We start from the raw sequence: 142,136 nt of genomic DNA, 5'->3' as shown, positions 1-142,136 counted from the left end.
TTTTACGAAATATCTATTGCGAGAAAAACAACGTTCTTTTTTTCCAGGAACCATGACTTGCAAAAACAGCAAATGCCAACGTTCTTGTGAATTGTTGACAAAGGGTTGTGTTGTTTAAGAGGGTTTACTTCCTTTTCCTGTAAGACGTGTGAGTTGTTTGATTTCTTCAGGTTGCAAAATAGAAAAGATATTTGCTCACTCACTCTGTCTTTTTACCTTAGTGTTGTAGTTAAGATAAAGCACACCCTTGCATACACTGGGGGCTGTCTCAAGATGATGATGAAAAATAAGAAATGTTATCGTGTACCAACATGGGTTGCTCAATGTTTTCCTTATCAAGGAATAGTAATCCTTATCATGTAGATTCAGTAGATTTATTTGCGTGGCACTGAAACTGTAAAGCAGATAGACTTGATTCAGCATTGGAGTTTGTTTTGGTTTCTGTCCAGAGTTTCAGCAAACCTGAAACAAAAATGCAATGCACCCAATTGTATCTGTTATTTGTCCATACTAAACATTCTAAACATTGTGCCAGCACAACAGACAGATTTCTGGACCTTCTGGTATTTCTGCCCAAGCCAGGGTGCATGGATTTTCCCTTTGCTTTGAGGTCTTCAGTTTGGTAGATGAGTTTCATTAGGACCTTAATCTACACAAACTAGCCTAGCAGGCAGCTAACACTGAAACTCATCTCACTGTCATCTGGAACAGGTCCATCAACACTGGGTCAGAATCACTCCTGCTTCTGTTGGGGGCCATAGCGTATTTAAAACCATATTACATTAACATTACTTACATTACATTTACCTTTACATTTAGCAGGCCCTTTTACCCAAAGCAACTTAAAGCAATGTAGAGATATGCATCATCAGCATGTGTGCTTTCAGTGTGTGATCTTAGATTTAGGTGTTTCCTCATTCTACTCGTTGAGCCACAGAGAAACAGCTGAGCCATAGAAACCTATAGACCACAGCCCATACCCTAAATTCCCTGTCAGTAGCTATGGATAAATATACCTCAAAGCAGAATAATGTATAGCGATAAAGAAGGCTGTATATGTGACTATCACTGATACACAGAGGGCCACAACGGCTGGGAAACTATTTCCACGCTTAATTCCCACGACCGCCTCACATCCATCACTGAGAGACTAAACGTGACTATGTGACAGGTTTACACCAGGAGGAATGTCAGAGAGAGAGAGAGAGAGAGAATGAGGAAGCCCCCGCTGCGATGCGCTCGAGGAGGATCTTCGATACGCATGGAGTGACCTTTACTGGAGATGTGAGTGACGGCTCCCTGTTCCTGGTTGCCGTAGATACAGGTCCGTAGAGATGGAGAAAGTGGTCGTTGGCTGAAAATAGTTCTCCGAGAATCTGGGATCACTATAAGGTGAAGGAACAGGTTGAGGCATCTACAATGTTATGATAGATGGGCATTAATCCTGTACGTTCCAACCAATTGTGCTTTAGGTTCATGGTTTAGGTCATTGTCTGAAAATGACTTTTAGAACGTAAGTAGAGACCCCTTAAAAAGTGCAGTCCACGAGTCTTATCCAACACACTGTTTGTGGTCCTCTAGCTGTCTGTTCTGTGTGTGTGCTCAAAAAGAGAGCTCAGATTCAGCCACACACTATACCCCTTACACTCAAATATCAACAACCTCTTGCCAGAATTGTGGACTGTGCCTTTAATGTGATAACAGAAACCACTAATACACTCTCAAGGAAGTCCCTAAAGGGAACTGAGCACATCCTGAAAACATGCAATGCTGTTTGCACAGACACACACCACACCCTCACTTGAATGGGGTTGGACTAGTTTCTGATTGACGGAGTGAGATGAAAAAACATCACTTAACACTGTCTTAGAGAAGTGGGGTTGTAGGAATCTCTATTCTCTATCTCTTCAGGTTCACCCTGATGTCTGAAACAGGAGATAAGAACGTAGTGCCGGAGACTGGGAATGGCCATGTGTGTTCATCTGTCTACTGGGGAGATGGGGGGGTGGTGTGCCTCGTGGATTGAGATCTGATGAACAGTCAGCACTGATTCAAAGCAGAACTGTGTGTACAATTACATCAGTTCCAGTTATTCAGAGTTTATGGTTTAACACTTCCGCAAGGCAAGTCATTGCTGCTCTTAATGTGGCTGGTTATACAGATAGCTACACACTCTGGAAGAAAACAAACCCATTCCAGTCTAAGCCGGTATCAGAGTGAGCATCATTTATGTAATACCAATTCAACTGAAAGAGCTGCAGAGTGAATAAAGACCGGACTGTACTAATAGCCTTGGCTAGAGGTGTTAAATAACGTGGATTTAATAGACTGCAGAGGTAATTACTTTTTTCCCCAAGGACTCATTAGCCCATCCTTATTTATTTATTTATTTGAAGTTGTGAGCACTTCCTGCCTGCATGGGGGAGCATATTGAGAACAAGCGTGAAATCTATTACTGTAAGGCCGTCCAAATAAAACAACTTCATGGCCATGTGTCTGTTCCCTCAGCTCGTAGCAATGAGCCTGGGGTTGGCCTTCACGCTGCGAATGGGAAATCGATACTACCATCATCGTCACTGCTTTCTGTGCTAGGATGGAGAGTCCAGCACAGGACTGTTGATGTAACACTATCTCTCGCAAACTCCAGCTACACTGTCTCATTCTTGCTAAACTAACTCACAAACCCCAGCTTCACCAGCTTTCATAAACTCTAACTAAGAGAGCTCAACTTTGTTCTATGTAACTCAATGAACTCTCTGTGACTCTATGTAACTCTCCCTAAAGACAACTGACCTTTATTGGATGTCCTTTCATGAGTGAGCAGCCTCATTCAGATGTATTTCAATATGTGATGTATTCTGCTCTAGTGCTTTACTGTAGGTGATAGGCTGTCGCTGTTTTCCATTGTCTATATCTCTCGTGGGGTTACTCTTCGAAAGAACAAAATGGAGTCGAGGAAAATCATTAAAACGTGAGGGTGTAACTCACGAGAGAATGAAAACCTTCCCCCTGTGATTTTGGTATCCTGGAGACCAGGTTCTCTGGGGTGGGGGAGGGGTGTGGCATGGCCGTACACAGGAGAGCACCCGTAACTCGACACCTGCTTTTGTTTTGTGGCTGATAGGGTGATAGGAAAACAGGTGAGGGAACGTGGGGGTGGGGATGGGGGTGGGGGTGGGGGGGTTAGGGGCGGAGGCAGGGGTTTCAGGTGCGTCACAATTCCTGGGTGTCTGCTATCACCTAGGCTATCATTTCAGACTAGAGAGAGAGAATCAGAGAGACAGAGAGAAAGAGGGAAGTGTAATAGAGGACATTATTTGCCAGTCGCTCGAACCGCAGTGGATGCTCCTGCACAGAGAGGGGATTTAGATCTGAAGACGCAAGCGAAAACATGGCCCACTGCCAACACCTTTAACATAAGCAGCCTTCATAGTATCAAACTAGGACCCCTGCAGACATAAGGGTTATCTCCAATCAGCACAAGAACATGAAGACTGGCAAGAAATCTTTCATAGGTGAGAACTTCATATTTTTTATCTGATTTAAAAGTCATGTTGAACTGGGATCTGTGGGCAAACAACTATTAGGTTTTTGCCAAAATGTACTGTAATTGAATAGTGATATTTTGTTCTTTGGTCCTGTTGCTCATTTCTGCTTTGTCATTGTGCTATTGCACATCTCTCAGTCACACTTTTCTCTTCCTCTCCCACTTTCTTAAAATATCTCCCCCCCTTCTGCTCAGATGGTTCCCCTCTCTTGACCTCCCCCTGACACTCTCTGTCTTGTCTTGGGCTGATTCATCTCTGTAATTCAAGAAGTAGCCAGGATCATCTGCAGCAGATGAGATTAGCCAGGGCATCTATTTTCCTATCTATCCATCACCATACACCTAATCTAGTAGAGGCTGTGTTATCCAACACACAAAGCTTTGATCTTTCTCTACTCAACCTCATCTTTTACCTGGATAAATGGCAGTTCTCCCCTTAACTGCCGTGGAGATAAACAGCCCAGCCAGATAAACAAATGATGAAACATTACTTTATATCAATGCAACATCCCCGGAATACTAATGGTTATTAGAGTTTGATCTGATCACTATAACCAAAGAGACGAGTTGTGGTAACTGGAGATAGTTGCACTGATATACAGCGACAGGTGAAATTGAGGAGAACAAACGGGTTCAGTCCCATTATAGAGAGAGCATTTTCTGCATGATGATTGGTTGATTTTTTGGCTTGATTCGCCAGTAGCCCTATGCACTGAAGCACACTAACTTCCCTTATGGTCTGGTGCAGAAGCAAGCCAGAAGCACCCATTTAAACAGCCACCTGCTACTCAGAGGGGGCGTCTCTTTTGGTTGAATAATAATAATATTACTATTGTGTACTATACAACATGTATCATAAAATCACTTTAGCTATAACACTGTAGAGTGGGTCAAAGTTGGTGTTGTGTGTTCAGTACAGTGTTGAGTTATACAATGATTTAGCGTTTGTATTTATTGTATGTACATATTTACGGTGGATTTTTACTGAGTGAGGTGGTTGTGTTAAAACTTTTTTGTGTAGAGTTTCTTAAACACTAAGAGCCACAAAATGGCTTCTGAACGATATGAATTCATTTTAGTGTGCAATTTTGAGTAAGTAAGGTGCTTACTCTGCAAGCTCCAATTTCCCAACATAATTTGTTATTTCCGTTGTGTGGATTTTGTCTGCATCAAAGAATGTCATCTGTGGGGAAGCAAGAGCTTGAGCTTTGTTGTTCGATTGCCTCAGGTCTACATATTCAGGCCAGGAGCCTCCCAGGTGCACCCTTCAAAGCCCTGCAGAGAGGTGATAGGAACGCTTGCAGGTGTGGGAGGGATGAAGAGGGAAAGGGAGGGAGGGATGAAGAGAGAAAGAGCAAAGAGAGAGAGACAGAGAGAGAGAGAGAGACCAGGAGGAATGGAGTAAAGGAATGGAGAACAGGAAACAGAGAAAAGGTGATAGATAGATGAAGGTAAGATAGACAGAGAGAGAGGAGAAGAGAGTGAGAGAGAGAGAGCGAGAGAGAGAGAGAGAGGGAGCGAGAGAGAGAGAGAAAGAGAGAACAAGGGAGAGAATGAACACTGAGAAGGAACACTGAGAATGAACTGGAAAACAGAGAAAGTTGTCATAGGAAAATAACATTAGCCAAGTGCCTCTAGTCTTCATAGAGAAAAGTACGCATGTGAAGAATCAATGTGGCCAGAGAGAAAGTGTGGTGCGTGGGCACAGGCTGAGAGAACAGAGGAGCGTCTGTGTGAGTGAAGACGTTGCCGGGGAGCTCCACTCCACTCTGCCAGATCTAGTAGTAGCGACTTCCCCTCACTGGTGCCAAAGGACCCCCAGCCAGGAGTGAGAGTAGCTGAGCAGAGGGGTGTGTGGGGAGAGCCAGAATGACTCATCGCGCCCCCCCAACCCACCATACTCATCCATAACCCCCCAACCCATCTGCCCACTGAAAACAACCTGGAGCCTGACTTGGCAACACACTGCCTGTGTACACACTCACCCACGAGCGAGTGGAGGCTTCCCTGGCGGCTCGAGCGAGATAGCCCGCGGTCTCTAGTGCAACGCGCCGTAGTAACAAGGAAAAGGCGAGAAGATAGATGGGCGGCATTTAAATTTTAAAAAGGCTTTCTTTTGTGGCTCAGAGGGATGCTGTAATGAAACAGACGTTGTGTGTAGTCTGTGCCACCTGTCTGCTTGGCATCTAATAGGCAATCACTATGGCAAGCTCGTTTGTCCACTACTCATGCTATAAATACACTTTAACACTGTTATGTGTCCTCGCTGCCTTCAGTGACAGGCAGACTGAGAGCTGAGTGAGGATCTGTCATAATGTGCGCTGTGCGGACGTGGCGTAAAGATCAGAGTAGCAATAGGCCTTGCCAATTAAAAGGCCTGTGTCTATAGTAAAGCCAGCAAGGGCTTTGCATTTTGGGCTTGCATTTAATAAAAAGAAGGGATGTTTCATCAAATGTAAGCATGTCGACTATTTGGATGTGGCCAGTGACAATTGTTTCTGTCTGAGTTTGTTTTCCATGATGTTAGGTGGTGACAGAGATCAGACATTGTCATTGCAAAGGCAGTGGTGGGTAGATGTCACGTCACACTGACTATAATCATTTGTCACACTCTAGATGACAAGCAAAGCCACACACACTACTGTGGGGGAGTTTCATACCGGCAGTCACACGAGCAGCATGCAAATTCAAAGTGAAACAAAAAAAGGTCCACCTTCTGGAAAGTCCTGTGGTCTTTTAAAAAAATCTTCCCTGTCTAAAGTGTCTCTTATAGACACAGGCTGAGTTTGTAAATACTGAAGAGTACCTGAAACTCTAAAGATCAAATGTCAAAAAGATCAAGTTTTTTTTTTGGGGGGGGGGGGGATTAGTGTCTGGAATTCTGGTTCCTCTACTCTAGTCCAAGGTTACAAACTTCATTCACCCGATTTAGGCCACATCACTAAAGGCAATATGGTTCCTTTATGCCTATGCATTTTCGTCACAAAAGAATGAAAAGGATCAGTCTGGAAAGATTCTTTCAAGAGTCAAGAGCTCCCTGGGGCGAGGAGAAGACTTGGTGACTGACTGCTTGGCTTTCCATGTGTCCTGACCTGGATTCTTGAATAGACAGATCTTGGCAGAGGTGGTTCATTCACAAAGGCTTGGCAGGAACTTAGCTGTCTGTAGTTCAGCACCTTTTGTACACTCTCCTGTCACTAAATTCCTCATAATTACCTATTTTACTGTGTGTCCATAACTTTAGTGCAGATATGACTAAGGGAAACATTTATAGCTTGATCGTAGCTTGATTGTTTTCTCCTTTGTACGTCGCTTTGGATAAAAGCGTCTGCTGAATGACTAAATGTAATGTAAATGTAATTTAGAAAAAGGCTATAAATTTGATTTATTTTCTAAAGTTTGGCGAGCTCTTATTCCAGGAAGGTACTGCATTACTAACTGATGTCGTAACACCATGCATCAGTACTACTAAGAGATGCAGGCCATTTTCTGTCCTTTTTTCCAAGTATGAGGATAAGAGTGTTCTTTAAGGACTGTCTCCCTTAGCTATGATGAAGCCACTGACCATGGGCTTAACATGAAAAGCCAATACGCAGCAGCAATAGCTTGGCTTAGCGATATGACACGCTTATGTAACTTAAAGGGTTAGTTGACCACATCTGTGAATGCTGTGGACTGGGCCCAGGGAAGCATGACGTTATGCTGTCCATGGTAGTGGTTTACATAACTGTATGGTGGCTGGCTACATCACAACCTTGACCTGCTCAGATTGAATCAATGATAGGCTTCATAGCGCAGAGAGGGGTAGACGTCTTTGGTCTGAATGTATGGGGTATGCAAGAGTCACGGGAAAATTAAGTTAAAGAAGAAAATACGTTAAATTAGACGTTTATTTCATCTGTAATAGAGTGGTGCTTTAGGAATGGGTGCAAATACCCTGTAAAAAAGCAGTATAGGATTCTGTGAGTAGTGACATTGACATTAAACCTAAATCCTTTCAGCCATGAGAGAGGTTCTTCTTTATAATTACCTTACTATAACCAGTTGGTGACTGCTGATAGTCTGCCGCAGTACAAGTAGGCCTATACATGAGGCTATTGTTTAGGTTGTATTGACATTCTTGGATAGTAGGCTATAGTAAATATATGCATTTTATCAACAGAATAGGTACTAATGCTTATTTATTAAGGGTAGATCTTCAGAGAGTTTTCTTAGACAGTCGGTTTTCTCAGTTAGGTCAGCCTGGGAATGGAACCATCTCCTACAGAACATTAGAGAATCAATTTACATTTTAATGTTCATGAATGTACACTGTCCCTCTTGATCAAATAAGTACATTGATTGATTGATTGATTGAACTCCCTCCCTACATAGTTCTATGTGATGTGGCAGGGTCAGCAGAGGTATCTACCTTGATTAACGGCGTTCTCAGAATGTAGGCCTAGTTAATCTGTTCACAGAGAAGAGGAGATTATGTCCAGCTGCCTCTGTTCCAAGGTATATTTCCATGGATAGAAACGAAGGTTGGGCGTAAGGAGGGGGGTTAAATATCCGTCGCTGGCAGGTTGGCTGCGCGCTGTTGTCATTCCCGCCTCCTACAGGCAGGACTTGGAGTTGCCGAATCCCGTGACGTTTCCCCGGTTACAAGTGTGATGTCAGTGCCTTGCCTCCAAAAACCACGTGCTCCATATAAAATAACCGGTCCGCTCAAGCAGTGTGGAACAGTGGCGCTGAACTGTACATCGGCGTGCAAGCGGGACCTGTGTACAGCGAGACAAGCACTTTGTATTGAGGAGAGTGCTACTCAACAAATACATTCCGAACTTGGATTTATTCACTTGATAATCATGGCTGTGACTAACGCTGGGTGCGATTTGACTTACTGCAGAATGCGTGGGATTATGTCAGTTCTAACTGGTAGGTAGCCATGCCTAAAGTTAATGGACAATAATATATGGACTGTTGTTGTCTTATTTTTGTGTTAAGAGGATGACTGGGCTAGTCTAATTGGGGTTGCAGAATAAATGTTCAGATTGCTTGCTAAAACTGAAGCGGCTGGTTGACAGGTTTACATTTGCTTGGCTATCAATGTATGTTTCCTTGCGCTTTAGGACGTAAACAACCCAATCGGCCGCGGTTCTGGGTTATATTCATCTTGATGCCTGTTATGCAAAACATGCTTTAGCCTAAACACATTGTTTTTCTTAGGCTGTTATCGTTATGGCAGTCGGTCTTGTAGCCCAAATGTTTGCATGTCTCTGATTATCCTATTTATTGATTTTACAAACATTCCACAACAAATCTTTGCGTTCATGTGAGTGGTTCAATTCCCACCTGAATAATTATTCAAGATGAGTAGCCTACTGGAGGATAGTCGGTGACGTACTAGGTTTCCTGTTGACGTAAATGTATTATTTTCCAATTGCAGCTTTTATCAAGGAGAGAAAAATGGGTTTGAACGACTTCATCCAGAAGCTTGTATCCAGTCCGCATATTTGTCAGCAGTAAGTATTGCTATTTGCTCTTTCAGTTATATTAACATGAATATGCAGATATTAACATTGCTGAAATAATCGGGGGCATCAAAGCCACCAGAAGCTTGTCAATACAATATCAGTACCTGTCAGTCAAAAATATAACATGCGTTACAGAACAATTGGGCTCATTTTATCACTTAATTTTCTAACTCAACTAAGGTCAGTGGAGCGCAGTGTACAGTTCGTTAATCCAATCGGGAGCACGCAACCACGTCTCTTAATTTGGCCATGTCCGTTCCATTAATAGCGTAATCTGGGTACAGTGCAGCAGAGCCAAAAATCTCTCTCATGTCACTCAGGTCTTGACCGTCGCTCCCGCTGGCCCAATAAGCACCTTTGTAGCAAATCCGTCATGTACCCTAGACAGGGATAACGTGGTAATGCAATTAAAGCGCACACCATACATTGCAACGTTTGGCTGCCCTGGCGGACTGCGCTCCAAAACATTTAGGTCGCTGTCGGATTGCCCTAGGGCTACAGTGGAAATTTTCCCACCCGATGTCACCCCCAAATGCCACAGATTTGTGAATGACTCACTCAGACGGCCCCGGTACTACTTTCCCAGACTTGCCTGTTTGAGTCAGACCCCACCGATCTTTGACGCGGTTAATAACAAACCACAAAATATTCAACATTTCATCTAATTTCGACCTCATTATCTCCACTACGTATTCCATTCACAAAGACTAATTTTCTATATAAGTAATAGGTGCAGGTCAAGGTAAAGCAGTATACATCATACAGACAATGATTTATAGACCTATCTGTCATATACCACCGGCAAACCAGAAGCCCATATCTGTAAGCTTACCTACTCTGTCAAGAAACAAAGCTACAGTGCCATCTTAAGGCGAAGAGTACTACTGCATTGCTGCGATGATGCATGTGTTCTGAGTATGGTATTGTCACGTGTTGTACAGCATGGTTAAGAAGAGAGCTAGGTTTTTTTTAAACAAAAGAGGACAAATAATCAACCATAAAATTAAAACACACAGAATTATAAGTATCTCTCGTTTTCTCAACCCTAGTGCTGCAGTTGAATCATTCCTGAAGATTGATGAGAACCAGAATGAAGAAATGGAAGCCGAGCTTGGGTCCAACTCGGTAAGTTTGTGCCTAGATAGACAACAATTCAATTAGTAGAACTGTCATATCGTAATCGTAGGATGAACAGCATAGACATGCAAGCTAAATGATGTCTTCTGTGTATTTCTATTCTAGCTATGTTTCAGACCCAGGAGCTCTCTGGCGGAGGAGTCTCAGTAAGTAGATTTTCCACTCTTGACCCAATTTTCTTTCTCCATCTATACGCAGTTTGTGCCTCTTCTCATTACACCAACTCATAACCCTCTCTCTGCCCCCCCCCCCCCCCCCCCAGGATTAAGCCGTGTGACTTCGACTACCTGAAAATCATTGGCAAAGGAAGCTTTGGAAAGGTAAGATCAAGACAATGAACAATGCAGTGTTTACTGCCATCAAAAGTCTGTTACACAAGCCTGCCTCTGGTGGGAGAATGTTAACCCCTTGTCTTCCTGTCATAGGTTCTTCTGGCGAGGCACAAAGAGACTGCCCAGTACTATGCCGTGAAAGTTTTGCAGAAGAAAATGATCATGAAGAAGAAAGAGGTAAAACTCAGTTCCTTTCTTCAGGCAGCATCTGGCTCTGAGACAGCTGTGGCCCGGGTCAGGGCTATGTCTGTCCCAGGGCTCATTACTATAGAGGTTGTCTATAGAAATAAATATAAATAAAATGTAATGTAATTGAATTATGTCTCACGTTAAAATTGCATTACCATTTAAACTACTGCAGTGCAGCAACTGAAACTGATTTGAGCATGTCAGATGTATCCGTCCAACCAGTTTATCAATGGTGATACTGAGTTACCTTGAAACAGTGGTTTGATGCAATGTGCGATACATCAAGCTGATCTCTTCCCCTTCGCTCTTCTCCTCTCCAGCACAAGCATATCATGGCGGAGCGTAGCGTGCTTATGAAGAACATCAAACATCCATTCCTAGTGGGCCTGCATTTCTCTTTCCAGACCACAGACAAGCTCTACTTTGTGCTGGACTATGTCAACGGAGGGGAGGTGAGTGGCATGTCTGAAAGTCTTGGGAAATAGAGAACCACTGAGAGAAACACGTTGCATCAAAGTGGGATTGGTGTTAAAGAATGTTTTTTGGCGTTCTCTTTTTCTAGCTGTTCTACCACCTCCAACGCGAAAGAGTGTTCCTGGAGCCTCGTGCCCGGTTCTATGCTGCTGAGATTGCCAGTGCCCTTGGCTACCTCCACTCTCTACACATCGTTTACAGGTTTGTGTAACAGCATCCCCTAGTGGACAGATGCATTTCCTAGGGATTGCACTAATAGGGATGACTTCATCGCCTTAAGCTGTGTTCTGGGCATATGTTGGAAACATGAGAGTCATGGAAGGATATGTGTGTGTCTTATCACAGAGATCTTAAGCCAGAGAACATCCTTCTGGACTCCCAGGGCCACATTGTCCTGACTGACTTTGGCCTCTGCAAGGAAGGGCTGGAAGCTGACGCAACAACCTCTACATTCTGTGGAACTCCTGAGGTAAAATTATTTTTGAACCCCTTCGGAGAGCATTGATGCAGTCTGAATTAGAAATAGAATGAAAGTCAATTGCGATATTCTTGTTCTGACTTTCCCTTTGTTTTGAACATAGTACCTTGCACCAGAGGTTCTTCAGAAGCAAGCGTATGACCGCACTGTGGATTGGTGGTGCCTGGGATCTGTTCTCTATGAGATGCTGTATGGACTGGTAAGTGAAGATAGCTTGTTAAGTCTTGTCTTGTCTGTGACTATCAGTTATTTACAGGAAACACATCCATACATAATTGTAATATAGATGGTGATAATGTCCATACGACTACTGTAAGTTGTTGACAGAGATGATTTATGTGTCGCTCTTCCTCTTTCAGCCTCCCTTTTATAGTCGCAACACTGCTGAGATGTACAACAACATCCTGCACAAGGCCCTGGTGCTGAAGCCCAACGTGTCCAATGCTGGCCGTGAACTGCTGGAGGGCCTGTTGCACAAGGATCGCACACAGAGACTCGGAGTCAAGGATGACTTTGTAAGTGCACTTCCTCTGTCACTCAGTCTGCCCCCCCCCCCCCCCCCCCCCCCCCCCACACACACACACACACACACACACACGCACACGCACACGCACACAAACACACACACACACACAAACACACACACACCACACACACACACACCACACACACACACACACACACACACAGTGACAGGATGTTAACTCAATGTGCCGTATATGTCATTTCCATAGATGGAACTCAAGGTTCATGCCTTCTTCTCACCAATCAACTGGGATGACCTCATGGCCAGGAAGATCATCCCTCCTTTTGTGCCCTCAGTGGTACGTCAGATTAACCATTCATTAATTCACCCACACTTTTTACAGCTCAGTATCGTAAAAAAAAAAGGAACCAACCATACCAAACCAATGTATGTTTTTTCTCCCACAGAGTGGCCCCACTGACCTGAGGCACTTTGACCCTGAGTTCACCCATCTGCCCGTGTCGGCGTCCCTGTGCAACGGCGAGAGCTTCGCCGTGACGAGCAGCATGCGCGAGGCCGCCGGGGCCTTCCCTGGCTTCTCCTACGGGCCTGGTCATGACACCTTCATGTAGGCCACGGAATAACCCCCGGTGTCAGGGCAGAGTCTGTTCCTGGTCTAATTTCTGATCTCCATTCCCTCTGGTCCTCTATTGGCAGGAGATGCTGCAGCGCAACGCAGAGGCAACAAAAAGGTCATGCATAAAGGGGGGTAGGTTTGAAACCACCACCTCTTCCCATCACCTTTCAATGATGTCTTACCCCCAAACAGGCAGTACTAAAGGGGACCATCCCATGCTGGACATGAGAAAGCTTGCACAAGACAGGAGATACGTGTAAGGACTGCAATCATTTAAAAAGCAATACATTCTTTCATCGTGAACACACCCAACTGAACCCTGAGGACTGACAGGAAGCGTGCCAAGTGTGATATCATGGGTACATGGAACGGCAGCTCTGTGGTGGCGGTTGAGGCACAGCTGCTCCCAGAGACTGTATGGTGAAGTGCCTGAGTGTTTTTAGGCAGACAAGATTTGGAGGAGACGACTGCATTCAACACAGACTGTCCAGATTTTACTCCGACGGTTGACACTGGTGTTAGCTGTTTGTGACATGCTATTTGTTTGATTGTTGTTGTTTAGTTTTGACATATGATCAAGATTTTTACATGTTCATCATATATATTTTTTTCACATGGCACATCCTTTATGTTGTTATGGTATGCGTTTTTTGTTATGTTCATGCTTAATTGCACTCCAGGAAACAAGGGTTTAAGAGAAGTACTGTATATGCCTTTGTGGTTGTATGGCGAACAAAGGGTCTTATATGAATCAGATTGCACCATCTCAGATAGTTCAGATTATGACCATTTTGAGTGAAATATTACTCCATTATCATCTGATCTGCGATATGAATTTATTTAATCTTCTGCATGGACCAGATAGTACATCAAAATCCTGCTATTCCTAAACTGTCTCAGTTTTGATAATTCAAAGAGTAGGAACTAGTGGTACTCATGTAGTAGTTTTTGAACCATGTTTGTGTAAAAACTCTCCACCAAAGTCTGTTTGTTGTTCTAAGTCTTATATGTCAACACATACATGTATCATTTTCTCTTCTGACAGAATGGAATAGAAATTGAAGAAATGAATTGTAGTTGTATTAATATATCATATTAACATGATTCTTTTTAAAATACATAAACCTCAGAATGGAAAACTATGTCTTCGCATTTGTTTTGCCCCATATTTCCTCCTTATGCCAGCACTTTTACACAACTACCAACTAGGTATTATCTTGGCATGTGACTTGCTTGTGAAATAGGAACAAAAACATATTTTATCATCAACTAGAAACAGGGATGTGGATTATATTTTCTACCAGCAATAGTAGATCTTGAGTAAACAAATATATTCTGTATTTTTATCAAACTTCTCAGAGCAGCTTTCTGCAATGGAAACCACTGATTGTACTGAAACTACATGCATCATTGTAAAAAAAACCTGTAGGTGGTAGATTCAAGAGACCTATTTTGTGTGTGTGTGTCTGCTGCGGTGTGTGCCTGCCCATAGGCCCCGAGGCTAATTCTTACATGTGTGTGTAAATACCCCTTTAGTACCTCTGCATGGTCTTGGTAAGAAACTATAATGCTATGCAGTAAACAAAAACTAGAGCACAAGACGAACAGACTTATCAAGCAATGGAGTGACATTTCACAATAAGAGAGAGTAATCAGGACTTTCTGACTTCAAACATTTACTACCCTCAAATGATCATTGGTTATTCATAGATGTTCATTTTAGACATAGACACCTATTGCATTTTGACCTGTTGCATCCAACATGATACTCAATATTAAGTTCATTGGAAATTACATATAAAAATGGCAGTACTGTTCTAGTTTATTTTCTTCCATATTTGGAAGTTATCCTGACCTTGCTTTATATGTTTTCGTGTATATTTATTTACATGTCATGTACTGTATATTCCAAGATCATGTATACAATTCTTAGTTGAAATGAAAGTTATACATTTGAAATGATATCTATGAAGGTGAAATAAATTTTTAGGAATGACCACACACATATTTCTCTGAATACGTTCCTGATTTCATTGAGTTGCATTTACAGTATCAAACCCTTTATTTTTATGGACACTCAAAGTAATCCATGATATTTAAGTCCATACAATATATAATACCTGAGGTCTGAAGTCCACATTTCAAAAACATTCAAGGCACAGAGATATTATTCACACCAATATTCCAATTAACTGCCCCAAAGTAAAATCAGACCCAGATTCTAATGTATTTTGTAAATTATTATAAAGTAAACACTTTTTAATTGTAATGTAGCTAATCAATTGTTCCCCAATAAATTACTGGAGGAATATCTTGAATGCATGTGTGTTATTTATGGATCCAGAGGGCTGAGAGTGAGCTGACAGGAGTACACCTTTCCTGTGTAATTTGCTGTAAGCCTCATGGCCTGTTTCAATAGCCAGCCTGTCAGCCAACAAGTATTGTCTGTTTCAGGACATTTCAGGATTCCTTGCTTTGAAAATGTTCTATGCTGGTGATGCTCATGTTTAGTTCCAGTACAGATATTTTTGTTCCAGGTGAGTTTGTACGCATGCGCAGTATTAACAGACCAAACTTCCTGCCAGATAGTGCTCCTAACAACACAGGAGCTGTGCGAATTATAAAGAAGCCAGAGCACGTTGATACAGAAATATTACACTTTACCAACATGGTAAGCGTATCTTTCATTTGAATGTTTTTGCAGTGGTATTTTAGATACAATAGATATTAAAATGCTGAGGCTAATGTGGTACCGTTAAACTCAGTTAGCTAACCGTTAGCTAACTGTGTTAGTAGACTAAGCTAACGCTAACTAGCCATGGATATCGGCAACAATAGTTCGTTAGTTTATCAGCTTCGATTGAACGGTTCAGTCTATGAGAGGTTAAGGCCACGGTCTGTAATTCTGTGTTTCTGGAATAGCTGCGTTATACCGAATACAAACCCTGTGTGCATACATTTAAGTGTAAATGGAGAACCGATGGCATGCTTCCATTCAACATTATTTGCAGCTAAGTATGACTAGCTAAGTATCATAGTTGGGCAAGTCAGCTAGCCGGGGAACCTGGCCTCTGAATTCTTTCACAGAAACACACGATGAGCCTCACTGGTTAGTTACACCGATTGCTTGTTAGCGCCATATTGGTGTACGGTATATGTTCAATTTTCATCCTGTTTAACGTTAAGAGCGCTGATACGGGCCGCTGTTTTTTAATGTTACTATTTGGCTGGCTAGTTGACTAGCAAGTGTCTAGTCCCTAGCGGACATCACCTTCAGTCCCCGTCCTTGACTCAACTGGCTCCAGTTAATGCTGCCTTGTGTGCCTTTTATACTTTCATCTGACAGAGCGTCGTAACCACCTCCTATTTTCCTATTGTGATGGACAAAAGGATATAGGATCGTGAGTTGTTGTAACACAGTTGCATCGAAGGATATTACTGGTCTGTTACAGTTCTTGTTGTCATGAAACTGAAAGTTATACTTCGTATGGGCTCCGCCTTCTAACTCTGCTACTGCCAATCCTCTTGCTGCACTGCAGCCCAGCGAGCAAGGGGCTCCCCTACCTAAGGGCCACTCACCCCACAATCACCCTCCCTTATAAACTAAAGCTTTGTGAAGAAATTATTATAGCAATGGTGAAGAATGATGAAACCTGGAGTTCTATGGCCGCCACCCTGGCGGAAGATGTAGCTCATGCTGGAGCTCCGCTGTCGTTCTCCTGGGTCTTCGCCATCTCCTTGGGAGCTGCCAGATTTGAAAGACGACTATTCGGCTGTCCTGGAGCTGGCTGCAATACTCTCCGAGGTGAAGGTGCCTAAGTCTACCCCACTGCCAACAAAAGACCCAGTCAAGCCATTGGAATTCGGCGCCTACGGCAGAGCTCACTCCGCAGCACCGTCTGCAGTGGCACTGAACATTGGGCGCTTGACTGGTAATGTGCTGGCGGAGCTTTCTTTTTCACGCCAGCCAAGATGAGGAAGCAGCTTCGGAGGACACACAGGTGATGGTGCTCGCAGGTGTTCCACACACAGCAGCAACGGCAGCCATGGTGTGCAGTGTTTCCCCTAGGTTTACAGCTTTGGGGGGGGGGGGGCTGCGGCACGGTGCGCGGCGTGGCATGGCCACCGACACAAACGCTTAAAGGAATCATGGTGTTCATGTGTTTCTTTTAATGACAGCAGTCAATATAACAACTAAACATCGGAACATGTCTTTTTATGACAATTATCCACAAAGTGTGCAGCTTTTGTCGCTGCAGTGGTGTATCTTTCTGGGATTCTGGAAGAACATTTTTTGAGATATTTGTGGCCTAAAATTCCTGATTTCGCAGGAGCTTTTCCAAAAAGTTGCGATGAAAGTTTTTATTTTTAGGTTTTTGTTGCAATGAAATTGGCGAAACAAGTTAAAGTTGCGATAAAAAGTTGTGAATTGTCCTCTTTGTAATTATAATTGAGTTATTTGTTGAAAAATAATTGATTAATAAACAAACATTAATTCATCAAGAACAAAACGATTGAGAAATGGTCCTCTTAATAACCTCACCAATATGCCAAACAAAAGATTACCAGGACTACAAAAATCTAGCAAAATAGGCTTTACTTATCCACAACGAAGTGCACATGTTGGCATTACAAAAGGACCAGTACGACTGAATAAAATGTTATGAATGTCTCAGCCTTCATATGACGGGAAAAAAAACACAGCCTGTGTCACTATGATCTGTCTCGTCATCTGACGTCCTGCCTGTGTTTCTGCGGTTCTCATTGCTTATCAATCTGTTTTGCTATCCTTGTTGTCGTCCAATTTCAATTTTCAACACTAGCTGCTACCTTGTCTTCAAACAGAAAGTAACGTTAAATCTCCATGGCAACAGCTCTTGAGGGTTTGGCAAATAATCGGATTGATTGCTTCCTTCATTATTCACAGCAAAATAAATAATTTTCGTTACATTTCATAGATTTATTACCATACTCTATGTAAAAAGGGCCACGCACAACTCGCGGAAAATGATAAAAAATGAATCATCTATTTCTGAATTTTCGGTGCGGACATTCTGTACGTTCTGTTTCCACGTCTGTTGTAGCCATTCTCATTGGGCCTCATTGTCGACCCTACCTAGAAAAAGATCTCTGCCGGATTCATGAACGCCTGGATATTAGTTTTTTTAAAGCTTAAAAGTGTCCGTAGCTGTGCACTGATTCTTAAGCCCAATTCTGTCCGCTGGTGGGAGCGTGCTCACTGTGTGTGTGTGTGTGTGTGTGTGTGTGTGTGTGTGTGTGTGTGTGTGTGTGTGTGTGTGTGTGTGTGTGTGTGTGTGTGTGTGTGTGTGTGTGTGTGTGTGTGTGTGTGTGTGTGTGTGTGTGTGCGCGCATCGCGGTGGAACTGCCATGCGCGATACAGAGAGCAGAGAATTGTAAACGCGCGACCATGTAGAGACAGAAATTACATGCCGTCGTGTAAATAAGATAAATAACATAAGGCTATTTATTTTGTTTAATAAAAGAACAAGCTATAGACCTGTTCTATAGGAAAGGTAACCTTAAATTACTTCCGTTGTGATCTGGTGCTTTATAGAAAATAAAATGTAACAAAATTAACTTGACCTTCCAGGGGGGCGGGGGGTGCCGTTGGGGGGGCGAGGCGCCCCCCTAATATAACGGTAGGGGAAACACTGGTGTGCATGGAGCGGGTCATGTCCCTCGCTGCATCAGATGTTGCTCAAGCAGATGGTGTTGAAAGAGCATTAGAAGGCACAGTTGTCCTTTCCAGCGCTGTCCTGTGTCCATCCTCCTTGTTCGGTCCTCTGTTGGAGGCGGCCATTCAAGAGCATATTGATAGGAGTGTGGCGGGAAACCAGCCTTGAGCTCTGTTTGATCTGGTGAGGCCCGCTGGTGGGAAGCCCCTTTAGGCCGAAATATGCTTCTACGACTGCGTTCTACGACAATGTTATACAACATCAGTTTGCAGCGCTTTTGGTTAAGTCAGTTGTTCAGCAACCTGTGTAAGGAATATATAGTACACGGTAAAAAATGATGCAGTACACTTTACATGTGAAACTAAATTAGTGCGGTAGCAATATACCTTACCTTCTGTGTGGTAACACTATACAATACATGGTAACATTACATGTAAAACAACATCAGTGTGCCTATGGTGGCGTCAGCTGTTCGGCAACATGTTTGCTTATGGACAGACATTTCTATTAAGATGGGTGTTGTGTGATTTGATGTTCCGCTAACATTTACAGGATATGAGCAGGGTGGTTGGTGCCCTTAATGATGCAGTGAGTAGTGTAGATGTTGTGAAGTTGTGGTAGTTTTGTGCCAATGATCTTTTGCTTGAGCTTGATCCTTCATATATTGTGCTTGGGGTTTGCGATAAACTGGGAGAAGAGTATGGTGGTCCCATCTCAGACCGCCGTGTACTTAGGCCTGACACTGCAGTATGAGGATGTTCATGCCTCTCTCACAAACTGCGAGAGCTGACACATCAACCGGTAGTTGGCCGGTGGGTGCCCAAGGAGTCCTTGCACATAAATGTCTTGGAGGTGACTTCAAGGTTGCTTTGCCGTCTGGCGGCAAAGATGCTGAGGAGTCAGGCTCACTTCATGTTTCTGGTGGCTGGTCATTTTTCCGGGCATGGGAGTGGACCTCACTTTTGCAGGTAAATGGTGTCTACACCAACGTTTTGCACAGCAGGTGTGGGCTCGCTTTGGACATCCTGTGATGTTATGTTTGCCTCAAAGGAGAATGCCCTGTGCCCTCTCTGGTGTTCGACCAGAGCAGAAGACGACCCTGCTCAGGCCCAGAAAGTATGGCTGCAGGGAAGGTTTTATGTGCTCCCGCCGTTTCCCTTGATGCCTTGGCTTCTCCTTGATAGCTCTGGATCGCCACAACTCTGGTTTCCAGAGATGGTTCACCTTGCAATAGTGGACCTGTGGCCTATTCCCACGGTGGATTGGGCCCTCTCACAAGCAAGGAGGAAAATCAGGGCACCCCTGTTGCTAGGGCAGCCCTTAATGGCCTGGCTCCTGACAGGCGTAATGTAGAGAAACGTAAATGCGACTCTTCAAAGGGACAGGGCAGCCTTCATATGCTACACGTTGGGAGTTGTTTTGTGAAGGTGTGAAGAGCTTGACACTGACCCTGTGACTTGTCCCATCACTCATATTTAGTTCTTTTTTTGCTGGATGCTGGCAGGGCCACATCTACCCAGGGCTCTACAGTGCAAGTATTTCACTCGCATTTGCGCCTAAAAATAGGTATGTGCGAACTTGAAAAATAATTTACGAGCACAGTGCGCGAGTGACGGGCTGTTGTCAATACACCGAACAACTGCGCAAAGTAGTGAAGCATACCATATATTTCATATGGAAACAAGTGACAGGGTCGCGACTGCAGGATGTGAACATAGCAAGATGACGTGCTTAACTTCATGCAAATGAGAGCGACGATTCCCAACCAATAGTCCAGAGCCATATAAATAGAGAGTTATGACGATCTCGCCGACATGTGATCACTTGGTATAGGTGAGTAGCTCGCAAAAAACCCACTGCTGGCAACCTGTTTGAATGGTTTTCGACGGGACAGACAGCAGCACCACCTCGATTTACTGACATTTTCAGTATATTAACACATAATATCAATTGGTTACTGGTGTGTTGTATCCTGTTTATGTCTGACACTTTATTAACATTTATGTATTACATTAACTTATAACACTAGGCAGCAATATTGTGAAGCAGAGCTAGAAATGGCTTTGCTAGCGCCCATACTGTAGCTCACACCAGCAACTGCTCAATTTAAGACAAGAAAGGAGTTTGGTAACTTAGCTAGTAATTGTCAATGATAACTAGTTATTAGAATATGTTAGCCAACGTTAAGTTAACTTCATAAGGGCAGTCGAGTGTATAGGTTGTCAGCTTGGATAGCTAGTAGTAATTTTCGATTTAAGCCTCCCGTTAGCCTTGGCAAACTTTTAGCTAGCTAACTTTAGCTAACTATGAGGTAGCATATCCTAGCTAAGTTATACTAGCTATCAATAGCTAGCTAGTAAACTCATTGCAGAATGGACTATAGGACAGGCCACGCATGACATTAATGAAGAAAAAATAAATGAATATGTGATTGGTTTAAATATCCTTGTCTATTTGGGCAATTGTTATTATCATTGGCACCACTTTCAACTGTCAAAACTATCCGCCTAGCTAAATTGGTTGGTTATCAGATTGCACAGCAATTCATATGGAGGATATGTGGTTGATTTAACTCTAAGGCCAGGTAGGCATAGTAGTTGTAATGTGCTATCACATCATTTGAAAATCTAGACTTGATATTCTCTTATATTTGAATGATAATTCTGTTAATTAAGTATTGCCTTAAAATGATTATTTACATTTAATTCATTGGAATTCAGCTGTAGGCATATACTAAGAGATCTGTATCTTAGAGACTAATTGCATCCACAATTTAAGTACTGCCAGCTTGACTATTATGCAGTTGTAGACACAACACAGGGGGTCCCTGGACCTGAGAAGGGAAGGAAAGGAGTTTAATGTGGCTATAATATGGACTTTTAAATGCGACTAGAACTAGACTGAAACTAAGAAGGATGAAAATGACTAAATGTGACTAAAACTAATATGCATTTTCGTCTTAAGACTAAGACTAAATCTAAAATAGCTGCCAAAATTAACACTGAGATAGGGGACCCCTTAATCTGCAATTCATTGTTGCTAGCTCTAATCAGATGTACTAACTAGGCTAATAAGAGAAGACTAACTTTGTATGCTAACGAACACCAATAACTAGAACTAATTTGACAGACTATAAACCAACAGACTTCTGGTTATGATACACGTGCTCTCTAGCTAGCTACAGTGAAAGTGTTGCTTACGTTACAGTCCAGACCTACAGTCTAACTCGAACTGCATTTAGAATCTAACAAGCTATGTCTTACAATAAACTTTAAGTAAAGCTGGCTATATAAAATACTACTAATAACAATTGATAAGAGGTCCACTAAAGTGTTGAAATATGAACAAATGCAGTAATTTGATCAATTTACCAGCTAACTTGCTTCGGAAACACTAAACATGAATGGGGTTGAACGTTGGAAAATACAATGTTTGGAACTATAGGTCACAAATTACATGCTTTACTTCCGCATAAAAAAACCCCGCTGTGCTCCTAAATTTCTTTGTGTGCTCCTAAATTTTTTCATTTAGGAGCACATGTACTCCTTGGGGAAAACCTTAGCGTAGAGCCCTGCTACCATCGATGTATACGATGCTGTGATCTTGGCGTGTCGTGACGACTGGTTCCCTGTCTGCGGCCGTGTTAAGACCAATTCACACCAAAGATTCACGACGATGAAACCATTGCAGGACGTAAAAGAGACTAGTTGCAGTGGTGTGAATTGATCGTTGCAGGCCGTTGGATACCGTTGATTCCTTGTGTCAAATCGCAGTTGCAAGGGTGTAGAATGCCTGTACCTCATGGCTTTTGTGACGTTTAGTCAATCAGTCAGTCAAGACATGGCATCATTGCATAGGTTTTGGTCAGAAGAGAAAGGAACTACTCATTAACTCTGTTTTACAGAACACTAGTGTCTGTACAACATCAGTCAGAGAGCACATGCTCACAAAACAAACGTAATTCTACTGACTGTTTGTTAATCAGCTAGTTGGTTAACTTTGCTGGCTAATTAACTAGCTAGCTAGTTCATCTGGCTACAATGAGAGGTGTAACAAAGTCGTTATTATGTAAACATTGGTGCTGCTGCAAGCAGTCACAGTGGTCTGAACCCCCTGATTTTAGAATGCTTTGTTGCAGCAAGTTGCTTTTTTCAAGTAGTTGCAGCTTGTGTGGTTGTGATTCTTTGGTCTGAACTGGCCTTTAGGTGTTGTTGTAGACAAGAGACCGAAATTGGTGGTTATTCGACATTAAGTGAGTTATTATGCAGAGTTATAAAAGATGGTCTTATCCCCTTTGGAATGTGGTTGTAATTTCACTGGGCTGCAGTGCTGCAAGGACATTGGCAATAGTGGAGCTGTTGAGGGGCTCCAGCCATACTCGTATTAAGGTCCACTTTGGTTACATGCCCAGTAACTATCGATTATCACTCTCAAATTGCAATCCCCGTAGACTTTTGCACTTACCGTAAATCCTCAAATAAAGACCGGGATTTAATTAGAGGCCGGGCTTCAGATAGTAGCCGGGGGAGTGGTCGATACGGACAAATAAAAGCCGGGCTCCATATACAAGCCGGGGGTAAAAAAAGGTATCGGTAGCCTATTTTACTGTAGCCTACCAGCATCAGTCGATCAGCACAAAGCAGACATCACAATTTAATTGAATGCATTTCATAAATACATGTTCTCCTCATGTTTAATGTTGTTGGCTAATTTCATGGCTGTTTGCAATAAAAAAAGAAATGTTTCAGGCTACAAGGCGAATTTGTTATTATACAGTTACTTGCCTAAACGATAGAAGACATTCCTCCAAAATACCTATTTTTAATGATTTTGTTACTGTTTTGTGATTTCCGCTAAGAAAAGAATGTTCTTCAGGCTGATAGAACTTTAACGTCCCAGGTGTTGCGTAGCAACCCATTACTTGCTGACTTCAAGTTACAATGACTTTCCGCTACGTTAAATGACGGACTTCTTGCGGAATGATATTGTAACGTGCCGGCATAGTCGCCCCATAATGCTGTGCGGCGGGCACATACTTTTCTCTATGTGATGCACTAGCGCTCAACGATGTTCCCTAACAATGTTCCTTACTGTTCTAATTCCATGTCGTTGTTCTGTGTTGGGACGGAGTTTATACAGGTGTGTGACGATAGCACAGTCTGTTCGTGATAACTTGTACCAGGGCATAAAGCCTGTGCCATTTTGACATGGTGTTTAATAAAAGGCCATAACAAATGTTCCACACTTCCGTGATCTGTTACAATATGAAAGATGTAAATTAGAAGTAAAAAACCCGTTGCCAATGACAGTGGTCATTAACTTTTCGAGGTGGTGAATATCAAGAGAGTACAGACCTGCTAACGTTGGGGTGCCCCATTCAAATCAACGGAACTTTTTTGAACATTCTGAAGAGCCGTAAGAAATAAAGGCCTGCCCCTAATACAAGCCTGCCCCAAATACAGGCCGGTGCGCTGTGCAGCCTAAGTAAATAAAAGCCCCGGCCACTATTTGAAGATTTACGGTATGTTATGTGCTTCGATTAACATTTTCACTTCAGGTTATTCCACAATTTCAAGTCTTAAGACAATTCTGTGCTTTGTCCAAACTCTTGGAAATTGAAGATTAGTGGTACCATTTCAGAAGTACATTTGAGTGGTAGACAAGACGTAACGCCTATACTAACGTGAAAGCGCGCTGTCTTCTTCCTTCCCCAGGTTTCATAAATGAAAATGTGAGATTAAGTGGAAGTTTGAATAATGTGCCAAATCTTAGTCAATTAAAATTTTCAATTGTGTACTTTTGGAAAAGTAGGTATATTGTATAAATAAGGATATAGAAAATGTACTCATCTAGTCTGTGCTTACATCACACATCTCTTATGCACATCACTGATATGCTTGTCAATAAATTACAATAAATATCACCAAAGCTAACAATATGTGTACACTATTATTATTATTATCTCTATAATGGTCTGCACTAGTATAAGCTAACATCTTAATTGATGTATCCATGATCAGCAAAATGATTGTTATTTTTATTGTTATAAAACAGACAGCAATAATTCCATGCTTTGTGCAGAATGTTATCCCAACCATAGCCTTGTACATTGATCAAACTTCTTTATTGGTAAATAACAGCAAAACGTAAATCCTCCTGTATGGTTATTACTAGTAGTAAAAGCTGCCTGTGAAGGTTTAACATGCAGACAGCCTGTCCAGCTTTATTACTTGATGCATGTCCTCAGCACCCCCATGTTTTATCGTGGGTGGGTTATATGCTTGGCCTCCTCACATTTCTCATGGATTATCCTAGGTAGTGTAACAGCTTGACCTTGGCATCATCACATTTGTCCCTTTTATATTCTTTTGTTTTCTTAGAGAAACTGGTAAAACTGATCCCGTAGATTGTTTTCTAACTACTTAAAACGTCATCCCAATGTATGTTTGATCTCATTTGGAGGTGTTGCTCAATTAGCCATTTCAGAGGAAAAGTTTGTTTGTTTGTTTGTTTGTTTGTTTTTAATAGATATTTCCTGACCAACACTTACATTTAACACGCACATAAATTCAAGGGGAAACTTTACATAGTTCTACATGGCCATCTTGCCTAGTGGGTGACAGAGAAAGGAATTTAAGATCACCTCATCAGTAAACCATGTATGTATAATGAGAGAGAGAGAGAGAGAGAGAGAGAAATATTTAATTGTTATCATAAGGTACACCATGAGTGATAGACCATATTTTTTTTTGCCAAAGTTACTCATTCTTTGAGCTCTAATAGCATCCTTTGAAAAATATAAATTTAAGTGTGAAATATGCCTTCAATGAGGATTCCACAGAATTATCCATTTTGAAAATTGTTGGGGGAAAAAAAGACATAAAAACATCAGCAAACATTCTTAAATCCCTCACGTGTTTGATTTGTGTCCTTTTATATTTGGTAATTTGCATGTCAGGTGCTCTGACCTATTTTCTTATTTTCTTATTAATATACCAATTGTATAAATGATCTATAGCACGTTCTCGTAAACACACTCACACGCTCAGACAAACCTAGATCTTATCCCTCACGGCCTTGCTGCACTAAAACAGCGTGTGCTGAAACGCATCTTCGCATCTGATATAATCCAGGAAGAATACATAGTGGATAGTTTTCACAGAATGTAGGTTAGGTCACATGTAAATGGACACGGACAGCGTAATCTCTCTGAAGAGAGTGGGGCAGGGGGTGGCGTTCAGTTACAGGCTGACCGCACGTGCAGCACCTGCCTCTCGTGCCGCAAAGTGGCCAAGGATTAGACCACCCAGCTTGTGCATCACACCACTCAGTCCGAAACACCTGAGCGATATCACAGGAGGTTGAGATGGGGGGGGGGGGGGGGGGGGTGGTGTCTTACTGGGGCTGAGAGAGAGTATATAAATGAGGTTTGTGCTTATCGGGTTTGTATGGTTGTTTTTCGTGTGTTCATCACAGCGCCCTCTGAAAGACAGACAGTGAGCGTGCCAAGAGTGTATCCCGACAGGCAGAAGGACCTGGCTCTTCTTCCCTCTCCTCCTACAGATATGGATGAGTCGCAGGACCTGGCCGAGCTTCCGGTGAGTCATGAAGCCTTAACGTCTAGACATTAAGTCCTAATGTCTAACTTATGCTGATTCAACACTTATATTACTGTTTAAGGAGCCTGCTTTTACAGACCATGGTCTAAGGACAGACTAAGTGATTTGTCCAATTTCTTTGGAGCCCAAAGACGTATAACCTTTTTTACTGCACTCAACTGTATTGTCTGTTTGTTTGTGTGTTGAAAAGTGACCTCTAAATAAAGCTGTCAACATGTCATTTATTTTGAGTAATTCTGATACAAGGTTTGTCCCTGTGAATGAGACTATGAGTACTCTGTACACTGTTTGTTGTGACACTTCTACAGAACAGGATATCAGGGAATGGGGAAGGTTAGGGTTTTAGAGTCGTGTTGTTTGGAGGGAAATATCATCCTTTGTGGATTTATCTTAAGAGTAATAACACTGTTTCAAGCTCTTAAGAATAACCTTTGTGTTGTGTCTAGATGGTCTCAACCCTTTTGAGAATGTTTGCAAATGTATTATTGTAGTACTGAGTTTCCACTGGCTGAGGAGATGGGGAAAGGTTTGTTTGATTAGTAAAATGCATCTTATTTTCATGTTGTCATTTTACAGAAAAAGAAAGCTCGTCATGAACCAGACATTAGCCAGGAGGGACAACAGTAAGTAAACCTCACTGCTCAGTTTGTCATTTTGTTGTTTTGTTATGTTACGTTTATCAGGTCTGCATGTGTAGTCTGCGCCCTCTAATACCCTGGAGTTAACATACCTTTTTAGATGGTTGTCTTTTGCTTCTTTAAATGGAGTTCAATATCAGCTCATCTTCAGCTTGTGTTTTACACAGTCAGAAGGCCCCTTTAAATCGTTGAAAACCTCCTTGTATGTTTTGAATTCACTGTTATTGAGAAGTACTGTTATTCTTGACCTACAGTTGTTTATTTTGAGAAGTCATAATTTTTTTTAAATAATAATTCTGTGTCTGCCTAATGTAGGGGTGTAACTAACAAAGACACGGACTCCGCAGAAAGAAATGATTCTGTTGCTCTAGGGTCAGAGGTCAGCTCTTACCCTCCTTCCTCGGTGCCTCATCTCGACGCAGGTAAGTCGAGTGGTCCACCAAGAAGGAAAATGCTAACTTAGTAAGTCATTGTTGGACTTAAACTGGATGACTTAATTGCATGGTCTTTTTTCTATTTACTACTCTTTTAGTCTTGCGGAGTCAGACAGATCGGATTAGACATCCATGGTGAAATGCGGCTGAGATCGATTACGGCATTAATGTCGTTTGACATTTGTTAACCCCAAACGCCAAACATCTCCCGAAGGCAGGTCTCAAATACGAATTTAAAGTCGTATAAGTTTGGCACAAAAATATGGCAGTAAGGGGTGGGTTTTTACCTAAAATGCCAGTTGGCATAACTGTGTCGGAGTTAGTTATCAATGCATAGAGTCCACATTTTCACCAAGTTGGGAACTGCTGTCACACTTATGCTGAACTCACACCAGGCTCCGCTAGACTACAACTCTATACTACCTCTATAGACTTTATAATCACTCTTTGTTAGAGGGGTAATGAATACAGTCAACTCACGATTCGTTTCGATAGACGACTCAGTGCTCGTGGTTTGATACCTGCGATATATTCAACAAAGTCAGACTGAAAACAAACTAAGACCTCTAGGTTCTTATTTATTCGTCTTAGACATGTATATCTACAAAACAGCTGTTTTCAATGCAAAAAGAAAATCTAAAAATCTCTTAACTTATTTTTTTTTTAAAAACCATTTTAATTTGGGTCATGGCATCAATTTTCAATGAAAAGCATGCTGTAACTATGGCCGTTAACATCGTTTTGAGTTCTGCATGAGCCCCTGAGCCTCCCTCTTTGACCTCCCTTACCCACAGCAACCACAATCCACGTCCTTGTGCCCTGCCTTCACAGCCAGGTAACGGTACTGGGTCCTAAGCTTCGGCAATATGCAGTCATATTTTGGATCTCAGAAACCCCTTCAGTCACCACTTTCTTGTGGAGCCACAGAGCATTGTTACAACACCTACAATGCATATCATCATATTTTGAATCGGTGTATATCTTGCTATGGTGCATTGTTACACCACTACTCTCTCTACTATTTCAGATTTTATACAACATGCATCCCTTTCTTTTCTCTGTTGAAATCTGTAGTTTCTGGGAGTAGTGAACAGTCAAGTCAAGAGACAGGAACTGGAAACCAAACATGTGATACTGACAACTCCTATACCAACAATGGTATATTATGTTTATCCTGTTCACACACTTTCTTCAACTCACAGATTGCCTTCATCAACCAGATTATATTTTTAGAAAAGAGAATCAAATGGTTATAACAGTCTCTGTAATTAGTCTGTCTGTTGAATGTGTTGTTTTCTCAGCTGTAACCTGCAAAGACCTTACTACAACTACAGGCACTGAATATACCTCACAGATCTACCAAGGAAGCAAGTAAGAACCCTAAGCTGACGCAGCTTTTCTGTTCATTAACAATTGCCGTCCAGCATTTAGTGGATTGAATGTCATGTATCCCATGACTTGAGTTGGATTTTCTTATATTCATACATGTTGATGTGTTATATAAGATGAGATGGGAATGTGTAAAATAAGTTAATGTGGGATAACTTTGGCTATAATACCATAAACAGACCAGGGGCTATCTGTGTGTATCTAACATCGGTTCGTACATGTTACCTACCTGAAAATAGCCTTATATGGCATGAAAATGTAATTACTGACTTGAAATATTACTCTGATTAGTTATTTTAACAGTTCTGTGACCAAGATTGTATTTGAGGGATGAAATAGGAACTGTTGTGTGTCTCCCTCCCTACAGCCCTGCAGTCACAGCCTACGCTAGCCAAGGGGCCTTCTCCCTCCCGCAGTCCTCCGTGTACAACACCTTCCCCCAGGGTGGACAGACCTACGGCCTTCCGCCTTTTGGTTCGTCACCCTTTTGTCACGGCTCCTCAACACTACGGCACTCTAATCAGGGCTCACCACTAACGTATCACATTGGCACCCGGCCCGTGCAAAAACGGCCCACGCTCTATTGGCTGTTTGATCTTCTTAACCCACGGGTTCTCGGTCCTGCTCTTTGGGAGCCCCCTTTGTGCTGCTTGTGTTCTGTCTATCCCTACTCCTTAGACCCCCCCTAAACTCAACAGTACCACTCAACAGGGCGACAGTTCTTCAGGAGGTAGAGGAGTCGTTCAGCAATCGGAAGGTTGCTAGTTCGATCCCGACTCCTCCTCACTTAGTGTCGAAGTGTGCCTTGAGCAAGACACTGAACCCCCAACTGCTCTCCCGATGTGCAGGTTGGCCACTTAGATAGTAGCCTCCGCCATCGGTGTATGAATGGGTAGATGTCTGAGGCATTAATGTGTACAGCACTTGAGTGCTCTATGAGTAGAAAAGCGCTACATAAATGCACTCCATTTACCATTTACTTCTGATTAGCTAAGCATACCTGACTTAATGGATCAGTGGCATTGTAATTACACTACATTTACTGGGATATGCTTGGAGCAGGGATTGATGGAAAACATGGGCCCCAGCAACAGGACTGGAAACCTCTTATTCCCAGCCCAGAGTCTTATTTCACCTCCTAGTTATGCAGTGTGTAAACACAGGCGTTTTCAAGGAGGGTTGCTGTTAAAAAGGCGCTGTCCTTGATTCTAATTCATTACACTATTCTAGCCAGTGAACATTTTGCTTCAGGAGCACAGAAGGGATGGGTGTAATTTGATTGGCTGTTGAACTCAAATAAAAACAAGAATCGTGAAGGGTAGACCACTGAGGAGATGATCTGGCAATCTCTTGGGCATCTTCTTCCTCTTCTGCTGACTCACATGTTTGACCTGTTCAACGCCTCTCCTCACTGCTTCCTTTCGCTCTTTGCCTCCCTTTCCCTTTCCTCCCCTTCTCTCTCTCTTTGTCTGCCACCTCTAGGTGCCATGTGGCCTGGCATTAAAACAGAGACAGGGTTGCCTGAGGCGCCCTCTGTTGGCCAACCTGGGTTTCTCAGCTTCAGCACCGCATATACCTCCACCCAGCTCGGCCAAGCGCACTACTCCTACCCCAGCCAAGGCAAGCCACTTGCTGCAAATCCCCCCCACCCCCACCCCTTTTACTCACGCAGGCTGTGCTTCACTCTGCTGTATTTAGCAATAATTGAGACTAAGACCAGTTAAGGAATGTAAAGCATTTAGTTCTTCGTCTGGCAGCTAGCCTTCTTTTATTTTCACTAAGAAAGCATTTCATTCTTTTAACAATGTGCTAAATCAGTAATCAGGTCTCCAAATCCTTCAAGTCCTGTCTTCCTGAGGGTTTACAAGTTATGGTTAATCACTGGGTTTCCCCATTCAGGATCCTGTTTCACTACATCCAGTGTGTATACTAACATCCCCTCTGCTAATGTCACCGTGACAACCGCAGCCACAGCGCCAGGCAACACCCAGGTGAGCACCAGCAGATGGGTACTAACATGAGCGGGTGATATGGGTAGAGCAGAGGTGGGTAGAAGTACAAATATTGTTACTTTATTATAATAATAATAATAATGACTCAAGTGGAAATAAAAGTTCCCATCAAAATCGTGACTTGAGACTAAAGAAGTAGCGAGCAACTTCATATGATGATATTTATTATACCTATTAAATATGTGTATTCTTTTCAAATGTGGGGTTATGCCCAATATATATATTTTTTAAATGCTTGTCTAATAAACACGATATAGCATAGCCGTCTGCACATTCAAGTACGTATCGCATTCCACCGAATAAAAATATAAAAGTTGTGTAGCGGGCCTATATAACCTAATCTCCTATATAGCCTCTCCAAAAATGACACAAGCGTCTCATCAGAGAAGTGACAAACTTTAGGTTGGTTAACTTTAACACTTTAACAGTAACTTTAAAGTTTACTAGCTAGATCTCAACATAATGATATCTTAGGCTACCAAATACAACAGCAAAAAAAAACATCGGTGCAGCTTTACTTTAGCTTTACTCTACAGAGGCCAACGCCCCATCTGCGTTATATGTCTACGGAGTCGCCATTGTAGGCTAGAAGCTGTACATGTGTGAATACTAATCATTTATTATAGAAGTAGCGGGACGTGCGTAGCCTAATATAACAGTATATAAGTACTTTTTGTAATTGTCAGTGTAATAGAGTAAGAGTGAAAAGTATTCTGCATTAAAACTACTCCTATGAGTCCAATTTATTGGGGAAAAAATACTTGCAAGTACATGCAACAGAGTAAACATAGTGTGTGGCGGCCTTTCTATGATTTCTAATTTTCCAACTCCAAGATCCAGTCAAGGCCGTGGGTCTGGTCAGCAGGTAGTGGATTACGCACTCTCGATACTTCTCTCGATACTTCAAAAGAATATAATCCATTTATTTTGGCTCCAAAAAGGTGAACATAAACGAGTTGTAAATTCAAACAATAAAGCAAAGTTAACAACAGTAAACTAAAAAAGGCTAAACTAGTATCGACAAATGGTCAAAAAAACGTATGTTTTACGCGCCTCTAGACCCAACATTTGGCTACCCAGTCATCTCCTAATGAGCTGTCCAGGTGACACTGCTAACAATCCGTCCAGGTGAGATCTACTGATGAGCCGTCCAGGTGACAATTACTAATGGGCGGTTCAGGTGACAATTTAGCAATCATCCTAAAGTTCAATGAAATGGTAGTCCAATATGCAGATAAAGAAACAAAATGCAAATATAGAAACAATATAATCATATAACACAGTCAAAGTAACCCAGGGCAAATGCAAACTTATATCTGGACAAAAATGTCCAAAACGGCTACAACATAGTGCATTACTACTCACCTCTGGGATAGAGTTGGGTCCTTCTTCGGCATGTTGTGTGGGTGTATTGGGTGAGGTTGATGGGTTGAGTGGGAAGAAATGGGGACCTTAATTTATTTGTTGAACTGGTAGATGATCGTCAGACAGGATAAATAAAAAAGACAAAGAAGCAAATTAGTTGCAAAAATTGCTCTGAGTTTGTTTAGCTGTGAGCTTTAAACAATGGCCAGCAGGGATGAGTGAAGGTGGGTGAGGTTGGGACACAGTGGGTGTTTTGTGCAATGAGGAAAGGGAGTGTCCACGCTGGATACAGATGTCATTAACTCAACCCTTCAACCCCCTTTGCTCTCTACTCAAGGAATTCACCTCCTACAACTCCTTGAACCAGAACCAGTTTGCCCAGTACTACGTCCCTCCATCCAGCTACCTGCCTGCCGGGCTGCCCAGCACTGACGGAGACGCTTCGGGTGTGGTGGCAGCCGCCTATCCAGGTGTGAAGTGTGAAGAAGCCGTGCCTGCTGGCCTTCCCAGTACCACAGGTAACCCTGACTCTGACCTCACCTTCAGTCTCCTCTCCTTCAGTCTCCTCTCTGTCCTCAGGGTTCACTGGTAAGACTGCAGTGTGTTTAACTGGCCAAAATAAGTCACTTAACTATAGTGCCAGTAGCTCCATAATCTCTGTCACCTTTCTGATGGCTAATCTATCTGAGCCTGTATCGAGAAAATATATTTTGGTTATTCACTAGGCATTGTATTTAGTGTGTTAGTGACTGCTTTATTTTTTACTCTGCTAAATATAATTATTTAATCATTTTATATTAAGCATGGGAACCCCCCTACCCTCTCAGATTCGTCCCCAGGTGTGGCTCTCCCCACTGGTGCTCGGGAGCAGGACGACTCGTCACGCAGGAACCCCCCTGGCAAATCTAAAGGAAAGGCCAAGAAGGCTGACAACTCCCAGTCCATAGACAACGACTTAGAGGTAACTAACTACTCTGCCCTGTGCCAGTTCTTCACAAAGACCACCTCTGCTTTGTTGTTCAGCGGTTTCACCTGACAAGCTAACATGCATACTTACATACTACATACTTACTACATACTACATACTTACATATTAAATAGTGCTGTCAGTTTAACGCGTTATTAACGGCGTTAACGCAAACCCATTTTAACGACGTACATTTTTTTATCGCGAGATTAACGCGATTTTTTTATTATTATTTTTTTGTTATTTTATTAACATTCTTTTTGGCCTCGCAAACTGTGTAGTAGGCTAACGTTACGGTTTGAGTGAATGGTGAGCGCAATACTGCGAAATGGATGATAAAAGGCTTCTGAATGGAAAGTTTACTTTTAAAAGTTGTGTTGTGCAAAAAAGCCAGCTTCACTGTTGTCTGAACTGTGTTAATTACTCCTGCACCTTAACTGGTAAAGCAAGGCGCTAACAACATCAAAGTCATGGGCTTATTTATAGGAGCACAAAATCAGATAATATGTAACTCATGTATACTGAAAACATCTTCTAAATGAGTAAATGTAACTGTCATTCCTGAGTAAATTAGATTGATAGATTGATAAATTGATTGATTGATTGAGTCTTTCATTGTCATTGCAAAGTACAACAAAAATTGAGAAGCAATCCTGGCCGTGCATGCACAAATAACAAATAAAAATAGCAAGAGTTCCAACTAAACTAATTTCAAATATAATGTTCTGTAAATGTAACTGCAAGTATTGTAGTACAGATAGGCACACATGTCCCAAACAGTCAGTGTCTGTGTTCAGTTCCCGTATGGTTCTGGGGTGGATACTATTTGTAAGTCTTTTTCTCCGTGGTATGTTGGACCTGAAGGTCTACCAGAGGTCAGCAGGTCAAACAGGTGATGTCCAGGGTGGGAAGGGTCTGTCAGTATGTTGGCTGCTCCACTGAGGCAGAGAGGGCAGTCAGTAGCTGATGTAACGTGTGAAGAGAATGTGATCTTGTATGGTCGAGATGCACTGCTCTGATTGTCCACTTCTCTCACTGTCTCAGCGCATCTTCATATGGGATCTGGACGAGACCATCATCATCTTTCACTCTCTGCTCACCGGCACCTTTGCACAGAAGTTTGGCAAGGTGAGGCTCTGCAAGGTCATTGCTCCTAGTTTGTGTGTGTGTGTGTGTGTGTGTGTGTGTGTGTACTCACTGATCCTAGTGTGTGTGTGTGCGTGCGCTCACTGATCCTAGTGTGTGCGTGCGTGCGCTCACTGCTCCTAATGTGTGTGTTTGTGTGTGTGCTAACTGCTCCTAGTTTGTCTGTGCTCATTTCGTGTGTGTGTTTCTGTGCGTGCTCACTGCTCTGTGTGTGTGTGTGTGTTTGCTCCTAGTATAGGATGGGTCTAATGGCCAAGTAAAACGCCCAGAAATGATTTGGTTATGTGCTTTGATCTGCCCTGATTTGACCTTCCTGCTTGTTTGCCTCCTGGCTGTGTTTCCTGGGCCCACGCCTGAGTAGGACCCAGCCACTGTTCTTAATCTGGGCCTTCAGATGGAGGAGCTGATCTTTGAGCTGGCAGACACCCACCTGTTCTTCAACGACCTCGAGGTAATCCTCTCAGTCGTACGCCACCGCGCCTGGGCTTTCTGGGTCTGGCAGTTTAGGCTCTTTGTCTGAAACCTTAATCTAATGTTCTCCCCCTTCCAGGAGTGCGACCAGGTGCACGTTGAGGACGTGGCCTCTGACGACAATGGCCAAGATCTGAGGTAGGTTTCACACAACAGAAGTTAAATTGGCCGCGCAAGCGAGGAACGCAAGCCCACTCCAGTGTCGCTAGCATTTTAAGGTTGAGGTCTGGGAACCGCAGTGTTTTGTGAAAAAGTGGATTGTTACCACAGTACCATACTTTACACACCGATCTGTCAACCACCAACAGCTGGTGTTTGTTGACTTTGTTGGGGCAATGTGAATTGACCTTAAATGTACCTCAGTACAGGTATGTCCAGTACTCCTCATGAACGTCAACAGTTTTGCAGGATTTAGTCACAGTCTGTCTGTTTAGTTGCATTATTTAAAGTATAATGTGTATTTTATTGGGAATGTGTTCAAATTGTAATGTTGGGATATGTCCTCAAAGACATTTATAAGCCAGCCTTGGTAGTATTACAGACAGATTCCTTCCTGAAGTTTCTCAGCGACCCTCAACCATTAACCAATCACATGCTGAAATCCAAGGGTTAGGTGTCCCCAATAGCCGTCAAATGCTAGAATCCAAGTGATAGACTAGGTAGGTCTTAAACATAGGAGTACCTGTCTTTAACACCGATGTCCCAGCAAACATTATTTGCTTTACACGATGTATGATAATAGCTTAGCAGGCTAAGCTGTATAACGTTGGGTAAACCTCGTTTGGCTTAGTTCATTACATTGATCTGTCATAGATCAAAAACAGTCTTGAGTGAGAAACTATTTATTAATGGTTCATTTTTACCTGTGGTCAAGTCAGTTGTTGTCTCCCACAGCAACTACAACTTTGCTACTGACGGCTTCACGGGCCCCAGTGGGGGGGGGGGTCCGCCCCCTCTGCCGCCGTCCAGGGAGGAGTGGAGTGGATGCGCAAGCTGGCCTTCCGCTACCGCCGCCTCAAAGAAATCTACAACGCATATAAAGGCAACGCAGGAGGTGTGTGTGTGTGTGTGTGTGTGTGTGTGTGTGTGTGTGTGTGTGTGTGTGTGTGTGTGTGTGTGTGTGTGTGTGTGTGTGTGTGTGTGTGTGTGTCTGTGAGTGTGAGAGAGGGAGAGTAAAGTGTAATACATCATGTTCATTAAAGAGACCGTATAAAGATTAACGCAATATGGCCATTTCATAGACAGTGCAGCTCTTAATACAGTGTGGTCATAAAAGAGACTGTTAAACTTAATACAATATGACTCAATATGAGTCAGAGTAAAGCTTTATTTAGTATGTCCATAACATGTTCAAATACTAGAGATGCAGTACCCTTCCTTTCACAAATGCAGACCTAACAAAACCATTACGTACAATCTCGTCTCTCAATTTTAAACTGAGAGCAGTTTTTAAAAGACTTTAGTCATGTCGAGCCCCAGTGGACCCCACAAATGTAATTATGTGACAACAGCGCCCCCTTGTGTATAGTAAGTGAACCACAGGGCTAAACCTGATCCTCTCCCTCCTGCTCCAGGTTTGCTGAGCCCCATGAAGAGGGATCTGCTCCTGAGGCTGCGGGCGGAGATCGAGACTGTGACGGACTCCTGGCTCAGCATCGCACTCAAGTCCCTGCTACTCATCCAGTCAAGGTGGGAAACCCCAAGCCTTACCACCCACACCCCAGATCTGAAACATTGGTACACTGACTTGGAATACGGAGATTGACGTCTGTGCTATTGCCACAGCAGGCCTGGTGTGCCGGATATTGCATGTAACTTTAGGGGAGATATTGCATGTAACTTTAACTTGCGAGGACTACGCAATGCTTTATAGCACCACCTCACGCAACAACTCGACCCATTTGCTGAGGGTAAGCTAGCGCAGTATTCTCTGTATGAACATCATGGCAGAGGCGACGAAGAAACCTAGGAAGGCGTTGTTGGAGGAAGCGAGGATGAGAAAAAAAGAGAGAGTAACCGAGTAATCAACCTTAGTCATGTCTCTGGCTAGCATCCAAATAAATTCATCTCACGTCAACAAGTTTGATCAGTCCTTGTCAATCTCACGCCAATAAGCCTTGGAAGTTTGCAACCTTTAAAAACGTAACTCGGCTAGCTTGTAATAAATGCCACTGTCCAATGTATATTAAGCATGTCGCCAACAACATTTTGTTAGATTACACATACTCCATATTAAAACACTTAGAAAACAATGTATATGGGCTGAAAATTTGAGCAGTATTTCAGCAATTTGTTATTCTGCTTTTATTTTTCTTTGATGATGTTAGCGTTCATCTCCGATGTCACAATAAATACAACTATGCAAAGCTATATTTGTGTAAAATCTTGTGGTATTACTCTACCTTGTCAGTCTACATGCTTCTTTGGCTTCTGCCGTTGTCTTTGCCGGTTCCATATCCCTCAGCTTGTCAACAAATACACCTGTACACTGTCCATTAGGGGGTCTCGATGCGCAATTTGTATTTGTAACAGTGGTGTAAAAGTGAACTACACTCCGCAACTTTAGAGGGTGCTCAAGAGCAAACAAAAAACAATTCTGTCGTAATGGGGCCCTAATGTCATTCATCATACCTGTGACGATGTGCCGTGACTACACATGAGTATGTGCTCTGACTGCCACACTAACGAGCCTGGCTCTTTGGCGTTGCGGTCAGAGTGCAGGTTTGGCACCCTGTAAACCCGGGTTCAAGTCCGTGACTACGCTCTCCCTTCCCTACAACACTATAACCAGTCCAGGTCTGAAGGTCTACAGACACTAACTATGTATGGAAGTAGGGATATTAAGTCATGATAGACCTCATGTTGAAGAGTTGGCGTTCTCACACAGGGGTTGATTATGTGTACACCAGTATGTCCTGTTTGTTTATATGGAAAAGGCATTATTCATATACTACCTCTCTGCCATCACAGGGGCAGGTGTATGAACGTTCTGGTCACCACCACCCAGCTTGTGCCTGCACTGGCTAAGGTGCTACTCTACGGCCTGGGAGAAGTGTTTCCTATTGAGAATATCTACAGTGCTACAAAAATAGGTAAGGCAGACACACTCGTTTATTCTACCATTACAAGCTATCAGCGTCTGTCTTGTCTTGTTATAAAAATAATGCATTCAAATAAAGGCTGCTCTGTTGTTCACAGGGAAGGAGAGCTGCTTTGAGCGCATAGTCTCCCGCTTTGGGAAGAAAGTGACGTACGTGGTTATTGGGGATGGCCGCGATGAGGAATTTGCGGCAAAACAGGTATCTCACTATTACACACTTTCTGAAATATCCAGACCACAGGTCACTGAAGGGCTATGGTGTTCTGTGATTTCCCTTAGCACTTGCAAGGATGTCTCATGATGGCACACTGCACTTCATGTGCTCCTGCATTTAACTTTAATTCAGTCAGTTAACCACAGTCACTCCAGTTAGGGTGTGAACATTTTGGAATGAATGAGTAGTTCCTCTTCACAAACTGATTCAGTTATTTTAATGGGGTTCTGGTTAGAATCGGTTCCGGTTTAATGCCGCCTTGCAGTGTTGGTAGAGATTCCCCTTTTTGTGCAATATTGATGCAGAGGTTACTGTTCAACGTAGTGTTACAGAATTATCCTGACAACTGCTCTGAATGAAATTAAATAAATAGAACTTCACTGCCCATTCATGTCTATGGCAACACTGGAACAGTGGGATACGGTCATTATGTAAGGGATAATGTATTGTCCGGAGATATAATAAATAAAAATAAATCCCGACGGGGCGAACAGCACCCCGACGCGCAGCGGAGGGGTGTAGTTTCGTCCTGAAGGGATTTATTTTTGGATAATAACCGCCGGACAATACATTATCCCGCTTATTATACGGTTACTTGCCAAAACGATAGAAGACATTCCTCCAAAATACATCTTTTTAATGATTTTTTTTTTTGCCGTTTCATGATTTCCGCTAAGAATTAAATAGTTTTCAAGCAAATAGAACTTTTAAGTTTCAGGTGTTACATTTACATTTACATTTAGTCATTTAGCAGACGCTTTTGTCCAAAGCGACGTACAAGGGAGAGAATATTCAAGCTACGAGCAATAGAACCTGGTGTAACAATACATAAATACTACTTTACATAAGAAATATAACAAAATGAAATAAAAAAAAAAAAGAAAGAAAGAAGTGCAGAAATGTAACTGCTGTAATTGCAAGTTACGCACTAGTCGAAGTGCCAGTTAGGACAGGAAGTGCTCTCTGAAGAGTTGGGTCTTCAAGAGCTTCTTAAAGGTAGAGAGGGACGCCCCTGCTCTGGTAGTGCTGGGTAGTTCATTCCACCAACGTGGAACTACAAATGAGAATAGTCTGGACTGCCGTACTTGCACAGACGGCACTGCCAAACGACGCTCACTAGAAGAGCGCAGCATCTTCTACGTAGCAACCCATTACTTGACTTCAAAATACAATGAGTCTGTTGCGTTAAATGACTGGACTACTTGCGGAATGATATGAAAGATGTGAATTAGAAGCACAAAACCCGTTGCCAATGACAGCGGTCAATATCTTTTCGCAGCGGTGAATATCAAGAAATATCAGACCTGCGAACGTTGGGGTGGCCCATTCAAATCAACGGAACTTTTGGGAACATTCTGAAGAGCCGTATGATAAACCACATTATTATACGGCTCTTCAGAATGTTCCACAAAGTTCCATGGATTTGAATGAGCCACCCCAACGTCAGCAAGTCTGTAATTTCTTGATATTCACTGCTGGGAAAAATTAGGACAGCTGTCATTGGCGACGGGTTTTGTGCGTCTAATTCACATCTTTCATATAATTCCGAAAGTAGTCCGGTCATTTAACGTAACAGAAAGTCATTGTTACTTGAAGTCAGCAAGTAATGGGTTGCTACGCAACACTTGAAACTTTGAAGTTCTAGTTGCTTGAAGAACAATTTTTTCTTAGCGTAAATCACGAAACGGCAACAAAATCACTAGAAAGAGGTATTTTGGAGGAATGTCTTCTATCGTTTTGGCAAGTAACCGTATAATAAGCGGGATAATGTAAAGTGTGCGTCGGGGTCCTGTTCGTCCAGTCCGGATTTATTTTTTCGATAATGACCGCCCGACTATACATTATTCCTTACTTATAAATCAGTACATTCCAATGGGTAATTTTGATCAGCTGTTCTATAATAGTTTGTCTGTCTGTTTGTTTGTGTTTGTGCAGCACAATATGCCCTTCTGGCGCGTCTCTGCGCATGGAGATCTGGTGTCCCTACACCAGGCTCTGGAGCTGGACTTCCTGTAGGAGACAGAGGGAAGGAAACAGACATGGGCCACAGAGACAGACACAGCAGCATAGCATTGGGAGATGGTGGGGAGGTGTTCATCTATACTATTCCCAGTCTCGCTCTCTCTCACACTCACACACACACACACACACACATACATACACTATATATATATATGCTATATATATACAAATAGATCATGACAGCTGCCACTATGGATTTGAATGGGCGTTGGTGTGCTTGGTAATGCCATTGAGAACCAAACTGGAGCACTGGATGACTGGATCAACTGCCATTGGACACCTCCTGCTCCTCTTTCTCCCTCTATGGCAGCTATCCTCCTCCTCCTCCTCCTCCACTGGAAGGAGCTGCCTTCTAGGATTCCCCAGTCAAGGCAGCACAAGGTGAAAAGAACAGGACATCTTCTGTTTCATTTTCATCTTTTCTTTTCCACTCCTGATCATACCCAATGGAGTCTCCCCACCACACACACACACACACACACACACACACACACACACACACACACACACCACGGGCCGTCAGGGGTTGTCGCTCCAGCTGTCATGTTTTCACCAAAGGAATGACCAAAGGTCTGCACTGTCATGAACTGGGATGATTTTGCTTTTTTTTCATGTAGTAATCATTTTTTTGTTTTGTTTTCTGTAGTCTGTAGTTGCAATCCCTCATGTAAGGAATCTAGAAGTTCTGGCAATCTTTTTATTTCATAATTCATTCCAGGGCTTAAAAAAACGAAAGTGAATTATCATTCAACATGTAACTTACTGAAGGTGTGTAAGAAGTTGTTTTGAAATGGTCACTGCCTCTACAGTTTTTGTGTTCTTGGAACAAACAGGGTTCCCTTTTTTTAGCTAAATCCACTCCCTCCACTTCACTGAAGCCGTTTGGGTGTGTTGCTGGCCTAGCATCATCTTTCTGTCCGATAAGAGTCCCACTTAAGAGTAGTAGCAGGAAGCAGGTCTACAAATAAAGACAGCCAAGCCCTTTTCAAAGAATGGCAAAAGGATTTCACTTTCTGCGTGTGCAGCAGGTCTTTAGAGGTGAAAAGGTAACAGACTTCTCTTTCCCTTGTTCACCTTGACTGAATCTCGCTCGTTGCCTCATTGCCTGGCAGCAGCACACACACACACACACACACACACACACACACACACACACACCAAACCCCAATGTAGAAGTTGCTTTGTGGAAGTACGTTTAGAAAAGTCATTGACTGAGAGAAGTCACCTGAAATGCCTTGACCTGTCGCAACCCGGCAACATACCACGGCAACGTGAAGCAAGTGGAGGGTGTCAGAGAAAGCTCATCATGGTGGTGTTTTGTGTCTCATTATTACATGTTTGTGAGAAGGAAAGGGGGGAGAAACGAATCAGATAGTGCAATATGTTTCTGGTCAGTGGTAGTGTTTGTTTTCTGTTTCAAGTGACATTATTCTTCTTATTTTTAGTTTGAGCTGGAGATAGTGATGGAGGGAGAGCTCGTGGGTGTGGAAGCCCTCGTCAGTGAGAGATTATGACTGAACAATTCTGAGCCGGAAGTCATTAGAGCATTGTTTTTTTACTCATGCAGCTTGGTGATTAAGAATGTGTACACTCTATTTGATTGTTTGTTTTTGTTTGTTTGTTTGTATGTTTACTGGGTGTGTATCTGTATATATTTATATTGTGCCTTTTTGAACCCATATCTACGTATGACGTGCATCATCTTAAAGGGATTTATTGAAAACCGTGTTAACCTATTTTACTTTAGTGTATGCTTTTGATTTGAAGTGTTCTTTTCTTTGTTGGTCATGTAAGCCTTTTATACCATTTATATTCTATGTATGTGTTCAAACCTTTTCTTTTTAGGCTATAATAGCTTTTTATTCATCCGTGCACAGGAACTATCATCTTTTTAAGAGGTTGCTTGTAGCCTACACACACACACACACACACACACACACACACACACACACACACACACACACACACACACACACACACACCATCCTGCTGATTGTAAAGCTTGCCCATCCTACTCTTCTGTTTCTTCTTCAGCGCTGTCCACTCTTTCGGGGTCAGCATCATGTCGTAGACAGCGAAATGCAATGTCAATCCTGCAGCATTGCTTATTTTTCCCCCTTCATCTTGTCGGGTGGACACTAAAGGCATGTGCTGGCTACAATGAGGTACTGCTGCACGCTTTTATTGCACAGACAATCACTAAAGGTACTCAAGGATGGATTCAGATGATGGATTCCATGGTTCTGCTCAAAGTGGCATTTGACAGATGCTGTCATACATGACGCTCTAGGCTTTCTGTTGTAGCAAGACCCATTATTCCAGGTGAGCTGGCCCCTTCACAGATGCGTATAGGTCTACAACATCGTAAATCTGAAACTGTCTTTAGTTACTAATCTTTATGTTGACTTTGACATTTATATACTATACTATGTAAATGTATGAACTGTTTTAGGAATAAAACCTTACGAGAGATTGGTAAATGCAATGAATGACATTATCTTGATGTGTAGGTGTTCAGAACATTGCAGCGTCTGTTGACCTGTCTACCTATACGATACACAACCTGCAACCTCTTACTAAAAAAAGAGAAAAAACACCTTGTCTTTGAGTTGTCTCTGAAGAGACTAAAGCAGCTTGGACTCATTTTGCATTATTGAAAAGTGATTTGGCATAGCAGTGGTCAACCTGACCCTTGACCCTGATTGTGCCTGTTCTTCATGTGCGTCCTGTTTTGCATCATGACTTTGTATATGAACAGCAGAGCGTAATGAAGGCACACTGTTTACTGGGACACATCTCAACTTGACTCCTATATCATATGTACAGTGAGACAGAATTCTTAAATGGCCTCTTTCAACTGTTTTTTTGTTTGTTTTTTGATTGTTTGTTTTTCCTTCTCTCTGATTGGACCGGAATACTGTTCAAGGGCCAACAAGGTTTTTCCTGTGTACTTCGATGATGACGCGCCTGTCAATGTAAATTAAAACGGTCGTTCTTGATTCATGGTCTTTTGTATTGCAGTGATCGCCTGTACTTAAACGATTATAGTGTGCTTACTCTTGTTTATGTAATGGTCATATCTTCCTACTGTGGGGAGCAGCACATGAAGTGGTCAGTGGTGTGAAGCAGCAGGCTAACTTGTTGCGGTGCAGAACACTCAATCGCCCCACCTGACAGCAGTGCTATTTGGTCAACATTTAGCTTAGCACACCTGTAACACACAAAAGGCCTAGGTTTGAGGGAGGGAGACCAAATGCTTGTTTTGAGGTAGAGCAGAGTTGACCAGCCAACCATTTAAAAAAAAAAAAAATGTATCAGCCTATTGATCATACTAAATTTTGAGTGGTTCGGGTGGGTCTGTTGAGAACTGAATTTGTAGGTACGTGAGTCTACATGTATTATTTCAGTGGTTAGTGTGTATATATATGAGGTGCAGATAATATGATATAATACACATACAGTACATTTAGCTTTATTTTTCAAAGGAAAATAACATTTGTAAACAAATTACATCAATGATTTTACATAACAGTAATACATTTTCATAACAAAAAAAAATGTATATGAAGACAGAGGTAAATGAAAACACACACACATGGAAAGCAAACTATTACAAGAAGAGTATATCATGTGTAACCTGTTTTTACACAGGAGATGATCCAGCAGAATTTGGTAACAGTGATAAAATGAAAATGCGATAAAACAGAGGCCTATTTTGTTCCAGGGTTGTTGGTCCACAGTAGTGGAAATAAGTTAAAAAAAAAAAACCTAGAATTTGTCAAAGGCTACATGAAATAATATAAATTAAAAATACGTAATGGAATGTGTGTAGTATGTCTTCTCAAAAACATATCATGCAGTGCTATGAGAAAAAATTGCCTCTTCTGGGCGCCAGTCAAAGGCCTCGGTGGGGGTTGGGGTGAGGGTGAAGAGTCAACTGGCAAAGGAGTGGTCACCGTGTCCTCACCTGACACAACTCCCTCTAAGCACGCGGGCGCTCTTTCATCATCTCCAGACTCTTCAGTGGCTGTTTTGTTAGGATGAATTTTTTTGTAGTACCATATCTTCACTATGATTCCTAGGGTGTAGGATCCACCCAGTGCTGGCAGAAACACTGCCAGTGCTGACACGCCGAATATAGATGGATCCTGGTCGCTATGCCAACACCACCACCACCGCCCCATCAGGAGCATAATGTCCACTGCTATCATGGAATGATAGATGATGCTCCTTCGTCTGGAGCCGCCCTGGGATACATTGAACCAGCTGAAGTACCAAATGAGAGCTACAGTGGCCCGGTAGAGCCATTCCCAGCCATTCCCTTCATTTTCCATGAAGTCCGTTTTCTGATGCCAGGCCCAGAGGAACAGTGCGAGCCACAGGCAGACGAAGTGGACTGCAATCATACCGAGGGGCGGGGTAGAGGCAAACAGGGCTATTGCTGCCACACGTGGGGCAATCAAGAGGAAGTTCCACAGGAAGTAGACCAGAGATGAGGTCCACGTCATCTGGTTCTTGTCCGTCTGGAAGGAGCGCATGGAACGGTGGTACATGACCAGGCTGATGGAGATGGCAGCAAATGAGACCACAGTCTTAAGACCTGCAGGGAAGACAGGAATGTGTGATCTGCTGTTTATTATACTGTAAGCGTGCTTTTGAACACCTTAGAGAAAACACATTTTGCAATCATTCAGTTAGCAGATGGTTTTATCCAAAGTGACTTGTAGTACAGGTGTGCCTTTTCATTAGTAGCCTATGTGAGCTCCCTGAGAAGCAAAGCCATGATCTTGGTGTTAGCACCTTGCTCTACCAGCACATGCTTGGTAGATTTTTCATGGTTATTTTTTGCCAGGCCATGGAAAACAGTATGTCCATTCTCTACTTGTCACCTCACATAAGTCAAATAGGAGGTTCAGGCTGTATATCCTGTTAGCATGGTTGGTAAAAAGTGTGCTATATTAAGCTAATATTGGCCTGAGGCATGTTGTATTCCATCTTTTGATCACAGCTCCAGCCTGCATCAGCTTTCAACTATCAATTAACTAAGTCTATTTCTCATTACTCTCACTTTAAATGTGTACACACATTTTCAAATAAAAATATTCACAGAAAAGATTTGTTTGTTTTACTGTACCATTGTTCGAATATATTTCTAAGAACTTGGATAAGTAAGCCGTTTTGGGGGGGTAGTATTGATATATTGTACATCACTGGAAGTCCAGTTCAGGCATAAACAGGGGTTACTACACTGCCTGAATGCTGAATGCAGAGAGTACTTATGTTTTCAAATTCCCCCTGTGCCATGCACACTATATGCTGTAAGTAAGTTGTAATGCTGGTTACACTGACTATTACATGTTGTTCAGACAATATTGCAGAACTCCTGTGACAGTGGACTGATGATTCCAGATGTTCTAGACTGTACAGTGCCTATCCCCATGAGTTAATCTCTTCTGAGATCTCTGGATGGTAAACATGTGATTGACAGCAGTACCTGTGACCCACTCCACATCCTCCCTCTGCAAGATGATGGTGATCATGAGGGTCAGCTGAGGAGCGTTCTCTGAGAACGTCTCGATGAGGCGCAGCATGCTGAGGTCATGGGTCAGGTAGACGGCGATGCCCTCCTTCTTGGCTGTACGGGTCTTCAGGTTGCGAAGAGAGATCTCCATCATGCCTGCAAACCTGTGGTAAATAGAACAGATGGGATATGATGAAGGCAAGCAGGGCTTTAATATACTTGCTAGGAATGGTGTGGGTACTGGGGTTTGGTAAGTTAAATAAAGGTGAAGTCCACCTAATGATGAAGTCATAGGAAAATATGTATCAGTAGGGCCTGTTTGGACATAACATTGACCTTCCATGAAGTTGTTTAAGTCATATTCATACATAATATGTATGATGTCTTTACATTTGGTTTAACATTTCAAATAATATTCTCCTTATGGGTATAGAAATGGAAGACAGAGCCTTGGTCCACGTTATCACATCGAGCAATTTATAAGGTAGTGAATACAATCAACTATAGAGAAACTCTGTACATTGTGTGAATTAAAATGAGTGTGTCTAGCTTCTGTGTGGTTGTGATCAGATTCATTCAGCTGGCAATTTGTGTGCTGAAGGGACCGGTATAGTTAATAAGAATATGCCATAGTCAATAATTCAATGATCTTATACCTAGTTATAATTGTTACTTTTATTTGGATTTAACTAGCATATAAACATTCCTGGGTGAATATACCTTGGGCTGACCTGGGGAGTGAGGTGTGATATTAGACTCTCACCTTCCCCCCCAGGTCGACACAAAGAGCCCTGCACCCATGGCTTATTTGAATAGACGGTAACACCCCTAAACTCAGCTTTTAAAGAGCAAATCCCTGAAGGAATAAGTCAGATATGCTGAGGTGAAGCTCTGAGAGGAAGGGTGGATCTTCAAGTCTCTCTCTCACAGTGGTTGGCCACCATTGTACAAGATTAAAACCTTTTGACTAAAATCCTAGACTGGTCTCCAATATATGGTATAAATTATATCCTATTAGTGCGACTGCATTTCCTGTAGAAGGTTACTGCTCCCCTTTCATTATACTACCAACATGTGTGGTAACAAAATCCCCTTTTTGCAATGCTTAGATCAAGTGACAGTAAGACACAGTGGTTTTCTGAATGCAAGAGAATCACAAAACTAAACAATCACCAACCTGAGGATGAGTCCCAGCTGACACACATGGAGTACCCCACAAAAGATTCCCTTCAAGTACTTTTCCAGGTACAGATATTTGTCAAGGCAGTTCCTTTCGTCTCCCGAGCTATAGTTATACCAAAGCCAACTGAATATCTGCAGCAGCACAGATGATCCCAGTAATAAAAAGATCAGCACTCCCATACTGACATAGGCTTCCTTCTGATAAAAATCAACAACCGCTGAAATGTCAAGCACCATGTCCAAGAAGAAGAACCCAAGACCAAACGTGTTCAACATAAAGTCTGAGACAGGATAGAAAAATATGAAGTCGACCTCCATTCTCTTGGGTGTTTTGCTTTCCTCTTACACAGAAATGTGAGGTGTTGAAAAAGAGTGATAAAATAGACACCAGCAAAAGTTAAGAGTTGTTTACACAATGCACACACTGACTTCCTCGCACCCAAAGAGTCAACAGCCAAAGAGATACCTGTAAAACTGCTATAATGTCCATGGTGTGGTTCCCAGGGCGTGAAAAAGAAAGTAAACTCCAAAGCTCCTCGAACTGAAAGCACTTTTAAATGTTGAGGTGTGTCTCTGCCTCCGCCTCCTTCTATTACGTAACATGCAGAACTATCCCCGTCACACATGCCTCAGCTAATCATGGGCCATCCTGGTACACCACACAGTAGCATGAGAGAGCATGTTTAAAATCCATGACTGTGGACACACACACACACACACACACACACACACACACACACACACACACAGACACACACACACACACACATGAATTGGCAAACCCAACACCACATATGATCTTGGGCTCATTGTGAAAGAGTCATTCCATGTCATGTGGGACAATGGCTCCCACTCGACCATCTCAGATTTGGCTGAAAAAATTCAAGGTTGTTCATACACTTCTTAATATGAATAGTCCCAAATATTAGCTCTCTACTCCCAACAGTTGTCACAAAAAGATGTTTTAGGGGGGAAAGAAAGAAGTGGTTAAGTTCCTCTGCCAGTGAGGCATCAGCTTGGACAGTGCTGGTGTTGCTGGTGTTGCACATGCCTCAGCTAATCATGGGCCATCCTGGTACACCACACAGTAGCATGAGAGAGCATGTTTAAAATCCATGACTGTGGTCACACACACACACACACACACACACACACACACACACACACACACACACACACAGACACAGACACAGACACACACACACACACACCTTCATATGAATTGGCAAACCCAACACCACATATGATCTTGGGCTCATTGTGAAAGAGTCATTCCATGTCATGTGGGACAATGGCTCCCACTCGACCGTCTCAGATTTGGCTGAAAAAATTCAAGGCGATATGTGATATGAATAGTCCCAAATATTAGCTCTCTACTCCCAACAGTTGTCACAAAAAGATGTTTTAGGGGGGAAAGAAAGAAGTGGTTAAGTTCCTCTGCCAGTGAGGCATCAGCTTGGACAGTGCTGGTGTTGCTGTTTACAGAATCTCTAACCTTCAAAGTTGCTTGTGGTTCAAGCGCCATCATCCCCGACCACGAATGGGTCTGAAAGCCCACGGGGACCCGGGTTCGTTGCACACATGCTATGGTTCACAGATTGCCCTCAGATTGTTTGTCCAAAGTTAAAGGAGCTTGTGGGTGGTGGCACTGAACATCCTGCCTCATTGCAAAAGAATGGACAAGTACAGTGTGTTATAATCAGAGAAACATGGTGAATAATAATGGTGATAAAATCCACATAATGATTTGTATGCTTATTAGATTGTGGCAGACTTGTAAAACCATAGCAATCTACAGTAAATGTGAGTTGTTTATCCAGGATTGGATATACTTTTCACATTATCTTTCATGCTACTAGACCCCCCATTCTAGGATTACTGTTAACTTTTATTAATATGTTATAATCATATTATACTACATGTGATCATTGTGGGTCAAAGGTCAAATAAGGGCATGTGTGTACCTGTTTGCAGGCACAGTAGCCACAATTGTTTGTTACAGTTGGTTGCTTGTTACATGGGGTTCATAGTAACTGAGTCCGGAGTAGCGAGGTCACAGAATTGTGTTGAAATAACTTTCTAAAGGAGCTGAAACAAAGAGGCCCAGGCCGTGAAACATTTCTAAAGTAACTGAAACGAGTTGTTGATAACCTGAAGTAGTGTGGTTTGTGCCCGAAGTACTGTGGCCCAGATACCAAAGATACCAAAACACAAAAAAGGGAAAGTTGCCAATGGCCTTCAAGGACTTCTTGCCACATACAAAGTGACCAAGAAAAGATTAGATGAGGTAGAGGCAGAGAGAGACCAACTGAAAGAGAATAATTCACTTGTATCACGTCTTAATGACGGGGCGGCACACAGAAAATCTTCAGATTAATGACACCCTTTTGAAAATGGAGAATGTGCAGTTGCAGGAAGAAATAGGAACTCAAGGCTAATAACAACATGTTGAAATCAACAGTAGAAGTGTTGTCAGGTGAGTTAAAGGAGGTGAAGACTGCATATAATTACATAATTCAAATAAGCGTTCATAAGGTTAGCCAGTTCTCCAACTGCATATCTGATATTAGCAGCAGCAATGCCTGAAATGAGGAATGTTGGGAGAAACATTCAGATTCACGGGACAGTCAGTGTCAACATTCAAGTGTCACGGTTAAATACCCAATGGCACCAATTCACTCCACCACTGTGTGTAATGGAGCAAGTGGAGATGAGGTTATGTCCATCAAATGCCTTAGAGTTAGAAACAGTGTTAAAGAGTGTGGTAAAATTTGAATCTGACAGTCTGGAGACCTGCGTGAACATTTACAGATTGACAGATTTTGATGCTTGTGTTGTGCTGAGCATGTGCCGTCTGTCTACATTATCTAAAGCCTTGGTAGATAGAGTAAAGAATAGGATGGGAAATAATAAGGACCGGAAAAAAGCACTACTAGAGGTCTTGGGGATTGCATCTACCAATCCAGAAAAGTTATCCAGAAAAGTTATCAGAACCGTGGGTACCCTGACATCATGACTGAGGATGTTGGCTATAAATTTGCTTTGATCAACAAAAGTGATCCCCAGACTCTTTTGACTCATCTCTCAGACTATGATGAAATTATTACTAAAATGACACAATTTTACAATAATCAAGCCACTTCTAAGAAATCACACCCCACTGCAGCTATAGGAAGTAAGCTTTCCCAACAGAACAGGAGACAAAGAGGGCCAGAATCCTCCCGTTATTCTAATTGGCAACACAGAGGTAAAAGCTTCAGGAGATGCAAAAGAGGGACACATAGCGAAGAACTGCAAAGACAACAGATCAGAAAAGCAGAACTTTGTTTGTTTTTCTTGTGGAATGAGGGGCCACAAAGCCAGAAGATGTAACTCTTCACAGACAAGAAGAAAAAGCTATCAAGACCCGCTGGCCTTCTGCTACCGCCCCCTCAAAGAAATCTACAATGCATATAGCAGGAGGTGAGGAGTGTGTGTGTTGGAGCCATTTTGTAATTTAAGTTTACAAATGTATTTGAATTATGAATATTGATAAGATGCCAATGCAATGACATTTAAGCTCATGAAACATTCGAAATATGGTTTAAAGTTATGCAAATGTTATTCACATGTGATTGCCAGGTTCTGTCTGGCTGTGCAATTGACTGATTGACACACGTCTAATTGGCGTGTGGTTACATTTACATTTACATTTAGTCATTTAGCAGACGCTTTTGTCCAAAGCGACGTACAAGGGAGAGAACAGTCAAGCTAAGAGCAATAAAAAAGCATGGTGTAACAATAAATACTACTTTACATGAGAATTAGAAAAACAACAACCTAGAAAAGAGGAAAAAGAAGTGCAGGAATGTAACTGCTGAAGTGCAAGTTAAGCGCTAGTCAGGTGCCAGTTAGGAGGGGAGGTGCTCTCTGAAGAGTTGGGTCTTCAAAAGCTTCTTGAAGGTAGAGAGGGACGCCCCTGCTCTGGTAGTACTAGGCAGTTCGTTCCACCAACGTGGAACTACAAATGAAAATAGTCTGGATTGCCGTGCTTGCACGGACGGCAGTGCCAAACGACGCTCACTAGACGAGCGCAGCGTCCTGGGTGTAACATTTGCCCTTACAAGAGCATTTAGGTAGGTGGGAGCAGAACCAGTAAGCACTCTGTAGGCAAGCATAAGTGACTTGAACTTAATGCGAGCAGCTACTGGCAGCCAGTGGAGCTCGATGAGTAGCGGGGTGACGTGTGCCCTTTTCGGTTGGTTGAACACCAGACGCGCCGCCGCGTTCTGGATCATCTGTAGTGGTTTCACCACGCAAGCCGGCAGGCCCGTTAGGAGGGTGTTGCAGTAGTCAAGGCGGGAGCTCACCAAGGTTTGCACCAGCAGCTGGGTGGCATACTGGGTTAGGTACGGCCTGATTTTGCGGATGTTGTATAGCGCAAAGCGGCACGACCTGGAGACAGAGGCGATGTGGGCCGTGAAGGTCAGTTGGTCATCAATAATGACCCCGAGGTTTCTTGCTGTTTTGGATGGAGCAAGAGATAAAGAGTCAGTATTGATCTTGATGTTGTGGTGGATGACCTGTTTGGCTGGGAAGACCATCAGTTCCGTTTTGGCCAGGTTCAGCTGAAGGTGGTGATTTTTCATCCATGTGGATATATCAGCGAGACAGTCCGAAATCCGCGCCGAGACCGTGGTGTCCTCAGGAGGGAAAGACAGAAACAGTTGAGTATCATCGGCATAACAGTGGTAGGAAAAACCATGCGAGCGGATGATAGGGCCCAACGAGGTGGTGTGAATGGCAAAGAGAAGTGGTCCCATCACCGAGCCTTGGGGCACCCCAGTGGTGAGGCGGTGAGGTACAGACAGCTGACCTTGCCATGACACGTTGAACGAGCGCCCAGTGAGGTAGGATTCAAACCAGGAGTGCGCATTGCCAGAAATGCCCATACTTGACAGTATGGACAGAAGGATGCGGTGGTTGACTGTATCAAACGCAGCTGATAAGTCAAGCAGGACGAGAGCCGAGGATTGAGCTGCTGCTCTAGCTGTTTTTAAGGCCTCCATTACAGACAACAGGGCTGTTTCGGTGGAGTGACCGCTTTTGAATCCAGACTGGTTCGGATCGAGGAGATTGTTCTTTGACAGGAACTCTGTGACCTGTTTGGAAGCTGCCCTCTCAATGGTTTTAGATAGGAGCGTGAGAAGTGAGACCGGTCGATAGTTTTCCACCTGAGTGGGATCGAGAGACGGCTTCTTGAGCAGCGGCGTTACCCGAGCCACTTTGAAAAGAGAAGGAAATGTTCCAGAATTAAATGAAGCATTAATCACCTGTGTTATTGCCGGTAAGACGGCAGGCGATATGGCTTGAAGGATGTTGGATGGGATGGGGTCCAGCGGGCATGTAGTTGGACGGCTACCTGTTAGGATTTTGGAGACCTCACTCTCGCTGAGAGGGATGAAAGAAGGAAAAGATGAGCTATTGACGGTTGCGCCCTTAGGGGAGGGGGACAGTTGGTCGAACTGTTGCCCGATGGCTGCCACTTTCTCTGTGAAAAAGGAAGCAAAGTTATCAGCAGTGAGGTTAGTAGCTGGGGGGGGAGGAGGAGGGTAGAGCAGAGTTTTGAAGGTGGAGAATAGTTTCCGAGCGTCAGTTGCACCGTTGATTTTGTCATTGAAAAAAGTCTTCTTAGCAGCAGTGATGCTGGATGAGAAGGAGGCCAGCAGTGTCTGGTAGCTTGCAAGATCGTCCAGCGCGGCAGATTTGTGCCACTTTCTCTCAGCCGCTCTGAGATTGGAGCGCTGCGTTCGGAGGGTATCACTCAGCCACGAATGAGACTGGGTAGATCGAGCAGGTCTGGTGGAAAGTGGACACAAGCTGTCCAAGCATGAGCTCAGAGTGGAGCAGAGAGCTTCTGTGGCATCATTGACACCTAGTGAGGAGAAAGTGGATAAAGGTGGAAGAGGGTTGCTCAATGAGCCGAACATCGAAGCGAAGGGCCGGCCGGGCCACACCTTGCCAGGTAGAGCGGAGGTGTCAAACTATTTTTCAACCGAGTTAATGCGATGGAGAGCCTTTGTTTGAGTTAATTTAAGACAAATAAACCACTCTATATTCTAAGATGCGGTTGTCCGGATTATTCCGCTCTCAGAAGCGGCCGCTGAAAAGCTGCCCCTACAGTGTGTGTGTGTGTGTGAGTGAGAGAGAGAGAGGGAGAGAGTGTGTGTGTGTGTGAGAGAGTAAAGCTTAATACATCATGTTCATGAAAGAGACCGTATAAAGCTTAATGCTATATGGCCATTACATAGACAGTGCATCTCTCAATACAGTGTGGCCATAAAAGAGACTGTTAAACTTAATACAATATGACTCAATATGAGTCAGAGTAAAGCTTAATTTAGTATGTCCATAACAGAGATAGTGTAAAGGTCATTACAAAACAATGTGCATGAAAGAGAGTCTGTTAAAGCCAAAGTCATAAAAACAAGTTCAAATACTGGAGATGGTCCACTACACACAGCGAAACCAGCGTTTTAGACTTCAGTTTTACTACATACCTATGTGAATTAAAGAGGGGAACTCTCATTTTGGTGAGTTTCTTAATTTCCCTTTCACAAATGCAGACCTAACAAAACCATTATGTAGAATCTCGTCTCTCGTCTTAATTTAAAACTGAGAGCAGTTTTTAAAAGACTTCAATCATGTCGAGCCCCAGTGGACCCTACAAATGGGTGTCAGGTGTCGTTATGTAATAACAGCGCCCTCTTGTGTGTAGTTAGGGAACCACAGGGCTAAACCTGATCCTCTCCCTCCTGCTCCAGGCTTGCTGAGCCCCATGAAGAGGGATCTGCTCCTGAGGCTGCGGGCCAGTGGCGGCGCCAGACATTTTTTTCTGCAGGTGCTATGGGGGAGCGCGGCGTTTTAGCGAGGGTGCTATGAAATGAGGGTGATAGAATCCACACCAGATATCCCTGGCATTTCTTCTTCTTCTACGTCAATCTCGTTTCTTAATCGTTCTTCCAAACATGGACATTTAGGTAGCAAAAACCGAAGCATTGTTAACTTGAAACTACCACACACTAGCTGCTTTCTCCTTCAACTCCGTCAACGTTCATGCGTTCAACGTGAAAATTGGGTCAAAGGTAATGACAGAATGATTGCTCTGTGTCTAAAACAATCTGTTCATTTCAATCTGTTATTATTTTCTTTTGTGAGTTAAATATTATTATCAGACAATAAATAACGCAGAATGAAATTAAATAACAATAATAAATAAACTATTATTTTCATGGGGGTGCTATGGCTAATCCAGGGGGAGCTAGAGCACCCCCTAGCCCCCCCCCTGGCGCCGCCCCTGCTGCGGGCGGAGATCGAGACAGTGACGGACTCCTGGCTCAGCATCGCACTCAAGTCCCTGCTACTCATCCAGTCAAGGTGGGAAACCCCAAGCCTTACCACCCACACCCAAAACATTAAAGTCATGGTCTATGTCGCTGGTGGAGTTTTTACCCATTTTGAAGTACAGCAGTCAAACAAATACTCCCCACCACCCTGCACTGTTCTCCCTAAAGCGGCCACTAGTGGATGCATGCTGGGCTGGACTGGGTTTGGCAAAAACTTTTGAAGTCGACGAGAGCTATACGTAATGCGTTATGGCACCACCTCACGCAACAACTAGACCCATCTGCTAGCTATGATGGGAAGCTTGCACAGTATTCTATGTATGGACATCATGGCAGAGGCGACGAAGAAACTGAGGAAGGCGTTGTCAGAGGAAGCGAGGATGAGGGGAAGAAAGAGAGAATAACCGAGCAAGAGACCGAACAAGAGTCAGTCTTGGACTGGCTTTTACTTGTTGGCGAGAGCTAAAAGTTACAAAGGATGCAAGTCAGATGCGAGCTGGCATTCTTTCTGTTGGACTAGTCAGTAATAACGTATTAGCTGTCTTGATGTGTGTGTGTTAGGAAAGTTTATCATAAACATCCCTGCAAATGTTATTTATGAAAGAATGCAACGTAGGCCATAACCTTATTGACGTCATCCCTGTCTCATGGAGATTCGTAGTTTTTACAGATGCAAATAGTCATCGACCTTAGTCCTGTCTCAGGCTAGCATCCAAATAAAATCCTCTCACGTCAAAAAGTCTTCGTCAATCTCATGCCAATAAGCCTTGGCAGTTTGCAACCTTAAAAACGTAACTCAGCTAGCTTGTAATACATTACACCGTCTAATATATATTAAGCATGTCGCCAACGACATTTTGTTAGGTTACACATACTCAATATTCAAACGCTTAGAAAACAATGTATATGGGCTGAAAATGTGAGCAGTATTTCAGTAAAACTAAAATTTGTCATTCTTCTTTTCTTATTCTTTGTGATGTTAGCGTTCATCTACGATGCCACAATAAATAAAACTATGCAAAGTCATATTTGTGTAAAATCTTGTGCTCCGTGGGCCATCTTGTGGTTTTTTGAGGAATCGCATTTAAGAAAACTCTCCGTGTTAATGAAATTGTGAGAAATCGTTGGTGATTTCGTTCACATCAACTCTACAGATCCTCGGATTAAAGTATCATTAACAATTACGTTTCACATGTAGGCCTATAGTCATGATTCTACGAGGCACCGTGATGTCATAAAATAAATAAAAGGACTACACCGGAATGCTGCGCTCGTCTAGTGAGCGTCGTTTGGCACTGCCGTCTGTGCAAGTACGGCAATCCAGAATTTTCAAGTAGTTCCACGTTGGTGGAACGAACTGCCTAGCACTACCAGAGCAGGCGCGTCCCTCTCTACCTTTAAGAAGCTTTTGAAGACCCAACTCTTCAGAGAGCACCTCCCTTCCTAACTGGCACTTCGACTAGTGCTCAACTTATAGCAGTTACATTCCTGCACTTCGTTTTTTTATTTCCTATTTCGTTTTTCTATTTCTTATGTAAATTAGTATTTATTGTTACACTAGGTCTCTATTGCTCGTAGCTTGACTGTTCTATTCCTTGTACGTCGCTTCGGACAAAAGTGTCTGCTAAATGACTAAATGTAATGTACACGAACACTGCAAATGTAAGTGAATAAATAAATAAGCACTAAACTCAATCACGTTGATATAGCTATAGTGGAATAGAATGGACACATCTACATCCTGCAACAGTCCATCTCTGCACCGTTCAAGTCATAGACATATATAGTTGAAGTTAGATCTGCGTTTACTCGACGGTGATCGCTTTCCGCTTTGACAGGACTCGTTTACGAGTTGCTTTCGTGTAGATTCGGTCGATTCCGACTGCACACGTCACTACGGTTGCGTGCCCTTATAAGGAGCTGGCAGGGCGTGTATGTATGCAAATTCAGGAGCACGAGAACGCGCTTTCAATTTAAGAAAACTCTTCCGGGGGAGCACAGCCCAGAAAACTTCTGCTGCGTAGGACCACATTTTCAAGCGTGCATGAATTTGGCGGATGTCTTTTGCTTACGTTGTTTTTCCGAAGCCCGTAAGAAACATTTCAGAAGAAACTTGTTCGAGAATGAGGGCCAATGTATTCAAAGAAAGGCTGCTGTCTTGTTCACAGGGAAAGACAGCTGCTTTGAGTGCATAGTCTCCCGGTTTGGGAAGAAAGTGACGTACATGGTTATTGGGGATGACCAGTGGTGGAATGTAACGAAGTATTTTTACTTCGTTACTGTACTTAAGTAAAGTACAGATACGTAAAAATTTACTTAAGTAAAAATAATAGTGCATACTTTTTACTTTTACTCCATTACATTTTTTAGCTATTATCTATACTTTTACTCCGCTACATTTCTACAATATGTATTGTTACTCGTTACATTTTATGAACACAGTTTCGCCAAAATGTTGCCTACACAAAACTATAGATTGCGTTGCTGTTTTGGAAGTTTAAATCAATAAGGTGGCTCTATCAACTCCAACGATATCAGAGTGCACGTCTGGCAGCAGCACTAGCGGTAGCTTTGCTTGTTATACCTGAACATTCAACAGACAGCCTGACTACTGCCTAATCAACATGGATCCAGAGTCGGCCTGAACTGCGCCCTCTGATATGAGCCACCCTTGGCCATATTATGGCGTCAGTTTAGTGCCAAAACATAAGTGCGAGGAAACGTCTATTCGAATGAATTTCAGGTTTTCGCAAGCGTGAATTTCTTCTGCGCACTCAATTTTAGCAGCCGCGAGAGGAAATTCAACAACTGCGAGCGCAGAGACTGACATACTCTCGCGAAAACTTGGTCTGCTCGCTCTAATTTATCATACGCTCTCGCGAAAACTCGGTTCTTTGAATCTCGTTCAGTAAAATGAACGAATATTTTTTCGAGTCATTCGTTCATTTCAAACACTAACAACATAACACTATCATGACAGTCTGGATGATTTGAAGTGGTAACACTAGCATTCAATTATCACGGCAAACTATTACGCTGAACCCTAAGTTCGGTAAGTCAACCAATCAATTTTCAGTGTGGGCGGGCTTTTATCTCTTCTCCCGAACCGAATTAATCAGTTCAGTGTATCTAGGAACAGGAGCACCATGGCAGAGGGAGAGTAAAATGAAAATATAAGACACATTTTACAACAGACTATACAAAGGTGTACCCCTGTCTTAGAAAAGTAAATCACAATGACAGTCATGCTCGCTGTACAATCTGTAACAGTGACTTCAGCATTGCCCATGGCGGGTTAAATGACTAAAAGACATGTTGAGGTGAGTTCAACAAGTTTCATTTCATGTGCATATTATTCAGGCCAGCTAGTTGCCAGGGCTACATGAAAACAAACTCCTTAGACCTGTTTAAAGTTGCAATGGAATAAAAATAAAAGCAGTTTAACATAAATAGTATAAGCAGCATATAAATAGTAAAAGTAATCTACATATTTAAACATAATTAACAAAGAATTGCATAGAATGATATCATGCTTTTATATCTTTTAGGGACCACAACTTGTTAGGGAGCGCAGGGAAATAGGCCTAGGCCTACATGTAGGCGTGCATGTGTGGCATAACAAAATGGAGTGGAGCTAGGAACAACAACCAAATGAACAGAACACAAACAGGACTGAGGCTTACCAAGTCAGGCAGGTGTATTACGAGTGGGGTATTATCTCCAGGACACAGCAACCGTGCACTGCTCACACCAAATGCACACAAGAAGGTGAATCCACATCCACACACACACACACACACACACACACCCTAAATTAGTTTGAAATCACACACACACACACACACACACACGGGAGATGCTACCACCACTACGGTGGGGAATGATGGACTACCTAGCCCTGCGGCACCCAGTACAGACAACAACACATTGAATACAAAACAAACAGAACCAAACCAACAGTAGCCACCTAAAGATGGCTACAAATAAACAGAAAAGAAATACGAAACAACCATTAACACACACACGCAAACACACACACGCAGGAGCAGCTCTTTCAGACAGCAGCTGCCTGGAAGGGGGGCGAGACGTGAAGGAAGACGAACATCAAACGATACAATCACTAAAAGCAAAACAGCAGCGGCGTCAACCCACCCAGGCCAATTCCTACAAGAGAGATTGGAGAACGTTACCGCCACACAACGCTAGTAATACATTTAAAAACAGAGGCAGCAAGGTAGCCTACCAGGCATCCAAGGGCATGAGAAGCAGGAGGAAACAGGCAGCAGCTACTCTGTGTCCGCTAGCTAAATACAAAGTATAAAACGTATGGGTGAGTAGCTAGCTAAAATACAGCAACCGTTCAAGCAGAGCAAGGACCCAAACATACCTGTTTGTGGCACGCAGCGAACGTGTAATCCGTTTGAGTGAACAGGAGACGGAGTAATAGCTGACAACCCAAACCAAACAGGCTTGAACACACGACGAACAGGTGGACTTGAGCTTAACGCAACAGGTACCATGAAATGACGCATGCCCAGATTGTGTCTTGTTGTTAATTTATAGGGTCACTTAATTACCGGTAAATTAAGAGGGACGGGGAGAAGTAAACAGGTGGTGCAGTGACGTCAGGTTTAACCTGTCCTGCTACACATGTAAATAGTTGTTTTTTTTCCCGGGGGGTGGGGTGGTAGGTTCGGGATATCTCCCTGAAATGACTTTTTGCAGGTTGGGATGTCTGTATTAACTTTGCAAATAATCCCTGGTAGTCATCCGCAGAATTGTAAGATATAGTGTGAACAGTATTACAGATGGTAGGCACAATAAGTACACCAATCTTTCCAATTAACAAATGTTGTTGCTTATAATTACTAGTAGTGACATCCAGGGGCGGCCCTAGCACATTTGGCGCTCTAGGCGAGCTTCACTCCTGGCGCCCCCCCCCCCCCAATAAAAAATATTTTTTCCCCCACGAAAACGGAATTGCAACTTTCAAACGCTATTTTGCCCTGTAAGACTGCATTTCTTTCACATAAACACAACAACGATCGCGACGATGAACAAACATTAATTCAAGAACAAATCACTGAGAAAATGTCACGCCTGTGCTGGACTACGCTCCGGCCACGCCCCCTGTTCAACTGTTGATGGACACACACACACACCTCCACGTCATCTTCCCAATCGCCTGCAAATAATGTTTTCTTAGTCTTCTAAAAGTGAATCTAAAATGATATAACAAAAGTATGTATTATCATAATTTGTTAAATTTAGCTATTATGTAGTTATTAAGCATTTTGGTGTATTTGGACAGCCTGACATTTTTTTATTCCAAGATGCATAGCTCTTGATTAGTTGAATCATGTCTAATTAAACTGGCTAGCTCGCTCCACCAAACCTAAAGCTGTCCAAATTTGTTTACTCAAATTTTTATGACGCAAAATGACGCAAATTGCGGTAGGCTACAGCTGAACTTGAACTGATGTTTCGACTGAATGGCAATAACAAGGAACGTCACAAGTCACTGGCTAGCTAGCGTTAGCTAACTAGCAAAATTACATAGGCTACAATCCATCCGCTAAAGTTGACAATACAACACTTGGATTTTTACCAGTATTCCTCACTTGTTGACAAATTGCCGTGTTTGGCTTCCTTAATGGGTGTGCTATGCAACGAGTATGATATGTGTAGTGTTGTTGCACTGGCTATTGGCTTTATATGTGCGCCCCTATTTTAATCGTGTCTTTTTTTGTATAATGTAGAATAAATGGACATATCATTTTTGATATACCCGCCTCTGTAAAATCCTTAAAGAACTATGTGACAGGGAGTAGGAAAACTTTCAATGATAAGGTACATCTTTTCTTCTTAACTCCACTAAAGTCCCGGGGGCAATTCACGCATTCGTGAACGTTTTCTTATCTGGAATTCATTCTAGGCTAGAACAGGATTTAAGGATTTACCTTGGCACGTTTCTCTTCTTCTTCCTTTCTTTTCTTCTTAAATTGCGCCCCGGATGGCTTTTGCCTCTTCATTATTTTGTTCTTCAAAGTTTCTTGAACACACATACACTCTAATCAAACGCCTCACTGTGCTAGCATGTTGTGACAATACCAAGGACGTACGTACCCCTTCCGTTTTCGATTTTTGGCTCATTTTACCCTAATGTTAGATTTTTTTTTTATGTCAAAATATTGGTTGGAGATATAGAAGGGGGCGCAAAAAAAACTCTGTCCAGCAAAAAAAAACCACAATTCTTGTTTTTTTTTTTGTTTTTTTGCTGGGCGCAGTTTTTTGCGCCCCCCTCTGAGTGGCGCCCTAGGCGACCGCCTATACCGCCTGTAGGAAAAACCGCCCCTGGTGACATCTGTAGAGGCATTTATTACCAGTAGCTATTTCTTTATCAAAATGGCACAGCCTAGACATTAAGAGACAACCCATTGCGTGAGTACTTTTACTTTTAATACTTAAAGTAAATTTAAAAGTAAGTAGGCTACTTTTTACTTTTACTTAAGTAGGATTGTTGATGTAGTACTTTTACTTTTACTTTCCTGGGTACTTGTACTTTTACTTAAGTACTAAACTTCAGTACTTCCTCCACCACTGGGGATGACCGCGATGATGATTTGCGGCAAAACAGGTATCTCACTATTACACACTTTCCGAAATATCCAGACCACAACTGTCCACGTGCACAGCGTGCTGGCCGTCACTGAAGGGCTATGTTGTTCTGTGATTCCCCTTAAAGCACTTGCAAGGATGTCTCATGATGGCACACTGCACTTCATGTGTTCCTGCGTTTAACCTCAGTCAGTTAGACACTCCAATAAGGATGTGAACATTTTTTAATGAATGGGTAGTTCCTCTTTTCAAACCCATTTTAGTTTTTTGAATGGGGTTCTGGTTAGAATCGGTTTCAGTTTAATGCCGCCTTGCAGTGTTGGTAGAGATTCCTCTTTTTGTACAATATTGATGCAGAAGTTACTGTGCAACGTAGCGAAACTATGTCAGTTATCGGACAGTGTCAAACATCGGTCATTTTGTTGAATGGATTAACAATCTATAACTACAGTTTAATAATGGATTCACATGACAACGCGAACATTGGCTGATAACACACGCCGTCCGATAATTAACACCGTTACGATAGTGGTCCAGAATTGTCCTGACAACTGTTCTGATTGAAATGAAGTAAATAGAATTTCACTGCCCATTCATGTCTAAGGCAACAGTGCAACATGGAACAGGTACCTCCCTATTACACACTTCCTGAAATACCAAGACCACCACTGTCCACACGCTCAGCACTGTGTTCTGTGATTCCCCTTAGCACTTGCAGGGATGTCTCATGATGGCACACTGTACTTCATGTGTTCCTGCATTTAACTTTAACTCAGTCAGTTAACCACAGTCACTCCAGTAAGGATGTGAACATTTTGGAATGAATGAGTTGTTCCCCTTACGAACTGATTCAGTTATTTTAATGGGGTTTTGGTAGAACCGTTTCCAGTTCAATGATGCCTTGCAGAGTTGGTAGAGATTCCCCTTTTTGTGCAATATTGATGCAGAGGTTACTGCTCAACATAGTGTTACAGAATTATCCTGACAACTGCTCTGAATGAAATTAAATAAATAGAACTTCACTGCCCATTCATCAACAGGTCACTCTCCTATTTATTGGCCTTTTGACCTGTAGAGAGCACAAATTCTCAGAAAATAGAAATAAATGCAAGCATAAAAATAACGTATAAAATAAATACAGAAATGGCTCCTACATCATCTATACTTGTCTATATTCCCAGTCTCGCTCTCTCTCTCACTCACTCACACACACACACACTATATATATATACAGTATATGCTATATATATATATACAAATAGATCATGACAGCTGCCACTATGGATTTGAATGGGCGTTGGTGTGCTTGGTAATGCCATTGAGAACCAAACTTGGAGAACTGGATGACTGGATCAACTGCCATTGGACACCTCCTGCTCCTCTTTCTCCCTCTATGGCAGCTATCCTCCTCTTCCTCCTCCTCCTCCTCCTCCTCCTCCTCCAGTCAAGGCAGCACAAGGTGACAAGAACAGGACATCTTCTGTTTCATTTTCATCTTCTCTTTTCCACTCCTGATCATACCCAATGGAGTCTCCCCACCACACACACACACACGCACGCACGCACGCACGCACGCACGCACGCACGCACGCACGCACGCGCACACACACACACACACACACACACACACAAAGGCCCGTCGGGGGTTGTCGCTCCAGCTGTCATGTTTTCACCAAAGGAATGACCAAAGGCCTCTACAGTTTTTGTGTTCTTGGAACAAACAGGGTTCCCTTTTGTAGCTAAATTCTCGTAATACACCAGACAGAAATCCACTCCCTCCACTTCACTGAAGCCGTTTGGGTGTGTTGCTGGCCTAGCATCATCTTTCTGTCCAATAAGAGTCCCACTTAAGAGTAGTAGCAGGAAGCAGGTCTACAGAAAAAGACAGCCAAGCCCTTTTCAAAGAATGCAGCTCGGCTGAGAGGAATTGGCAAAAGGGTTTCACTTCCTGTGTGAGCAGCAGGTCTTTAGAGGTATTTTGTTTCCCTTGTTCCCCTTGGCTTTGAATCTCCCTCATTGTGGCATCAGTGAGAGATTATGACTGAACAATTCTGAGCCGGAAGTCATTAGAGCATTGTTTTTTTACTCATGCAGCTTGGTGATTAAGAATGTGTACACTCTATTTGATTGTTTGTTTGTTTGTTTGTTTATATGTATGTTTACTGTGTGTAAATTGTGACTTTTTGAACCCATATCTACGTATGATGTGCATCATCTTAAAGGGATTTATTGAAAACCGTGTTAACCTATTTTACTTCAGTGTATGGTTTTGATTTGAAGTGTTCTTTTCTTTGTTGGTCATGTAAGCCTTTTATACCATTTATATTCTATGTATGTGTTCAAACTAGTGCTGTCAGTTTAACGCGTTATTAACGGCGTTAACGCAAACCCATTTTAACGGCGTACATTTTTTTATCGCGAGATTAACGCGATTTTTTTCTTTTTGGCATCGCAAACTTTGTAGTAGGCTAACTTTACGGTTTGAGTGAATGGTGAGCGCGATACGGCGAAATGGATGATAAAAAGCTTCTGAATGGAAAGTTTACTTAAACTTTACTTTACTTTAAAGTTGTGTTGTGCAAAAGAAGCAAGCTTCACTGTTGTCTGGAAATGTCAACAGGCAGCTGGCTGAAAGCAAAGAAGTAGTAGGCTTACCTTTTATTGGTAACCTAACTGTTACGGTTCATTGTTTCTGAAATAAGAGGCCTGACTGCTAAGTCCTTGTTTACCTGAAATGTGCACTTTATAATTTTATTTTGTACCGCCCTGTTTGGCAATGTTGGTTTTCAATAAAATAAAACATTTGCAAAAAGCAAGCCAATCCACTTTTCCATGTTGATAAGGGCATTAAAATAAAAATAAAATGATGGAAAAAAATAAATAAACGAAGGGACATTTAGAATAGATAAAAATGTGCGATTAATCGCGATTAATTTTGAGTTAACTATGACATAAATGCGATTAATCGCGATTAAATATTTTAATCGTTTGACAGCACTAGTTCAAACCTTTTCTTTTTAGTCTAGAATAGCTTTGTATTCATCCATGCACAGGAACTATCATCTTTTTAAGAGGTTGCTTTTAGCCTACACACACACACACACACACACACACACACACACACACACACACACACACACACACACACACCATCCTGCTGATTGTTAAGCTTGCTCATCCTACTCTTCTGTTTCTTCTCCAGCGCTGTCCACTCTTTCGGGGTCCGCATAATGTCGTAGACAGCGAAATGCAATGTCAATTCTGCAGCATTGCTTATTTTTCCCCCTTCATCTTGTCAGGTGGACACTAAAGGCATGTGCTGGCTACAGTGAGGTACTGCTGCATGCTGCCGCACAGACAATCACTAAAGGTACTTAAGGATGGATTCAGATGATAGATTTAATGGTTCTGGTCAAAGTGGCATTTGACAGGTGCTGTCATACATGACGCTCTAGGCTTTCTGTTGCAGCAAGACCCATTATTCCAGGTGAGCTGGCCCCTTCACAGATGCGAATAGGTCAACAACATTGTAAACATCGTAAATCTGAAACTGTCTTTAGTTACTAATCTTCATGTTGACTTTGACATTTATATACTATACTATACTATGTAAATGTATGAACTGTTTTAGCAATAAAACCTTACGAGAGCTTGGTAAATGCAATGAATGGCATTATCTTGATGTGTAGGTGTTCAGAACATTGCAGCTTCTGTTGACCTGTCTACCTATATGATACACAACCTGCAACCTCTTACCAAAAAAAAAAAAAACACCTTGTCTTTGAGTTGTCTCTGAAGAGACTGAAAGCAGCTTGGAATCATTTTGCGTTATTGAAAAGTGCTTTGGCATAGCAGTGGTCAACCTGACCCTTGACCCTGATTGTGCCTGTTCTTCATGTGCGTCCTGTTTTGCATCATGACCTTGTATATGAACAGCAGAGCGTAATGAAGGCACACTGTTTACTGGGACACATCTCAACTTGACTCCTATATCATATGTACAGTGAGACAGAATTCTTAAATGGCCTCTTTCAACATTTTGTTTGTTTGTTTGTTTTTCCTTCTCTCTGATTGGACCGGAATACTGTTCAAAGGCCAACAAGGTTTTCCTGTGTACTTCGATAATGACGCGCCTGTCAATGTAAATTAAAACGGTCATTATTGACTCATGGTCTTTTGTACTGCAGTGATGGCCTACACTTAAACGATTATATTGTGCTTACTCTTGTTTTTGTCATGGTCATATCTTATTACTGCAGGGAGTTACTGCAGGGAGCAGCACATGAAGTGGTCAGTGGTGTGAAGCAGCAGGCTAACTTGTTACGGTGCAGAACACTCAATCGCCCCACCTGGCAGCAGTGCTATTTGGTCAACGCTTAGCTTAGCACACCTGTAACACACAAAGGGCCTAGGTTTTGTTTTAAGGTAGAGCAGAGTTGACCAGCCAAACATATAAAAAACGTAATGTAGCCAATTGATCATACTATATTTTTAATGATTTGGGTCGGGCTGTCGAGAATACATGATTTCAGTGGTTAGTGTATATGAACTACAGATAATATGATACACTACATAATACATATAATACACATTCATTCAGCTTTATTTTTCAAGGAAATTATGACATTTGTAAACAAAAAATTACATCATCGGTACAGTAATACATTTTCATAACAAGAAAAACATACATATACATGTACATAAAGACATAGAGGTAAATGAAAACACTCACATACATGGAAAGGAAACTATTACAAGGAGAAAATATCATGTGTAACCTGTTTTTTACACAGGAGGTGATCCAGCAGAATCTGGTAACAAAGTGATAAAATGAAAATGTGATGAAACAAAAGAGACACCGACACTATTGTTAAAATACCCCTTAGGTGCTTATTTTGTTCCAGGGTTGTTGGTCCACAGTAGTGGAAATACGTTTTTTTTTTTTTAAACTTAGAATTTGTCAAAAGCTACACGAAATAATATAAATTAAAGAAAAGAAGCTGTTCATTGCAGCACTGTAATGGAATGTGTCTTGCTGCTTAAAAACAGATCATTCAGTGCTATGAGTAAAAATTGTCAGCCAGTTTCTTCCTCCTCTTCTCGGCTCCAGTCAAAGGCCTCTGTGAGGGTGGTTGCAACATAACTGGCAAACGAGTATCCACTGTGTCCTCACCTACCAGCTCTTCCCCTAAGCACGCGGGTGCTCTTTCATCATCTCTAGACTCTTCAGTGGCTGTTTTGTTAGGATGAAGTATTTTGTAGTATGCTATCATCACCATGATTCCTACTGTGTAGGATCCACCCACTGAAATAAACACTGCCAGTGCTGGCATGCCGAATATAGACGGATCCTGGTCGCTATGCCAACACCACCACCACCCCAGCAGGAGCATAATGTCTACTGCTATCATGGAATGATAGATGATTCTCCTTCGTTTGGAGCCGCCATGGGATACATTGAACCAGCTGAAGTACCAAATGAGAGCTACGGTGGCCCGGTAGAGCCATTCCCCGCCCGGGGACTCCATGAAGTCCGTTTTCTGACGCCAGGCCCAGAGGAACAGTGTGAGCCACAGGCAGATGAAGTGGACTGCAATCATACCGAGGGGCAGGGTAGAGGCAAACAGGGCTATTGCTGCCACACGTGGGGCAATTAAGAGGAAGTTCCACAAGAAGAAGACCAGAGATGAGGTCACCGTCATCCGAGCCTTCTCCGTCTGGAAGGAGCGCATGGAACGGTGGTACATGACCACGCTGATGGAGATGGCAGCAAACGAGCCCAGAGTCTTTAGACCTTCAAGGAAGAAGACAGGAACGTGTGATCCACTGTTTATCACACTGTAAGGGTGCTTTTGAACACCTCAGAGAAAACACATTTTGCATTTTTTCAGTTAGCAGGTTTTATCCAAAGTGACTTGTAGTACAGGTGTGCCTTTTCATTAGTAGCCTATGTGTGCTCCCTGGGGAGCAAAGCCATGATCTTTGCGTTAGCACCTTGCTCTACCAGCACATGCTTACTCATGGTTATTTTAAGCCAGGCCATGGGAATCAGTATTTCCATTCTCTACTTGTCACCTCACATAAGTCAAATAGTAGGTTCAGGCTGTATATCCTGTTAGCAAGGGTGGTAGAAAGTGTGCTATGTGTGCAAATATTGGCCTGAGGCATGTTGTATTCCATCTTTTCAGCACAGCTCCAGACTGCATCAGCTTTCAACTATCAATTAACTAAGTCTATTTATCAATACTTTCAGTTAGAATGTGTACATACATTTTTGTATGAAACTATTTACATAAAAGATTTGTTTGTTTTACTGTACTTTTCAAATTCCCCTGTACCATGCACACTATATGCTTTAAGTAAATTGTAATGCTGGTTAGACTGACTATTACATGTTGTTCAGACAATACAGTGGGCTGATGATTCCAGATGTTCCAGACGGCACAGTGCATACATACATTCTTATATAAAAATATTTACATAAAAGATGTGTTTGTTTTACTGTACACTACAGTGTCTATCCCCATGAGTTAATCTCTTCTGAGATCTCTGGATGGTAAACATGTGATTGACAGCAGTACCTGTGACCCACTCCACGTTCTCCCTCTGCAAGATGATGGTGATCATGAGGGTCAGCTGAGGAGCGCTCTCTGAGAACGTCTCGATGAGGCGCAGCATTCTGAGGTCATGGGTCAGGTAGACGGCGATGCCCTCCTTCTTGGCTGTACGGGTCTTCAGGTTACGCAGAGAGATCTCCATCACGCCGGCAAACCTGTGGTTATTAGAACAGATGGGATATGATGAAGGCTAGCAGGGATTTAATATACTTGCTAGGAATGGTGTGGGTACTGGGGTTTGGTAAGTTAAATGAAGATGAAGTCCACCAATAATGAATGAAGTGAAAGGAAAATATTTGTATCAGTAGGCCCTGTTTGAACATTACATTTATCTTCCATGAAGTTGTTTAAGTCACACTCACAATATGTATGATGTCTTTACATTTGGTTTAACTTTTAAAATAATATTCTTCTTATGGGTAGAAATGGAAGACAAAGCTTTGGTACACATTATCACACCCGTCATTGTATAAGGAAGTGAATCAAATCAACTACAGAGCAACTCTGTACATTGTATGCATTAACATAAGTGTGTCTAGCTTCTGTGTGGTTGCGATCAGATTCATTCCGCTGGCAACTTGTGTGATGGAAATCGAAAACAACTGCATTTTCTGTAGAAGGTTACTGCTCTGTGTGGTAACAAAATACCCTCTTTGCAATGCTAATAAATGAATTCAGATCAAGTGACAGTTAGACATAGTGGTTATCTGAATGCAACAGAATCACAAACGTTCTGAATCACCAACCTGAGGAAGACTCCCAGCTGACACACATGGAGTACCCCACAAAAGATTCTATTCTTCAAGTACTTTTCCAGGTACATATATTTGCTGAGGCACATACTCTCCTCTTCCGAGCTATAGTTATACCAAAGCCAACTGAATATCTGCAGCAGCACAGATGATCCCAGTAATAAAAAGATCAGCACTCCCATACTGACATAGTCTTCCTCCTGATAAAAATCAACAACCGCCAAAATGTCAAGCACCATGTCCAAGAAGAACAACACAAGACCAAACATGTTCAACATAAAGTCTGAGACAGGATAGAAAAATATGAAGTCGTCCTCCATTCTCTTGGGTGTTTTGCTTTCCTCTTAACCAGAAATGTAATCAGGAACAGCAGGAATTCTTCCTGAGGTGTTGAAAAAGAGTGATAAAATAGCCTCCAGCAAAAGTTAAGAGTTGTTTACACAATGCACACACTGACTTCCTCGCACCCAAATATCGGTAAAACTGCTATAATGTCCATGGTGTGGTTCCCAGGGCGTGAAAAAGATAGTAAACTCCAGAACTCTTCCAACTCAAGGCACTTTTTAATGTTGAGGTCTGCCTCTGCCACTGCTTCCTTCTATTCTGTAACATGCAGAACTATCCCCGTCACACATGCCTCAGTTAATCATGGGGCATCCTGGTACACCACACAGTAGCATGAGAAGAGCATGTTTAAAATTCATGACTGTGGTCACACACACACACACACACACACACACACACAATCCTTCATATGAATTGGAAACCCCAACACCACATATGATCGTGGGCTCAGTGTGAAAGTCATGATCAGACAGACAAGGCAGTCATATTTGATCTACAGCCTGACCCAAACCACTCCTTAACCAGTGGGATATGTGATATATCACACTTTTCTCCTATTCTTTTATCATCGAGATGAATCAATGACACACTGAAAAAATATGTATCCCTGCTCAACAGGTTATGGCTTTAGAGTGTATTCACAACTTGAAGGCAACTTGAAGGCATTCACAACTTGAATATCAGCTATTACTAGACCCACAGAGCCCCACAGCACATTCTAATGTGGCATAATTTAATGTGAAGCAACAATTAGCTCAGACTCACATGTTAACAATCGCATGGCTGGTGATTGATTTCTTAAAACTCTGAACATTTCAATAGAGATGTTCAAAAAAAATAACAGTATGTGATGTCATGGCCTGGACTTTAACACATAAGGTGCAGATATTTGTAACAGTTTCATCTTGAACATTTGAACATCAGACAGTTACTTCATATTTCTACACAGTGAGTGAACTGTACCGTATCATCTCTAAAAACAACTACTACAATTACAGAGGACTATGAGTGAGGTATGTTTTTCCCCCAAAACATATTTAGACTATAAAAAAGTAGTTAGCAACATTCACATTTTTGATGAGCATAAAATACACAGCCTACTATTTAAATAATTCATCACAATATTAAATATAAAAAACATACTGTTTTCTGTAAAACATGGTACAGAATAGCTAAAAAGACAAACAAGATCAAATATTTCATGAGATTTACAAATCTGGATTACATTATTTTTAGTGATACCAAGTGCAAACATGAGTGTGAATGATCACAACTCTGAACAATATTGTAATTGATTGTGCCCTTCTAAGTGGTAGGGAAACAGTGAAATACACAGCATGTGTAGGGCTCTCTAGAAATGTGCTTATTGCGACAGTCCTACTGCTTCTTCATTACTAAGCTATAACCAGGTGCCAGGACTCAGTTTCCCAGAACTCTTAAGTTTAGCTTCTAGCTATGATGCATTATTTTAACCTTTCTATGTTAAAACTAGTGCTGTCAGTTTAACGCGTTATAAACGGCGTTAACGCAAACCCATTTTAACGCCGTTAATTTTTTTATCGCGAGATTAACGCGATTTCTTTTTTTTATTAATTGTTTTTTTTTTTTTTTTTTTTTTTTTTTTAGATTAACGTCCTTTTTGGCCTCGCAAACTGTGTAGTAGGCTAACGTTACGGTTTGAGTGAATGGTGAGCGCGATACGGCGAAATGGATGATAAAAAGCTTCTGAATGGAAAGTATACTTTTAAAAGTTGTGTTGTGCAAAAGAAGCGAGCTTCACTGTTGTCTGAAAATGTCAACAGGCAGCTGGCTGAAATCAAAGAAGTAGTAGGCTTACCTTTTTATTGGTAACCTAACTGTTACGGTTCATTGTTTCTGAAATAAGAGGCCTGACTGCTATGTTCCCAGGAAAACTTGAAAAAAAGAAAATATTAAGCCATGGTTTAACTGCACTATAGGCTGAGTCCTTGTTTACCTGAAATGTGCACTTCATCATTTTATTTTGTACCGCCCTGTTTGGCAATGTTGGTTTTCAATAAAATAAAACATTTGCTTAAAGCAAGCCAATCCACTTTTCCATGTTGATAAGGGCAGTAAAATAAAAATAAAATGATGGAAAAAAAATAAAAAATAAATACAATTTAGAATAGATACAAATTTGCGATTAATCGCGATTAATTTTGAGTTAACTATGACAAAAATGCGATTAATCGCGATTAAATATTTTAATCGTTTGACAGCACTAGTTAAAACCAATTCGTATTCCCTTTCATTCATAGTGGTTGGTTATAAGCCAATCAGAACTCATACATTTCTTTCAAAATACTAGTTTCCCACTTTAGAGCTAAGTATCCCAGAATTCCGAGAGATGAGGCAGCTAAGTTTCTGCTCAGCTTAAAACCATTAGCATAGTGTTTAGGCCGCAATGTGAAGCACGAAAAGTCCTTTAGAAAATGAATCCCGCTCCACAGGCGTGCATCTACACAATATTTAGTTCATAAAAAAGAAAGACTCGTGCTTAGCTACCAAAAAAAAATTTGTCGCTGACTTTCCAGTCAATTTTTGGTGCGTCTATGTTTTATGCCGAACTAGTTTCTTCAGAGGCTAATAGGATCTTGGTCGCGAGTGGTGACACTTTTCGACACGTGATCATGCTACACCAATAAGGTAGCTGCTTTTTGTCAACAGAGTTGCAAGATGGCGTCCACCATGCCTTCATCGAGCAGTACGGAAGACGAAGAAAATACACCGGAATGTCTTAATAAATCAAAAAACAAACATTGTTTTATGCATATTACTTCAGTCAAGCACGAGGAGGTACATTATTTCACCACTACACTGTGGTATACATACAGGACAAGCCTACAAACGTGGCTCGGGTTGGAGGGTGAGTCTCGGGACATGGCTGAGAACTTCAAACACTGTGTTGATGTGGAGTTTGAAAATATTCCCGAGGATGCTGGCTTCCATCACACATGCTACTGTAGATTTACGGACAAAAAATCCATCGCAAAGGTGGAAAGACGTCTCGCACGTGAAAGACAAGAAGCGACGGAAGACCACGAGGCCATTCCATCGACTTCTAGGGGCACGAGTCCAACAAAGAAACTGCGATCCAGGTCAGGGCTGCCAATCGCAGGCTCTGGCCCCGTTCTTCCTGCCCTGTGCATAATTTGCCAAAAAAAGAAGAAGTTCATCAACCGAGCAGGCAAACGACAAAGGGATCCTCTGTCAAAGGCTGAAACATTAACAGCAGGTAAACACACATACACATACACACTGTGGTTGAGTGACTGAAAGGTACAATTATGTGTGAGATATGTCAACAAACTCATTGAGTTATCCTTTTTGTTTTGTTAAGGCCAATTGCAGAAAGCTGCAGAGTTGAAGGTTGACCAAAGTATTCTTTTGCATATAAAAGACAAAGACTGTGTGGCTCTGGAGGTGCAGTACCACAAAGGCTGTTATAATCAGTACACCAGGTTTTTGACGAGGCCTGAAAAACCAGAGAAAGAACCGTAAGTTATTTATTATATTGCATTTCAAGGAGCTACTAACTTAACATTATACAAGTAAACATTCAATCTGCATTCTGTTGTATGTGCACACAATCACAACACTTATTCATTTCTTTCCTTCTCATTCATATGTGTTCTAGGAATGAGCCCACGTTTGATGTCAGCTATAAGATATTCTGTGAGAGGATCATTCGCCAAAGGCTGCTTGTCAACCAAGAGGTGCTGAGAATGGGCCAGCTGAGGAAGGCCTTCATTGAACTGGTGAAAGCAAATGAAGGTCTTGATGCTTCAAACTACAGGTAACTGCAATGCATTTTTCTCTCAAGTCTTATTATTTGTCACGTGCAAGTCCAGCTTTACACAACATGTGTGTGACAGGCCTGAGAAACTGTACCAGTTGGCAACAAGGACAATAGCTGATGTGTGTGTGTGTGTGTGTGCGTGTGGTGTGGTTTGTGATGTTGTGTGTTAAATGTGCTGTATGGCAGATAGGTTCTAGCCTGTAATGTCTTGTACCACCTCCACCACTCTCTGCTTTTCACGATACTCCTGTGACTCTTAATTGTCACTGTTTTGTTGTGTTGCAGACAGTATATGTTGAAGAAGAGGCTGATTCGTGATTTCCCCCATCAGTATCAAAAACTTAGAACGGTCACGTAGAGCTGATGCAGGGTCACAACGCATGCAAATCTTTGGCCCGGATCAGAGGACCCCAACCCAATGGAAAAAGTTTCTCTCAGAAGGAACAAATAAGGAAGCACTTGCCGAATTCCTGTATGTTGCATGGAAAAATGCAGACCTTACAATAGTGGGCAAAAACCTCTGCTTGTACATCGCACATACAAATCAATGTCACTGTGTGACTGTTAAGGAGGGTGTACAGTCTGTTCGTGTTGTTGAAGACCTGTTGTTGTTTTTACATGCACAACATGCTGCACGGGAGCATAAAGCTGTCATTATCAAGAGCTCTGACACTGATGTGGCCGTCATTGCTGTAAGTGTGCAGACAGATTTGCCATGGTGTCATCAGCTCTCGGAACCAGTGTGTGTTCAGCCTTGATCGGAATTCACACATTCTCTGGGTGTGACTCCACAAGTGCCTTTTATGGCAAAGGAAAAAGAAAGACATTTTCTGTTGCATGTGAGAAAGATGAGTACCTAAAGGCTTTTAAAAGATTAGGTACTAACTTGGAGCAGTCAACATTTGCACTTCTTTGCCAGTATGTATGCCACTTATATGATCAGCCAGCTGCCGATAATGTAAATGAAGCTAGGTACAAGGCTTTCTGTATGGCATCATCAGCCTTGCCAGAATTATGCATTCCCCCTACTACTGATGCCCTCCATCAGCACTGCAAAAGGGCAAACTACCAGGCTGCAATAATGAGGTCCTGTCTCAAACAAAATATAAGTGCTCCATCACCTGCTGGATGTGGTTGGCAAATAGAGGATGGGACCTTGCACATCACCTGGATGACCAGAAATCCGGCCCCTGACAGTGTTTTGCATGTGATACACTGCGGCTGCAAAGGTGCCTGTGAGACAGGAAGATGTTCCTGTTTTTCTGCAGGACTGTGTTACACAGACTTATGTCGTTGCTGTAATTGTGCCAACACAAAAGAAACTGAGGAACTGGAAGATAACTCTCCTGACACTGACAGTGAGGACTGAGTGTCCTTAATCTGTTATTTCTTATTTAGTTTTGTACAGTTTTATATATCATATTTCATATTTTTCATAAAGATTGTTTTTATGGTTCATCAGTGTTGTTTTTATTTGTGGAAGAATGAATGAATGAATGAATGAACGAACGAATGAACAAATGGTCATTGGTATAAGTACAATTACTGCCTTTTATTGATACAAGGAAGGAGGTTTATTTGTCACATACATAGAAATACTAACGTAAAGCATGTAGTCATTGTGTGTGTTCAGGATACGGAATGCTTGAGGAAAGAAGCTCCTCCTCAGTCTCTCTGTTCTGGTCTTGTAGCAGCAGAGACGTTTGCCTGACCTCAGTGTTTTGAAAAGTCCATGGTCAGGATGTTAGGAGTCCTTTACAATACTTTGGGCCCTGGTACGTAGTCTTCTCTTGTAGGTCTCCTGCAGAATAGGGAGAGGTGCTCTGATGATGCGGTACTGCAGTCACAGGCTGTACAGTTCCCATACCAAGTGATGATGCTGTCAGGACACACAGTTGATGGGTGCTGATGCTCTGAACTTCCTCAGCTGACGTAGGAAGTACAGTCTTTGCCTTGATTTCTTCAGTGTGTGCTGGGTGTTCACAGTCCATGTTAGATCGTCAGTAAGGTGTATTCCCAGGTATGTCAAACTTGATCTAAATGACTTAACATAAGCATAACATTATCGTATATTTGCCTCATTGTTCTTATTGGACGCGGCTATGTATACAGCACTATTTAGAATACATTTAGCCCACTTTTGAGGATGTTCGGGTGTTTTCCTCTTTATCGGTAACGTTGAATCTAACCACAGGAGCCGCCATCTTGCCATTCTGTTGACAAAAAGCAGCTACCTCATTGGTGTAGAACGATCACGTGTCGAACCGTGCCACCACTCACGACCAAGATCCTATTACGCTCTGGAGAAAGTAATTCTGCATTAAACATAGACGCATCGAGAATCGACTGGAAATTCAGCGACAAACTTTTTTTTGGTAGGTTAGCACAACTCGTTCTTTTTTATGAGCTAAAGATTGTGTAGATGCGCGACTGTGGAGCGGGTTGAAACGAAAACAGTGTTCACATTACGGCCTAGTTTGGAGACTTAAACTTTGAGTGGGCCCAAATATTATAAAGTAGTTAAGAATTGTATGTGCAGTATATTTGTTTTGTCTATATTAGTCTGAGTAATAATTGCCTGCTGCTCGTGAGTGTGCCGCGGAAAAAATACCGGACGAGAGGACAACAAATATCGCAAAGCGAGGGTAGCCTACATCGCCTGCTGCACCCGTGGCTTGCCTTGACTGGACATCATTCTACTGCCTGGTTTGCGTTGGCGAGAGTTTCGCCATCTTCAGCTCGAGGTTGCGTGAGTAGCCTACTCTGACTTTGAAAGTGAAACCAGTGAAGGATAGCGACACGGGACTGTGTACCAGCAGCCTGCGCAAACTATTTGTTTAGCCTACTGACATGGTTCACTGCCTACTTTTGGATGTTACAATGTGCACCCAACGCACCAATGTATTTAGTATCCAAGCGCTTGGTTAGGATAAGAAGGTGTCATTCTGTTTTCATTTGAACTGTCACATATGGGTTATATTATTGCAAACTTGCATATATTTCATTTGGACACAAAAGGTAATTGATTGGTGAACTTGTTGTAGTTAACTGAAAAGCTTGTGGAGTTAGGGTTAGGGTTAGAGAAACAACGTTTAATTGTAAATTAAATTATCACATTGGAGACGGTTCAGATCAACAGACGTGAAGGGAATAGCATAGTTTAGATAGATGTATTTTTTCAATGGGTTTGGTCACATGCCATCAATGCTGTAGTGCATGTGTAACCCCTTTTTCCCGGTGTTCTAACACACATACGTCACATACGTCACATACGACATTCAATTCCTTTTCATGAAGGGTATGAAAAAGGTTTGCACCAAGTCCGATTTGATATGTGCATTTGATGTTTAATGAGCTGGACTATATATACATGCTTTTTTGTGTTTCTGAATCCATATTCAACCAAAACCCTCTACAAGTTACGAACAAGGGAACAATAAATGTTGTTATGTTCAAAGTCCCTTACATGGTTGTAAAGTGCTTTAGTTAGTATAAGCTGCATCTGTCACTAATTTAGGAACGTAAACATTAATAATAGTTCTGGGGAGTTACATATTTTCTACCAGGAACACTGGTTAAGTAATTCTTCAGTCGAGGCACCGCGCTAGTTAACAATAGTTACATTTATCAAACTCTGAGCTTTCTAGCCCTAACTGGTAGACAGGAAGTCCAATGTCATCATCATTCAGCCTGAAACCCAGGATCCTGTTTATGCTATACGAGAGTGACGTATGTGTGTTAGAACACCGGGAAAAAGGGGTTACACATGCACTACAGCATTGATGGCATGTGACCAAACCCATTCAAAAAATACATCTATCTAAACCAGGGGTCTTCAACCTTTTTCAGCCCAAGGACCCCTTGGCTGAGAGAGACACTGAGCAGGGACCCCCACCCCCGCCGCCCCAAATTTAGGCCTGATATTCATATATTTTATCTGGAACTAAGTGTCAGCCACACACACACACACACACACACACACACACACACACACAAACACACTCCCCTACACATGTTTGAACATAATGATACATAATTTGTAACACACAACTCGTTTCAATTTATTCTGTTCATAATTTTATGATTTGTTTTCTCCCTTACAGTTAGCCATTACTCTGTATTCAATGAGGGGGGGACAAAGAATTGAGTAGCTTGAGAAGCTTAAGTATGGATGAAATATCTCATACCTAGTGAGAGGCCTGACGTTTGACAATTCATCACTCATGTCTTTGGCAACAAGATTTTCCCTATGAAGCATTCAGTGCGTCACACATGGCTCTTGCACCGTCTGTGCACATCGCGACACATTTTGGCCAGGGTATATCATGTTCACGGAAAAAATTGTCGATCACTTTGAAAGTCTCTGAACTTTTTTGTACGTCCATGCAGCTGCTTACAGAATATAAATTCCTCCTGCATCTCATTTTGGTCGACAACCACACAAACGCTAAAAGCAGAGGGTCGTTTGACACGTCTGTGGATTCATCTAATTGTAGTGCAAAATAATCTGCTATCGGGAGTTTCGCGACTAGTTGTGCCCTCACATCAGCTGCCAATTCATCAATTGAAAGGGGGGAAAAGCAAAGGGATGCTTTTCAGTTTTTTTCAGGTACTCCTCCTTCCCAAACATCTTTTTTCACATATTACTAGCTGCTGGCAATATTAAACTTTCCGCAATTATGTATGGCGTTTTGGTCTGAGCGACACGTAATGCAACTTGATAAGAGGGGTTTAAAGCTAGCTCGCCATTTCTTTCAAGTGAGCATGGGTTGTCTCTAAGTCTAAGTGTCGTTGCAGCTTTGATGGCTTCATACTTTCGTTTGATAGCACGGGAGAGCAAACCACGCACACTGGTAGTTTGTAGGTGTCTCTTTGTAGGTGAAGCCAAACTTCAGATAATTATTTGAATATTTACGTGTTTTCTACAGTTTGCGTTTTTGGGTATTAAGGCATGTTGGCATCCTCTGAAGGTAGATCATCTGAACCGCCATCAGTGCTGTATGACGTGGAGCTTTTGTTCCGAGAAATTACAAAACTTTTAAATTGTATGGTTATGGCAGGTAACGTGTTTTGGCACCAGATAGCTAAATGTAGCTAAAAGTGCATATGTTGCCATGGTAATCAAATGATCGCGTGAAGATTAATGGGTAGCCTATGTATTATTTTATAAACGAATAGAAAGCAATTGTTACGATCTGTTTATGTTTATGTAGCCTATTGGACGTTTTTAATTTTTGGAAGAGGGAAAAATGCTTCAGATGAAATAATTTGGCGGACCCCCTGCAGTACCTCCGCGGACCCCCTGGGGGTCGCGGACCCCCGGTTGAAGACCCCTGATCTAAACTATGCTATTCCCTTCACGTCTGTTGCTCTGAACCGTCTCCAATGTGTTGGCAGTGTAAAAAATTCTAGCATGTCTGGCCATTCTCCTGTTCTGCCCCTCAGCAGGTGTATCTGTCTGTGTGGACATGTCTAAACAGGACACAGATCCGTCAGTCTCTAGCTTCTCATCCCTCTTTCCCCGGGGTCTCCACAGTTTAGGGTGGAAGTAGCAGTAGTATAGAGCCTTCTGTGAAGGTACTGTGAAGAGGGTGGTGGTCATTGCCCAGAATAGATAGCAACCTGCTCAGGGTCCTTCTCTCTGCCACTGTTGTGAAACACTCCAGTTCAGTGCCAACAACAGCTCCCGCCTTCCTCACCAGCCTTCCACAGGAAGTAGGCCACGGAGGACCCCCAGCCCTGTTTGGCCTTGACGGGGAGGAAGGAACGCAGCGAGCGGTGGTAGTCCACCACTATCCAGGCAATAGATGTAGTAGAGGCAACCACACTCACACCTGTGGGGCAAAAACATCAATTCAACATTTACTATCAAGTAGGATCAACACTTGCAGAATCTGATTCTTCTCTAGATCGCCTACACAGTATACTGCAGCATAAAAATGTTATCTAGCACACACTGTTTGGTTTACAGGTATACTCTATGCTCGCCTTCCCTTTTGCTCCCGTTTGAGACAAAAGGAAATAGTACCTCTCTGGTATACACCTGGCCCTAAGTAAGAGGGACCCAGATCCATTTATAAGGTCTTTGACAGCCCACTTTAAAGCAGCAATAAGGAGTTCTGTTCCAACTAACTATCTATCTATCTATCTAAAAGGCATGCAAAAACCTTGCAAACACGAGTAACAGCTCAGTTGACACTGAATAGAAGCTTGCCAACACACTAAATGGTATCTTTAGGCAGTATAGCTGGCAATGTCATGCTATGAAAGCTTTTCTTCCATTTTTGCAGGGTATTCCAGCCCGGTACACAAAACTACATAGGGCTAGCTAGTGGGATGTGTCTTTCACATGACCATACGACCAATACTGACTATAATTATACTACAATGTTGAATAACAAGTGAAAGACAATTGTTTATTGCTTATTGTTTACCTGTGTAATTCCAGTTGAAGGCGATCATAGCCAAAACTCAGGGGGACCTGGATGAGGCCGAGCAGGCAATTAATACTTGTGTGATCGGTGATTATGATTATTATTTCCTTTAATTGTTTAATGTTATATTGATTTACTGTTATTATTACTGTGATTTACGAAATAACGGGTGTAATTCCTGGGGTTTTATGTTATTAAAATAAATGATTTAAATTTGACACTGAATTTGTGTTTCTTAATGTTTATTATTAGAAAACATCAACACATCCACACACATTGTCCATGTCACAAGAGTCTTCATATCATATCCATCTGCCATGGAACAGCACCAGCTATAACAGTGCTCAGCTATGTTCAAGTTCAGTACATCTACTTCATGCTGGGCTATAGCAAGCATATATACCCTCCTTGGTCTTTCTGGATCCTCCATCGTGGGTGTTCTCTACGGTAGCCTAAAATCAACTGAACCCTGTGTGACGGTCCCAATGCGACCGCACATGACCGCACATCTACCTGGATCCACGACCGCTTAAGCACACACATTGCACTTGCATACAGTCACGCATGAACACACACACACACACACACACACACACACACACACACTGATCTACATACGCAACTATTCCTCCCATTCTCCAGGACCGCTAACGCACACACGCACGCACTTGCATACAATTGCGCACACTCACAAACACACACACATGGATATATACATACCGTAAATCCTCAAATAGTGGCCGGGGCTTTTATTTACTTAGGCTGCACAGCGCACCGGCCTGTATTTTGGGCAGGCTTGTATTAGGGGCAGGCCTTTATTTCTTAGTCTCTTCAGAATGTTCAAAAAAGTTCTGCTGATTTGAATGGGGCACCCCAACGTTAGCAGGTCTGTCATTTCTTGATATTCACCACTGCGAAAAGTTAATGACCGCTGTCATTGGCAATTCTAATTCACATCTTTCATATCATTCCGCAAGAAGTCCGGTCATTTAACGTAGCGGAAAGTCATTGGAACTTGAAGTCAGCAAGTAATGGGTTGCTACGCAACACCTGGAACGTTAAAGTTCTATTAGCCTGAAGAACATCTTTTTCTTAGAGGAAATCAGAAACGGCAACAAAATCATTAAAAAGAGGTATTTTGGAGGAATGTTTTCTATCGTTTAGGCAAGTAACTGTATAATAACAAATTTGCCTTGTAGGCTGAAACATTTCTTTTTTTTATTGCAAACAGCCATGAAATTAGCCAACATGAGGACAACATGTATTTATGAAATGCATTCAATTAAATTGTGATGTCTGCTTTGTGCTGATGGACTGATTGTGGTAGGCTACAGTAAAATATTGTAACGTGCCGGCATAGTCGCCCCATAATGCCGTGCGGCGGGCGCATACTTTCCTCTATGACTACGTGATGCACTAGCGCTCAACGATGTTCTTTAACAATGATCCTTACTGTTCTCATTGCATGTCGTTGTTCTGTGTTGAGACTGAGTTTATACAGGTGTGTGATGGTAGCACAGTCTCTTCGTGATAACTTGTACCAGGGCATAAAGCCCGTGCCATTTTGACATTGTGTTGTGCTTAGTGTTTACAAAAAAGCCATAACAAATATCCCACACTTCCGTGATTTGTTACAATTAACCCCCGGCTTGTATTCGGGGCCCGGCCTTTATTTGTCCGTATCGACCACGCCCCCCGGCTACTATCTGAAGCCCGGCCTCTAATTGAATCCCGGTCTTTATTAGAGGATTTACGGTACGCAACTAGTGCTCCCATTTTCACTCTTTCTCGCACAAACACACATACACAGTGGGGAAAATAAGTATTTGAACCCCTGCCGATTTCGCAAGTTTGGCCACTTGCAAAGAAATGTGTGATCCATAATTGTAATAGTAGGTGTATTTTAACAGTGAGAAACAGAATATCAACAAAAAAATCCAGAAAACTGCATTTTATAACATTTATGACTTAATTTGCATTTGATGCAGAAAATAAGTATTTGAACCCCTAGCAAAACATGACTTAGTACTTGGTGGAATAACCCTTGTTGGCAAGCACAGACGTCAGACCTTTCTTGTAGTTGGCCACCAGGTTTACACACATCTCAGGAGGGATTTTGGTCCACTCCTCTTTGCAGATCCTCTCCAAATCCTTAAGGTTGCGTTTTCAATGGGAGGGAATGAGGGAATGAGGTTCAAGCCCAATATTCCACGTTACATGTCCCCATCCATAGTCCCCTCGATGCAGTGGAGTCGTCCTGTACCCTTGGCAGAGAAATAGCCCCAAAGCATAATGTTTCCACCTCCATGCTTGACGGTGGGGATGATGTTCTTGGGGTCATATTCAGCATTCTTCCTCCTCCAAACGTGGCAAGTCGAGTTGATGCCAAAGAGCTTGATTTTGGTCTCATCTGACCACATCCTGTCTCCTCCTTAGAATCATTCAAGTGTTCATTGGCAAACTTCAGACGGCCCTGTACATGTGCTTCCTTGAGCAGGGGGACCTTGCGAGTGCTGCAGTACTTCAAACCATTACAGTGTAGTGTGTTGCCAGTGGTTTTCTTGGTGACTGTGGTCCCAGCTGCCTTGAGATCATTCACAAGCTCCCCCTGTGTAGTTCTGAGGTTATTCTGCACCTTTCGGATGATCACCGATACCGCACGAGGGGATATCTTGCATGGAGCCCCAGACCTAGAGCGATTGACAGCTGTTTGGTGTTGCTTCCATTCACGAATAATCGCACCAATAGTTGTCTGCTTCTCACCAAGCTGCTTGTCGATGGTTTTATAACCCATTCCAGCCTTGTGCAGGTCTACAATCTTATCTCTGACGTCCTTGGTCAACTCTTTGGTCTTACCCATGGTGGTGAGGTTGAAGGTGTGAAGTATGATTCTTTGGACAGGTTTCTTTTATACACGTCACCAGTTGAGATCAGGTGTACCTTGTTAGGCCTAATGAGGACTAATCTGTGTGCTTCTTGGGCACATAACTGGTCATTGGGAGCCAGAATTCTTGCTGTTTGCTTGGGGGTTCAAATACTTATTTTCCGCATCAAATACAAATAAAGTCATAAATGTTATAAAATGCAGTTTACTGGATGTTTTTGTTGATATTCTATTTCTCACTGTTAAAATACACCTACCATTACAATTATAGATCACACATTTCTTTGCAAGTGGCCAAACTTGCGAAATCGGCAGGGGTTCAAATACTTATTTTCCCCACTGTACATGGGGTGATGCATACGGAAAGGAGGCTATGACACCAATTGTAGTTTACAACATTTATTGTTTAAGCAAGAAACTTCTGGAATGCATTACCAGCTGTTTAGGGTGTTCGTGTCATAGACATAGTATGCATGTATACTATGTATGGTTCGTGTCCTCATTGGTCTGGCGGTGCAACGGCTAAGAAGCGCCACCGGAACCAGTGGGAACTTATATACGGTTCCTACCTTATTCAGAGTGGTGATTCCCTGTTGTGGCTATGGGGACGAGAAATGGTTTGGCCAACCACACTTGAGTAAAATGTCGTAGTTGATATGCCAGCGATTAGGATGTTTTAGATAGCTATTATTTTAATGATATATTTAGCATATGGTGAATACTGTATTGGTCTTTCAGGGTTTATATTGTGAACTGAACCACTGATTGATTATTGTGTATACCCCTCCTTTTTATATGGTGCTGACCACCGTTGTATATACAGTATGTGGGTTTGTTCTGTCGGGATAGTTAGTCTTGGTAAGGTATGTGCGTCTGTTGATGGCTGTCCTCTAGCCTATTAGAGGCTTAAAATTATGTTCTTTGGGAAATTTGTGAATGCCTGATGGAAGGGAATTGATGAGTTGGTGAAATGACTTTTGGATTCCTGAACTTTGAAAAATAATAAACCAAAAAAACTGAAAAACTTTACTCTGACTCTGAGCTTTTGGCCATACCCATGGATAGACGGTTACCCGAGGCTCGGTCCGTCATACCCTGCTTAAAAAGCATCGGTTTATATAGGGTAGACTGAGTACAGTTGAGACACCCATTTAAACCCATTGATGGTGACTGACCAAGGATTGAAAATACAGGCTATATCACAATCAAGCTGTATCAACTGTACCCGATCTCCCACCTTGCTTATTTAGACCCCAAGATAAATCATTCTTATTACTTTCATGTTTGAAAAGACACCCATTAATATAGGACAGTTCTAATATCAAAAATATAACATTTTATTTTCATTTGCTTTGTTTGTTGTCTAACTTTGACTTCTAACCTGCTTATCGCGGGTACAGTTGAGACATTGTGTCTCAACTGTACCCCGCTGACCACCTCACGCTTTTTGCTAGATTATGCAATGACCTTGCATGACATGATAGCATGGAATATGTAGATTTATAGTGCACAGAATAATGTTTGCAATGATGTAAGTTGTGTTTGTTGATCACGTATGGTTAATAACATATTCATTGTAGAAGGGACATGATAAACTCAAGATCTTCCCTTGGTGAAAAAACTTTAGCCGATATCTTCGTATGGGAGATGGGTTAGGTGCTCAAATTTCCCGGGATCAAAGAGGACGTTAGTAGGCATGTCACGTCTCAGGATTGCTGCACACATAAGTTATTTCGGGTGTATCAACTGTACACATGTCTCAACTGTACTCAGTCTACCCTACCCACATGCATGGACGTTCGGAAAACGCTCAAATGACGCTCCTTGGACGCCATATGACGTTTGTTTGACGTTAGTCACACGCTGCGTGCGCTAGGGGTCTGTTCAGTGGTCGTTGACAGGTCGCCAGTGAGTCGTTCACTGCAAAGCAAAAGATTAATAACAACCAAGTAACGCTAGGGTAACGACTGGCTAACGATAGCCAAACACGTGCAACGTTAGTCAAACGTTCTTCAGCGTTATCCAGCGTTTAAAATTAAACGTTAAAGAACACTGGTCTCCATGAGAACTTTTGTGCATGTTCAAAACTATTTTTTTGGACCAGCGTTCTCCGCCGATCACAACGATTACCAGCGTCACCAGCATCCACACAACGCTCTTCTGCGCTATACCAGCGACCATGGACGATTACCCACGTTTCCTCTAACGTCATAGAACGTTGACCAGAACGTTATGGTGTGACGGGGCCTTAAGTTTGAGGGAGGGAAACCAAATGTTTGTTTTGAGGTAGAGCACATTTGACCAGCCAAAGATAGAAGTAACGTAATGTAGCCAATTGATCATACTGTATTTTGAATGGTTTGGGTGGGACTGTTAAGAACTGAATTCATAGGCATGTGAGTCTACATGTATGATGTCAGTGCTTAATGTTTATATGTGAACTACAGATAATATGATATAATAAATATAATACACATTAATTCAGCTTTATTTGTCAAAGGAACATTTTTACACAGGAGATGATCCAGCAGAATCTGGTAACAAAGTGATTAAATGAAAATATGATGAAACGAAAGAGAGACCCACAGTATTCATAGAATACCCCTTAGGTGCTTATTTTTTTCAAGGGTTGTTAAGTTAAAAAAAAAAAAAAAATAACAGTAAATTATGATTTTGTAAACACTAATATATCTGAAATATACTATAATTAAAGCTATGTATAATATAAATAAAAAATAAGAAACTGTTCATTGCAGCACTGTAATGAAATGTGTCTAGTATGTCTTCTTGCTGCTCAAAAACGAATCTTCCAGTGCTATGAGAAAAAATTGTCAGCCAGTTTCTGCATCCTCTTCTGGGCCCCAGTCAAAGGCCTCGGTGGGGGTTGGGGTGAGGGTGAATGCACCTCAACTGAAAAAGGAGTGTCCACCTCATCCATACCTAAGTAAGCAGGTGCCTTTTCATTGTCTCCAGACTCTTCAGTGGCTGTTTTGTTAGGATGAAATATTTTGTAGTACACTATCTTCCCGAGGATTCCTACTGTGTAGGATCCACCCACTGAAATAAACACTGCCAGAGCTGGCATACCGAATATAGACGGATCCTGGTCGCTATTCCACCACCACCACAGCCCCAGCAGGAGCATAATGTCCACTGCTATCATGGAATGATAGATGATGCTCCTTCGTCTGGAGCCGCCCCGGGAAACATTGATCCAGCTGAAGTACCAAATGAGAGCTACGGTGGCCCGGTAGAGCCATTCCCCGGCCAGGGAGTCCATGAAGTCCGTTTTCTGACGCCAGGCCCAGAGGAACAGTGCGAGCCACAGGCAGATGAAGTGGACTGCAATCATACCGAGGGGCAGGATAGAGGCAAACAGGGCTATTGCTGCCACACGTGGGGCAATTAAGAGTAAGTTCCACAGGAAGTAGACCAGAGATGAGGTCACCGTCATCTGGGCCTTGTCCTTGTGGAAGGAGCGCATGGAACGGTGGTACATGACCAGGCTGATAGAGATGGCAGCAAATGAGACCACAGTCTTAAGACCTGCAGGGAAGAAGACAGGAACGTGTGATCCACTGTTTATCACACTGTAAGGGTGCTTTTGAACACCTCAGAGAAAACTAATTTTGCAATCATTCAGTTGGCAGATGGTTGTATCCAAAGTGACTTGTAGTACAGGTGTGCCTTTTCATTAGTAGCCTATGTGTGCTCCCTGGGAAGCAAAGCCATGATCTTGGCGTTAGCACCTTGTTCTACTAGCACAAGCTTACTCATGGTTATTTTAAGCCAGGCCATGGGAATCAGTATTTCCATTCTCTACTTGTCACCTCACATAAGTCAAATAGGAGGTTCAGCCGGTATATCCTGTTTGCATGGGTGGTAGAATGATCTTGGAATTAAAAAAGTATGTCAGGCTGTCCAAATACACCAAAATGCGTAATAACTATATAATTGCTAATTTTGTTCACCCTGAGGTAGATTGATGGCTTAAAATGAGTGAATACTATGTGCCAGAAGTGACCCAGACCTTCTAAGATTGTTGTTTGCCAGCCATCAACAGAACAGAAGACTAAAAAAACATTATTTGCAGCTGATTGGGAAGATGAGCGAGTGAATGTGACAGGCTGGGAGGTGTGTGTGTGCGTTGAACAGGGGGGCGTGGCCGGAGTGGAGTTCAGCACAGACGTGACATTTTCTCAGTGATTTTGTTCTTTAATTAGTGAAGGAGTGAAGCTTGCCTAGAGCGCCAAATGTGCTAGGGCCGGCCCTGAGTGTGCTATGTGTGCAAATATTGGCCTGAGGCATGTTGTATTCCATCTTTTCAGCACAGCTCCAGACTGCTTCAGCTTTCAACTATCAATACAGTCTATTTATCAATACTTTCAGTTAGAACATGTACATTCATTTTTATATGAAACTATTTAGATAAATGATTTGTTTGTTTTACTGTACTTTTCAAATACCCCCTGTGCCATGCACACTATATGCTGTAAGTAAGTTGTAATGCTGGTTACACTGACTATTACATGTTGTTCAGACAATATTGCAGAACTCCTGTGACAGTGGACTGATGATTCCAGATGTTCCAGACTGTACAGTGCCTATCCCCATGAGTTCATCTCTTCTGAGATCTCTGGATGGTAAACATGTGATTGACAGCAGTACCTGTGACCCACTCCACGTCCTCCCTCTGCAAGATGACGGTGATCATGAGGGTCAGCTGAGGAGCGCTCTCTGAGAACGTCTCGATGAGGCGCAGCATGCTGAGGTCATGGGTCAGGTAGACGGCGATGCCCTCCTTCTTGGCTGTACGGGTCTTCAGGTTGCGCCAAGAGATCTCCATCACGCCGGCAAACCTGTGGTAAATAGAACAGATGGGATGTGATGAAGGCAAGCAGGGCTTTAATATACTTGCTAGGAATGTTGTGGGTACTGGGGTTTGGTAAGTTAAATAAAGATGAAGTCCTCCAATAATGAATGAAGTGATACGAAAATATTTGTATCAGAAGGGCCTGTTTGGACATAAAATGTACCTTCCATGAAGTTGTTTAAGTCACACTCATACATAATATGTATGATGTCTTTACATTTGGTTTAACATTTTAAATTAATATTCTTCTTATGGGTAAAAAATAGAAGACAGAGCTGTGGTTCATGTTATCACATCAAGCAATATATAAGGATTTGAATAAAATCAACTATAGAGCCACTCTGTACATTGTTTGAATTAAAATGACTGCATGTCCTGTAGAAGGTTACTGCTCCCCTCTCATTATACTACCAACATGCAATCCCCTCTTTGCAATGCTAATAAATGAATTCAGATCAAGTGACAGTTAGACATGATGGTTATCTGAATGCAACAGAATCACAAACGTTCTGAATCACCAACCTGAGGAAGAGTCCCAGCTGACACACATGGAGTACCCCACAAAAGATTCTCTTCTTCAAGTACTTTTCCAGGTACATATATTTGCCAAGGCAGCTCCTCTCCTCCTCCGAGCTATAGTTATACCAAAGCCAACTGAATATCTGCAGCAGCACAGACGATCCCAGTAATAAAAAGATCAGCACTCCCATACTGACATAGGCTTCCTCATGATAAAAATCCACAAGCATCTTAATGTCAAGCACCATGTCCAAGAAGAACAACACAAGACCAAACATGTTCAACATAAAGTCTGAGATAGTATAGAAAAATATGCTGTCCTCCATTCTCTTGGGTGTTTTGCTTTCCTCTTACACATAAATGTAATCAGGTAGAGCAGGAATTCTTCCTGAGGTGTTGAAAAAGAGTGAAAAAAATAGACTCCAGCTAAAGTTAAGATCTCTTTACACAATGCACACACTGACTTCCTCGCACCCAAAAAAACAGTCAAAGAGATATCGGTAAAACTGCTATAAGGTCCATGGTGTTGTTCCCCGGGGCGCGAAAAAGAAAGTAAGCTTCAACGCTCCTCGAATTGAAGGCACTTTTAAATGTTGAGGTCTGCCTCTGCCTCCCCTTCTTCTATTACGTAACATGCAAAACTCTCCCCGTCACACGTGCCTCAGTTAATCATGGGGCATCCTGGTACACCACACAGTAGCATGAGCGAGAGCATGTTTAAAATCCATGACTGTGGTCACACACACACACACACACACACACACACACACACACACACACACACACACACACACACACACACAATCCTTCATATGAATTGGCAACCCCAACACCACATATGATCGTGGGCTCATTGTGAAAATCATGATCAGACAGACAAGGCAGTCATGTGAACAGCTGATCTACAGCCTGATCCAAACCACTCCTTAACCGGTGGGATGTGTGATACAGTGCCCGCCAGAATTATTGGCATCCTTAGTGAATATGAGTAAACGAAGGCTATGAAAAAATGTCTTTGCTGTTTATCCTCTTGGCCTTTCATTCAAAATAATCACAAAAATCCTACCTTTTCATTGAAGTAAAATGATTGAAAGAAAAAGAAATTGACATTAAATAAATATTCATCTCCAAAACATATGTGCCACAATTATTGGCACCCCTAGAAAATCTTATAATTAAAATCTAACTGAAGTATATTTCCAGTCATGTTTTACATTTTTAAGTTCACCTGTTTGATTAGGAACTCTTAAGTGGTCAACCATGACTTCCTGTTTCACTGGAGTATAACTATGAGGTGACACAGGCCAAATTCCCGTAGTCATTGGGAAAGACCCAAGAACACAGTTCGATGTGCGACGAAAAGTTGTTGTGCTGCACAAATCAGGAAATGGATATAAGTAAATCTCTAAACTGTTTAAAATACCCATTTCCAATATCATGGCAATAATTAAAAAGTTTAAAGTGACAGGAGAGGTTAAGAATCAGCCTAGATGAAGACGTGGGTGTACATTGACCCCACGCACTGTGAGGAGAATGGTTCGACTGGCAAAAGAATCTTCAAGGATCACAGCTGGAGAGTGGCAGAAGTTAGTTGAGTCTTGGGGTCAGAAAGTCTCTGAAACTACCATCAGACACCAGAGTTGTTTGGGAGGGTTGCCAGAAAAAAGCCTCTGCTGTCAATCAACAACAAACTAAAGCGCCTACAGTTTGCCGAACGTTACTGGGACTTTCAAAGGGACCGGGTTATATGGTCAGATGAGACCAAAATAGAGCTTTTTCGCAACAAACATCAAAGGTGGGTTTGGCGTAGACAGAAAGATAGCCATACAGAAAAGCACCTCATACCCACTGTGAAGTATGGTGGTGGATCTTTGATGTTGTGGGGCTGTTTTTCTTGGACATCTTGTTAGGATACATGGTATCATGGACTCAATCAAATACCAGCAGATATTAAATGAAAACCTAACAGCCCATGCCAGGAAGCTTAAAATGGCTACACAAAATCTACACAAAAATGGTTCACCGACCGCAGAATAAAGGTTTTGCCATGGCCATCAAAGTTCCTCGACCTAAACGCCATTAAAAATGTGTGGGATGAGCTGAAGACGAGAGTCTACAAGCGTCGACCTCGGAATCTGAAGGATCTGGAGAGATACTGTATGGAGGAATGGTCTCAGATCCCGTGCCATGTGTTCACCAACCTCATCACGCATTATAGGAGAAAACTCAGAACTGTTATCTTGGAAAAGGGAGGCTGCACAAAATATTCAATGAAGGGGTTCCAATAATTGTGGCACACATAGTTTTGAGAAAAGTATTTGTTTCATGATAAGAATTGAATGTTTCTGTCAATTATGTTACTTCAATTAAAGGTAAAATTTTTGTGAATATTTTGAAAGAAAGATCATTAGGATAAACATTTATTTTTTTACAATCAGTATTTCCATTCTCTACTTGTCACCTCACATAATTCAAATAGGAGGTTCATACTGTATATCCTGTTTGCATGTGCTAAGCTAACAACGAACTCTGGATGGCAAACATGTGATTGACAGTACCTGTGATCCATTCCACATCCTCCCTCTGCAAGATAACGGTGATCATGAGGGTCAGCTGAGGAGCACTCTCTGAGAACATCTCCTTCAGGGCTGTACGGGTGGTCAGGTTGCGCAGAGAGCTCTCCATCACACTGGCAAACCTGTGGTAAATAGAACCCTTGAATGTGCCTACTGGACCCTAGGGTTAACCCTAACCCTTACCCAAAATTGACCCCTTATCTCTTGCTCCTTCCAAAGCAGCAAGAAATCTAGGTGTCATTATCGATGACCAACTAACATTCACAGACCACATTGCCTCTGTCTCCCGGTCGTGCGGCTTCGCGCTATTCAACATCCGCAATATCAGGCCCTACCTAACCCAGTATGCCACCCAGCTGCTCCCACCTTGACTACTGCAACACCATCCTAACGGGCCTGCCGGCATGTGTGGTGAAACCACTACAGATGGTCCAGAACTGGTGTTCAACCAACCGAAGAGGGCACACGTCACCCCGCTACTTATTTAGCTCCACTGGCTGCCTGTAGCTGCTCGCATTAAGTTCAAGTCACTTATGCTTGCTTACAGAGTGATTGCTGGTTCTGTTCCCTCAATGCTTAAATGCTCTTGTAAGGGCAAATGTTACCCCCCGGATGCTGCGTTCGTCTAATGAGCGTCGTTTAGCACTGCAGTCTGTGCAAGTATGGCAATCTAGACTATTCTCATTCGTAGTTCCAAGTTGGTGGAACGAGCTGCCTAGCACTACCAGATCCAACTCTTCAGAGAACATCTCCTTTCCTAACTTGCACTTCTTCTCCCTTCCACTTCTTTCCTCTCCGTCTTCCTTATTTTTCATCTAATGCTATCTCCTCTAACTAGTACTTAACTCGCACTTGCAGTAGTTACATTCCTGCACTTTTTATTCCTTAGATAAAGTAGTGTTTATTATTTTCTTGTGGCATGGTATTAAAATAAGTTGGCTGGTTAACAGAGAGTTTGTTGGTGGTGGTGTTTTTTTATTAGAACTCTAGAATGGAAGTTATAATTGTTAAATACATCGCAAAATACGGTTTTCAGGGGATGTTTGACGGAATAGAGAGCACAGGGGATAATAAGCCGTACGGGTGGGCAGGGTCCCGGTAAAAAAATTATTCCAAGATACCAAAACACAAAAAAGGGAAAGTTGCCAATTCCCTTCAATGACTTCTTGCCACATACAAAGTGACCAAGAAAAGATTAGACGAGGCAGAGTCAGAGAGAGACCTACTGAAATAAGAGAATCATTCACTCTTAATGACGGGGCGGCACACATAGAAAATCTTCAGATTAATGACACGCTTTTGAAAATGGAGAATGTGCAGTTGCAGAAAGAAATGGGAACTCTCAAGGCTAATAACAACATGTTGAAATCAACCGTTGAAGTGTTGTCAAGTGAGTTAGAGGAGGTGAAGACTGCAGATAATTACATAATGCAAAAAAAGCGTACAAAAGGTTAGCCAGTTCCTCAACTGCATATCTGACATTAGCAGCAGCAACGCCAGAAATGAGAAATGTTGGGAGAAACATTCAGATTCACGGGATAGTCAGTACCAACATTCAAGTGTGACGGTTAAATACCCAATGGCACCAATTCACTCCACTACTGTGCGTAACGGAGCAAGTGGAGATGAGGTTATGTTACACACCATCAAATGCCTTACCCCCTCAGAGTTAGAAGCAGTGGTAAAGAGTGTGGGGAAATTTGAACCTGGCATTCTGGAGACCTGCGTGAACATTTACAGATTGACAGATTTTGATGCTTGTGTTATGCTGAGCATGTGCCTTCCGTCTACATTATTTAGATGGGAATAATAAGGACTGGATAAAAGCACTACTAGAGGTCTTGGGGATGGCATCTGCCAATCCAGAAATGTTATCAGAAGTGACAATGACAAGGGGAACATCCAGCAGCCTTTGCAGATAGGTTACTGGAAGCATTTAAGACATACAGTGGGTACCCTGACATCATGACTGAGGATGATGGCTATAAATTTGCTTTGATCAACAAAAGTGATCCCCAGACTCGCTCTGCAATAGAAATGTTTGTCACTCATCTCTCAGACTATAATGAAATTATTACTAAAATGACACAATTTTACAATAATCAAGCCACTTCTAAGAAATCACACCCCACTGCAGCTATAGGAAGTTTTCCCAACAGAACAGGAGACAAAGAGGGACAGAATCCTCCCGTCCTTCTAATTGGCAACACAGAGGTAAAAGCTTCAGGAGATGCTATTTGCTAACTGCTAACTAGCAATATTTTCGGTTCTATCATTTCTATGCTCACACAAGAACCACCATGCAACAACCAATCAGAACAGGAAAGCATCAATATGCGGTTCCATCAGTATGAAGACTTTGTTTACTATGCATGTGGAGAAGAGGGTCACATCGCAAGACATTGCCAAGACAGAGGGGGGAGACATCAAGGCATTGTCTGTCATTTATGTGGAAAAGAGGGACACATAGCAAAGGACTGCAAAGACAACAGATCAGAAAAGCAGAACTTTGTTTGTTTTTCTTGTGGAAAGAGGGGACACAAAGCCAGAAGCTGTAACTTCACAGACAAGAAGAAAAAGCTATCAAGACCTGTTGGCCTTCTGCTACCGCCGTCTCAAAGAAATCTACAATGCATATAAAGGCAACGCAGGAGGCGAGGAGAGAGCGTGTGTTGGAGCCATTTTGTAATTTAAGTTGCCAATTTTTTTTTTATTATGAATATTGAAGATGCCAATGCAATGAAATTTAAGCTCATGAAACATTCAAATTATGGTTTAAAGTTATGCAAATGTTAATACTTGATTGCCATGTTCTGTCTGGCCAACTGTCTGGCTGTGCAATTGACTGATTGACACACGTCTAATTGGCGTGTGGTATAGGGCCGGGCCACACCTAGCCAGCTAGAGCGGAAGTGTCAAACTATTTTTCAACCGAGTTAATGCGAGAGCCTTTGTTTGAGTTAGTTTAAGACAAATAAACCACTCTATATTCTAAGACGCGCGTTGTCCGGATTATTCCGCTCTCAGAAGCGGCTGCTGAAAAGCTGCCCCTACAGTGTGTGAGTGTGTGTTAGAGAGAGAGTGGGTGTGTGTGTGTGTGTGTGAGAGAGAGGGAGAGAGTGTGTGTGTGTGTGAGAGAGAGAGTAAAGCTTAATACATCATGTTCATGAAAGAGAGCTTAATGCAATATGGCCATTGACAGTGACAGTGCATTTCTCAATACAGTGTGGCCATAAAAGAGACTGTTAAACTTAATACAATATGACTCAATATGAGTCAGAGTAAAGCTTTATTTAGTATATCCATAACAGAGATAGTGTAAAGGTCATTACAAAACAATGTCCATGAAAGAGAGTGTCTGTTAAAGCCAAAGTCATAATAAACAAGTTTAAATACTGGAGATGGTCTACTACACACAGCGAAACCAGCGTTCTAGACTTCAGTTTTACTACACACCATGAAATAAACATACCTATGTGAATTAAAGAGGGGAACCCTCATTTTGGTGAGTTTCTTAATTTCCCTTTCACAAATGCAGACCTAACAAAACCATTATGTAGAATCTCGTCTCTAGTTTTTAAAAGACTTTAGTCATGTCGAGCCCCAGTGGACCCTACAAATGGGTGTCAGGTGTCGTTATGTGACAACAGCGCCCTCTTGTGTATAGTTACGGTGGCTCAGGTGCTTGCACTGCCGCTTCACAGCAAGAAGGTCATGGATTCGATTCCCGCATGGGGCGCTCTTGGCTCTGGGGGGCAGGTCCTCCCCAGACCTTCAGTGCTCAGGTGGGCTATCTCCCGGGCCTTTCTCTGTGGAGTTTGCATGTTCTCTGCGTGTTCACAAGGGGTTTCCTCCGCTAAGAACCCCAACAGAAAAACATGCAAAAAGAACAGAACACTCCTGTCCGTCCCTCACCGAGACGGACGGTTCACTTGGTCCCTGGGCACTGAGAAGCTGCCCACTGCTCATGGGGGGTCCTGGAGGAAGGACGTCCCGGGATGGGAAAAAAGCAGAGGGAAAATTCACGGCGACCTCAGGCCTGTGTGTGTGTGTGTGCCTCCATATATAACACGTGTGTGTTGCAGTGAGTCGTTTGTGCAATAAAAAACTGACTGCAGTCAGCCTTGTTTGTTGTTTTTGTTAGGGAACCACAGGGCTAAACCTGATCCTCTCCCTCCTGCTCCAGGTTTGCTGAGCCCCATGAAGAGGGATCTGCTCCTGAGGCTGCGGGCGGAGATCGAGACTGTGGCGGACTCCTGGCTCAGCATCGCACTCAAGTCCCTGCTACTCATCCAGTCAAGGTGGGAAACCCCAAGCCTTACCACCCACACCCAACACCTGAAACATTAAAGTCATGGTCTAGGACGTTGTTGGAGTTTTTACCCATTTTGAAATACAGCAGACAAATAAATGTACTCCCCACCCTGCACTGTTCTCCCTAAAGCAGCCACTAGTGGATGCATGCTGTGCTGCTGACGGGGTTTGGCAAAAACTTTTGAAAAATGTCATACCATGGTTGTTGGGAGTCTTAGGTTTTTTCCCATGTTATCCCCTATTATAGAGTCTTGCGTGGTCATACAGATCCCTCGGAGCATTATTAACTATCTTAACCCAGGGGAAGTTTGTTTAAACTTACAAAGGATGTTCTGAATTAGCAGAGCTTATTAAAACGTTAACATAGACAGGCTTAAAGCAACATTTTGCTTCTGCTAGCTATGATGGGAAGCTGGCACAGTGTTCTATGTATGGACATCATGGCAGAGGCGTCGAAGAAACCGTGGAAGGGGTTGTCAGAGGAAGCGAGGATGAGGGGAAGAAAGAGAGAGTAAATCTTGTGATATTACTCTACCTTGTCAGTCTACATGCTTCTTTGGCATCTGCCGTTGTCTTTGCCGGTTCCATATCCCTCAGCTTGTCAACAAATACAGTGTACACTGTCCATTAGGGTCTCGATGGGCGATTTGTATTTACAACAGTAGTGTAAAAGTGAACTACACTCAATAGCAAAAAAAATACCAATTCTCGCGGAATGGGGCCTTAATGTCACTCATCACACAGTCCAGGTCTGAAGGTCTATAGAGACTAACTATGGATGGAACTAGGGATACTAGGGATACTGATAGTATCAAGACCTCATGTTGAAGAGTTGGCGTTCTCACACAGGTTGATTATGTGTACACCAGTATGTCCTGTTTGTTTAAGTGGAAAAGGCACTATTCATATACTACCTGTCTGCCATCACAGGGGCAGGTGTATGAACGTTCTGGTCACCACCACCCAGCTTGTGCCTGCACTGGCTAAGGTGCTACTCTACGGCCTGGGAGAAGTGTTTCCTATTGAGAATATCTACAGTGCTACAAAAATAGGTAAGGCAGACACACTCGTTTATTCTACCATTGATGTTAAAAAAAAAGTCATGTCATGTGAGATGAAATACTAGAAGGAAAATAAGGTTAATTTGAAGATTAATGAAACATAGATTGAATGAATTGGGGCAATTGAAAATAACCATGCACACATACAAATGGACTGTTCAAATATAAACTTTACCAACACAAACTACCACTCTGAACTTAAACAAAGGCTGAAATGTTGGTACCGTCTGCAATATAAGCCCTAAGGGAATTAAATGTGGTTTGAGTGATTACAAACTATCAGCGTCTGTCTTGTCTAAAAATAATGCATTCAAATAAAGGCTGCTGTCTTGTTTACAGGGAAAGACAGCTGCTTTGAACGCATTGTCTCCCGAGTTTGGGAGGAAAGTGACGAATGTGGTGATGGCCGCGATGAGGATTTGCGGCAAAACAGGCATATCACTATTACTGTTAGTATCCTCTCTGCTGCTCAAGGGACTCTGGCTGTCACGTGTCTATTGTGTTTGTTTTGATATGTGCTCCTTGTGTTTTTGTTATGCCATGTGTTTTCTGTTTTGTTCTGACACTCCACCCCCACCTGCCTTGTCACTTCCTGGATTTCCCTGTCATCATCTACCACACCTGTCCTGTTAATCAGTCTACTTATTGTCCTGATTAGTTTCTCCTGCCACCTGTTTGCTTTCCACCAATTATCTGTTTCCCCTCCAGTATTTAAGTTCAGTCTGCCCTTTGTTCTATGTCTGGTCGTAACCAAAGATCTGTCTGAAAGAATCTGTCTGATGAACCTGGAGTGTAACTCTTCTGTTTCCTGACTATCTGCCGGCTTGAGATAAGTTGTTGTTTTTGTGTTTCTTCGTCTGCTCTGACTGCTCTGAATTTTTGGATCCTTTGTGCGTTACCTTTTTGGATCTTTTGTGCGTTACCCTTTTGAATTTTTTGGATCTTTTGGGTGTTGATTTTTTGAACTTTTGATTAACCTTTTTTGTACAAATAAACCCTAATTTTTTTTTTCCCGCATTTTTGGTCTGCAATTGGGTCTCTTTTCCTCCGGAACTTAACAATTACATACTTTCTGAAATATCCAGAACACAACTGTCCACGTGCACAGCGTGCTGGCGGTAACTGAAGGGCTATGATGTTCTGTTCTTCTTTATGTTCTTCCCCATAAAGCACTTGCAGGGATGATTCATGATGGCACACTGCACTTCATGTGCTCCTGCATTTAACCTCAGTCAGTTAACCACAGTCACTTCAGTTAGGATGTGAACATTTTGGAATGAATGACTTGTTCCCCTTACGAACTGATTCAGTTATTTTAATGGGGTTTTGGTAGAATCGTTTCCAGTTCAATGACGCCTTGCAGTTTTGGTGAAGATTCCCCTTTTTGTTACTGGTTACTGTTCAAGGTAGTGTTACAGAATTATCCTGCCAACTGCTCTGAATGAAATGAAATAAATAGAACTTCACTGCCCATTCATGTCTATGGCAACAGTGGAACAGTGGGCAATTGGCATTATACCACATTATATATTGGTACATTCCAATGGTTTATTTTGATCAGCTGTTCTATAATAGTATAAATGTCTGTCTGTTTGTTTGTGTCTGTGCAGCACAATATGCCCTTCTGGCACGTCTCTGCGCATGGAGATCTGGTGTCCCTACACCAGGCTCTGGAGCTGGACTTCCTCTAGGAGACAGAGGGAAGGAAACAGACATGGGCCACAGAGACAGACACGGCAGCATAGCATTGGGAGATGGTGGGGAGGTGTTCATCTATACTATTCACAGTCTCGCTCTCTCTCACACACACACACACACACATACACACACTATATATATATGCTATATATATACAAATAGATCATGACAGCTGCCACTATGGATTTGATTGGGCGTTAGTGTGCTTGGTAATGCCATTGAGAACCAAACTGGAGCACTGGATGACTGGATCAACTGCCATTGGACACCTCCTGCTCCTCTTTCTCCCTCTATGGCAGCTATCCTCCTCCTCCTCCTCCTCTGGAAGGAGCTGCCTTCTAGGATTCCCCAGTCAAGGCAGCACAAGGTGAAAAGAACAGGACATCTTCTGTTTCATTTTCATCTTCTCTTTTCCACTCCTGATCATACCCAATGGAGTCTCCCCACCACACACACACACACACACACACACTGAAGGCCGTCGGGGGTTGTCGCTCCAGCTGTCATGTTTTTACCAAAGGAATGACCAAAGGTCTGCACTGTCATGAACTGGGATGATTTAGCATGTAGAAAGAGTTTTTTTGTTTTGTTTTCTGTAGTCTGTAGTTGCAATCCCTCATGTAAGGAATCTAGAAGTTCTGGCAATCTTTTTATTTCATAATTCATTCCAGGGCTTGAAAAACGAAAGTGAATTATCATTCAACATGTAACTTACTAAAGGTGTGTAAGAAGTTGTTTTGAAATGGTCACTGCCTCTACAGTTTTTGTGTTCTTGGGACAAACAGGGTTCCCTTTTTTAGCTAAATTCTCGTAATACACCAGACAGAAATCCACTCCCTCCACTTCACTGAAGCCTTTTGGGTGTGTTGCTGGCCTAGCATCATCTTTCTGTCCAATAAGAGTCCCACTTAAGAGTAGTAGCAGGAAGCAGGTCTACAAAAAAAAACAGCCAAGCCCTTTTCAAAGAATGCAGCTCGGCTGAGAGGAATTGGCAAAAGGGTTTCACTTTCTGCGTGTGCAGCAGGTCTTTAGAGGTGCAAAGGAAACTGACTTCTCTTTTGTTTCCCTTGTTCCCCTTTGCTTTGATTCTCCCTCGTTGCCTCATTGTGGCAGCCCCCCCCCCCCCCCCCCCCCCAACACACACACACACCCCAAACCGAATGTAAAAGTTGCTTTGTGGAAGTATGTTTAGAAGAGTCATTGACTGAGACAAGTCACCTGAAATGCCTTGACCTGTCGCAACCCGTCAGCAGACCACGTGCCTTTGATTTGAAGTGTTCTTTTCTTTGTTGGTCATGTAAGCCTTTTATACAATTTATATTCTATGTATGTGTTCAAACCTTTTCTTTTTAGGCTATAATAGCTTTGTATTCATCTATGCACAGGAACTATCATCTTTTTAAGAGGTTGCTTGTAGCCTACACACACACACACACACACACACACACACACACACACACACACACACCATCCTGCTGATTGTAAAGCTTGCCCATCCTACTCTTCTGTTTCTTCTTCAGCGCTGTCCACTCTTTCGGGGTCAGCATCATGTCGTAGACAGCGAAATGCAATGTCAATTCTGCAGCATTGCTTATTTTCCCCCTTCATCTTGTCGGGTGGACACTAAAGGCATGTGCTGGCTACAATGAGGTACTGCTGCACGCTTTTATTGCACAGACAATCATTAAAGGTACTCAAGGATGGATTCAGATGATGGATTCCATGGTTCTGCTCAAAGTGGCATTTGACAGATGCTGTCATACATGACGCTCTAGGCTTTCTGTTGTAGCAAGACCCATTATTCCAGGTGAGCTGGCCCCTTCACAGATGCGTATAGGTCTACAACATTGTAAATCTGAACCTGTCTTTAGTTACTAATCGTTATGTTGACTTTGACATTTATATACTATACTATGTAAATGTATGAACTGTTTTAGGTATGAGGAATAAAACCTTACGAAAGCTTGGTAAATGCAATGAATGGCATTATCTTGATGTGTAGGTGTTCAGAACATTGCAGCTTCTGTTGACCTGTCTACCTTTACGATACACAACCTGCAACCTCTTACCAAAAAAAAAACACCTTGTCTGCTGAAAGCAGCTCGGAATCATTTTGCATTATTGAAAAGTGATTTGGCATAGCAGTGGTCAACCTGACCCTTGACCCTGATTGTGCCTGTTCTTCATGTGCGTCCTGTTTTGCATCATGACTTTGTATATGAACAGCAGAGCGTAATGAAGGCACACTGTTTACTGGGACACATCTCAACTTGACTCTTATATCATATGTAGAGTGAGACAGAATTCTTAAATGGCCTCTTTCAACAGTTTTTTTTGTTTTGTTTTTCCTTCTCTCTGATTGGACCGGTATACTGTTCAAAGGACAACAAGGTTTTCCTGTGTACTTCGATGATGACGCGCCTGTCAATGTAAATTAAAACGGTCATTCTTGACTCATGGTCTTTTGTACTGCAGTGATCGCCTACACTTAAACGATTATAGTGTGCTTACTCTTGTTTATGTAATGGTCATATCTTATTACTGCAGGGAGCAGCACATGAAGTGGTCAGTGCTGGGATGTCAAGCAGCAGGCTAACTTGTTGCAGAGCAGAACACATTTATTCGCCCCTCCTGACAGCAGTGCTATTTGGTCAACGCTTAGCTTAGCACACCTGTAACATATACAGGGCCTATTGAGGGAGGGAAACCAAATGTTTGGTTTGAGATAGAGCTGAGTTGACCAGCTAAAGATATAAATAACCTAATGTAGCCAATTGATCATACTGTATTTTGATTGGTTTGGGTGGGACTGTTAAGAACTGAATCGTAGGTACTTGAGTCTAGATGTATGATGTCAGTGCTTCGTGTGTATATGTGAACTACAGATAATATAATATAATAAATATAATACACATTAATTCAGCTTTATTTGTCAAAGGAACATTTTTACACAGGAGATGATCCAGCAGAATCTGGTAACAAAGGGATACAATGAAAATGTGATGAAACAAAAGAGAGACCCAAAGTATTCATAGAATACCCCTTAGGTGCTTATTTTGTTCAAGGGTTGTTAAGTTAAAAAAATAACAGCAAATTATGATTTTGTAAACACTGATACATCTGAAATATAATATAAATTAAAGCTATGTATAATGTAAATTATTATTATATGGCAACGACAGTACGAGCATTCTGATTGGCTAATGGGTAGTCATGCCAGCCGCGTATTGACCTCGCTGGTCTGCCGGTCTGATAAGTATTAGTATTGCCCTCCTCTGACGTCATCTTAAAAATTAGCGATATTGATAGACATTAAGAAAAAAAAAAGCCAAAGGAAATTCAGAAGCAGCGAAAATGTGCCAAAGAAAAAAAAAAAAAAAAAGACATCAAAAGCAATGAGGAAATTCAGAAGCAGCGAAAATGTGTTATTGAAAGTGATGATGAAGACTTAACTACTATAGTTTGAATCACGTGTTGTTACTTTCCTGTAAATAGAGGTTATGCGCAACATTTTTCCTCTAGACTCTTCTTCTTAAAAAGCCATTTTAGCTGAACCGTTTTCTTTTTATCATTGTAACTTGAAGTTAGCAAGTAACTGGTTGCTATGCAACGCCTGAAACAAACTGCGTCGTGAGAAGACTTGAGAGCTGAACAAAACTACATGTTTTCTATTTACAATTACCATTTCTTTTCATTTACAAAATGAAAGGAGCTAAAAATGCCATATAATAAACAACTTACTCACCTCGACCGTTCGGTCATGCAGGCAAATATCAGACTGAGGCTTTGCCGTATCAACCTCGCTATCGCTCGGTCGATACGTTACAGCCTCAGTCTGATATTTCCCTGCATGACCTCACTCTCGGTTAGTAAGTAGTTAAAAATAAGAAACTGTTCATTGCAGCACTGTAATGGAATGTGTCTAGTAAGTCTTCTTGCTGCTCATATCTATGAGAAAAAATTGTCAGCAAGTCTCTGCATCCTCTTCTGGGCCCCAGTCAAAGACTTTGGTGGGGGTTGGGGTGAGCGTAACTGCACCACAACTGGCAAACAAGTGTCCACCTCGTCCATACTTAAGTAAGCAGGTGCATTTTCATTGTCTCCAGACTCTTCAGTGGCTGTTTTGTTAGGATGAAATATTTTGTAGTACACTATCTTCCCCAGGATTCCTACTGTGTAGGATCCACCCACTGAAATAAACACCAACAGGGCTGGCATGCCGAATATAGACGGATCCTGGTCGCTATTCCACCACCACCACAGCCCCAGCAGGAGCATAATGTCCACTGCTATCATGGAATGATAGATGATGCTCCTTCGTCTGGAGCCGCCCTGGGATACATTGATCCAGCTGAAGTACCAAATGAGAGCTACGGTGGCCCGGTAGAGCCATTCCCCGCCCGGGGACTCCATGAAGTCCGTTTTCTGACGCCAGGCCCAAAGGAACAGTGCGAGCCACAGGCAGATGAAGTGAACTGCAATCATACCGAGGGGCAGGGTAGAGGCAAACAGGGCTATTGCTGCCACACGTGGGGCAATTAAGAGGAAGTTCCACAGGAAGTAGACCAGAGACGAGGTCCACATCATCTGGGCCTTGTCCTTGTGGAAGGAGCGCATGGAATGGTGGTACATGACCACGCTGATGGAGATGGCAGCAAACGAACCCAAAGTCTTTAGACCTGCAGGGAAGAAGAGAGGAACGTGTGATCAGCTGTTTATCACACTGTAAGGGTGCTTTTGAACACCTCAGAGAAAACACATTTTGCAATCATTCAGTTGGCAGATGGTTGTATCCAAAGTGACTTGTAGTACAGGTGTGCCTTTTCATTAGTAGCCTATGTGTGCTCCCTGGGAAGCAAAGCCATGATCTTGGCGTTAGCACCTTGCTCTACCAGCACATGCTTACTCATGGTTATTTTAAGCCCTGCCATGGGAATCAGTATTTCCATTCTCTACTTGTCACCTCACATAAGTTAAATAGAAGGTTCAGGCGGTATATCCTGTTAGCATGGGTGGTAGAAAGTGTGCTATGTGTGCAAATATTGGCCTGAGGCATGTTGCGTTCCAACTTTTGATCACAGCTCCAGACTGCTTCAGCTTACAACTATCAATTAACTAAGTCTATTTATCAATACTTTCAGTTAGAACATGTACATCCATTTTTATATGAAACTATTTACATAAAAGATTTTTTGTTTTGCTGTACTTTTCAAATCCCCCCTGTGCCATGCACACTATATGCTGTAATTAAATTGTAATGCTGGTTACACTGACTATTACATGTTGTTCAGACAATATTGCAGAACTCCTGTGACAGTGGACTGATGATTCCAGATGTTCCAGACTGTACAGTGCCTATCCCCATGAGTTCATCTCTTCTGAGATCTCTGGATGGTAAACATGTGATTGACAGCAGTACCTGTGACCCACTCCACGTCCTCCCTCTGCAAGATGACGGTGATCATGAGGATCAGCTGAGGAGCGCTCTCTGAGAACGTCTCGATGAGGCGCAGCATGCTGAGGTCATGGGTCAGGTAGACGGCGATGCCCTCCTTCAGGACTGTACGGGTCTTCAGGTTGCGAAGAGAGATCTCCATCACGCCGGCAAACCTGTGGTAAATAGAACAGATGGGATGAGATGAAGGCAAGCAGGGATTTAATATACTTGCTAGGAAAGGTGTGGGTACTGGGCTTTGGTAAGTTAAATGAAGATGAAGTCCACCAATAATGATTGAGGTGAATATTTGTATCAGTATGCCCTGTTTGGACATAACATGTATCATCAGTTGTTTAATTCACACTCATACATAATATGACTGATGTCTTTACATTGGGTTAACGTTTAAATTAATATTCAGTCTACATATCCTGTCTATTACTTATGGCTAGAAATGGAAGACAGAGCTTTGGTTCACATTATCTCATCGGGCAATGTATAAGGAAGTGAATAAAATCAACTATAGAGCAACTCCGTACATTGTATGAATTAAAATGAGTGTGTCTAGCTTCTTTGTGGTTGTGATCAGATTCATTCGGCTAGTAACTTCATTCGGCTGGTTCTGGAAATTTCCTGTAGAAGTCCCCTCTCCTTATACTACCAACATGTGTGGTAACAAAGTACCCTCTTTGCAATGCTAATAAATTAATTCAGATCAAGTGACAGTTAGACATGATGGTTATCTGAATGCAACAGAATCACATACTAAAGTCACCAACCTGAGGAAGACTCCCAGCTGACACACATGGAGTACCCCACAAAAGATTCTATTCTTCAAGTACTTTTCCAGGTACATATATTTTCTGAGGCACATACTTTCCTCTTCCAAGCAATAGCTATACCAAAGCCAACTGAATATCTGCAGCAGCACAGATGATCCCAGTAATAAAAAGATCAGCAATCCCATACTGACATAGGCTTCCTCATGATAAAAACTCAAAATCGCCCAAACGTCAAGCACCACATCCGAGAAGAAGAACAAAAGACCCCCCACGTTCAACATAAAGTCTGAGAAAGGATAGAAAAATATGCCGTCCTCCATTCTCTTCGGTAATGTTTTGCTTTCCTCTTACACAGAAATGTAATCAGGAAGAGCAGGAATTCCTCCTGAGGTGTTGAAAAAGAGTGAAAAAAATAGACTCCAGCAAAGTTAAGATCTGTTTACACAATGCACATACTGACTTCCTTGCACCCAAAGAGTCAACAGCCAAAGAGATATCTGTAAAACTGCTAAAATGTCCATGGTGTTGAAAAAGAAAGTAACTTCAGGATTCTTCGAACTGAAAGCACTTTTAAATGTTGAGGTCTGCCTCTGCCTCCGCCTCCTTCTATTACGTAACATGCAAAACTATCCCCGTCACACATGCCTCAGCTAATCATGGGGCATCCTGGTACACCACACAGTAGCATGAGAGAGAGCACGTTTAAAATTCATGACTGTGGTCACACACACACACACACAATCCTTCATATGAATTGGCAACACCACATATCATCGTGGGCTCAGTTTGAAAGTCATGATCAGCCAGACAAGGCAGTCATGTGAACAGCTGATCTACAGCCTGACCCAAACCACTCCTTAACCGGTGGGATATGTGATATATCACACTCTTCTCCTATTCTTTTATCATCGAGATTAGTGAATGACACACTGAAAAAATATTTATCCCTGCTCACCAGGTTATGGCTTTACAGTTTATTGTTCCAATCTCCACCAAGGCATTCACAACTTGAATATCAGTAATTACCAGACCGCTGGAGAGCCCCACAGCACATTCTAATGGGGCATAATTGAATGTGAAGCAACACTTAGCTCAGACTCACATGTTAACAATCGCATGGTCGGTGATTGATTTCTTAAAACTCTGAACATTTCAATAGAGATGTTCAAAAATAACAGTACTTGATGTCATGGCCTGGACTTTAACACATAAGGTGCAGATATTTGTAACAGTTTCATCTTGCACATTTGAACATCAGACATTTACTTCATACTTCTACAGTGAGTGAACTGTAGTGTGTCATCTATAAAAACAACTACTACAAATACAGAGGACTATGTGTGAGGTATGTTTTTTCCCCAAAACATATTTAGACTATAAAAAAGTTTGTTAGCAACATTCACATTTTTGATGAGCACAAAATACACAGCCTACTATTTAAATAATTCATCACAATATTAAATATAAAAAACTGTTTTCTGTAAAACATGTTACAGAATAGCTTAAAAGACAAACAAGACAAAATATTTCATGAGATTTACAAATCTAGATTAGATTCTTTTCACTGATATGAAGTGCAAAATGAGTGTGTGTGACGATGTGATCGTCACTACAGATGAGTATGTGCTCTGACTGCCATGCCATGGAGCCTGGCTCTTTGGCGTTGCGGTCAGAGTGCATGTTTGGCACTCTGTAGACCTGGGTTCAAGTCCGGGTGGGGTGTCCACGCTCTCCCTTCGCTACAGTGTGAATCATCACAACTCTGAACAATATTATATTTGATTGTGCACTTCAAAGTGGTAAGGAAACATTGAAAGACACAGCATGCACTACAGCATTAATGGCATGTGACCAAACCCATTCAAAAAATACATCTATCTAAACTATGCTATTCCCTTCACGTCTGTTGATCTGAACCGTCTCCAATGTGTTGGCAGTGTAAAAAATTCTGGCATGTCTGGCCATTCTCCTGTTCTGCCCCTCAGCAGGTGTATCTGTCTGTGTGGACATGTCTAAACAGGACACAGATCCGTCAGTCTCTAGCTTCTCATCCCTCTTTCCCCGGGGTCTCCACAGTTTAGGGTGGAAGTAGCAGTAGTATAGAGCCTTCACCAGCAGCCCAAGCGTGTAGCAGAAGGGGATGACCAGGACCATGATGATGGCATAGGACTGGGTCAGTTCTGAGTCCCTGTAGTACCACCATGTGGCCAGCAGGACGGCGCCATCCGTTATCATAAAGGAGTGGTAGACGATGCTCCGGCCCCTGGTGCCCCCATCTGCCACGTTGAACCAGCTGAAATACCAGATGAGGCCTACGGTGGCCCGGTACAGCCACTCTCCGGCCGGGCTGTCCATGAAGTCGGTCCCCTGGCGCCAGGCCCAGAGGACCAGAGCGGGCCAGACCAGCAGGAAGTGGAGGGCGATAAGGTGGGACAGGACGGAGGCAAAGAGGGCCACGCAGGCCACACGAGGGGCAATCAACAAACAGACAGACAGAGACAGACAGACAGACAGACAGACAGACAGACAGACAGACAGACAGACAGACAGACAGACAGACAGTTTATTTATCCCGAAGTAAACTTAGGACATCCAGTAGCTTACAACTCACAAATAGTGACAAAACATAAATACACACAAATAGTAATGAGACATACTAAACAATAATTTAAACCTAAGTTACAGAGAAGTCCATCTCCCCCTTGCCTTCTGTGTAGTGTTGTACAGCTGAATGGCCCTGGGGACAAAGTACCTCCTCAGCCTGTCCATTGAGCATGACAGTGACAGGAGTCTGTGACTGAATATGCTCCTCTGTCTGTTGAAGGTACTGTGAAGAGGGTGGTGTTCATTGTCCAGAATAGATAGCAACCTGCTCAGGGTCCTTCTCTCTGCCACTGTTGTGAAACACTCCAGTTCAGTGCCAACAACAGCTCCTACCTTCCTCATCAGCCTTGATTAACATGATAACATTTGTAAATAAACAATTACATCATCGGTACAGTAATACATTTTCATTAAAAAAAAAATACATACATATATATGTACATGAAGACATGATAGAGGTAAATGAAAACACTCACATACATGGAAAGGAAACTATTACAAGGAGAGAATATCATGTGTAACCTGTTTTTACACAGGAGATGATCCAGCAGAATCTGGTAACAAAGTGATAAAATGAAAATGTGATGAAACAAAAGAGAGGCCGACAGTATTGTTCAAATACCCCTTAGGTGCTTATTTTGTTCCAGGGTTGTTGGGCCAAAGTAGTGGAAATAAGTTAAAAAAAAAATTGTAAACACTGTCAACTTAATATATATGAAATATAATGTAATTTAAAGCTATATATAATATAAATTAAAAATAAGAAACGGTTCATTGCAGCACTGTAATGAAATGTGTCTAGTATGTCTTCTTGCTGCTCAAAAACGCATCTTCCAGTGCTATGAGAAAAAATTGTCAGCCAGTTTCTGCATCCTCTTCTGGGCCCCAGTCAAAGGCCTCGGTGGGGGTTGGGGTGAGGGTGAATGCACCTCAACAGAAAAAGGAGTGTCCACCTCGTCCATACCTGAGCATGCGGACTCTTGAGTGGCTGTTTTGTTAGGATGAAGTATTTTGTAGTATGCTATCATCAGTATGATTCCTACTGTGTAGGATCCACCCACTGAAATAAACACTGCCAGTGCTGGCATGCCGAATATAGACGGATCCTGGTCGCTATTCCACCACCACCACAGCCCCAGCAGGAGCATAATGTCCACTGCTATCATGGAATGATAGATGATGATCCTTCGTCTGGAGCCGCCCTGGGATACATTGATCCAGCTGAAGTACCAAATGAGAGCTACGGTGGCCCGGTAGAGCCATTCCCCGGCCAGGGACTTCATGAAGTCCGTTTTCTGACGCCAGGCCCAGAGGAACAGTGCGAGCCACAGGCAGATGAAGTGAACTGCAATCATACCGAGGGGCAGGATAGAGGCAAACAGGGCTATTGCTGCCACACGTGGGGCAATTAAGAGGAAGTTCCACAGGAAGTAGACCAGAGATGAGGTCACCGTCATCTGGTTCTTGTCCTTGTGGAAGGAGCGCATGGAACGGTGGTACATGACCAGGCTGATAGAGATGGCAGCAAACGAGCCCACAGTCTTAAGACCTGCAGGGAAGAAGACAGGAATGTGTGAACGGCTGTTTATTATACTGTAAGGGTGCTTTTGAACACCTCAGAGAAAACACATTTTGCAATCATTCAGTTAGCAGATGGTTGTATCCAAAGTGACTTGTAGTACAGGTGTGCCTTTTTATTAGTAGCCTATGTGTGCTCCCTGGGAAGCAAAGCCATGCTATTGGTGTTAGCACCTTGCTCTACTAGCACATGTTTTTTCATGGTTATTTTAAGCCAGGCCATGGAAATCAGTATTTCCATTCTCTACTAGTCAAATAGGCGGTTCAGGCTGTATATCCTGTTTGCATGGTTGGTAGAAAGTGTGCTATGTTAAGCTAATATTGGCCTGAGGCATGTAGCGTTCCATCTTTTGATCACAGCTCTAGACTGCTTCAGCTTTCAACTATCAATTAATTAAGTCTATTTATCAATACTTTTAGTTAGAATGTGTACATACATTTTTATATGAAACTATTTACATAAAAGATTTGTTTGTTTTACTGTACTTTTGAAATACCCCCTGTGCCATGCACACTATATGCTGTAAGTAAGTTGTAATGCTGGTTACACTGACTATTACATGTTGTTCAGACAATATTGCAGAACTCCTAACACAGTGGGCTGATGGTTCCAGATGTTCCAGACGGCACAGTGCATACATACATTCTTATATAAAAATATTCCCTTAAAAGATGTGTTTGTCTTACTGTACACTACAGTGCCTATCCCCATGAGTTAATCTCTTCTGAGATCTCTGGATGGTAAACATGTGATTGACAGCAGTACCTGTGACCCACTCCACGTTCTCCCTCTGCAAGATGATGGTGATCATGAGGGTCAGCTGAGGAGCGTTCTCTGAGAACGTCTCGATGAGACGCAGCATGCTGAGGTCATGGGTCAGGTAGACGGCGATGCCCTCCTTCTTGGCTGTACGGGTCTTCAGGTTACGCAGAGAGATCTCCATCACGCCGGCAAACCTGTGGTTATTAGAACAGATGGGATATGATGAAGGCTAGCAGGGATTTAATATACTTGCTAGGAATGGTGTGGGTACTGGGGTTTGGTAAGTTAAATGAAGATGAAGTCCACCAATAATGAATGAAGTGAAAGGAAAATATTTGTATCAGTAGGCCCTGTTTGAACATAAAATGTACCATCCATGAAGTTGGGTTATCGTTTAAAATAATATTCAGTCTACATATCCTGTTTATTCCTTATGGCTAGAAATGGAAGACAAAGCTTTGGTACACATTATCACACCCGTCATTGTATAAGGAAGTGAATCAAATCAACTACAGAGCCACTCTGTACATTGTATGAATTAACATAAGTGTGTCTAGCTTCTGTGTGGTTGTGATCAGATTCATTCCGCTGGCAACTTGTGTGATGGAAATCGAAAACAACTGCATTTCCTGTAAATGTCCCCTCTTATTTTACTACCAACATGTGTGTTAGCAAAATCCCCTCTTTGCAATGCCAATACATAAAATTCAGATCAAGTCAAAGTTAGACACATTGGTTATCTGAATGCAACAGAATCACAAACGTTCTGAATCACCAACCTGAGGAAGACTCCCAGCTGACACACATGGAGTACCCCACAAAAGATTCCCTTCTTCAAGTACTTTTCCAGGTACATATATTTGCTGAGGCTAATACTCTCCTCTTCCGAGCTATAGTTATACCAAAGCCAACTGAATATCTGCAGCAGCACAGATGATCCCAGTAATAAAAAGATCAGCACTCCCATACTGACATAGGCTTCCTCCTGATAAAAACTCAAAACCGCCCAAACGTCAAGCACCACATCCGAGAAGAAGAACAAAAGACCCCACATGTTCAACATCAAGTCTAAGATAGTATAGAAAAATATGCTGTCCTCCATTCTCTTGGGTGTTTTGCTTTCCTCTTACACAGAAATGTAATCACGAAGAGCAGGAATTCTTCCTGAGGTGTTGAAAAAAAGTGAAAAAATAGACTCCAGCAAAGTTAAGATCTGTTTACACAATGCACACACTGACTTCCTCGCACCCAAAGAGTCAACAGCCAAAGAAATATCGGTAAAACTGCTACAATGTCCATGGTGTGGTTCCCAGGGCGCGAAAAAGGAAGTAACTACAGAGCTCTTCGAACTGAAGGCTTTTAAATGTTGAGGTGTGTCTGCCTCCGCCTCCTTCTATTACGTAACATGCAGAACTATCCCTGTCACACGTGCCTCAGCTAATCATGGGGCATCTTGGTCTACCACACAGTAGCATGAGAGAGAGCATGTTTAAAATCCATGACTGTGGTCACACACACACACACACACACACACACACACACACACACACACACACACACACACACACACACACACACACACACACACACACACAATCCTTCATATGAATTGGAAACCCCAACACCACATATGATCGTGGGTTCATTGTAAAAGTCATGATCAGACAGACAAGGCAGTCATGTGAACAGCTGATCTACAGCCTGACCCAAACCACTCCTTAACCGGTGGGATATGTGATATATCACACTCTTCTCCTATTCTTTTATCATCCAGATTAGTGAATGACACACTGAAAAAATATTTATCCTTGCTCAACAGGTTATGGCTTTACAGTTTATTGTTCCAATCTCCACCAAGGCATTCACAACTTGAATATCAGTAATTACTAGACCGCTGGAGAGCCCCACAGCACATTCTAATGGGGCATAATTGAATGTGAATCAACACTTAGCTCAGACTCACATGTTAACAATCGCATGGTCGGTGATTGATTTCTTAAAACTCTCAATAGAGATGTCAAAAAATAACAGTATTTTAACACATAAGGTGCAGACATTTGTAACAGTTTGTAACAGTTTCATTTTGAACATTTGAACATCAGACAGTTACTTCATACTTCTACACAGTGACTGAACTGTACCGTGTCACCTATAAACACAACTACTACAATTACAGAGAAATACAGTATGAGTGTTCTGCCCATAATGTGTTTTGTGTGTAACTTGAATGTACTGTTTGATATGTGTGTCAACGTTGAGTGGGACTTTTATTTTGACGCCCACAGAGATAGGTGATGCACAGGAAGTTTGGAATGTAGACAAACTAGGTATGGTTCGCATCGCTACTGTCACCTAAATGTTTTATCTATCTCAATCTGTCGTGTCAAATCTTACAGAAAGCAATGACTAAGACATAAAATGTTTATAACTTAAATAGAACGAGTTTTGGTCATTTTGATGATGTTTTTGATGTTTTAAATAGCCGAACGCAATCACTGCAACTACACAATGCTACTGTTGCATACGTTAGTATGTTTGCTATTAATGTGAGTTTATGAAATCTATTTTATAAGTAAGCACTTTTTCTACTATCTCTTTTCATTCGTAGATTCACTCCATTTCAATAAAGGAGCAAGAAGGCTAATTTTCCTGGCTCTTGGAAAGGAGTTTGGCTTGCTGTTTACTCTATGTTAACGCTAGGAAGCACAACACATAGACAGAGCAGAACAGTGAAAAGTCATACTATCAGAGGGATTTATGCTACAGTTATAGAGACCCAAGCAGCAGAAAATGCACCGTCAGTGTCCGGATCCAGGCAATCGTCTGCCTCCAAGTGCTCAGTAGCCGGCGCAGCAATGAGAGACAGAGCCATAGCTGAAGCTGCGCGCGCCAGAGCTGCATTCTCACAGCAGGAGCTAAAACTGAAAAAGCAAAAGGCTAGATTGGACCTGGAAAAGGCTACACTGGAGGCGAACCTGCAAGCCCTTGAACTTTAAAAAAAGGCCGCGGCTGCTGCCAATGCAGAGGCTGAAGTGTTAGAGGCGGCAGCTGAAATGGAGTATGACGACATGCTCAGTCCCAAGAGTGCCATCACACGACTGGAGGTACAGCAGCGGACGGAGGCGTACGTGGCACAGCATACACAGGCCAGCCTCAACCCCAATGTTCCCCCTCCAGACAGACCTCCTCCTCTCAGTCTCAAAGAGTCACCACCATCGAGAAAAAACCCTGTGTTAAGCCCCACATCTGCCCATGATTCCCGATCTGTTCATTCAGCCACACAACACAGTGAGTACTTACCTGCGTCAGAACACCAGCCCCATTAACCTCGACGCCCCACCTCGAACTCTCACTCTCCATCCAGAGCCTATCAGCAGCAAGGCTGCTCCCCAGGCAAGCATGTGAGCTACCCAGACCATTCACCTAGGAATGACACACAGAGCCCTCCTCCTGTCAATCGGGCCCCTGACATGATAGACTTTGCTAAGTGTCTGGCCCGCAGGAAGTTAGTTACTGCAGGGCTAAATAAATTTGATGATCAGCCTGAAAGTTTTAGAGCATGGCAGTCCTCCTTTTTTAATGCTACCCAAGGCCTAGAGTTAACAGCTAGTGAAGAGCTAGACCTGGTCACGCTAAATGGCTAGGAAAGGAGTCCTCAGACCATGTTAAAAGAATCTGAGCAGTGTATGTCTCTAATCCCAAAGCTGCACTGCAGTAGTCTTGGACAAGACTTTAAGAGTGCTATGCCACCCCAGAAGTGATAGAGAGTGCTCTATTCAAGTGCTCTATTCAACTGTTTCCCTCACCTCAGTTCAAAACAAAACAAAACTAGTGACCTGCTCCTGGAGCTGCTCTCAGACCAAGCAGATGGGTACTAACCTGGCCTCAGTTACCTCGACACACCACAGGGAATCAATCTCATCGTCGAAAAGCTGCCTGTGAGGGACCGGACGGTCCCCCCACGTTCTTTTAGGGATGTGGCGACTGGAATTGGTGGTGTAGGGGAAATACAGTGCAGGAGATGGTGGTTTTGATATAAAAAATATATATATTTATTTACAGGGGGGACGGTCAACCCCAACACAGTGCACACAACATAAAAACATGTAAATCAAACAGATAACAGATACAGGCCGTACTCACCCAGGACTGAAGTAACCTGGCACCCTAGGCCGATAACGGCACCCTCTCAAGGCCCAAGCCAGGCCCAAACTAGGCCCAGGCACTCAGCCCTAAGCTAAGTACATAGCTAGCCGTACCAACCAAACCAAACAAAACAAGCACACAAAAACAGGCACAATATACAAGACACAAAGACAAAGCACAAAGACACCGTGTCCACACAACTAGACACAAAAACACTTCCTTCACTCCGGTAAACAGGGAAGTGTTTTTGTCTTAACCTCTGTCCGTGCTCTCATGCCTCTCATAGACAGTCTCTCCCTCTCTACACATGAGGCACCCTTTAAATAGGGCACAGCCACTTGGGCTTAATTATATCCAACATTTGACTCAGGTGAGCCAGGACCCAACCATTATGGGGGGGGAGTTCAAGAGTCTTAACGGGCACCATCCCTTTTTGCCACGGTGAGGAGGGGGAGAATTCACCTTCTCACACTGCCACAGAACCTACAAGATAAATGGCTGTCTACTGGCTCAAGATGTACAGAGTCTGTACAGCTCACAGAGTCTGCTACCCTCCATTCGCCTTCTTCGTTGACTTCTTCCACTGCGAGGCAAAGGCTAGGAATGACCCCAGCTTTATTCTGACCAACAACAGCTACAGTCATCACCGCAACGAAAGGGCTGCAGGGAGACAGGAGAGTGTGAGTACCGCCATATCTGTCCACAAAACCGACGTGGCAGCAACAGCTAATGCACACCTGACTTACCGAGCAGAGAGAGAAGTAATGGACCAACTAAGAACTGTCCACTTCATGACAAGCCGCACCCTCTGGAAAGATGCAGAGGTTTTAGAATGAAGCCGCTCACAGAACGCAAAAGGCTAATAAAATAACATAGAAGATGTTTTAGGTGCTGCTCTGCTATTCACATGGCCAAGGAATGTGCAGTGAAGCTGAAATGCAACAAATGTGAAAGTGAGGAACACTGCACAACCATGCATCTAGACACCACCCTGTCACCAGCAGCGTTTCCTGTGACGGAGCCACACACAGAACAGCAACGCAGCTTTCCTTCAGAGGTGACTGACTTCCAGGTGTACATAGGTCTGCAGAGATGGTCTCCCGGCTCGATCCTGTGCAAAGATATGCCCGGTGCAGGTCTTCCCACGAGGCGAAAGAGAACGTGCTGTGAACATGTACGCCATCATTGATGACCAACCGAGCAACCGCTCGCTGGTCAGGTCTGAGTTTTTCCAGCTCTTCGGCGTCCACGGTAACCCTGCGCCTTACCTGCTGAGGACCTGCGCTGGCACCACTGAAATGGATGGGAGGAAAGCAGTCGGTTTCCAGTATAGAATCAGTCGACGGCCCAGTGTGTCTGGATTTGCCCCCACATATTGAGTGCAATGAGATCATGAGCAACAGGTCAGAAATCCCCTCACCACAGGTTGCTCTTTCCCACACTCACCTGAGGCCTGTGGCTCCTCATTTTATTAGGGAGAGACATTATCCTTCGTCTGGGCCAGTGCTGAACTAGGCATGAGACTGGACGACCCCAACCAAGTCAGCACTCTGAAATACCTTCACGAGAACGTGGGAGTTCAACCCGCCACATGCATCTCACATGGGGGCAAGTGGGAGCGCATGATCGGCGTAGCCCGCAGGATCCTCGACTCCATGGTCCTGCAAAGAAAGCAAAATGACCTGACTCACGAAGTGCTGTGCACCTTGATGGCAGAGGTGTGTGCCATAATGAACGCAAGGCCATTAGTTCCAGTCTCCTCTGACCCCTCGTCACCAGTGCTGCTGACTCCTGCTATGCTGTTTACTCAAAAGCCAGGGGTGTCTGCTCCAGCCGGCACTTTCACTGAAAAGGACTTGTTCAAGTGTCAGTGTAGACAGGCGCAGGCCCTGGCAAATGACTTCTGGACGCGATGGAGAAAGGAATACCCCCACACTCTTCAGCCAAGGCGCAAATGGCGCACAGCAACACGAGATCTGCAGCCCGGGGCCGATGGGTTGTTGAAAGAGAGTCAGTCAGACAGTCCCCCCCGCAATGAGTGGCCTATGGGTCTGGTCACTGCCGCCTTTCCAAGCAGTGACGAAAATGTCAGAAAGGTTGAAATAAAGACTGCATCACAAGACAAAGTAAAGACATTCTTCAGGCCCATTACTGAGGTCAACTGCCTAAGGAAGATCAAGCGAGGACTGTTGAATCTTTAGTGGCATTAAATGCCAGACTGGGAGTGTTCTGCCCATAATGTGTTTTGTGTGTTAGGTAACTTTAATGGACTGTTTGATATGTGTGTCAACATCAAATTTTATAAGTAAGCACTTTTCTACTTTTTCTTTTCATTCGTAGTTTCACTCCATTTCAATGTTGTCAGCTTGACTGCTAAGTCAATAAAGGAGCAAGAAGGCTAATTTTCCTGGCTCTTGGAAAGGAACGCTGTGAACGCTAGGAAGCACAACACATAGACAGAGCAGTACAATGAGTGAGGTATGTTTTTTTCCCTAAAAGATATTTAGACTATAAAAATGTAGTTAGAAACGTTCACAATTTTGATGAGCACAAATTAGACAGTACTATTAAAATAAATCATCTCCGCCTCCTTCTACTATGTAACATGCAGAACTATCCCCGTCACACGTGCCTCAGTTAATCATGGGGCATCCTGGTACACCACACAGTAGCATGAGAGAGAGCATGTTTAAAATCCATGACTGTGGTCACACACACACACACACACACACACACACACACACACACACACACAATCCTTCATATGAATTGGAAACCCCAACACCACATATGATCGTGGGCTCATTGTGAAAGTCATGATCAGACAGACAATGCAGTCATGTGAACAGCTGATCTACAGACTGACCCAAACCACTCCTTAACCGGTGGGATATGTGCTATATCACACTCTTTTCCCATTCTTTTATCATCGAGATTAATCAAATCAAATCAAATGAAATAAAACTTTATTTGTACAGGACATTTTATACCAGGAGGTAACACAATGCGCCTCATAGAAGGAAAATGGAAGGGGGGGGGGGGGGTGGTGTACCTTGTCATCTATAAAAACAACTACTGCAAATACAGAGAATTATGAGTGAGATGTTTTTTTCCCAAAACATATTTAGACTATCTTTGAAAATGTTGTTAGCAACATTCACATTTTTGATGAACACAAAATTCACAGCCTACTATTAAAATAATTCATCACAATATTAAATATAAAAAATATACAGTTTTCTGTAAAACATTGTACAGAATAGTGCAAACATGAGTGTGAATCATCCAAACAGGACACAGATCCGTCAGTCTCTAGCTTCTCATCCCTCTTTCCCCGGGGTCTCCACGGTTTAGGGTGGAAGTAGCAGTAGTATAGAGCCTTCACCAGCAGCCCAAGCGTGTAGCAGAGGGGGATGACCAGGACCATGATGATGGCAAAGGACTGGGTCAGTTCTGAGTCCCTGTAGTACCACCATGTGGCCAGCAGGACGGCGCCATCCGTTATCATAAAGGAGTGGTAGACGATGCTCCGGCCCCTGGTGCCCCCATCTGCCACGTTGAACCAGCTGAAATACCAGATGAGGCCTACGGTGGCCCGGTACAGCCACTCTCCGGCCGGGCTGTCCATGAAGTCGGTCCCCTGGCGCCAAGCCCAGAGGACCAGAGCGGGCCAGACCAGCAGGAAGTGGAGGGCGATAAGGTGGGACAGGACGGAGGCAAAGAGGGCCACGCAGGCCACACGAGGGGCAATCAACAACAGATTCCACAGAAAGTAAACCACGGAGGACCCCCAGCCCTGTTTGGCCTTGTCGGGGAGGAAGGAACGCAGCGAGCGGTGGTAGTCCACCACCATCCAGGCAATAGATGTAGTAGAGGCAACCACACTCACCTGTGGGGCAAAAACATCAATTCAACCTTTACTATCAAGTAGGATCAACACTTGCAGAATCTGATTCTTCCCTAGATCACCTACACAGTGTACTATCTATCACACGCTGTTTGGGAGCTATGCTCGCCTTCCCTTTTGCTCCCGTTTCAGACAACAGGAAATAGTAGTTGACTCTGGTATACACCTGGTCCTAAGTAAGAGCGGTCCCAGATCCATTTATAAGGTCTTTCGTACAGCCCGCTTTAACACCAGCACACCAGAATAATTCACAAATACACTCAGCTAAAGAGACTTTAGAGTGTTACAACTCATGAACTAGATGAGAGGCTCACTTACACTGGATGGTCCTGGCCTGGTTTGTGTAGAGCATGATCTAGGCCATGAGGGTCAGCTGTGGAGCACTCTCACAGAACATCTCAATGAGCCGCAGTGCTATTTGGTTAATGCTTAGCTTAGCACACCTGTAACACACAAAGGGCCTTGAAGTTTGAGGGAGGGAAACCAAATGTTTGTTTTAAGGTAGAGCAGAGTTGACCAGCCAAACATAAAAATTGATCGTAGCCTTTTGATCATACTATATTTTGAGTGGTTTGGGTGGGGCTGTTGAGAACTGAATTCGTAGGTACGTGAGTCTGCATGTATGATTAGTGTGGTTAGTGTGTAAATATGAACTACAGATAATATGATAGAATACATATAATACATTACACATTCATTCAGCTTTATTTTTCAAAAGAAATTATAACATTTGTAAACAAATAATTTATGATCGGTAGGCCTACACATTTTCAGAACAAAAAAAACATACATATACATGAAGAGGTAAATGAAAACACTCAGACACATGGAAAGCAAACTGTTACAAGCAGAGAATATCATGTGTAACCTGCTTTTACAGAGGAAATGATCCAGCAGAATCTGGTAACAAAGTGATAAAATGAAAATGTGATGGAACAAAAGAGAGACAGACAGTATTGATAGAATAGAATAAGTAAAAAGAATAAAAATAACTACTTAGAATTTGTCAAAAGCTATATCAAATAATATAAATTAAAAATAAGAAACTGTTCATTGCAGCACTGTAATGGAATGTGTCAAGTAAGTCTTCTAGCTGCTTATCTGCAAGCTGCAAGTCTCTGCATCCTCTTCTGGGCCCCGGTCAAAGGCCTCGGTGGGGGTTGGGGTAAGGGTGACTGCACCTCAACTGAGAAAGGAATGTCCACCTCGTCCATACCTAACGGCTCTTCCTCTAAGCACGCAGGCTGTCTTTCATCATCTCCAGACTCTTCAGTGGCTTTTTTTTTAGGATGAAATATTTTGTAGTACACTATCTTCCCCAGGATTCCTAGGATGTAGGATCCACCCACTGAAATAAACACTGCCAGTGCTGGCACGCCGAATATAGACGGATCCTGGTCGCTATTCCACCACCACCACAGCCCCAGCAGGAGCATAATGTCCACTGCTATCATGGAATGATAGATGATGCTCCTTCCTCTGGAGCCACCCTGGGATACATTGAACCAGCTGAAGTACCAAATGAGAGCTATGGTGGCCCGATAGAGCCATTCCCCGCACGGGGAGTCCATGAAATCCGTTTCCTGACGCCAGGCCCAGAAGATTAGTGCGAGCCACAGGCAGATGAAGTGGACTGCAATCATACCGAGGGGCAGGATAGAGGCAGACAGGGCTATTGCTGCCACACGTGGGGCAATTAAGAGTAAGTTCCACAGGAAGTAGACCAGAGACGAGGTCCACGTCATCTCGGCCTTGTCCTTCTGGAAGGAGCGCATGGAGCGGTGGTACATAACCACGCTGATGGAGATGGTAGCAAACGAGCCCAGAGTCTTTAGACCTTCAGGGAAGAAGACAGGAATGTGTGATTTTGAACACCTCAGAGAAAACACATTTTGCATTTTTTCAGTTAGCAGATGGTTTTATCCAAAGTGACTTGTAGTACAGGTGTGCCTTTTCATTAGTAGCCTATGTGTGCTCCCTGGGAAGCAAAGCCATATTCTTGGCGTTAGCATCTTGCTCTACCAGCACATGCTTACTCATGGTTATTTTTAGCCAGGCCATGGGAATCAGTATTTCCATTCTCTACTTGTCACCTCACATAAGTTAAATAGGAGGTTCATGCTGTATATCCTGTTTGCATGTGCTATGTTAAGCTAAAAACGAAACGTCCTCCATACTGCATCAGCATTCAACTTTCAGTGCCTATCCCCATGAGTTAATCTCTTCTGAGATCTCTGGATGGTAAACATGTGATTGACAGCAGTACCTGTGACCCACTCCACGTCCTCCCTCTGCAAGATGACGGTGATCATGAGGGTCAGCTGAGGAGTGCTCTCGGAGAACATCTCGATGAGGCGCAGAAACCTGAGGTCATGGGTCAGGTAGACGGCGATGCCCTCCTTCAGGACTGTACGGGTGGTCAGGTTGCGCAGAGAGATCTCCATCACGCCGGCAAACCTATGGTAAATAGAACCCTTGAATAAATGTGCCTACTAGACCCTATCCCCACAAAACTACTTAAACATGCACTACCCTTATTAAGGGAGACATTACTTAAAGTAATGAACAATTCACTCATTTCTGGATACGTTCCACAATTATTCAAAAAAGCAGTGATCAAACCATCTCTCAAAAAACCTAACCTTGATCCTGATAACCTGGCTAACTATAGACCCATATCTAACACCCTTGTCTGTAACAAATAATAGCTAAGCAACTTACTTGCTTTAGAGCCCATCAGAGCACTGAAACAGCCTCAGTCAAGGTCCTGAATGACCTACTAATCGCATCTGATCATGGGTTCACCTCAATACTTGTTATTCTAGACCTTCGTGCCACTTTTGACACTATAGATCACCATATCCTGTTACCGAGACTTGAACATCATGTTGGCTTCAAAGGCTGTGCCCTATCCTGGTTTAGGTCTTACCTTTCTGATCGTCATCAATTTGTTCATGTCCATAGGTCATCCAATCACACCAGAGTAAGTTACGGTGTTTCCCAAGGCTCTGTCCTTGGACCACTGCTCTTCTCCTTGTACAAGCCACCCTTAGGTGTAGAGGTTGGATACCCTACCCGGACCCGACGGAACCCGATGGCCCGGGCTGTGTTTGTCCAAATATTTAGAAATTATACTCGGGCTCGGACACATCAGCGCGATAAGGCATTGAACATTCCATATTTAAAATATCTTAATAAGTAGTGAAGTCAGTGTGTCTGCTTCACATGATGCAGCAGTTTGTTTTTAAGACTAAAATAGTAAATCACATTTAGGATAACAGCCTTCTTCCTGTGGCGGGAATTTGTTTATGTCCTAGCTGTGACAACGCGTTTACAGGCGGCAAACTGGCATCATGGAGGAAATGAAAAAGAAACTGTCATCTGGAGAGTTTAAAACGATACTTAACAAAGGGAAATCTACTGTATGGAGATATTTATGCTTAGTAGTCGATGCGATGCATATGTCCAATGTAGGAAAGGTGAAGTTTTAATGAAATATGATTGATGCCATCCTCTTTCTCCACAACATCATGGATTAAACCTCGATGGTTGGACTATGTAGATAGTTTTATAACGAACGCTGCCGTGCACTTAAAGTTATCAAGAAAAAAAAAGATCTTCAATGGTAACTTGTTTTTTGTGCCTCTTCTGGTGTAGCATATAACGTGAGTTTTATTTATCCGTTCTCGCAATGTGAATAATTTAATTTCAGTATGCTTATTGGCCCTCTTGTGCGTGCTTGTGCGTTTAACAGCGCTTGTTTGTGTGAGGGAGTGCATTTATCTGTTGATGCCCGATTTTGATAAAGGCAGGCTATTCATAAAAAAACGTACGTAAATGTGTTGTTTACCCAAAATAGAAACCTGCCTACAAGATGTAAAATCTTGGATGAACAACTTCCTGCTCCTTAACTCTGATAAAACTGACGTTATGCTTGTAGGCCCCAATCAATTGAGAATGACACAATCTAGCCATCTACCCACACTCAATGGCATCTAATTAACACCCAATAGGTCAAAAACCTTGGTGTAACTATCAACGACGACCTCCTACTTGACTCACACAAAACAGATATCAAAGACATCATTTTTTCATCTACGCAATATTACCACAATTAGAAAAGTCCTATCCCAAGATTCAGAAAAACGAATCCATGCTTTTATTACGTCACAACTATATTACTACAATGCTCTCCTGTCCGGATGTAGCAGCTCAAGCAACTTAATAAACTCCAGCTTATACAGAACGCCTCTCTGCATTGAATCCCTGTCAAAAGTAGAATTGATTTCAAAGTACTTCAAACCTTCTAACGCACAAAGCCCTAAACGACTTGGCTCCAGACTACCTTAAGGAATTAGTTGTCCCCAATTACCCACCAAGATTGCTTCCCAGAGTGCAGGCCTCCTTGTAATTTCAAGAATATCAAAAACCACAATAGGAGGCAGAGCCTTCAGCTACCGAGCCCCCCTCCTCTGGAATAATCTCCCTGCCTCCATCCGAGATGCAGACACCCTTTCCATATTAAAATCGAGACTAAAGACATCGGGCCTCATTGAACATTTTCTTAAGTGTCTTCTTAAATATCTTCTTCCGAACTTCGAAAGACCAACGTAAGAAAAGATCTCTGCCGGATTCATGAACGCCTGGAAATGGGTTCTTACACAGCCGAAATGTTGAGTTGATGTGAACGCAATCACCAACGAGTTCTCACAAATTCATTAACACTCCTAACACGGAGTTTTCTTAAATGCGATTCCTCCAAAAACCACAAGATGGCCCACGGGGCCATCTTGTGTTTTTTTAAGGAATCGCATTTGAGAAAACTCTGGCCGTTACGACTGCTATTTCGAGTTCGGAAAGTCTTCTGAAGTTCAGAACAAATCCCAGATGAGAGAACTTTCATGAATGCCAAATGTTTTCCTAAATCCAATTCAGAAGAAATTCCTCTTAAATTCTTCTTAACTGCGTTCGAGAATGAGGCCCATTGACTCTTTGCATCCACTTCATGTAATTGTGAATAAAAGCCTTTGACACTTATTAAATGTTTGTAATTATACTTCAGTCTTCCATAGCAAAAATATTTAAAGACACTGATGCAGTAAACTTTGTGAAAATGTATATTTGTGTCATTCTCAAAACTTTTGGCCACGACTGTATACCTAAATAGAGTACACCACCACTGCTCCTCATCTACGCATACTGACAGCCGAACTCTCCCCACTCACTCTGTCTCTTTCTTCCTCTCCTAGTCTAGACTATCTTCGCTGTGGGACACTGCAGTAGTCTTTCCTCCCGATCTACTTGTAGAAACCCTCGGCCCACATGCACCCATCACCACCATACTGCAGTACACTTATTCTACCAACATGTGTGGTAACAAAATCCCCTCTTTGCAATGCTAATACATTAATTCAGATCAAGTTACAGTTGGACATGATGGTTATCTGAATGAACAGAATCACAAACGTTCTGAATCACCAACCTGAGGAAGAGTCCCAGCTGACACACATGGAGTACCCCACAAAAGATTCTATTCTTCAAGTACTTTTCCAGGTACATATATTTGCCAAGGCAGCTCCTCTCCTCCTCCGAGCTATAGTTATACCAAAGCCAACTGAATATCTGCAGCAGCACAGACGATCCCAGTAATAAAAAGATTAGCAATCCCATACTGACATAGGCCTCCTCCTGATAAAAACTAAAAACTGCCCAAACGTCAAGCACCACATCCAAGAAGAAGAACCCAAGACCCCCTATGTTCAACATAAAGTCTGAGAAAGGATAGAAAAATATGAAGTTGTCTTCCATTCTCTTGGGTAATGTTTTGCTTTCCACAACGTTGTTCCCAGGGCGTGAACTGTTAAAAAAGAAAGTAAACTCGGCCTCAGCTAATCATGGGCCAACCTGGTGCACCTGACAGCGCATGAGTGAGACAGGATGTACAAAGTCCAGGACTAAGGTCACACACACACACAATCCTTCATATGAATTGGCAACCTCAACACCACATATGATTGTGGGCTCATTGCGAAAGTCATGATCAGCCAGACAAGGCAGTCCTGTAAACAGCTGATCTACAGACTGACCCAAACCACTCCTTAACCGGTGGGATATGTGATATGTCACACTCTTCTCCTAATCTTTTTTTTAATCGAGATTAATCAATGACACACTGGGGGAAAATGAATCCCTGCTCACCAGGTTATGGCTTTAGAGTTTATTGTTCCAATCTCCACCAAGGCATTCACAACTTGAATATCAGTAATTACCAGACCGCTGGAGAGCCCCACAGCACATTCAAATGGGGCATAATTGAATGTGAAGCAACACTTAGCTCAGACTCACATGTTAACAATCGCATGGTCGGTGATTGATTTCTTAAAACTATGAACATTTCAATAGAGATGTTCAAAAATAACAGTACTTGATGTTATGGCCTGGACTTTAACACATAAGGTGCAGATATTTGTAACAGTTTCATCTTGCACATTTGAACATCAGACATTTACTTCATACTTCTACAGTGAGTGAACTGTACTGTGTCATCTATAAAAACAACTACTACAAATACAGAGGACTATGTGTGAGGTATGTTTTTTTTCCCCAAAAATATTTAGACTATCTTTAAAAATGTAGTTAGCAACATTCACATTTTTGATGAGCACAAAATACACAGCCCACTATTTAAATAATTCATCACAATATTAAATATAAAAAAACACAGTTTTCTGTAAAACATGGTACAGAATAGCTTAGAAGACAAACAAAACAAAATACTTTAGATTTACAAATGCAGAATAGATTAGATTCTTTTCACTGATACCAAGTGCAAACATGAGTGTGAATCATCACAACTCTGAACAATATTATATTTGATTGTGCACTTCAAAGTGGTAAGGAAACATTGAAAGACACAGCATGCACTACAGCATCAGTGGCATGTGACCAAACCCATTCAAAAAATACATCTATCTAAACTATGCTATTCCCTTCACGTCTGTTGCTCTGAACCGTCTCCAATGTGTTGGCAGTGTAAAAAATTCTGGCATGTCTGGCCATTCTCCTGTTCTGCCCCTCAGCAGGTGTATCTGTCTGTGTGGACATGTCTAAACAGGACACAGATCCGTCAGTCTCTAGCTTCTCATCCCTCTTTCCCCGGGGTCTCCACAGTTTAGGGTGGAAGTAGCAGTAGTATAGAGCCTTCACCAGCAGCCCAAGCGTGTAGCAGAAGGGGATGACCAGGACCATGATGATGGCATAGGACTGGGTCAGTTCTGAGTCCCTGTAGTACCACCACGTGGCCAGCAGGACGGCGCCATCCGTTATCATAAAGGAGTGGTAGACGATGCTCCGGCCCCTGGTGCCCCCATCTGCCACGTTGAACCAGCTGAAATACCAGATGAGGCCTACGGTGGCCCGGTAGAGCCACTCTCCGGCCGGGCTGTCCATGAAGTCGGTCCCCTGGCGCCAGGCCCAGAGGACCAGAGCGGGCCAGACCAGCAGGAAGTGGAGGGCGATAAGGTGGGACAGGACGGAGGCAAAGAGGGCCACGCAGGCCACACGAGGGGCAATCAACAACAGATTCCACAGAAAGTAAACCACGGAGGACCCCCAGCCCTGTTTGGCCTTGTCGGGGAGGAAGGAACGCAGCGAGCGGTGGTAGTCCACCACCATCCAGGCAATAGATGTAGTAGAGGCAACCACACTCACACCTGTGGGACAAAAACATCAATTCAACCTTTACTATCAAGTAGGATCAACACTTGCAGAATCTGATTCTTCTCTAGATCGCCTACACAGTGTACTGCAGCATAGAAATGCTATCTAGCACACACTGTTTGGTTTACAGGTATACTCTATGCTCGCCTTCCCTTTTGCTTCCCGTTTGAGACAACAGGAAATAGCAGTTGACTCTGGTATACACCTGGCCGTAAGAGAAGGTCTTTGATACAGCCCGCTTTAACACTTCACATAGAAATGGCAAGCACACCAGAACATTTCACAAATACACTCAACTAAAGAGACTTTAGAGTGTCACACCCTTAAACTCATGAACTAGATGAGAGGCTCACTTACACTGGATGGTCCTGGCCTGGTTGGTGTAGAGAATAATATAGGTCATGAGGGTCAGCTGTGGAGCGCTCTCACAGAACGTCTCAATGAGCCGCAGCATGCTGAGGTCGTGGATCAAGTACACGGCATACTCAGACCCCTGCTGGCCTCTCCACCACACACGGAAGCCCTGCCAAATGGCTGTAAGGTGCCTATGAATAGATCGATGTCGACAGAAAAATTACCTGCGGGGGAATGTTTCACTTTAAGAGGGGATTATAATGCTCCGCCTATGTTATTATTACCTTACACTCGATAGTCAATGCCATATGTCACTATTAATTACCAGCAAATACAATTTCAAATGATCACAGACGGCAAAATGCAAATAATTACATTTTACACACACGATAATCAGTTGTGAAGTTTAAAGTATACTACCTAACAATACAGTAGGAGACACAACGTTGTGAAGAATACGCATAGCTACCTATCTAACGTTGCGCAGTACACAATGTGAGAATTTCTAAACAGTGTGACGTGTTCTCTTGACAAGGACACTACACAGCTCAAACCTAAAGTAAAGAACTTGAGCACACTGAGCTTGGGTGTGAGCTACCGCCAAACAGTGGTTTTCAGAACCCCCGCGCTGTGGCTTAACTTAGAGTGGGTCACTGGGTACTAACAGGAAAATCACAGAAAATAGTGCAACTCTAAAGACAAGTTCTATATTTAAAGAAAAGTTTACCTGAAGAAGAATCCAAGTTGCAAAACATGCAGGCAACACGAAACTTTTACACGCTTCTGGTCACAAAACAACATGTTCCCAGAAGCTGTTTTCGCATCGAAGTTTTCTAACTCTCTGTCGTATTCGAACCAAAACCAGCTGAACATCTGTATGACCACAGACGACAGAACCATGAGTCCAACTAAAACGCCAAACCAAAGGAAATCTCCGTGACAGTAAAACTCTTTGGCGACCCACATATCGGACCCCACGTCGAACACATAGGTGAAAACACCAATGACACTGAACAGAAAATCCAGCCATGAATATTTCGAGAAGGGTGAACAGTCCATGGTGGAATAACGGTTCCCTACTACGCAAAGTAATTCATCGCCTTGTCGCTGTGCTTTCCAGCTAGTTAGCTAGCTAACTACCCGTGCTTCGTTGGCTTTCGCAGGCATGAGTTGCATGTGTTCTCCCCAAACTTATCTCCGGTCGTCGTTTGCTCGCATACACTAATTGTGATGACGGTCGTTGAACGAGCAACTTCATATCTTATCCTATCAAACTTTTGTCATCGTAACCACAAAAAAGTCATTTTAGTTGGGATGTGGCACCCTCCCATTCACTTGCCTCGCCTCTCCACTGCTCAAACTTTTCAACTGGGTAAAAAACGGTTTTCGAAACAACTTTCCGCAGAGCGCATATAGCCACACCTAATATGCACGTGATTGGTTCAGTGCTTTCTGAACAGGCCCCCAGTGATGAACATGTATAATTTTTGTGGTTTTTGATTACTTGACTACACTTCCTTTAGATAAAAGGTGACTGAACTAAAGGGAATGTTCATACACTGAAAGAATACAATACCAGTTTTCGAGTATCTAAACAAGTAACAAAACCACTTGGTCCCATTAACAAATGCATCACTACCTGCAGATGCAATGATGAAAAGGGGATATGTGTGTGAGACTTTCTTAAATTTAAACTGGAGACTCGATCAACATAAACTGCATAAATGATTGGGCTAGTTGGATGGTTGTCTTTGATGGTTTGGAGAAAAGCCAACCTGTAGTGCAAGCAATGAAGACACGCCCATATGTAAGTGGTGCCGGGAGACCCAACTAGGTCAGGGTGTGTTTTGAACAAGCGTGAAACACTCAACGCACACAGAGCAGTGGAAATGTCTAGGATTTATATAGGCAGGCTGAGCTATCGCGCAAGAGAGAAAGACGTGGAGAAGTTTTTCAAAGGCTATGGGAAAATACTGGAAGTCGATTTGAAAAATGGGTAAGTTCATCGAAGGAAGAGGTGTTCTCTGAAAAATCGGTTACTTGTGCTACCAGCTAACGACAACTGTGCTAATGAGAGAGGCCCCAAAGCGCCTCGCTACTTGAGCTAAATGGCGAATGCTAATCTTTGGAATCATAAAATGTAATTTATTTACCGTTTTCAGACAACTCAATCAGCTACAAAATGGTTATTACCAAGACTCCAACACATTTTTGTAATTAATAATGAGCTAATTGAAGGAACTCTAACAAACCTAGGCCTTTGTCTTGGCCAATGGACATCGAATGTAGCTAGTAAGTAGAATCTAGCTAGCTAACGACTCACTCCTAGCTAGGTTAAGTTACCTGAGTAATCGATGTACGCAATTAAAACACCTTATTATGAATCTCCCCGTTCAATGTCGTCGGGTTAGATGCATTTATATGTACTTAATGATTTTTGTTTGGCCATTGTGTGAAATCCTGCTACCTACAGTATCAATGTGGCCTGTAGCGTTTGTCGATTTGCGTGATTCCCGCGTGCAGCTAGCATGCTAGTTGTCTAGCATGTAGCCAGCTGGCTAACTTGATAGTTATCTGGAATCGCCAGAAAGCGCCACTGATCACATACGTGTACGACGGCCATTGCACTGGCAAGACTGGTTATCTCTGCATGCGTCTTCTATGCTCACAGTGATTTACAGATATTGTTTCAACATTTTAAGGGAATAACTTGCAAACATAGTACATTCAATACATACATAAAACATATAATTTAAAGATTTCAACACCAATCATGCCAATATCGAGATTTAGATTTAGGCCTGCCTGGACTAGTTCACTAGTGCTTCACAAAGTTAAAAATACCTTTTAGGCTTCATATTTGAAGATAAATGATGATAAATGTAAATGTCTTCATATTTGAAGAAGAATGTTCCATGGGCTTCAATAATAACTGGAAAGGGAAATACTGAGTTATTACATTAGGCAAAGGTCGGCGATAATAATTCGGTTTTGTGATTATATTTGTGTTTTTATAATCCGTTACGTTTAATTTCACTGCTCCACCGAACACCTTGTGGTGTTGTTCGTTTCCCTGTATTGGTTGTTGCTTAACTATCATTCCTAATGAAGTTCTCTCCTGCATGAAGGTATGGTTTTGTTGAGTTTGATGACCCGCGAGATGCAGATGATGCTGTGTACGATTTGAACGGGAAAGACCTTTGTGGCGAGAGGGTCATCGTAGAGCACACCAAAGGACCTCGTCGTGATGGGAGTTACGGTTCTGGGAGAAGTAAGTGCCTCAGAAGTCCGACGTTAACGTTGGGATTAGGAATTGGGCTGTAATTTTCGGGTACCAGTATCCTCCATTAGGATTTGCATGTTCTCTCATTTGTCATTGGTGGCGACACGTGTCTTTACTTCCCACTTTAAGCATAAAAACAGGACTGCAACAGCCCTGTGTATGAGCAGAATATGCAATATATATTAGAACTGTTTAGGATTATTTAAAATGTATTACTTGACACAACAAATAGTATGCAGATAGATTATATCCAGCCCATAGCCTGTTTACTATACCTGTAACTGACTGCACTGTGCTGGACATGAAGGGATGGAGATGTATAAATAGAAGTGGAGAATGAGTAGTGGTTGGAATTCCAAGTGATTTGGCCCAACTTAATTGTTATTATATCCAAATAATTGAATTACTATTCTTTTCTCAATTCTGCTAGAGAGAGACGATGTCGGGGACCGTGAAGGTATGTTTTGTAATCTTTGAAGCCTGTCAATAGCTTCCAAAATCAAAAATATGGAATGTTTGAGAGAGATTCCTGACCTCTGTTACAATTATATATATGATACTTGGCCAAAATGTCACAAGATTCAACTTCTTGTTTTGCCCTTGATAATGGATGTGTGGTCACACAATCCTCAAGTAAGTCTCACTTTGGGCATTTTTTAGATTGAAGTTAATCAGACACAAACTGGCAGCCTGAGAGGGGAAACTGCACACTTGAGTCACCAATTACAAACCGAGAAGCCTCATTGTAAATTGAGGGTGGAGAAAAGCTTTTGCGAAGCTTGTAATAGTTCATGGGACAATGAGGAAAATGGAGATGATTAAAAAATAATAATAATAATAATACTTGAATGCAATTTAAACATTTATTGACCAAACGTGTTGCAGTAATTTCTGCCTATGTTATACATATATCAGCCTACATATGTCTTTGATCTAATCTTAATCTAACCATATTCAGGCATTCTTCTTTTTAATTTTTTCATTTCCTGTTTCTATCTATATCTTAATATATCTCTCTATATATATATATTTTTATATTTTTAAACTATGACTTGTGCAAATAAAGCTAGAAATTTAACAAAGAACCTCAATGTTTTAATTGAAAGAGTCTGACTGCAAGCCCCCCTATTGCTGGCCATGGTGTCCCCCCTTTCCAAGAGTGTGGCTCTTTGACCAAAGTGGGCCCCTGGGCAGTCCATATATGGGAGCCATTGTGAAGACTGCTTTGCCCCGTTAGGCCGGGTGGTGAGGATGCCATGGGTTTAGACAGATGTGGGTTGAGCTCTTTTAGGTGCCTGAAATATATATATTTATATATATTTGTTTATATTGTTTTGGATTTTTGTTTTTATTTCTGTTTTTTTTTTTCTTTTCTTTTCTTTGTAAAGTGAAATTTGTTATTAGATTTTGATGGTAGAGCACTGTAAGTACTAAAGTATGTGGCTTTACTTAAGTCAGCAGTTTGTGGCTTTAAGTAACTGCGTTTTAATTTTTCATATTTGAGTCAACATAGTACAATAGGCCATCTTTAGGATGGCTAATACAAAATAATATACCAGATAACTGTACAGTTGTCTTCTAAACCATAAATATGTGTTTTATTGTCAAACCTGCCTCCTTCCTAATTACTTCAAGGTTTGTTTTTATTTTGCCAATTTCTTTTTGAATGAAATCCTTCAAAAACCATTTTCGTTTGTTAATTTCTCAGTTTTCCTTTCAGATGTTTAAGGTCTGTGTAGTCTGGAGTTTAAGATGTGTGTGAGTGTTTTTTTTTTCTTTTCAAGTGACTCTTGATGTGGTCTGCTGGGCTCTAACCCTTGTACCTGTTGTCCTTGTCACCTTGAAGGCAACTATCAGGGCAGAGGCGGGAGGGACCGCTATGGACCTCCAGTCCGCACCGACTACCGGCTGATTGTAGAGAACCTCTCCAGTCGCTGCAGCTGGCAAGACCTTAAGGTACTGAGTGTGTGTGTGTGTGTGTGTGTGTGTGTGTGGTGGGGCATAGAGCTGGTAGGTGGTTGGAACAAGCTGCAACAGACAGACATTAAAATGAATTGACAACAGGTCCAATGTTTGAATTTACAACTCAACTATGTAGAGCTTAATGCCATCATAGTCACGGTGATAATCACCGGTCATAATCACCCTGTTCTGACATTTTGCTGAGCTGGTCAAACGCATTTTTAATTACAGCGGTTGGTTTTGCACATGTTTTTAGAGTTTGGGACAGTAGTCACTCTTGTCAAAGCCACCCATGCATAACCAACGACGCAACCGCTATACAGTATGGGAGTCTACCAGATGTTTCGTTTTTAGTGTTGCCATTTTAACACTTCCTGGTCGGCGGTCACCCCCACACTTTATTCCGATCTCTACATTACATACCACACAGTTCTGATTCATTTTGACAAACTGGTCATACTGCTTTGCTTTGCCAGGAGCTGGTATCACTCTTCTCTCAAACACACCCTTGTATAGCCAACTGCACAAAAACACAGTTCAAACCTCTCTACAGCGTTCTAAACCTCAAACCTCTCTACAGCATTCTAAGGCTGTTTCTGAGTTTTTGAGTGTAGCAGCCTTCCACTTGCCACTCCTGTGCATGACCGTGTTCAGGATTATACATCCACTGTACAAGAACTGTTCAAACGTGTGTTACCCACTGCAGCACTTCATGGCTTTAGATCTCTTGAGTTTCTGAGCGTAGTGTTGGTCCTCCTCCCCCACATCCTTCACTCACCCGTGTGTCGCCCCGTGCAGGATTACATGCGACAGGCAGGCGAGGTGACGTACGCCGACACCAACAGGGGCAGGCGGAACGAGGGCGTGATTGAGTTCCGCCTCTACGCTGACATGAAGCGGGCCCTGGAGAAGCTGGACGGCACCCTTGTGAACGGCCGCAAGATCCGGCTCATCGAGGACCGGCCTGGGGCCCGCAGGGGGCGCCGCTCCTACTCCCGCAGCCACAGCCGCTCCAGGTGAGCAGACAATGTTTTTTTTTTTCAAGTTATTCGTAAACCTTTGAACGGTGGTGTATGTATACACTATATATATATATATATATATATATATGACACACACACACACCTTCACATATGCTGTGTGTGTAACATTTTGCCATGGAGATGAGTGAAGACACTGCTGAAGTAGAACAGGATTGCAGAGTATGTGTGTCCCACAACAGGAGACACATTTCTTTACAGATAACGCCTGCCCTTTGCCCTTGCAACGGAAGTTATTACTTCCTCTTGTTAAAGTCACAGGCGGGCTTTATTTCCTTATCAACAGGGAAGTGTTGGTAAACAAAAGCGTTGAGGTGTAAGTAACAAAAAGTTACCTGCCATCTGTACGTTGATTAAAGGGAGGTTAAGCTATACTGCAGATATATAGTTGATCTTTGAACTCAACAGCCAGATAGAACATTCCTCACGTCAGTGCAGGAAACGATGTAGTACAAAACGTCCTCAAATGAATGACATGCAAGCACACAAACAGCATTCAACACAACGGAGTAAAAACTAGGGGAAGTTGGTTGCTTAGGTTGTTTTTACAAACCTACAGTGACAGACTGAAGAGAGTACCGTAGATTTGTATCAGCTAAGCTAACAAGGAAGGTAACGTTCCCCAGCATAGCATGTCGAATTATGCATCAGTCCAAGTAATCCCACTGCTAGTGAAAATGTGTTCTTAAGATCAGAATAAACCCTTTGCAAAAGTTGTGCGTACAAGTACCAGGATATAGCTCGAATAACGACACTACCAGTAATGTAACTAAAATAATTAAGGTGTGGGTTAGCAAACTGTTGCAGTAAACAAATGCAGAGGAGGAGACCGTTTCCCAGAGCCAGCACAGCCTTCGCCTGTTTATGTAACTTCATTTTCAAATTTGGCTCTTTAGACCTTCTCCTTGGCCTTTTCTCTGCCACCTCTCTCTTGACAATGTGAGGAGGCCAGCCCGTTAGCGTGTGCCAGATTCATCATCGCTCTCACTCCCACAAACGCCCCCTGTTGCTGATTGGCTGGAGTAGTGCTTTGCTGTGCTGTGTGCACCAGTTAGTTTCTTTCCCATTTACATAGCCAGGGCTGTGTAGTAACAAAGAGTATTTTTTTTCAGCCCAGGGACAGCCAGCAGACCATGACGAGATACTCGCTGAATTTGACAAAGTGTTTTCCATTAGGATGGGTTACTGCACCTTTAATGGAGCAAGACTTAACCCCTAACCTCTCTTGTCAGGTCCACAACTGCTGATTGTGTGTGCCTGATTAAACTCTGAACCTGTGGCACTCTGAAATTGACCCCTGTGTGTGTGTAGGTCTCGCTCCAGGAGCAGGAGGTCACGGAAGAGCCGCAGCCACAGTGAAAGTAGCAGCCGCAGTCGTTCACGCTCCCGGTAAGATATTTCCTGATCAATCAAGAGAGTCTGGTCTCCTGTTGATGTTTCTTTTGTTAGATATATTCATAAATACGATGGCATAATAATATAGCATATGATACATATTCTCTAGTTTTGGGGAGGATTAGATTTATTCTGGCAATGAATTATGGTCCAGATATTCTAATAGTTCAAATCAGATTTTGTCCTGTCTGTCTAAAATAGTATATAGGTTTGACAGTTGATGGTTCATATGTAGTAGTTTTGTGTTGTCAGTCAAAGCACATGATTATTTGCATTCCATACTTGAACCCTTTAATAATAATAAAAACATGCTAAATATATCGGGCGTTAATCTGTACATCGCTTCATAGCAGGGGCTGCAAATGCACTAGTTAGAATGAACAGTTACATTTATTTAGGCATCGAAAACAAAACCAAACTAAACTGCTAAAGCAGACCGGCTAAGAGGACGCCTGTCCCTCCAGACCAGAGCTGGGTCCTCATGCACGGCCACATGCAGCCCAAGCTGTCCTCATGATCAGCCTCTCCTGCAGCTTGTGTTCCAGTGTTCCTGCACAGCATGCCAATCACTCGCATCTGCAGACTACTCACACAGCATACTTAACAGGATGGCTGGAGCTCGCCCGTGCACAACACACAGAGAATTTGGTATAAACGGTGCAAACCGTCGTCTAAATAAACGATGATTTGGGGTGATGGTGGTTCAGGAGGTAGTCATCGTTCAGCAATCAGAAGGTTGCTGGTTTGATCCCGACTCACCAAGTTTCAAAGTGTCTGTCAAAGACAACCGCTCCCGATGTGCAGGTTGGCACCTTAGATTGAAGCTTCCGCCATCGGTGTGTGAATGGGTAGATGTCTGAGGCATTCATCTGTAAAGCACTTTGAGTGTGCTATGAGTAGAAAAGCTCTATGAATGCAGTCCATTAACCATTCAAATAGGACTGTCTGGTTTGCAACCGTATTCCTGGAGCACCCTGCCCTACAGCTCGTCTTTATTTCCACGTGTCACACCTGATTCAAGTTAATACAGTGATAACGCTCTTGATAAGGAAGTAATGTTCACATCCACAGCGTACTCCTACAGCATACTTAAATGGATGACTGATGCCCGCACCATGCAGTAGTAAATAGTATACTAAATGAGCCTGCTCCTGTAACCCCCCTGTGTAACACACCCTCTGTGTGTGTCCCTGCCTCAGAGTGGAAATCTGTGCATTGTAGTGATCTTGATTAGCAGAATCAAGTGTGTTTAGCTAGCCGTGAGTGCCACTTATCAGTTAATGCTGTAGTCACATACAATTAAAATTCTTATAAAAGCCTGTTTTTTTTATTTATTATTATTTTATATATATTTTTAAAAAACTGGTCAAGCGTGTGAAAGCTGTGGGAGGTACATGTGAACTGATCCCCAGCATGTGATTAGTGTCAACAGACAGTCAGTGCAAGTGGAGGTCCGGGCTTGTTTGTGTGTCTTGGCTGGACAGTAACACATTCTGAAAGTAGGACATTGTAACCATTACCATGGAAGGTTACCTTTTGCCAAATCTATTGAGTTTTTTTGTGGCTGCCCATCTTGTATTTCGTAATGCAAATTGTATTCTGTATTATAATGTGTTGAATTATGTGAAACGATGGACTCAGTTCACCCAGTTAATTGTTAAGGAAGGCTGTAATCTGGAAAGAGCATGTCTGATTTGCCAGGCTCTCTAAATCAGAGTTAAATCCTAGTCTTTGAGAACTGAGTGCAGTAGATTTAAAGGTACTCTTTCAGCTGAGCATTGGTGACAGGCCTGGTACTGTACTACCCTTAATGTTAAACAGGCTCCTTGTTTGTTGGAGGCACTTTGAATTACATTCAGTTATTTTATTTCACAAAAATAACATGCTTCTCAAACCCAAAGTCATACCCAGGCAGGTATACCAGTTATCAAAATAAAGATTTTCATTTCTGGTATACCTGCCTGGGTGTAAACAATATTGTCTGTGTTGAAGCTACACGATGACATGCATTTCATTACTTAACTGTGGTATGAACAGAGGACTGCTAGGAACCGTATAACAATGTGTGTCCTAACAAATTGTCTAGGCAATCAGTTTATTCATTTATTTAATTTGTTCTCTTCCAGACAAGCCTCTCGCTCTCGCAGTCGTTCTGTGAGTAAGAAGGCCAAGGCCAAGGGTCGCCACGAGGACGAGGAGCGCAGCAACGGGGCCCACAAGGGTCGCGCAGGCCGGGACGAGGCGCGCAGCCGCAGCAAGAGCCGCAGCCGCAGCAAGAGCAAGAGCAGGAGTCGCAGCCGAGGCAGCCGCAGCCCCAAGAGCAAGCACAGCAAGAAGGAGAGCAAGAAGAGCCGCAAGGACAAGTCCCGCTCGCGCTCCCGCTCCCGTTCACGCTCCGGCTCCAGGGCCCGCCAGCGCTCCGCCTCCCGCTCTCGATCCCGCTCGGCCGACAAGGAGCGCTCAAGAAAGTCCAGCTCCAAGAGCCGTGAGGCGCCTAAGAGCGACGGGGAGGCTGGGCCGGTGGCGGGGGTGAAGGCCTCTCGCTCAAGGTCACGTTCTCGCTCCCGTTCACACTCCAGGTCGCACTCGCGTTCACCCTCTGCTCCCAACGCACGGGCCAAGTCCAAATCCCCGTCTCCCTCCCCAGCGAAGGCCAGATCCCGCTCCCCCTCCGTCTCCCGCTCCAAGTCCCGCTCGAAATCCCACTCCCGCTCGAGGTCCCGGTCACGATCCCAGTCCTGAACCTGATCTCAACCCCTCTGTGACCCTTCACCCTTGACCCTGACCCCAGAGTCTTTTCCTTTCCTTTTCCTTTTTATTTTTATTTTTTGATAAATATTCGTAGGAAGTTGGCCTCTCCTGCTCAGCCCGTTTCTCTCTCACACACACACACACAAACACACACACACACACACACACACACACACAGTACGTTGCACCCCCATTTTATTTCTCCTTTTTGTATCATTAAAAAATGTCTTCTCCCCAGTAGTTATGTCTCTTAATCAAAGTGTTTGTAAAATATTAAGTCAATTTGGTAAGATATGGCAGGGATAATTTTTTTTTTTTAATAAGGTGACATGTCTGAAAAAGGTTGTGTCTTGGAGTCTTAATCTCTGTACTGCATATTTGAAGCATACAGTGTTTAGGATATGAATTGGGAGTGGTGATTGTCATTTTATTATGTTGCATTCCACCTTGGTGGAACAAAATATTTTACCAATTACTTTAAGACAATTATTAAAATTTGCCTGATCTGTTTGACGTAGTGTGTGTCTTTATTTTATATATTTTTTTTAGATTTATAAGATTTTAGAACTGAAAGTTAATCACACGCAATGAAGCACCTCGGCCACAAGGCGTCGCCAAATACAGACTAGACAGCCAGGCAATGCCATCAGGTAGTCGTGTGGTAATGTTAAGGCATGGTTTCGTATAAAGTTAGATTGGCACGGGTTTTTGGCAGACAGCAAGGTATTGATTATGTAACTGGGTTGGCCTACGGTGAGTTTTAAAGATTGCTGAATGAACCACTTGAAAGGCGTGCCAAAGTATGATTTTGGAATTTCACCTTCAAAGTGTCATTGAGGGTCTTCAAGTGCTTTCGATTGATATACGCTCTGTTTAATTCCGAAGTTTAAACTGTCAATCTTTCTCTCCTGATGAATTATTCAAATGTGTTTATTCCCTGCTTGACTTCGGCAATTAGCCTATGGGCTATATAGAAAAGATAAGTTGCATATAAGGGGACCTTTGCAAAATAAAAAATTCCATCGTTTGAGGAATTAATGGAAATGAATGTTGTCAAGAGGGAGGGAGGCGCTAGCACTCTTTCATTAGTTGGAAGGGAGAGGTGGTCCTAACTCGCTACATTATGCTGGGCGGGAGCAGATCTGTTGAAGTCCTGTGACTCCCTGACAATGCATCGAACTCAGTTTTTTTCAACTGCGAGGGGCATTGTCTTAAGCGCATTACTGACATTTAGTTAAAATCAAGGAGGGATTGCAGCATGCTAGAGGCTTTTTCCCGATCATGGTTCGAGCTCTGTTTTGGATATACTGCCAAACTAGAGGTCCAACTGCCCACAGCACCATAGAAGCGGATATCATGCGCGGTTTCATGAGAAGAGGGGTCCTCATAACCTGCGCGTCGACTCCGTCGAGACGATGAAGACCAGAGCAATACCTCGAACCATTACGAAGGCAAGTAACTTTCCAGACTAAATGAGTTATCATTTAATGTTTTGATGTAATTGAAGCCAGACTGTTGATGGTTGATGGTTACTACACAGTTGCCTTTGAAGGACTGGCTGAAAGGAAAAACTTGATCAAATGATTAACATCATTGACACTGACGAATGACCTGAGCTGGTGTGAAAGGTGATGACAAGGACGTTAATTGGATTCTAAATGTCCAAACTTAAAGTTTGTGGCTTAGTCTCATTATGTGCACAGACTGAGCCACACGGCAAACCAAAAGATAAGATATTGACTTTCACCGCCACAATGCTTACACGGTCTTTCAGAAATGCCCCAAGACAGTGATTCATCCATGGTCTTATGTGAGACTGATACAGGATATTAAATAATGCCAATTTTAGCTACACATAGGAAGCAACTGTGCGTAAGGAAATGTCACACGGTACACGATTGTGTTTAAAGAAATGTCTCGGTTATTTTTTTTAATTTATTTTTTAATAGCATCACTGTGTAGGCTATTGTAGTTATATATACTACGGCTTTTGCTCGAATATTTCGCTCCAGCTAATGTAAGCCTTAGATTCAACACATGTTAATAAACAGGTTAGGCTGTCGTTTTTGGAATATTTAGAAAGGACGCGTTATTTCCCATGCGTAACGTGGTCAATAGAAGAAACTGTGAATTTAACAGGCTGTTGTAGCCCACTGAACACAGACAAGTAAGACTATTAGTTATCTGGACCTATCGGTGATTATCAGCGATTCCATAACGGGTGAGACGTGGGAATGCGGTGGTTATCAGGCACTGAGCTGTCTGGCTTTGTTGTGCAAAGAGCTTGCCAGAAGTCGGACTGAATTTTCGCCATGCGACGCTAAGCTTATGCGGGGCCGCAACTGCAGAATATTGCCTGGAGTGTTTGCACGACTTCCCCCGAGAAACAACTTATAACGGTAAACAAAAAATCAAGTTAGTCACATGGGCAGAATGGAATGTATAGCAGTGCTTTACGTTAAAATGGGGATTAAGGCTGATCTAGCAAGGTTGCTAGCAGTTTAGAGATTGTTGCTGACATTTGAGGGGACGAGACCAAATAATTGTCATATGTTCTACAGAATTGTTTCTCCCGGGTCGATCCAGTTGTGTGAACTATAGCTAAATCTCGAGTGGCAGTGCAGATATAATGCGCCTGTTAAAATTTCCTTGGGAAAAAAAACTATTTCTGATTTTCAGAATAAGTGGCATCAACCCTAAGTGGATTTGAAAACTACGTTTTTTTTTGTCCACCACTGTTTTACATGTTCAAATTGAGTTCCTATACAGTGTACCAGTAGTTATTAGGACTAGGACTACTCACTAGTTTGTTTTTACTTCAGGCCTGTATTTACCAGCACGTTTTCACTGCCAGATGATTAAAATTTTAAAAGACAAACACTTGTGAGTTATAAAGGCATGTATCACAAGACAAATGTCTAGTGTGTGTGTTTGACTAAACTGTGATCATTTTCCCCCTTGAGTTAAAATAAAATCAAATAAGTCAGAGTTGTATTACATTTTGATTGTTGCTAAGAAACACATCTTAGTGTTAAGTTTGTAAGTCTGTGCCAAGCCAGCTGACAGTGAGATTTGTTGTCATCATGCTTGTTGTCTATTTACCCACACACTAAAATAACATGTCTTGTCTGAGTTTTATCCACAAGAAGAAGCCTGTGTCATTCTCTATGACATTTTGTAATGTACGTTATGCATGTGTATAATGAAGGCCTCATACGTTAGCTTGAGAAGATTTCTGAAGCTGCTGGACTGTTTATTTCAAAATTGCATTGAATTGTCAGTGTGGTCAGGCAATTACACATGAGATCTAGTTATTAAAAATTGCAGCTGGATTATTTGAGGTTCTGTGGAATGTTGACGGTTCTGTTGTGGCAAACCGACCAAGGGCATCTGACTCTGGATTAGACCATCAGAATCAGAATTGTTTAAATGAGCTCAAGCTGGCGGTCCTCCATATGTCTATGAGTATTTACCAAATTGTGAAAGAGATGGGGTTCTGTCTAGTGCCAATATCTCCTAAGTCCAAGCGGTGATGTTCGTCTAGCTGTTTGTCTCTTGGCCACAATCAAAGACCCGTGGTCTGAATCAGTGAGAGAACTGAGAACAGCTAATAGCTGGTGACGGAGCGTGAGGCGTGTGTGTGTGTGTGTGTGGGGGGGGGGGGGGTAGAGGTTGTTTTTGTTCTTTGATCTGTTCACACCCAAGGTGGGCTTGGTTTTTTTAAATGGTGTGTTTGCACAAATGTGCGCAGGACCTTAATTGGAGAGCTTGTAGCTGTTTTCCCCATGTCGACTTGACTCTGTTCACGGCCGTGCAGTTGCTCCGCAGGAGCTGCCTGTGCCGTGAGTAAGCGTGTCTTGGGATTCGTCTCGTCACCTCAAATGTCCGAGCCCACCGTTAACATGACGGCTATGAAAGGCAGAAATGGAGTCACAGGGGCTACTTTGTCAAATGATCTGTGTAGAGACTCATTTTATGAAGTATTAATAGAAGCTATTATGACAAGCAGTCTGAGAACGCTTTTGCCCGGTCCAAAAATAAGCTCCAGGGACCATTAGCATCTTTGCTTTCATAAAACAAACTCTCTCTGAAGGTATTTCTACAAAGACGAGGCTGGTTTGGATGCTGTTCATTTTCCAAACAAAGTTCTGGGATAACGGTTTTATTGCTCAGAGGTTCCGATTAAAGGGGCAGTCCTTCATTCTAATCCATTAGAGTTTTCATTGAATTCAGTGAAATTCTCCACACGTTCCTCTAGCTGTTCATCCAGTGTGTGCACTCAAACACGTCATTTGATTGGCTGTTGTGCTCAAACATCAATAACCTTTTACAAAAATCAAGGGCTGCACCGTTAAAGTAAAGAAGCGACCTTTGACCTGTCTCTTCATCTTCCTGCAGCATCCTGCTAGGGTCTGACTACACCCCCGTGCCATGAAGACCCAGACGACAAACCCCGAGGGCCGGACGCCCACCCGCCAGCGCCTGTCCCGGTTCCGCATCCGCTCGCGGAAGAAGAAGGAGGGGGTGATCCAGGGTAAGCTGCGCATCAAGTCCCTCCCGGGAGCCTTCCTGGTCCTGGGCGTGGTGGTGGTGGTGGTGGGCACGGCGCTGGCCGTGGCCGGGTACTGGCCCTACCGGAGCCAGCGCTCCAGCCTCCCGGGGCAAGGCGGCGTGGTCCTGACGGACTCCCAGGGGTCCGGGTGGGGGCTGTTGACGGCGGCGAGCCTCATCCACAGCGAGCGCATGAAGCTGCTGGGCCCGGTCATCATGGGCGTGGGTCTGTTCATCCTGATCTGCGCCAACACGGTCCTGTACGAGAACCGGGACCGCGAGACGCAGATGCTGCTGGCACAGATGCGCAACGTCATCTGCTCCGTGTCGGCCGTCGTGCCCTCGGCCGACCTCGCCGAGCTGGCCGTCAGCTCGCTGACCGCCCGGCACTACCAGTGGGTGAGCAGCCTGCCCGCCGCCCACCTCAACATCCTCTGTCTGCAGGACCTCACCAGCTCCGAGCCCCTGCTGCACGTCAAGAGCTCCATCATGGAGGACGACGGGGACCCCGCCAACGACGACGACCCCCACCTCCGGCGGCAGTCGGAGAGCACCCAGCGGCAGAGGTCCATGCTAAAGACAGAGGTGGTGCATCACCAGGAGTCTGCCTCCACCCCCTCCATCCCCACCCTGTCCTCCAACTCCGGCAACTCCAGCAAGGCGGACCTGAACGAGGGGGGGACCCAGGGCCGAGCCTCCCCGGGGGAACAGCGCCACCATGAGGCGCCTCACAAGCTCAGCAACTGCCTGACGGCCTCCTCCATGTCCACACTGGAGGGGGAGGACTGGGAGGTGGCGTCAGTGGTGGCCCCCCGGCGCTCACAGAGCCTCAGCTACAGGACTAATCCTCGCAGGGTGTCCCATGAGGTCACCTTGCGGATGGACGTCACGGCTGACGACGACTCGGCCGACGCACCTGGGCGCGTCCCGAGGGAGTGCGGCTCGGAGGTGTGTGTGAACATGGCGGCGGGCATGGCACCGGACGAGGCCTTCGAGCTCGCCTCGGTCGAGGAGCAGAGGCATCGCAGCTGGCCGCGCCTGGACCTGGGCTACGCCCGCCGCTACCTGAAGCTGGAGAACAAGGAGGACTCCGTGGACAAGCTGCTGGAGCAGCTGGAGCAACAGTGCTCGCCGTGGGACAAGAGCTTTGGCTCGGGGCCCTTCCAGTGAGGTCGCCACTCAGGAAGGACCTCTCCTGGGCCGCCATCTTGGATCTCCTTCTCCTGCAGCACGTAGGATACGTCTCCGTGGAAGCATCGGATATGGGAAGCAGCCTTGCAGCGGAGTTCTTTACACGTCCATTGTCGTAGTCTTCCTAAACAAGGAAAGGCTTCAAAAGGACTTGCTGTCTTCCCCTCAAACAAATCATGGTATCATTGTGGACCAAGTTATTATTATTGGGTGCGCAGTACCATGGAGAGACCATTCCAAAGGCTTAGAACATTTTCTAAAAGGCAGGGCTGCGATTTTCAGTGGCGCAGATATGTAAACAGGGAGTTGGGCTGGTGGCGATGCTGGAGTCATCTGAGAGAAGGCAGAGCCTGCGCTGTGGAAGATGAGAGGAGCGATTTGCCGTTTGTGTACAAGAGAGCTGACTCGGTTCACCCTGTGGAAGACGGCGCCACTCGTTGCCAAAGAGCCTCTGATTTTCCTGGACGCCATTTGCACACAACGTTACGGTACGGCACATGGCAAACGGATTACGATTGGACAACTTGTCACTGTGCGATCGACACAAACAATAAACCCAAGGAAGCCCAAAGGTGCTGATCCATATATTTTTTGTTTTTTTGATAACACAAAGTTCGTACGAGGAGAACTGTCTGGATAATTAAGGCAGCACACATCAGAAGATTATGCAGAGCGTGATATCAAACAAACCCCACGAAGCAGATTACTCTTCCCACTGTGTCTCCCCTACCAGCAGAATATGCGTCCCCGTCTTGGTCACAACAGGGTGGAGAGGCTCTTCCTTACACTCTCTCTGTCCCTGGTTGTCTCTGCTGTACAGAGAAAGTCCCCCGTCTGTGTGTGTCTGTGTGTGTGTGTGTGTGTCTGTGTGTGTGTTGATGGAGGAGGCTGCCTGGCTGCTCATGTTGGTTTTAAGATCTGCAGTCATCAGTGTTAATGCATGCGGTGAAGCAAGCACGTGAATATGACATTTCAAGGGCCGCACTGTCTGATGTGGGAAGATGGCTCCACAGTGTTTACAAAACTAGACCCCTCCATCCCCTTTCTCCCCCTCTCTCTTTCTCTTTCTCTCTCTCTCTCTCCTGGCCCTCTCTCTGTTTTTTATACTCTTTCCTTCTCCACCTTTTTTTCTCTTTCTCTCTCTCACGTTCTCTCTCCCCATCGCTCTCTCTCTCTCTCATCTCTCTTGTCTATCTTTATCTTCATCTCTCCTCTCCGTCTACCCCCCTCCCCCGCCTCCTTCTCTATTTGGTCTGTGATGCCTGTCCTGTATGCCATGTGACGATCTGTGTTTCTAAATGTATGCTAAGCAATATCTGCAGTCAGAAGAACAATCAATCAGTGACTTTACTCAAGCCCTTTACCTTCACAGAGTGCAATTTCCTCTCCATGCCTGTGTCACAAATAAAGAGGCAAAGCATAGAATACAAAACAGTGTACAAAACTCAATCCCCATGTGTGAAGCTTCTTTCTTCTTTCTTCTGTGAGGAACGCCATTTGTTTGTGTTCTCTGACGTGTGGTGTCAGCCCTCTGCTACTGTGAGTATCCGGAATATCAAAATTCCTTTTTCCTCATTGTCAGTTTGAAGAAAATGTTGCACTATCATCAATGCTGCATTCATGAGTGTACGTGAGTTAAAATGAATCGGTGCGGACTGATGTGGAATTTTGCTTTACAAATGTTACCATATTTAAAATCTCCCAGGGTCCGTGTCTGGTCTGGGGCTCCCCTTAGCCTTCCCGGTGGAGCTGCCTGGAGGGGGTGGAGAAGCAGGAGAAATTCCCCCGCCACAATTATCCTCAGAAGCGTTCCTCTTTGGGGCCAACTTTTCCCCCCTTTATTAGAGTTTATGGGTCCTTCCGGGCAGGTATGCGCGGTCTCTCGTGATCTCTCCTCATTTAATTGGTCGTTTACAAGATGGCTTCTGCGATTCTAACAGCTCGTAAAGCTAGCAGGCAAGACCCAGAGCTTTTTTCCCTGCCAATTCAATGTGAGGTAGAGCCTGGTGTGTGTGTGTGTGTCTGTGTGTGTGCGTGTGTGTGTGTGTGTGTGTGTGTACGTGTGTGTGTGTGTGTGTGTGTGTGTGTGTGTGTGTGTGTGTGTGTGTGTGTGTGTGTGTGTGTGTGTGTGTGGAGGGGAGGCGGGGGGTAGACTCACTGAGGAGAAAGAGGGCTCTCTGCTGTGCGCTTAAAAACTACAACAACAACAACGAAGACGGAAGAGA

The 142,136-nt window shown here is 43.0% G+C and overlaps 12 protein-coding genes, 1 long non-coding RNA gene and 1 pseudogene across 16 annotated transcripts; 6 read left to right on the top strand and 8 right to left on the bottom strand.

Annotated features, from left to right (window-relative positions):
• Window positions 1–8,253: 8,253 nt before the first annotated feature.
• Window positions 8,254–13,915, top strand: si:ch211-195b13.1 (STKc_SGK domain-containing protein). Its single transcript, XM_012818385.3, has 13 exons — window positions 8,254–8,464; window positions 8,976–9,051; window positions 10,113–10,188; window positions 10,306–10,346; window positions 10,463–10,520; window positions 10,626–10,709; window positions 11,042–11,173; window positions 11,284–11,396; window positions 11,541–11,664; window positions 11,777–11,872; window positions 12,033–12,188; window positions 12,408–12,497; window positions 12,607–13,915. The coding sequence occupies exons 1-13, from the start codon at window positions 8,395–8,397 to the stop codon at window positions 12,769–12,771; spliced, it is 1,281 nt and encodes a 426-aa protein (XP_012673839.1). The 5' UTR covers window positions 8,254–8,394; the 3' UTR covers window positions 12,772–13,915.
• Window positions 13,916–14,866: 951 nt separating this feature from the next.
• Window positions 14,867–42,848, top strand: eya3 (EYA transcriptional coactivator and phosphatase 3). Its single transcript, XM_012818410.3, is given in 20 exon segments — window positions 14,867–15,447; window positions 25,949–26,070; window positions 26,668–26,714; window positions 27,045–27,151; window positions 28,238–28,321; window positions 28,465–28,534; window positions 28,920–29,026; window positions 30,035–30,172; window positions 30,452–30,543; window positions 32,267–32,447; window positions 32,757–32,890; window positions 33,941–34,024; window positions 34,404–34,493; window positions 34,593–34,651; window positions 35,408–35,460; window positions 35,463–35,567; window positions 36,088–36,202; window positions 37,484–37,605; window positions 37,712–37,812; window positions 39,763–42,848. Coding segments are annotated over 19 exon segments (1,803 nt in total). The 5' UTR covers window positions 14,867–15,447; window positions 25,949–26,037; the 3' UTR covers window positions 39,844–42,848.
• Window positions 42,849–42,933: 85 nt separating this feature from the next.
• Window positions 42,934–47,221, bottom strand: LOC116224921 (XK-related protein 8-like). The gene is made up of 4 exons (XM_031585807.2): window positions 46,548–47,221; window positions 45,344–45,534; window positions 43,729–44,449; window positions 42,934–43,060 (listed from the first exon to the last, which is right to left on the bottom strand). Exons 1-4 carry the CDS (start codon window positions 46,868–46,870, stop codon window positions 42,934–42,936), a joined length of 1,362 nt encoding a protein of 453 aa, XP_031441667.1. The 5' UTR covers window positions 46,871–47,221.
• Window positions 47,222–57,793: 10,572 nt separating this feature from the next.
• Window positions 57,794–58,553, bottom strand: LOC116224935. The gene is made up of 3 exons (XR_004165800.2): window positions 58,325–58,553; window positions 58,181–58,241; window positions 57,794–58,101 (listed from the first exon to the last, which is right to left on the bottom strand). It is a non-coding gene; the product is annotated as an uncharacterized LOC116224935 (long non-coding RNA).
• Window positions 58,554–65,502: 6,949 nt separating this feature from the next.
• On the bottom strand, window positions 65,503–78,551 carry LOC105903607 (XK-related protein 8-like). The gene is made up of 5 exons (XM_031585806.2): window positions 78,524–78,551; window positions 77,789–77,923; window positions 67,919–68,207; window positions 67,137–67,327; window positions 65,503–66,349 (listed from the first exon to the last, which is right to left on the bottom strand). The coding sequence occupies exons 1-5, from the start codon at window positions 78,549–78,551 to the stop codon at window positions 65,616–65,618; spliced, it is 1,377 nt and encodes a 458-aa protein (XP_031441666.1). The 3' UTR covers window positions 65,503–65,615.
• Window positions 78,552–83,314: 4,763 nt separating this feature from the next.
• LOC116224920 (XK-related protein 8-like) lies at window positions 83,315–86,253 on the bottom strand. Its single transcript, XM_031585805.2, has 2 exons — window positions 86,076–86,253; window positions 83,315–84,953 (listed from the first exon to the last, which is right to left on the bottom strand). Exons 1-2 carry the CDS (start codon window positions 86,251–86,253, stop codon window positions 84,223–84,225), a joined length of 909 nt encoding a protein of 302 aa, XP_031441665.1. The 3' UTR covers window positions 83,315–84,222.
• Window positions 86,254–91,743: 5,490 nt separating this feature from the next.
• On the top strand, window positions 91,744–96,441 carry LOC105903603 (eyes absent homolog 3-like). The gene is given in 7 exon segments (XM_031585804.1): window positions 91,744–91,811; window positions 91,908–92,029; window positions 93,562–93,676; window positions 94,620–94,741; window positions 95,090–95,124; window positions 95,126–95,149; window positions 96,361–96,441. Coding segments are annotated over 7 exon segments (567 nt in total).
• Window positions 96,442–100,256: 3,815 nt separating this feature from the next.
• Window positions 100,257–103,316, bottom strand: LOC116224933 (XK-related protein 8-like). Its single transcript, XM_031585844.2, has 3 exons — window positions 102,665–103,316; window positions 101,868–102,058; window positions 100,257–101,127 (listed from the first exon to the last, which is right to left on the bottom strand). Exons 1-3 carry the CDS (start codon window positions 102,985–102,987, stop codon window positions 100,397–100,399), a joined length of 1,245 nt encoding a protein of 414 aa, XP_031441704.1. The 5' UTR covers window positions 102,988–103,316; the 3' UTR covers window positions 100,257–100,396.
• Window positions 103,317–104,403: 1,087 nt separating this feature from the next.
• LOC105903608 lies at window positions 104,404–121,661 on the bottom strand (annotated as a pseudogene).
• Window positions 113,147–114,210, top strand: LOC122133784. Its single transcript, XM_042710593.1, has one exon. It carries the CDS (start codon window positions 113,276–113,278, stop codon window positions 113,957–113,959), a length of 684 nt encoding a protein of 227 aa, XP_042566527.1. The 5' UTR covers window positions 113,147–113,275; the 3' UTR covers window positions 113,960–114,210.
• Window positions 116,348–118,814, bottom strand: LOC116224934 (XK-related protein 8-like). Its single transcript, XM_031585845.1, has 2 exons — window positions 117,932–118,814; window positions 116,348–117,502 (listed from the first exon to the last, which is right to left on the bottom strand). The coding sequence occupies exons 1-2, from the start codon at window positions 118,107–118,109 to the stop codon at window positions 116,763–116,765; spliced, it is 918 nt and encodes a 305-aa protein (XP_031441705.1). The 5' UTR covers window positions 118,110–118,814; the 3' UTR covers window positions 116,348–116,762.
• Window positions 121,662–121,852: 191 nt separating the features above from the next.
• LOC105903609 (XK-related protein 8-like) lies at window positions 121,853–125,175 on the bottom strand. 2 transcript variants are annotated; one of them, XM_031585843.2, is made up of 3 exons: window positions 124,466–125,175; window positions 123,742–123,929; window positions 121,853–123,377 (listed from the first exon to the last, which is right to left on the bottom strand). In XM_031585843.2, exons 1-3 carry the CDS (start codon window positions 124,795–124,797, stop codon window positions 122,638–122,640), a joined length of 1,260 nt encoding a protein of 419 aa, XP_031441703.1. In that variant the 5' UTR covers window positions 124,798–125,175; the 3' UTR covers window positions 121,853–122,637. The 2 variants fall into 2 exon arrangements, with proteins under 2 accessions (XP_031441703.1, XP_042566526.1); XM_042710592.1 differs by having other exon boundaries at window positions 123,742–123,962; window positions 124,466–124,589.
• A 360-nt stretch (window positions 125,176–125,535) lies between these two features.
• On the top strand, window positions 125,536–134,679 carry srsf4 (serine and arginine rich splicing factor 4). Of its 2 annotated transcripts, XM_012831486.2 has the most exons (7): window positions 125,536–125,734; window positions 126,867–127,009; window positions 127,452–127,478; window positions 128,868–128,977; window positions 129,782–129,999; window positions 131,335–131,412; window positions 133,545–134,679. In XM_012831486.2, the coding sequence occupies exons 1-7, from the start codon at window positions 125,628–125,630 to the stop codon at window positions 134,158–134,160; spliced, it is 1,299 nt and encodes a 432-aa protein (XP_012686940.2). In that variant the 5' UTR covers window positions 125,536–125,627; the 3' UTR covers window positions 134,161–134,679. The 2 variants fall into 2 exon arrangements, with proteins under 2 accessions (XP_012686940.2, XP_012686941.2); XM_012831487.2 differs by lacking the exon at window positions 127,452–127,478.
• A 589-nt stretch (window positions 134,680–135,268) lies between these two features.
• tmem200b (transmembrane protein 200B) lies at window positions 135,269–141,343 on the top strand. 2 transcript variants are annotated; one of them, XM_012831387.3, is made up of 2 exons: window positions 135,269–135,620; window positions 138,568–141,343. In XM_012831387.3, the coding sequence occupies exon 2, from the start codon at window positions 138,601–138,603 to the stop codon at window positions 139,888–139,890; it is 1,290 nt and encodes a 429-aa protein (XP_012686841.1). In that variant the 5' UTR covers window positions 135,269–135,620; window positions 138,568–138,600; the 3' UTR covers window positions 139,891–141,343. The 2 variants fall into 2 exon arrangements, with proteins under 2 accessions (XP_012686841.1, XP_031441701.1); XM_031585841.2 differs by lacking the exon at window positions 135,269–135,620 and adding an exon at window positions 136,095–136,568.
• Window positions 141,344–142,136: the final 793 nt, after the last annotated feature.

This window comes from Clupea harengus, chromosome 19, assembly GCF_900700415.2.
Source record: "Clupea harengus chromosome 19, Ch_v2.0.2, whole genome shotgun sequence".
Taxonomy (NCBI): Eukaryota; Metazoa; Chordata; class Actinopteri; order Clupeiformes; family Clupeidae; genus Clupea; species Clupea harengus.
The sequence above is the reverse complement of the archived record's forward strand: the minus strand, read 5'-3'. Positions and strand labels throughout refer to the sequence as shown.

Excerpts from the sequence above, each read along its gene's own strand:
- si:ch211-195b13.1 (XM_012818385.3), top strand. The coding sequence starts at position 8,395 with ATGGCTGTGACTAACGCTGGGTGCGATTTGACTTACTGCAGAATGCGT. Across the intron at positions 10,521-10,625 it reads GCAAAGGAAGCTTTGGAAAG|GTTCTTCTGGCGAGGCACAA; the intron begins GTAAGATCAAGA and ends TTCCTGTCATAG. Across the intron at positions 11,873-12,032 it reads ATGAGATGCTGTATGGACTG|CCTCCCTTTTATAGTCGCAA; the intron begins GTAAGTGAAGAT and ends TTCCTCTTTCAG.
- LOC116224921 (XM_031585807.2), bottom strand. The coding sequence starts at position 46,870 with ATGGAGGTCGACTTCATATTTTTCTATCCTGTCTCAGACTTTATGTTG. Across the intron at positions 45,535-46,547 it reads CAGCTGGGACTCATCCTCAG|GTTTGCAGGCATGATGGAGA; the intron begins GTTGGTGATTGT and ends TATTTACCACAG. Across the intron at positions 43,061-43,728 it reads TTGACTGGCGCCCAGAAGAG|GTGTGCTAAGCTAAATGTTG; the intron begins GCAATTTTTTCT and ends TGTGTGTTACAG.
- LOC105903607 (XM_031585806.2), bottom strand. The coding sequence starts at position 78,551 with ATGATCGCCTTCAACTGGAATTACACAG. Across the intron at positions 77,924-78,523 it reads CTTCAACTGGAATTACACAG|GTGTGAGTGTGGTTGCCTCT; the intron begins GTAAACAATAAG and ends TTTGCCCCACAG. Across the intron at positions 68,208-77,788 it reads CTACTTCCTGTGGAAGGCTG|ACTTTATGTTGAACATGTTT; the intron begins GTGAGGAAGGCG and ends ATCCTGTCTCAG.
- LOC116224920 (XM_031585805.2), bottom strand. The coding sequence starts at position 86,253 with ATGGAGATCTCTTGGCGCAACCTGAAGACCCGTACAGCCAAGAAGGAG. Across the intron at positions 84,954-86,075 it reads GGACGTGGAGTGGGTCACAG|GTCTTAAGACTGTGGTCTCA; the intron begins GTACTGCTGTCA and ends TCTTCCCTGCAG.
- LOC116224933 (XM_031585844.2), bottom strand. The coding sequence starts at position 102,987 with ATGGAGGACGGCATATTTTTCTATCCTTTCTCAGACTTTATGTTGAAC. Across the intron at positions 102,059-102,664 it reads CAGCTGGGAGTCTTCCTCAG|GTTTGCCGGCGTGATGGAGA; the intron begins GTTGGTGACTTT and ends TATTTACCACAG. Across the intron at positions 101,128-101,867 it reads GGACGTGGAGTGGGTCACAG|GTCTAAAGACTTTGGGTTCG; the intron begins GTACTGCTGTCA and ends TCTTCCCTGCAG.
- LOC122133784 (XM_042710593.1), top strand. The coding sequence starts at position 113,276 with ATGAGACTGGACGACCCCAACCAAGTCAGCACTCTGAAATACCTTCAC.
- LOC116224934 (XM_031585845.1), bottom strand. The coding sequence starts at position 118,109 with ATGGAGATCTCTCTGCGCAACCTGACCACCCGTACAGTCCTGAAGGAG. Across the intron at positions 117,503-117,931 it reads GGACGTGGAGTGGGTCACAG|GTCTAAAGACTCTGGGCTCG; the intron begins GTACTGCTGTCA and ends TCTTCCCTGAAG.
- LOC105903609 (XM_031585843.2), bottom strand. The coding sequence starts at position 124,797 with ATGGACTGTTCACCCTTCTCGAAATATTCATGGCTGGATTTTCTGTTC. Across the intron at positions 123,930-124,465 it reads CAACTTGGATTCTTCTTCAG|GCACCTTACAGCCATTTGGC; the intron begins GTAAACTTTTCT and ends ATCTATTCATAG. Across the intron at positions 123,378-123,741 it reads CCAGGCCAGGACCATCCAGT|GTGTGAGTGTGGTTGCCTCT; the intron begins GTAAGTGAGCCT and ends TTTGTCCCACAG.
- srsf4 (XM_012831486.2), top strand. The coding sequence starts at position 125,628 with ATGTCTAGGATTTATATAGGCAGGCTGAGCTATCGCGCAAGAGAGAAA. Across the intron at positions 125,735-126,866 it reads GAAGTCGATTTGAAAAATGG|GTATGGTTTTGTTGAGTTTG; the intron begins GTAAGTTCATCG and ends TCCTGCATGAAG. Across the intron at positions 127,479-128,867 it reads CGATGTCGGGGACCGTGAAG|GCAACTATCAGGGCAGAGGC; the intron begins GTATGTTTTGTA and ends GTCACCTTGAAG.
- tmem200b (XM_012831387.3), top strand. The coding sequence starts at position 138,601 with ATGAAGACCCAGACGACAAACCCCGAGGGCCGGACGCCCACCCGCCAG.